The following is a 142,947-nucleotide window of genomic DNA, read 5'->3' on the forward strand; positions in this document are numbered from 1 at the left end:
TATTTTCCCGAATATACAGCATATTTGCATGTTATAGTCACTAATGTTTTCATTTCCATGTGCGCTTTCCCCCAATATATGCATTTTTGTGAACGCTGGAGAACCTTGTTAGAAAACTCAGATAAGTGCGAATTTCAAATAATAGCTATGTTTCGGTTTGCATATTTTCAAAAGGCAAATTTGATAGTTTTGGATTTAAATGCATAGTTCATTTTTCCTCCATTCCTAGTGTTTCTGCATCTTTCTGTTAATCAGATGTTGACCTCACACTGGCCGAGGCTGTTGGGAGTCCAACAACCACCTGGAAAGACACAAGCTTCACACCTATGTCACCCATGGTGGCATGATCGGAAGTTCATAAAATTATGCATGACATGGAAAAAAATGGATAGGAAAGTTTTTCTCCCCGTCTCATAATGGCAGAACTAGTTGGCATCCAATGAAGCTGAATGTTGGAAGATGCAAGACAGAGAAAAGTCCCCCTTCATGCAGCAGTTAAAGTATGGATGCAGGATGCAGTGATGGCCACCAAACTAGATAGCTTTAAAAGATTGGAAAAAATAATGGGAGGGCTATTGGTGGCTACTAGCCACAATGGCTAAGCTCTACCTCCACCGTCAGATACATCTTGGCTCTGAATACCACTTGCTGGTATACAGTGTGCTGCTCTGCTCAGATCCAGCTTGCCGGCTTCCCATCGGCATCTGGCTGGTCGCAGTGAGAACAGGATGCTGGGCTAGATGGATCACTGGCCTGATCCAGCAGGGCACTTCTTATGCTCTTACATTCCAAATTGCTGTTCACAGACCAGAATGTAAATAAATACGATGTTGGTGCTTTTCCAAAGTTGTTCCAAGTTGTCCATATGGGTATAGGTTTGGGGGGGAGGGGAGGGAGGGAGAGAGACACATCTTATTAGTTCTACAATCCTATTTCCATAATTGCTCCTGGCCTCAAGTACTTAAAGCAATGGCAAGCTTGCCCGCTTGCTGTAAATAAGCACCCGAAGTCCAGCTTTCCAACTCCAGCTTTCAAAAGCTCAAAGACAACTCAGCGCCAATGTTCTCCATGCACAACGAATTAAAAATGTAGAGGCACAGCCTACAATTTGAAGAGCTAGAGAACTGGGCAGGAAGGTAGAGGGGGGGTAAGAGAAACCACACAACAGAAACAAAAGCTCCCCACAATGTTATAAATTATAGGCTTTGCTTGCAGGAAGTGAAATGATTTTCCAGTGAAGTGAAGAGTTATTTTTAATCGCATTCGAAATTAAAGAGGCAACAGCTTATTTTTTCCTTGCAGAGAGGCTGGTTTCTTGAGAGGGTTTCCTAAAAGACAAAATATATGCTTTACCAAAGAAATTTGTTTCCATTTTTTTAAAGGAGATCTTCATTCATACACACACACACACACAAACACACACACACACACAGTAATTGCATTCTGAAACATATTGGGAATTTTGTTTTCTCCATTCGACTGTCAACAGCTTTTCATGGGCTGTTCTGCTTATCCTCATTAGAAAGCCCTTCAAGGCACTCACTTAGCCCACTCAGTCGCAAGGGTCCACGATGCCCCCAGGAAAAAGGAATTCTTATCATCAGCATGCAAAAGAAAAGCATTTCAAGTAAACTAAATGACCTAGCAGTAGGTCTAAATGAACCAGTAGGTGGCTTGCAGCCCAAACTTGGCCTCTTGACGGAATTGTAGTGGCCCCAGACTGTGGAGTCTGAGCATGCTCAGTGGCCATGGAGTGACTGTTGGAAGGGGCAGGCATAAAATTAAGAGGGGATGTAACAGAGTGTCCTGGAAAAGGGCAGTGTGTCTGCTAGCTGGCTAGAAACAGCACTGCATACTGTTGCCTTTTCTTGCAGGCCCAGCTGGCTCCCTCTATTTTCAATGTTCAAGTATGAGTGTTGTTGACTATGTATCCAAAATGGGACCACCTGCAGATAAGCTATGGAAATACTTCTATAAATAAAACAAACAAGGTTTGCACAAGTGCAAAGCATCTCTAGGGGAAAAACCTAAAACAGCCCAACATGGAATCCGGAAGATTTCCTAGCAAGACTTCAGGTCTTCCCTGTTAAAAACCCTTTCAGTCTTACAGAAAAAGTATGGGTCATCCCCCCCTCTCCACACACTTCAAAGCTGCTGTTTTCGTCACATGTAGATGTATGCATAGTTACTCAAACTAGTTTGATTCTGCAGCTGAGATTAAGAGGGGTGACAGTCCAACACAAATGCATCAATGCTTCTGGAAAAAAGAGGAATAATTGATTTTCACTTTATTGCCCATATATCACACTTCTGCTCTATGCACAAATGATCTGTACGCTGACTTAAGAAGCGTTTATTCAGACTCTCTTAAACCAGAAGTAAAAACACGCTATGGCTCCCAGATCAATTCAGCAGATTAATAAAAACAAACACCAGAATATTGATTTATTAAGAAGTTAGCTTAACTATGTACATGTAAGCTCAAATAAAGCTGCAAAATCTGAACTCTATGGTGAAGGAGGTTTAAATTAATTAAAACATTGCATTTTAATTGCAGAAGTGTTCAAAAGAACAGTTTTTAACAACTCTGTTGAGTTCTTCAAGATGCCACGTTCATCAAATTTTGATTTCTTCCCCCCCAAGCAAAGTGCTAGTCGTCTTCCTTCTTGACAATTAGCTGGAACAAGAAGTCCGCATGATCCAAACAGCAGCAGCCACAGCAGAAGGTCAGCAAGGAAAAGAGACATGCAGCCTTCACTAAGGCAGGCAGCGGCATTCCTTGCTTGAGAGGCCACCGACAGTTCGAAATCCACTGCCTGGCTTAAACACCATAGCATGCATAGGTCCTGGGCCAGGCAATCACAGAATAAGTCTCTGGCTGATTATTTTTCTGTTTATTTCTGCCAAGGCCACGGAAAATACGAAAGCCTTTTCGTCAGATAGGTTTGCATACATGTCAACTTCTTTCTCTTGTTTCTCTGCAGAAAAAGAAAAGGCACCGCATGAGCCAAGTATTATTTCAGCTACTTTTAAAAAGTGGGAATTGGACACACAGATGAACACTCTTTTTGCTGTGTTGGTCTAAATATAAGCCACACTCTCCCCATGAAGAAAAACTGGCTTGTATAAAACCTGACAGCGGTCAATAATCGCTCTGTTGATTTAAGCCATGCAATTATGCTGCGCACTTTGCCAATATGAAGATTATGTGAAGACAGATACCTTCCTATAAAGCAGTGTTTCCCAACCTTTTTTGGGCAAAGGCACACTTGATTGATGAAAAAAATCTCGAGGCACACCACCATTACAGCCCCGTGACGTCAGCGCGCAGCGTCACGCCGGGAGGGACGCACGAAAGTGTAAGTTTCAATTTTTTTTCCTCCCCCTTGCCGGGGAACCTCCAAGCTTTGGGGGTGGGGGGGGAGGAGGCAGCAAAGCGAGGGACTGAGGGACTCCTCCAACTCCTCCTCCTGCTCGTCCACGGCCGGGTAGAGCCGCTTGAGCTCCTTCTCCTGCTCGTTCAGGGCCGGGTCGCCGCCGTGAGCGGAGGCGGCGTGGGGGACCCCGCAGGTCAGGGCGAGTCGGCTCGTCAGCTGCCACGACAGGAGCAGGGCGGGCGGCGAGGGGGTGGCTGGGTGGGGGAGATCCCCCTCGGATCTGCTCCCTCTCAGGCTCGGTCGGCGCTGTCACGAAGCGAGACGAGGTTGGAAGGCGCCGCTCTCCTCCTCCCTCCGCAGCAAGCGTGGCCTGGCGCGAATCAAATCGCCGCTCCTGTCCCGTGCGCTCAGGTGGGCAGCTCCAAAGGGGCGCCCGCGTGCGCCGGCTTGGGGTGGCTGCCCAAGCGCCTTCTCTCTCTCGCCTCCTCCCACGAGTTCGGGGTCAGCCTCCCGCTCCTCCTCCGCTTCCTCCTGACAGCCGCCGGGGTCTTTGGTCGCCGCAGCCTCCCGTCCAAGAAGCACCTTCGCCCAGGCAAGGACGCGCGCGGAGCTGGCGAGCGCCGAGGGGTGGGGCTCTCGCGCCCGCCTCCCGAACCAGGAGGGCCGGGTCGCCGCCGTGAAGGAAGGGCGCCGGGGCGCTGCTGCTGCCGCCGCCGCTCCCAGCGGGCATGGGCCCAGCTGAGGCGGCGGCGGCTGTTGTGGTGGTGGCGGCAATAGCGGGCGGAGGAGGGGGCGGCGGCGGGGCCGAGGTGGCCGGCGGCGGCGGGTGGAGCAGGAGGGCGGCCGAGGCCGGTGAGGGAGTAGGGTTGCCCGGGGCTTGAGGAGCCGTCGCCGGGAGTTGCTGCTGCTGTTGTTGCTGCTGCTGCCCGGACATGCCGGCCTCCTCCTCGTCCGCTGTCTCGCGCTCCTCCCTTTTGCGCGTGCTGCCCCGCCACCCCATTGGCCGGGTCCTGTCAGCTGATCCTGTGTTATTTCCTGTGTGTGTGTGTGAGGGGAGAATGGAGAGAGAAACCTCGGCACCACCACCGTGGAGCCGCCCCCGGCTCGACGCGGATCCTCGCCGCCACCGCCCCGCCTCTCGCCGCCCGACTCGCGGCACACCAGGCAAGGTCTCGCGGCACACTAGTGTGCCGCGGAACACCGGTTGGGAAACACTGCTATAAAGGAATGACCCTAGTTTAGGTCATTTCAGTCATTCTAGTTATATACAGCCATGTCTCATAGAGATAAAATGAACAGATTGTGATTCAAATGTATACACCATGAAAAAGGAGGTTTTAACAGTTAATGCTAGTAATGTGTCAGGTATTTTTAATGTATAATTTTCAAGGCTTTATTATGAAGTTAAAGTAACAACCAAGTAAGAAATATGAACTCTTTTTAAAATAAAAAAACTGTACAAAAGAAACAGGGTTCACACCCATTATCTCATAAAATAAAGTACATTCTCAAGAGACTACACATTGGATTAAAAAACCAACCAGATATACAGAAAAGACAAAACAACTGTTATGAACACCCATGATCGGCCTGTCATAAGAGACACAGCTGCCAAAGAGAGGCAGAATCCATAAGTTTAGCTGCACCCCAAGATCCCCTTAATTTATGAGCCATTTTTTCAGAAATGAGAACATTACCGTATTTTTCGCCCTATAGGACGCACCGGCCCATAGGACGCACCTAGATTTGGGGGGGGGGAATAAAGGGGAAACCCCCCCAGGCTTCCCCCTCCCCCAGAACGAGACCCAGAGCCATGCCGAAGCTGCGTGCAGCTTTGGCATGGCTCTGGGAGCTTGCGGGGCTGGAGGAGGGGGAAGCCCTCCACCAGCCTTCTAACCAAGTCGGGGGACAGTGGGAAAGGCGCGCTGCGCCTCCCACTGTCCCCCAAGTTTGCGGGGCTGGTGATGGGGAGGAGCCGGCTTCTCCCCCCCCCCCGCCAGCCTTCTAACCAGGTCGGGGGACCTGAGCTCGGGGGACCCCCAAGCTTGAGGGGCTGGCGGTGGGGCTCTCCAGGCTTCAGCAAAGGCCTGCGTTCGCCCCATAGGACGCACACACATTTCCACTTCATTTTTGGAGGGGGAAAATTGCGTCCTATAGGGCGAAAAATACGGTACTTTAATGAACCAAACAGTTAAAGAAAAAGAGAAATTTTACCAAAACAGACCCCTGTAATTTTTGAGACAACCTAAACCTGAAGAAAGGAAAAGCTAGGAGGTATGTTTTAGGTAGCCGGGGGGGAGGGGGCAAGATATATTACAAACTGCACTTCAAGTCAGAAATCTTTGAAGTGCTGTAACTCAGCAATTTCTTACTGGGCTTTCTTTTATTTGTCCTACTTACTGCACTCACAATGGGAGCTCCCCATGGCAAATTATGACTGCTGGGACTGCCTTGATTTTATAATCATCATAATGGCTTCAGTTGCATGCCACTGTAAGCCAAACTATGGCTTACCATAGACGGACATGTAAGCAGGGTGTATAGGGCGACGACTGTAGCTGCTTCACTCCTCTCCCACTCCTGCTGCGCTATGAGTTAAGACGTGGCCTAGCTTAGCAACGCATCTGAACCCAGGCTTGTGGTTCGTTTGGGACATGCCAAGGAAAAAAGCATGGTTTGTTCAGAATGAGACAAGCCACGAGCCCAGGTTTGCACGAAACACTAAGCCAAACCATGGCTCTACTCCTGATAGTGTGGTGGCAGAGGTAGAACTTGAGGAGCAGCAGAACAGCCACAGTGGCACAAGCAGGCTATCTCATTCACAACAAGCCACAGTTTACCATTGGCAAACCATATCAGTGTTTAAGCTTGATCCTCAGCAGTCCAACTATATCTGACTGGTGGTTTGTTGTTTTGCAAGAACTGTGGCCTCCAGTATCCTGCCCCGTGCCAATGTGACTTTGCATTGTGCCTCGCATGAGGCCGGTGACAGTATCCTGCTCCCCCACTCCCTGACCTGCCCAATCTAGCTTTGACACTGGAAATGGTGATGGGATGTTGGATGTTTTGACCTCTTCCATTTCCCACCCAGTGATTATCTCTGCAAGTAAGAGGCGGCCTCAGAAGCAAAGGATGGGTAGGTTCACAAGGCAGCCCTGTAAGCATAGCTTATAAAACAACTCTAATTTCCTCAGAAGGAAGGATGTTTGCCTTCCCTACCACAACAGTCCCCAGTCCGTTTGACCAAAATGAGGAAATCATCACAAAGGCAAAAACAAAGCTCCCCTCCCCTTCTTCCTCGTGTGTGTGGGGGAAAGAAACTCACAGACCCTCATATGCTTGTGGCCTCTACAGCATGCTAAGATCAGCAAGCAGCAGCTCTCTGCCTTTTATACCTCTTTCCTCCTCGTGTTTTTTCGCTGAGGTGGTCTTTGGTCGTCCTCTTCCTCTTCTACTGTGATCCGAATGGCTGTTTGATCTGGATCTTCTCCTGTTTTCTAAATCTTTATTTACCACGGAGTTTATCCTCTCTCTTGTGACTCTCTCTGTCCGTCTCCTCTTAGCTTCACTTCTGCTTTCTGTTTCAACACATCACCACCATTATTATGATACTGTACATTTTAAGATCTGCTTCTCTGACATTGCTCAATGTGAGCCCTTTGACTCCACCATACTGTTTATCTGCACCACCCCGGCCTCTTCACCCAGTTTTTTTTAAAAAGAGGTATTATTCACAAAGCATAAATGTCAAAATGAAATTGCCTCTATAACCAGTGATGCTTTTCTTTCTAAATCCAATTCTTCAAAAGATCACGTAACCAAACAGGTCCGCCTTTTTCTTGCCACAATCTGCACAATGAATAATACCCAAATTGCTGAACCAGAAAGAAAACAGGAGCAGAGGTGTACAGGAAGTAAGAGCAGCTTTTGCCAAGCTAGCGGCACCCTCCAAATGCTTAGAACTACAATTCCCATCAGAAGGCTGATGGGAAATGCAGTCTAAAGCATCTGAAGGGCAACAGATTGACAGAAACTGGTTAAAAATCAAATGGCTGGTAAGAAAGAAAGGAAGGAAGGAAGGGAAAGAGAAAGAGAAAGAGAAAGAGAAAGAGAAAGAGAAAGAGAAAGAGAAAGAGAGAGAGAGAGAGAGAGAGAGAGAGAGAGAGAGAGAGAGAGAGAGAGAGAGAGAGAAAGAGAAAGAGAAAAAGAGAAAGAGAAAAAGAGAAAGAGAGAACTCATCAAACAGGCAGGAGTTTGCATAAATGAAGAGGAGTACAGTGGTACCTCGGGTTACATACGCTTCAGGTTACAGACCAAGCTAACCCAGAAATATTACCTTGGGTTAAGCACTTTGCTTCAGGATGAGAACAGAAATCGTGCAGTGGCGGCGCAGTGCCAGTGGGAGGCCCCATTAGCTAAAGTGGTGCTTCAGGTTAAGAACAGTTTCAGGTTAAGAACAGACCTCCAGAATGAATTAAGTTCTTAACCCGAGGTACCACTGTACAAGAGATACAGAAGAAAGTAGAGGAAGGAGGTAGGGAAAGGGTTGGGTAAACAAAGCCAGAAGCAGAAAACATTTCTGAACCTTTGTGTCAAAAGAAAACCCACATTTTGCCCAACTGATATGCCAACAGCAGAATACCCATTACAGCACCTAAACAAAACATTATATAGCAGAGATGTGTAGCAGTCTTGGTCTGTGCCAGGAGCCAGCAGTGGAAGCTGGCACCCAGGGATATCCTGGGGGGTGGAGACACTACTTAATCCTTCCCCTTCAGCTATACTCTTTTAAAACCACAACAATATAAGCAAAGCCATCAAGTAGAAAAGTACCTGAGGATGGCAGCCTTTCAGAACGTTTAGCATGCAAGAGTTTTCGACTGATAAATATATAGCCGCACGGACAGGATTTGCATGCAACAGGAACCTGGAAGAGAGACAGAAGAGAAAAGGACTACATTTCAAAAGCACTGACAAATATCAGGTTAAAAACTGCCCCAGGACTGCACTGCTTTACACAGGAACATGAGAAGTTGCCTTACACTGAGTGAGGCCATGGGTCCATCTGTTGGAAAATCCATTACTGATCAAAGAAAGTACTTCTTCAGGCAACACTCACTCCCACAGGAGGCAGGGACAGCCACCAACTTGGCTGGCTCCAAAAGAGGATTAGACAAATTCATGCAGGAAAAGGCTATTGATGGCTACCGGCCCATAATGACTTTGCTCTGCCCCCCACAGTAGCAGAAATGCTTCTGAATACCAGTTGCTGGAAACCACAGGAGGGAAGGACACTCTTGTGCTTAGCTCCTACTTGGTTGGCCACTGTCAGAACAGGATGTTGGACTAGATGGGCCACTGGCCTGATCCAGCAGCCTCTTAGGTCCTTATCTAGCACAGCCTTGTCTATATACTGACTGGCAGCAGCTCTCCGGGGATTCAGGCAGCCATATGCTAGGAAGTGAACCCAGGATCTTTACCATGCAAGGATTATGCACTGAGCTATAGCAATTTCCCCCATATATTTTAGAATGTAGTTATGTGTGGTCCAAATGCTTATTCCAGCCCCAATTGACCATGACCATTGGCCATGCTAGCTGTGACTGATGAGAGCTTTCACCCAGCAATATCTGGATTACAACAGTTTGGGGAAGGCTGGCTGGCTGGGTGGGAGGGGAGGAAACAATCTCTTCAATCTTTTTTAATGGATGAACACTCCAATGTTCAACTACCATCTATGGCTACACAGTCCAAGGAACAATTTTATGACGTCATCTGTGGTTTCTGCAGAATACCCGTTGGTGATACTGATACTTGGGCAGTTTAAGGTTGCAACTCCACTTCCCTGAGAGTAAGCCATATTGAACTCAGTGGGACTTCCTTCTGAGTAGACATGGGCAAGGGCTGTGAGTACAGTGGTCAAGCATCCACTTTGAATGAAGGAGGCCTCAGGTTTGATCCCTGGCATCTCCAGATACGGCTGGGAATATCCTCCATCTGAAACTCTGGACACTCAGTGTAGACCATCCTGAGCTAGATGGACCAATGGCCCGGTTCAAAATGCAAGGCAACCTCCCCGCATGTTCCTAAGCATGGGATTCCACTGTAAATGATCTACTCAACTCATTCTGATTCATAATGTCATTATCTTAACGATAAACGAACCGTGCAATAAAGAGGTTGTGTTACTGGAAATGTTAACAAAACAGCATCATGGCAGAAGGACCTGCTGCCCAGTTATCACACCTGTTATTAACAGGCCAGGTATTGATTACGTTGTTCTATGTCTGGCACAACGAGCACATCGTGAATCTACGCCTGCCAGCTGCCATAGCATTCTTCATTGTGCCTGCCGTTAGTCCCGATAAATTTTAATTTTTATTATATTTATTTATACCATGCCCTTTCCCCAGACCAGGGATGAAGGCGGCTTACAGGCAAAAAGTACAAAAACACAGATAAAATGGAAACCGCTGAAAACAAAGAAAAAGTAATTAAGCAGTAATGGATTTAAAACAATATATTAAGAATGTGTATTAAAAATACATATTATAACAACAACAGTACCCCTTTCATTAAAAACATGGTCTTTCAGATAGCTTTGCTAAAACAGCTTAGACCCAGGCTAAATTAGAATGAAACCTTGAAGCTGTCCCAACCACACACGGGTTTCCCTTTCATGAGCTAATATTAGAAGAACAAATGGTATTCAGCCTCTGCATTTCTTTGAAAAGGGGCAAGAATATTCCTACTGTATGCATCACACTGAGTTATTAGTGCCACCAGAGGTAGGGCTCCGTTTCCTGTGCAACCCTACATGCAGATGCAAGTTTACGAGCAGACAGCCCTCATACAGCAGATTATTGCTCTTCCTGGGTCGTGCACTATCTGCCAAGGCTCTGCGTTATTCACAATGGGCCCCATTCATGATGCACTTGGAGGCAATTAATTGGATCAAAAAACCCCAAGGCAACCTTCATTGATAATCTCATTCACGTAATTTTTATGAATAAGCCCATTTGAAAAAGAAAAATGAGAAAGGCATTCTTCCAGAACACCACTCACATGCAATCTTAAGACTGCAGTGGTATTTGTTACTGCTGCTTCCCTTGCAAGAGCCAGAAGTCATGGAGCTTCCACATCCAGTGAAGAAAACAGGAAGAAGCGTCCCACCCCCACAACAATTTTCAGAAGCAGTTTCCGAGGCAGCACAAAGTTGCTATTCAGAGAAAGGAAGGAGTTCCATTGCTCATGAAGCGATCTATGCTTGCATACAAAAAGGCTCGCTTCAGTGGAAACACTGATTCCTTAATCAACAACCGTCTATTATGCCATTTCCAGGAAAACGTCAGCAACCCCTTTTAAGTTAACACCCTGCAGTTCTTTCGGTTGCATTGGCTAGTTTTGATTACAGCCTAGCATGCAGCTACGGTTAAGCACCCGAATAATATTAAAGCTTCTGGCATCATACAGAAGACACAAAATACATTTGCCATGCTCTCAAGAGATCCCCACGCCTGAATGGCCTTCTGTGCATTTTGATATAATGTGGAGAGCGGTGCTCTGTCTGAACCCACATTTGTTGCATGTGTCTTCTCACACCAGTGGGGTTGGCAATCAACCCAGTTAAATACGTGCAGCAGAGGTGGAGAGCCTCATGTCTCTTAATCTGGATGTGGCCCTCATGACTCTTAATCTGGCTCCTCTAGACTTCACACCTCGTCTTTGCCTGGCTGGAATAGGTCCTTAAACTCCGTCTCAGGCCTTGTCCGCATGGAAGAGACAGAGGGACATGTGTGTATCAAAATGAGCCTATCATAGAAAGGTAACATTCACATTTCTGGTTCCGCCTCTGGCTCGAGCTACCACTGGCATACGGCCTTCAGAAAGTTGCCCAGAATGCAGTCCTCAGGCTAATAAAAGTAAAGGATTGCAACCTGAGGAATGTGCTTTTTTACATGTGGCGGAGGATTAAAAATGGGTGCTACTTTTGTTAACATTTCATCAGAGGCACTCTATTCAACAGCCAATTTATTTTCCTACCCAAATCTGTATGTCAGCATCTCATAGAGAACTCATACAAATCAGACTTTTCTCCCTTTGGTAAGGACCCCCAAAGTTTCCACCAAAGAACTTGAGAAAAGACACTGAGTAGCTGTAAATATTAACCTACAAATTCAAAATAATTAGTGAAGGACCGTATGAAAACAAATAAAAGCTAAACTCCTCAAAAACACATTTATGGCACAGAAGATTCTCTGCGATTTTTGCTTTCGTCCCAGGCCCAAAAGATGAGAATTAAACTTGTTTAGCTCAGGAAACTGTCATGCTTAGCTGAACTTATCAGTGTCAGCAAAGGCCTGCAGACTTAAAGCATGAAAGAGGCCAGGCCACAAAACCTAGCTGTATAAAGCTAAAAAAAGGTAACGGCACCACAGAACAATCCTAAACATGATCATTCAGAAACAAGGACCTCTTCTTCCAGTGGGTCTTACACCTAGGCACGCCTATTTAGGGTGGCAGCCTGAAAGATATGCATTAGATCTATTATTGTAAATGTCAATGGGAAGCCTTCAATCAAAGCAGAGGCATGCTGAAATCAGCCTTGATGTAAAAACCTAATTATTGGAAATGCAAAGACTAGCAGCCTCCTCCAAACAGCAGCAGACTGTCAGAATTAAGAAGGTGCACACAACTCCAGGCACTCCTGGATGCAACTGTTAATTTGGATCTGTTTCAGCTTGGCCTAGTTTCAATACAGAAGCCATCTTGGGCACCCTGACTGATGACTTGTTAACCAGCAGGAGTGTGCGCTGCCAATTTTCCTGGATCTCTCAGAGGCTTCTGATAACATCAGCCATGGCACCCTTCAGTATAAGCTCTCTGGTTTTCATCCAATATTAGTCCTACTAAGAGGAGACCTACTGAAATTAACCAAAGAATCAGAGTTGGAAAGGACCACAAGAATCATCTAGTCCAACCCTCTGCAATGCAGGAATCTTTCACCCAACATGGGGCTGGAACCCACTGCCCTGAGATTAAGTCTCATGTTCTACCAACTGAGCTACCTGGCCGTGACTAACTTGCATTCACCGACTTCAATGGGCCTACTCCGAATATTACTCGATTAGATTTGACCCTCTGAATAGGGAGTTGAAAAAACAGTGTTTGAGTGATTCTCCACCTCTCTGGAGGGCACATTTCAGAATATGATACTAAAAGACTAGAGTTGGCATTCCCCTCCCACTTTTACAACCACAGAATGAGATGTCTTCTGAAGGTGGACGGCATTAATATTTTCAGAATTCCCTCCCCTTTCTCTCACATTCTTGTGATGAAGTGCCGAGTCATTCTCAGACTCAGTTGTGGACTGGATGTCAGCCAATAAACTAAAGCTCACCCTGACAACAAAGAACATAAGAAGAGTCTTCTGGATCAGGCCAATGGCCCATCTAGTCCAGCATCCTATTCTCATAGTGGCCAGCCAGGTGCCTCTTTTGGGAAACCTTCAAGCAGACTCTTTTCCTGTTGTTTTCGGCAAATAGCCTTCGGACGCATTACTGCTGCCAACTGTGGCAGCACGGCATCATGGCTAGTAGCCACTGGGAGCCCTCTTCTCCATGAATTTATTTGCCTAATTCTCTTTTAAAGCCATTCAAGGTTGGGGCCATCACCACCTCCTGTGGGACTTCCACAGTTTAATGATGTGCTGCATGAAGAATTACTTCCTTTTAGTATTTGTCCTGATGTGCTGTCAAGAGATGGTTCATCTGTCCAACCTGTTTTCAATGGGGCTGCAATCCTGTCAAGGATCAGGAACGCAGTCTCTGATCCAGCTTTGTTACGGAGGTCCTGGTGACGTTGGGTACCTTTCACCAATCGAATTCATGCACTAGCTTGCAACCCCACCTGGACAGCAGTAGCCTGGCTACAGTTAGCCAAGCACCGGAACTAACCTCCAGGTTAGGAGACCCTTATTCAACCTCACAGAGCTACAATTCCCTGGGGAGAAGGGGTGCTTCTTAAACCACTCTTGAGAATTGTATCTCCGTGAGGGAAATGGGGTCTCTCCTGTTAGGCAGGTTAGGCTGAGAGATTGTCAAACTGAGGTGCTGCCACAAGTCCTTTTATCAGAGCACTAACACAACACAGCATGTACGTAATATTAAAAAATTACAGCCGTGAAATGACTAAGCAGCAAGCTGGCTGGGTGGTGTGTTTAAATGCTAAAGATCAGAAGCTGTTTTATAATAAGCTCTCTTTCTTTTTTTAGTTTCTTATTCTTTACAGCTGTGTGCCACTAGGCCTTGTGAGGGGTGGGGGGAATGGTTTATTCGGCACAACTCTGCCAGAGCACGATGACTACCTCCCTATTACACATTCAGCAAACCCCCTCAGAACACGAAAAAGTGTGGTAAGAGTGAATGGAGCATATGGAAAGAACTGGAGCACAGGCAGAGACAGCAATAGCTATGCAGAATCCCCCACATTTGAGTCAGGCTCCTTCTTGGGCGGTAAGGACAGATTGCACAGAGCAAACTCCTTCCAAAGGCAATCTCTAGGATGGGAAAAAAGGAAACCGGGTTGGCCTGCTTTCATAAGGTTGAAGATCAAGACACAGACACCAGACACAACTGCATAAACTCCAACATATCCAGAGACAGCTGTTTGCGATGCAGGAGTCTTAGAGGGTAAAATAAACTCTGAGCAGATTCTCACTGGGGCAAGCGAAACAAGGCCTTATAGGGCCACAAGACATCCCATCTGCTACTTACAAACTTGTACTCTCAGAATAACTTTTCCATGCTGTGTAAAATACACCCATCTGACAAAATAGGAACCCTTGCTTTGTGAGGAACTGCGTAGCATTGAGAAGTTGCATCAGGAAAATGCCATAATTAAAAGCAGCTCCACACTTTGCATGGAAAATGTATCTGTTGCGCATACGATGGTGATTCCTAAAGCATACACATAAACTGGGGGAGAGAGGGAGCATCTAGTAAACCTGACTGAGACGGATTTCCCCAAAGGGTATATTGAGGCTTTTGAAGACACGTCATCCACACTTTACATGTTTGCTACAGTAAACACCCAGTTTACATGCAGCAACATGTTTGTCACATGAAGTGTGGAGCTAAAGCTAGTTAAATAGTTTCAAACCCAGCTTAAACCCATTAAGCATTGTGGGGAGACGAACTGAACCAACAGATTTGAGCTTGAGTGATTCTGGGCCTACTAAGATCAACTAGATCAACTAAATCAACTTGAAGCTTAAAAGACGAATGCTACCATAATCCAATCAACAGTAATTAATGTGCCCAACAGAGAAACCAGGGGGCCCCAAGACCAAATCCCTACTGAGCTGTGGATGAGCTTGGACCAGTCAGTCTTGCTCAGCATAATCTACCTCACAGGGTTGTTGTGAGGATTAAATGTGTGTGGAGCTCACTGCACCCCTGAGCAACTTGGGGGAAATGAAAGATTGAAATTAATAAATCAGTAAATAAAAGGTCATAGTGGTAGCAACATGTACCAGCTCTGTCCACACACACATAACATTTCTAAGAGTCAACAACAGTGTTTGCTAGTATTGACCCCCACCAAGGCAACTTCCAGTATTTTATAATCTCAGTTCTAAGGAGAAAATTGCAATAAGAATCCCCTCAAACAAAACAGATTAAGGACAGAGGAAAATGACAATTAAATATAGCATCTGGGGATTGGAAAAAGAAAAACACAGGCTTCTTTCTTCAATATAATTAAAGTTTCTGTGTTATTTCAACAAGGTATGAAACACACAATAATTTTTACCATACCAATGCTGTGGGGTATATAATTATTTGAGTGTCATGAACCTTTTCACCCAGCAGAATGAAGAACAGCCGATTCTCAACTGCAACACAAGGTGTCGAATGTAAGGATGTTTAGCCACTGAGTGACCTGGTCACAACAGTACCTGTGTGTATATATTTCCAGCTCAAACATATAATAAGGCAGCAGTGGGCTACATACAGTTGTAACACCTCAAAACCTCTGCTACATCTTTTGAAGAGAATAGTAGCAGAGTCAAACTTGACTGATATAATCTCAAAACATGGGCAAGAACAAACACCATCATTTACAGGAAGTAGCACAGCAGTATTTTTAAAAGACTAAAATCAATATATGAGTGTACATAAGTCTCCAGTCTCATTTTCAGCTCCTAAGGCTGCAATCTTATACATACTTCCCTGGGAATATGCCCTGATTAAATCAGTAAGACATTCTTCTGAGTAGACGTGCATAGGAGTGCACTGCCAATCCCTAATCCTGTTCATCAGGAAATATTAATATTGCAAGTTCAACAGCCTTATTATTCTTCCATCTGTCACCTCTTTCAGATAACTCTTCAAGAGAACATACTGAATGTATTTATTCAGAACACTCGCAGCGCCACAAAATTATATAGGGCAGGGGCTAAAAGCACAGGATTCCTTTATTTAAAGCTTCACAAGTCACCAATCCAAACCTCCTCTTGTCCTCTTGCCAAGGAACTGCAGCTGCCAACAATACAATGGAATGACATTTGCAGCAAATACTTTGGGGGGGTGTAAAGCAAAATATATGTTTTTAAACGCATTCTACAAATCTTAATGTAATAGAATTATTCAGTGCAGGATTTCAGACTAAGACTTTTGCGAGGGGGGGGGAGGAGTGCCATCCTCGTCCTCGACATGCCTATGTGGGCATGCAATGCAATGCAACACACCTGGATGCTTAAGGTAAGCTGTTAAAACTCAGGATGGAGAAAAAGCACTTGGGGCATTTCGATGTGTCCTCCTTTACCCACAACCTGAGCCAGGGAAGACGTGGTCCACGTTTTCGGGGCGATCTCCTTATTCACACTACTAAAGCCTTACCTGCTGGTCGCACTCTGGGCAGGACTTGGTGGCCATCTTCACTTTCTTGGCCCTGCCTGCAGACATGCTCCTTGCCTGGTCTCGCGCACAGCAGCAGATGCTACTTACTGCTCAGCTTGCAAAGGAGACACAGGGAGAGACCGAGAGCGAGCCGCCCCTCCCACCTGGATGGAACTAAGCCCTCGCGCCAATCACAGCCAGTAGCAGTCGCCGCCGCCGCGCGCGCGACTGCCCACACTCACCCCTCCCTCCCCTTCTGTGCGCGCGCGCGCGGGCTGGACCTCCAAAGCTCCGCCGGCGGCCCGACCACTGCCAAACCCTGGGGACGCTCGTGCGTGCGTGTGCGCGCGCGCGGGCACAACGGAGGCTTTTCAAAGCCGAAACAGGAAACCGTTTTCCTACTGCCAAAAGCCACACCTCTTTATCAGTTGCGAGAGGTAAAGGGGCGGAGCTAATGAAATGACAAGGCTCGTTTTCACTCTGGGATTGGTGGAATTAGATATGAGAGACGCCGCCGAGGGTGGGGGCAAGAGGGGAGGGCGGGAGAGTCGCCTCAGTGACGGTTTGGGGGGGTTAATGGAGCAGAAGGGGAGGGGATACGACTGAGAAGGAAAAGGCGGGAAATACATCAAATAAAAGAAGCAGGCACAGATTAGAAACGGGGAAGAAAGGGACGACGACGACATTTTTTTAAAAAAAGTTAATATTCAATTTTGGATTATTATTATTCAAAATTCAAAAATATTCGGCAAACTCACATGGATCATACTTGTGCAAATCATATCAACACTGAATATACAATATCTTAAAAATAAAAGGAGTAGCATCTATTTACAAAGGCAGCAAAGAAAAACATAATTCAACTTATTCTCTTATTTCTTTTCCATTTGGCCCAAGCCCTACTCCCATAGTTCTCTCAGATTCGTGCACATTACCAGTTAACAGCGCCATCCTGAGTGCCTGCTCAAAAGCGTCTCATTTATCCATTATAAACACATTTTACTATTCATATTTTTATTATCATTAGGTGCATTTATAGACTGCTTAGTATCTGGAGGTCTCAAAGATAGAAAAAAAACAGGAGGAGCACACTTTTTTTTTTTTACACCCCTCAGTCATTTGATTCTAGCTAGGGGATTTTATGTTTTAAAAAAGAGGTGCTTATTCAGTTTTCAAAAACAACAACATACAAACAAGATTATAATTTTTTTAAATGACCACATGGAGTGCATTATTGAAGTTAGAATAAAATAAACAGAAGAGCCATACAATAAAATAGATTCTGCGAAGGGACAATTTTGAATAAGTGTCACATATTGATATGGTAAGCTTGCCACAGAGACGTGTTGTTGGGCGCCCATGCAGCACCATATTTTTTGTCTCAAAAACATACAAATGGAAACAATACAACAACAAAATGGTCTTGTTTCATAACTCAGGGAAGGCAATGCCCCACACCCTCTCAAACCTAGGGATGTTAGGGGGTAACTAATCCTTGCTGAGTGCCCTTAAAGACAAAACTTGAAAGCCTGGTGATTAAATTGTTATTGGTTCCACTCCTGCTCTCTTTGGGAAAGGTCCATAGTTCCATGGTAGGGGATTTGCACTGAATCCAGGACATCCCATTTTCAATCTTTGGCACCTCCAGATTTGGCCAGGAATGTCTCCTGTCTGAAACTGGAGAGCTGCTGCCAGTCAGAGTAGACAATACTGAGCTAGATGGCCAGACTCAATACAAGGCAGCTTCCTATGAATGCTTGCAGGGGTGGGGGTGGGGAGGCTGCATGGCCTTTTGTACAGTACAGTACTAGCAATCCAGAGTAACTGTAATGGCAAGGTTTGTAAATGGACTCCTGCTGGAAACAGCACACTTCCAAAGCCTCAAGGGGAAAGGAAGTTATAAATTAGGTGAGTCGTCAAATATAGAGCCATGGGGTTAATTCTTATGGCTTCAACTATCTGAATCAAGGAGATACTCAAACCACACTCTGCAAAATATAGTATGTTACACAGGGCTGCCATACGTCTGGATTTTCCTGGACATTACAGGGATTTCAAAGGCGGAATTGACATCTGGGGGGAATTTCCAAAAGGTGGAACTTTGCCCTGGATCTTAGGCAAGTCAGTTTTCTACAACTTTTGGGGTGTCCTGGTTTTTACATTTTGAAATTTCCACAAAATGGTATCATAATTGATTCACACAGGACAGATTCCAAAGACTCAGAGCATAGACACTGTTCAAACAGGCTTCCAGCTCAAAGCAAAGGTTGTAACTAGGGATGGATGAACCTGTCACTTTTGTTTCTCTACATTTCTCATTTTTCCAATCTTAAATCCATTCTTCACATTTCTGTAACAATTAAAAAAAACCACATGAAAATTAGTCAACACTTCAGGGCAAATTTCTCCTAATAAACACATTTTTGTAAACATTCTTGTAACCAGTTTGCCCTAATACAAAGTCAAACTGTATGTTATTTTTGTACAAATTTGTATGTTATTTTCACTAGCGTGTTTTATGTACATTAACCTCCAATCTATACATTTTTGCATATATTGTTTGGTTGAAGAACTGCATCACAAAATTTGGAGAAGTGTAAATTTTGAAGGATAGCTGTGTTTCAATTCATACATTGGTTCAAGTGCAAATTACGTAATAATAATAATAATTTTTATTTATACCCCGCCCTCCCCAGCCTAGGCCGGGCTCAGAGCGGCTTACAAGCAATAATAAAAACAAGTTGAATGAATACAACTTAAAAACAAAATTAAAATACAACATTAAAATATTGAAACATTAAAATATTAAAATCTAGCCTCCTCACAGGAGGAGAAGGAAAAGAAAAAAGAAAGAGAGAGAGGGAATCAAATTGATTCCAAGCCAAAGGCCAGGCGGAACAACTCTGTCTTACAGGCCCTGCGGAAAGAAATCAGATCCTGCAGGGCCCTGGTCTCATGAGGCAGAGCGTTCTACGAGGCTGGAGCCAGAGTTGAAAAGTCCCTGGCTCTGGTTGAAGCTAATCTAACTTCCTTAGGCCCCGGGACCAATAGGGTGTTGCTATTTATGGACCTTGAGGCTCTCCGTGGGGCATACCAGGAGAGGCGGTCCTGTAGGTATGAGGGTCCTAGGCCGTGAAGGGCTTTAAAGGTCAAAAGCAGCACCTTAAATCTGACCATGTACTCCACCGGGAACCAGTGCAGCTTGAAAAGCACTGGATGAATATGCTCCCATGGCAGAGACCCCGTGAGGAGCCTTGCTGCAGCATTCTGCACCCACTGGAGTTTCTGGGACAGCTTCAAGGGCAGCCCTGCGTAGAGCGAATTACAGTAGTCGAGCCTGGAGATGACCGTCGCATGGATCACTGTGGCCAGGTCGGGGCAGGAAAGGTAAGGGACCAAATGCTTGATGCAGCGAAGGTGGAAAAATGTCGCCTTGGCTATTGCTGTAACTTGCGCCTCCATGGAAAGGGAGGCGTCAAGGATTACACCCAAACTCTTAACGGAAGGCAGTGACACTAATTGGGCCCCCGCAAGAGAAGGGAGTTGGTCCCTCATCCCCATGCCATCCCGACCCAGCCATAGGACCTCTGTCTTTGAAGGATTTAGTTTCAATCGGCTCCCACGAAACCATCTAGCCACAGCTTCTAAGCATCTAGTCAGTGTGTTCGGGGCCGAGTCGGTGTGGCCATCCATCAGCAGATAGAGCTGAGTGTCACCAGCATATTGGTGACAGCCCAGCCCAAAGCTCCGGATAATCTGGGCAAGGGGGCGCATAAAGATGTTAAAAAGCATCGGGGAGAGAATTGCGCCCTGCGGCATTCCACACACCAAGGGGTGGCGCGACGACATTTCCCTCCCTAGTGCCACCCTCTGTCCCCGACCAGAGATAAAAGAGCACAGCCAGTTACGGGCTATGCCCTATATCCCCACGTTGGCAAGGTAGTGGTCCAGCAGATCATGATCGACCATGTCAAAGGCTGCTGACAAATCTAAAAGGATCACCAGTCCTGACCCGCCTCGATCCAGTTGTCTACGGAGATCATCTGTTAGGGCAACCGGAACCGTCTCAGTCTCAAAACCAGGAAGGAAACCGGATTGAAATGGATCTAAAGCCGATGTTTCCTCCAGAAACCTACCAAGCTGTTTGGCAACCGCTCTCTCAATTACCTTAACCAGATATGGAAGATTTGAAACTGGGCGGTAATTGGATAGGTCTAAGGGATCTAATGAAGTTTTCTTTAAGAGTGGACACACCACTGCTTCCTTCAGTTCCCCTGGGAATGTCCCCGTGTCAAGGGGGGTTCACTTTACAATGCAAAAGAAAATGAAATTTTCCTCCATCCCTAGTTGTAACTTAATTTGAAGATATTTCTCATAGACCCATGTTTTCTCATATGTATTCAACAGAGTCTCACAGAGACATTCTTCTGCCTGGTATTTGCTATTGCCATATTCTTGTGCTCTTGAACATGAAGCATTTTAGTATGCTGCTGAAATGATATGGGTGAATGCCAATAGAAGTGAAGTCCTTCACTTAAAATGGAAAAAATAAACAGCTCAAGCAAAAACATCTGCCAAAGTAAAGCAAGTTTAATCTTGTCTCTTCTGCGTAGCTTCCAAATGATTTCCTCATACATTCAGGTACTATACTTGCTGCAGGGGCCTAGCAAAGAGGTTTTCTTCACAAGTCCTTGTAGCGAGGCTGTCTTCCTGATTTGTCTCTGAAAACAAATGTGGTGTTATTCAAGGACAATGACTTTTACACATTAACCACTTTCACAGCTGACTGCTCTATAAAAATGCAAAGTGATCACAAAAATAAAGGAAATTAAGAAGACACTTTAAACTTTAGGACAGAGATGAGTAACAAAGATGATAGTGATAGAATTTTGATAACCTCTGTTGTTTTCATAAAACAAGCAGACCTTCTAGTCTACATAATTGAGTAAAGAATTCAGAATCCATCACCTCTCTGCCCACAAGATAAAGAATCAGGGCAAAAGAAGCATTTAATGGGCAAAACAGCCATATCTGAGGATTATAAACCTATATTTGTCATGTCTGGCTCTACCATTTGTATTAAACTCCTCTCCCATTTTTTCAGTGTTAATACTATTATTTTGTTAGTAAAGGGTAAAGGGATCCCTGACCATTAGGTCCTGTCATGGCCGACTCTGGGGTTGCAGCGCTCATCTCGCTTTATTGGCCAAGGGAGCCGGCGTACAGCTTCCGGGTCATGTGGCCAGCATGACTAAGCCGCTTCTGGCGAACCAGAGCAGCACACGTAAATGCCGTTTACCTTCCCGCCGGAGCGGTACCTATTTATCTACTTGCACTTTGCTGTGCTTTCGAACTGCTAGGTGGGCAGGAGCTGGGACCGAGCAACGGGAGTTCACCCCATCATGGTGATTCGAACCGCCAACCTTCTGGTTCGCAAGCCCTAGGCTCTGTGGTTTAACCCACAGAGCCACCCAGATATTTAAAAATTCCTACATATTACAGTTGGTTAGAGCATGCTGCTGAAAACACCAGGGTTGCAGATTTGATCCCCATATGGGATAGCTGCATATTTCTGCACTGCAGGGGGCTGGACTAGATGATCCTCAGTGTCCCTTCAAACTCTAAAATTCTATTATTTTAATACTTTGCCCCTGAGAATACATATTTATTTTATACATCTTTATTAAAGGGCCCCTAAAAGTTTTTACAATGAAGACCTTAGTCATATCTGGGAACAACCTACTAATTCCATGCACCTGACACAGGGAACATCATATTTAAGAGGGGAAATTCCAACTTACAATTATGCAATGTTCTTATTTTGAACAAAATGTTAATTCATTTCTTCTCATTCTGTTTCCACACTTTGATTTCATAATGCATCCAGGAGGATGAGGTCTTCGGGCAGGGGAATCTCTCTGAAGATTATTGCTTTAGACAGCCCATAGACCTGTCAACATTATTACAAAGATGTACTTGCAATGCTGTCTTTTCCAGTGTAGGCAGCATACAATAATCTTGGCTCTAGAAGTGATGTAACTCAGTGGAGCTGCTTCCAGTGGCAGACTTCAAGCACCATTAAAGGACTGAAGATTTTATGCTACTCATTGTATTAGTATATATTTATCACTAAGGAAAAACATAAATCAGACTTTATACATTGGCACCAAAATATATTGGAAAGGCCCTTCCCTTTACTTATTCAGTTACATAAAGCTATCCCTTCTCATGATCTTGATTTCTTGATCACTGTCTAATTTTACTGTGCCAGCATTAGTATCTTATTTTTAAAATCTTTTTTAAACTTAGTAACATTTCAGAAATATTGTCAGAGGCAGTGCCTAGTAATTTCAGCTATCCTCTTTGCACTTATATATAGCCTTTGTTTATAGTTCTTGCTTGAACTTACCATAACTCTCTCCATCCTAGATGGGAAAGCAATAAACAAGTGCATATTTTGTCCACACCTGCAGGATGCTAAATGCTTCTTACTGTACTGTATTTGCACAATGCATTTATTAAGTTCTCTAGTGCTTCACATTTCACAGTGCAGACAGTACAGAAGAGAAGTATTTTCCTGCTGAAGGTTTTGCTAACTGCAGCTGTTTGAGAACATAGGTGCAAATGCACCTTGAATAATATTCACAAATGGCTTGTCCTCAGATTAAAAATGAGATGCTAAAGCTAAGAAATGTGGCATATTATATAAAGCCATCTAGGAAGTTCCCATATGAGCTGAGGCTTGGACCAGGGACCTTGCAGTGCATGCCTTTTAATAAAAACACTCCAATTATGCACCTAGTTACTGAGATAATTAATCTCTATTTTTAGGGCATATCAACTTTTCTCACTTTGGCTCAGAATAATACAGGCTGTAGCATGTTATTCAAACATTCTTCCTCTTTGATATATACACTGTAGCAAAAAACAACAACTCACATACAAAGTGAGTTTAATTCCTGAACAAAAACTAGACTCAGTGGGTAGCAGTCAACTAAGTTTTACTCAGAGTAGATCAACTGAAATTAATGGACCTAACTAAGTCATATTCATTAATTTCAGTTATTTACTCTGAGTAAAATTTAGTATAATACCAACGAATGAAACAGTTATCCCTTGGGGCATTACGGTAGTTAAATGAGGCCTGGAATGTTGTTAGTTTTCTTTTTAATTTAATGAAGCACCTATAGCCAAAGTCCTTGTTTGATCATACTAGATTTCTCCGAACCAAGAATGTAACAACACAGTCTCTTTACTTAATTAACTTGACACATACAAGTTATTTGTGCAACAGTCAGACATTTAAGTAAACATCAAAACTGGTGAAGACAGAGTATTTACATCATTATTTTACAAAGGTCATAGTTCTGCCAATAGTTCTCATGAAACATCAAAGATTACCAACCTGCACAGCAACAACAATATCCAACAGCTTTTTGTTAATCATAGAGATGGCATTGTTGTGTCACGACCTACAGTGCTGCATACTGAGACACGTACAACTGATGAATCGGAAGATTTTGGAAATTAATTTTCAATCAAAATACTTCTGCGTAATTGGCTTGTGAATCAAACCTACAGGCAGTGCAGCTTGTAACACTGACAAGCGATCCTATACCTGCATATACAGAAGGCACATTGAATTCAATGGTATAGGATTGTTGCCTACGGTTGCAATTCTGTACATGATTACCTGGAAATAAATCCCACTGAAATCACCAAGATTCATTTCTGAGTGGACATGACTAGGATTTTGCTGTTGCTTCTGTGTAGATATGCATGGGCCTTTTCTACATATTGTTAAAACAGCCTTTAAATTTGTTGGCATCTGTTTTGGGAGACAATGGAAGAATGCGCCTGGAGATAAAATTAAACCACTGGAGATTTACAGCGCCTGCTCTGGCTATAGAGACTAATGCAGGAGAGACATGTTTTATTGCAGGTGGGGCAGATGTAGGCATCTGGTTTTGCTTCTACAGGCGCACTATGGCATTTATTCTCTTTGCACTCCTCCCAGGAGTCATTCCTGCTCTGGGCACTGTTGTGGATACACAAATAGACTGTCTCCAGGCAAGGCATTCCCATAAGGCGGGGTTGATGTTGCCAACACCTTTTGCAGACATCTTTGTAACGTAGAGTTTTTCTGCCTACAAGCCCATCGTCTGAAGCCAGCTCCCCATAGAGTATGTCCTTGGGGATCCTGCCATCTTCCATTCTGTGTAGATGAGCTTTAAATGGTTCAGAAATATTCAATTCCCCTTAAAAAAAAAATTAATAAAAAAAACAAGCAGTGTGTATATTATAATATATGTACAGTGGTACCTCTGGTTGCGAACGGGATTCATTCCAGAGGCCCGTTCGCAACATGAAAAGAGTGCAACCCACAGCGGCGCGTCTGCGCACATGTGGTTTGCGATCCGCCGCTTCTGCGCATGATGTCATTTTGCACTTCTGTGCATGCGCGAGCGGCGAAACCCGGAAGTAACCCTTTTCAGTATTTCCGGATCGCCGCGGGACATAATCTGAAAGAACGTAACATGAAGCAAACATAACATGAGGTATGACTGTATTCAAATTTATTATATGCCCTCTTCTCAAGCATGTGCACTGGATTTTGTAAGAGATGCCAATTAAATGCGTCCTAAAGGGCTGTCATATGAAAGCATGTGCTGGATTTGGTTATTCTCTATGTAAAGCCTTATGTGCCATGTGCTGTAGATTAGTACACACAACTATCATTCATAGTGAATAGAACATCATTGTTGTCAATTATTATTTTCTTGCTGGCCACACAAATGTATGGACCTATCCAATACCCATGATGGCTATGCTCTGCCTCCACAACTGGAGGCAGCAATGTCTCTGAATACCAGTTGCTGGAAAACACAGGAGGGAATAGGGATCTTGTGCTCAAATCCTGCTTGCTGGTTTGCTACAGGCATTTGAATGGCCACTATGAGAACAGTATACAGTATACTGATCCAGCAGCTTCTTATTACAGTGGTACCTCAGGTTACATATGTTTCAGGTTACATATGCTTCAGGTTACACACTCTGCTAACCCAGAAATAGTGCTTCAGATTAAGAACTTTGCTTCAGGATAAGAACAAAAATTGTGCTCCGGCGGCGCGGCAACAGCAGGAGGCCCCATTAGCTAAAGTGGTGCTTCAGGTTAAGAACAGTTTCAGGTTAAGAACAGACCTCCGGAACGAATTAAATACTTAACCTGAGGTACTACTGTATGTTCAATATACATTTACCTGGGAGCAAGACCCATGGCTCTCAAATTTACATATAAAGTCATCAGACTGCATAGTTATTTTCCATGTCAAAAATGTAAGCATCATTAGTGGAAAAACACTGTTGCTGAACGGGCCCAATTAATTGTGCAACAGTTCAGTGCTGTTCTCTTATCGTTGCTGGTGGCTTATATTGAGTCATAAATGCTCTTCCTTGTACAAAAGTAGTTGTAGTCCCACTTTTTCTTTCTTTGCTTTAGCCTTAGGGCCTTAATCCTAGGCACATTTACTAGAGGGGAACTACCTTTGAAAATCTGTTTTGAGAATAGGACAAGCCACTCACATCTTGTGCAAGCCTCTAGCCAGTTGATAGATACACAGGATCAGTGCCGGTTTTACATATAAGCTAAACAAGGTATAGCTTAGGGCCCCACTCTCTTGGGGGCCCCCAGAAAATTTAAAGAGGAAAAAAAATGGATGTACATTTCCAAAATATAAGATAAAAAGCAAATAAAATAAAACCTACATACAGCAACAGTGGCAAATGGCTTTAGATACCTAGTAGGTCCATCAATTATCATATAGCATATATTCAACACAAAAAACAACGACAATTTGTTTTTGACAAAGGACATCTGGACATATGAAAGGCCCCATTAGCTTCAGTAGCTTGGGCCTCATCAAACCTAATTCCGCCCCTGTACAGGGTGAAGCAACATGAGGATTTAACCTTGTCCAGCTGTAGATAATAATATTAACAATCTTATTTTTCACTGCTGAAAGTTTCTGAGCAACATCCAGAGATTTCATTGTGGGGAGGGGGGAGTTGGACAAATTTATGAAGGATAAGGCTACCAATGGCTACTAACCATGATATGTATGCTCTGGTGCCAAAGAATCATAGAACTGAAGAGTTGGAAGGGACCACAAGGGTCATCTAGTCTGACCCCCTGCAATGCAGGAACCTTTTTGCACAATGTGGGGCTCAAACCCGCAACCCTGAGATCCATGATTGGAGGCAGTAATGTTTCTGAATACGTCGCTGGAAACTGTAGGCTGTTGAGTTCTGGCCTTGTTTGCAAGCTTCAAACAGGCACCCGGCTGGCAATTGTGAGAACAGGATTGTGGTCTAGGCTCTTCTTATATCCTTATGGGTGAGTTTTACAGTGCAGCCAAGACACTTTACAGTTTTTATCTTAAACAAGTTTATCTGGATGTCACATCCAGCTCAGTGGAGCCATATCCCTAGAAATTGTGGTTAAGTGTGCCTGCAACAGAATGTTGCAGTATAGCTGCTCCTGCACAGTGTGTTGCAAGCCATGCCCCTTATTAGGATACTCCATTCCACCCCCTAGCCCTGTACTCTGTGACCACTAAGCCTGTTGAGTTTTCATTAGGTTGTATTTTGAGAAGGCTTCTCCCTTTGTTTTTCTCTCTGTGTGAGATTTTTACTGGTGTATACTTTGGCGTTTCCTACAGCTGGTTCCATTGTCGCTGCACAATAAACTGCACACGGATAATGACCACGCTATTAGTATGCACAGGACCCGATAGGATTGTACCCTTTATCACGGGCTTTGAAATTGCAGGAGCATTTCTCTTTCAGGTTCTCTTTAACGCATGCAGTGTTTGCGCGACCTGGGGAGCCTTCTTCAATTTGGAACTGCACCGCCGTGGGGGAAACAATAATTACGGCAACGTTTCTCAAATAGCCTCGCCTTTTAAAATTAAAAGCCAGCAAACTACACAAGCTACTATTTAAGGAGATCGCATTTTAGACGTGGCGTGATCTCCCCATTATTACCCACGCAGCCAACTCCATCCCACATCCTCGCAAGCACAATGACAAAATACAAGCACTAGGCTGCTCTACCTAGGAGGGGATTCTGGGCGTGGTAGTTTTATATGTCACCACCTGGTGCTACTGGGTTGGCTCAGCTAGAGGGAAGCAGGACTACAAGATCCACCAGGCAGCGCGGCTGACAGTCCTGGCTGGTGCAATCTCTTATCTCCACAGGCGGTAGCGGGAAAAAGAGGGTCTTGGAGGGGCGGGCTTGCAGTTGGGGGTGTCTCGGGTCTTTGGCCGGATGGGATTTCCCCGGACTTTGCTCCTCTGCAGAGAATACAGATTGCGACTGCGAGGACCTAATCCTTGCAGTGCTGGGAGTCTTCCTCCTCATTGGGCGAGAGCATAACTGCTCTTTCTTGTAAAGACCCAACTCTGCCCTCTTTCCGTCAAGTTGCTTGGAAGCTTGGAGGAGGAAAAAAAGAACCTTGCCAAGCATGCACTTGTACCCGGGCAACGTTGATTTTATTTTATTTTAAAATTTTGCTCGTGAGGTCTTACTGCATCTCTGTTGCGAAATAACAGTGGGTTGTTTGGGGGGTGTTTTTGTTGTTGCTTTTTTTTAGAGGTGGATGTGATTGCTTTCCCCACCACCTCTGGAATTTGCACCCTCCAAGGGGGAGCATGCATCGCCTCTCGGGACTCGCGAAAGAAGCCGCTCGCCCGAGCAGCAAGAATGAACGGACAGAGGCGGCCGTGCGCCTCGTCTCCTCGCTCGTGGCCGGCAACAAGCAGCCGAGATCGGCCGCCCGGCCTCGCCGGCCGCCGGGGAAAGACTGGAGCAGCGCTGCCAAGGCCTCTGCGATACCGATCAAGGAGAAGCAGACCCGGGAAAAGATCCTCACGCTGGAATCCATGAACCCCCAGGTCAAAGCGGTGGAGTACGCCGTGCGGGGGCCCATCGTCTTGAAAGCGGGCGAGATCGAGAACGAGCTGCGGAAGGTAAGCGGGTGGGGAGCGGCGGGTTTGGGCTGCGTGAATGAATTAGCTTTGTTGCAATGGGGAAAAAAGGGTGGTCTGCTCAGAAAAAAAAGACACCTTCTGTTTGCATGCGGCAAATGATACCCCCCCTCCCGGAAATATGTGCCTAATGGCTCTGGCACTAGAAGTGTCATAGGCATAACAGCTGGTACCTGGCCGGTTTCAACGGAGAGAGAGGTTGCTTTTGTTCCTTTCCCTTCCACGCCTCCCCCTCCCCCTCCGCCGCTTGCAGCTCTTCTCGCCGCCGGCCTGGGCCGCCGCCCCCGGGCCACTCCTCCGCCGCTGCGGCTCTTGATTGGGGCAGGCGAGGGAGGCCTGCCAGCCCGCATGGAGCGAAGGAGGCACGCTGCTTTTTGCATCAACAACCAGGACAGAGTTTGGCCCAGGGAGGGAACGCGGCGGAGGCTAGTGGACAACATCTCCGAACGGCATTAATTCTGTTTTACGCACACACTTCAAGGGTTGCGAATGGCCCTGTAACTTTCCAAGCTTCTGGCTTTACTAATTAATAGTTCTAGGACAATTGCATTACATAGGACAATTGTCCCGGGGAGGGGAGGCAAGCGCAAATCCCCGTCCCAAAAATGGCTGGTTTGGTTCTGATTAAACATGCTTAAGATATTCCTGCAGATCTTGTCCATTATGCTACCAGGCGTATGGAAATAGAACTTCTCTGGCGTTAATCCTTGGACCTAACTTTCCATGGCCGCCCTTGCTTTGAATAAAATTACACTTACACCATTTTAAAATAACAGCTATGTTCGAATACTGGTTTCAGTAGAATAAAAGCTTTTGCATAGAGTGATCCTATGTGTGCTTACTCAGAAGTAATCCTAGTGGGGTTTATTGAGTGTTTTAAGGATTGCAACCTTAATTTTATGCAGTATATAGAGCCTACAATTTTCACTGAAGTAAGTTCAATGGATTTCAGCAGAACTTGTTTCCACGTAAATAGGTTTGTGACCATGGAAATAAAGTTTTGCTGGAAAAAAAATCTTTGAGGTAATTATGTTAGCATAGGTTTATTTTTCAGTAATATTTTCCAAGATGGTTTTTGAGAATCTTCACTTTGTTTTCTTACCACACTAAAAAGTTGCGTCTACTTTCAATTAGACACTTTTTTGGGATGGGCGATCTACAGGCACGTAAAACTGACATCAGGAAAGAACAGTAAAAAGTGCTTTGTTTTAAAGAATTAAGCAACTAGAATGATGAGCTTCAAGCTGCATATCATATCCATTTTGATTTTTTACAGCCTAATATTTTTGCTAGGCAATCACTCAGAACTCTCTTTTAAAAAGCCAACCAAAAAAGCAAATACCCCCCTCCCACAATCTGTGTCATTCAATTGCGTCATTTTGTGATCAGATACTTTATAAATTAATATTTACTTTGCTTCTGCCTCTGCTGCCCTCTGATGTAATCAATGACTCCTTTGTCTTATGTAAAGGGGTAATAGATAACTGGTCAGTTTTTCAGAAGGTTAGCCATGCTAAGTCTGTTCCAGCAAACCCTGACACCACAATAAATGTAATAAATTTTAAAGGTGCCATGAGAATCTTTGTTTGGTTTTGCCATTCAGTGCTTCGTTTGCAGATTCTTTAGAGTTAACCTGGAGTCAGTTCCTGTTGCAGAAAGAAACCACTATAAATTAAACTCTTATACTGCATCTCTCACTTCTGAATCCCTTTCTCCGGCTCCTGTTTTATGTTTTCTCAGATTGTTTCAAATCAATAGTCCTTTCTGAATAATGTTAAAATATTTTTATTTGTATAGCACTTCAAAGTATTCAGCTGTTTCACAAAGCTCATTTTGTTGCCTTGCTTCATATGGTTGTCTAAGTCGGTAACATCCTACTTATTGCAAATGGAGAGATTGAGGAGAACAGAGAGGTTTGCCTGACTTAGTGATTCATACCTAGGTTGTTTGGCCCTTTGCTTGGCTATGCTTGGATCCTATCTCAGAGAAGTTGTATGCCCTTAATCCCCAAAGCATTGGGAAACTTGCAACAATGGAACATATGCCTATAGTAACTGTCAGAATTTTCCTTGGATTGGGCCCAGGTACTTTTTGGCTTAATACCTTGGTTTTTTTCCCCTCCAGTGGATATTAAAACAATGTTTGCTATTTTAGAAACTGTTTTTCCCACTGAGCTAGAGAACACTGCTAATTAAGATAATTTCTTTTTAGTGCATTGTTAAGCCCTACTTCAGGGATTAAGAAACTTGGTGCCTTCCAGATGTTGCTAGACTCTAACTCCCATCAACCCCAGCCAGCATGGTCAATGGTTAGGGATGATGTGGTTCGAAATATTTGGAAAGCCACAGGTTCCCCTTGCATAGTGTAGATCTCAGTTGGGTGACTAAACTGTGAGGCTCCACTCAATAAGCTACCATGCTCTGAAGGAGGCTAGGCTTAGAACCTTTCCAAACATGCTAGACTTATTTGTACAAAGATTTATTATTATTATTTGTATAGAGGAAAGTAATAATGTGCATGAGCCTGCAGCTGTATTCTTCAGGCACAAGTTCATCAACTCTGAGCTAATGCTTTTTTCAGATTCAGTTTACTTTAGTTGTTTTGCATTTTACTCAGGCTTTAGGGCCATGAGTCTTGATGCATGTTTGCACATGACCCAAGAATTCACCAGGCGCATACACTGCCAAGATTGGGGAAGAGTAACTTTGGGGGAACTTTTGTTTTGGTTCAGTTTATTTCTATTTAGAAACATAAAACTTGGCTGTTTGGAGAAAGGTGGTGTAAAAATGCTTTACTGTGCTCCTCTTAAGATCAACCTAAAGGTAAAGGGACCCCTGACCATTAGGTCTAGTCGTGACCGACTCTGGGGTTGCAGCGCTCATCTTGCTTTATTGGCCGAGGGAGCCGGTGTATAGCTTCCGGGTCATGTGGCCAACATGACTAAGCTGCTTCTGGTGCACCAAAGCAGTACACGCAAATGGCGTTTACCTTCCCGCCGGAGTGGTACCTATTTATCTACTTGCACTTAGGGGTGCTTTCGAACTGCTAGGTGGGCAGGAGCTGGGACCGAGCAACGGGAGCTCACCCCGTCGCGGGGATTCAAACCGCCGACCTTCTGATTGGCAAGTTCTAGGCTCTGTGATTTAACCCACAGTGCCACCCGTGTCCCTTAAGATCAACCTACCAGGGTGCTATTACCAGCAATTCACATTTAGGCTCTCTGTGCACATGTAAGACAAATAAAATGTGCCACCCGCAGGGAGTGTTGGTGTGAAGGGGTGAGTAAATGCATCTGCAACAATTCCTAGGGTGGTATTCAGTGTTAGCCCTACTCAGAATAGTCCCATTGAAGTTAATGGACATGACTAACTTTGGTTCATTTGTATCAATGGGTCTACTCTGAGTAGGCCTTACGTGAAAATAACCATAAGTATGAAATGAGGTTTCTGTAGCAGATATTGTTTTTCCTCAAATCTAATGCTCACATTTTTTGGTCAAATTGCATTGCGAAAAGTAAGGTGTGCATTAGATTCGATGGCACATTTACATTCGCCAGCAAATCCTTTTTTTGGTTTCAAAGTTCTGACAATGGAAGTGCATGTTAGTTTCAATGACACTTTAGACTCGAGTCAATATGGTACGTAGTCACTGCTTAGGTTATTTGACCCTTCATGACCCGAGAGAAAATTTTTATGCAGTGTAGTTTGTAAATGTTGCACTGCTTTTCCTTAATTTCAGTTGCAGGTAGTGAAATCTTCTTCATCCAATATGCATAGCACATGGCTATCTGCAAACATAGAAGGAAGTCATTCATAGCAGTAAAAAAACCCAAGTTTTTTAAAGGATCATGCTGGGTCTATATTTAGTCTAAAACATAATCAGTGACTTGGTGACCCTTAACTTAGTTCCATTCTTTAGTGCTATCACCCTCCCCTTAGACACACACACAAAATCTAAGTGTTATCCAGTGTAGTGATTCCTAGATGTCACTGTGCCAAATTGTGAATGGCCAGGACCAGAGAATTATAACTAATTTTATACACCCAAGGGGCTTTTAGTTTGTTGTTTTCAAACAGAAACCCAAACGTTTCCCCACTTCCTAAAGGTGTGTGATTGACAGGTGGGTAGCCCCTCCCACTTGTCAAATTTGGCCAATGGTGTACTTCTATGACAAGGATCTGGCCTGTAGAGCCAAAAAGGTCCGACAGCTCAATGCATTCCTACACATGTCCACTCGGAAGTTAGCCTCACCACTGTATGGATCATGATATAGCATGGAATCAGATTTTCAAAGAGCACAATCAAAAGTTCCTCTGGAGGCAGGCTGGCATAATATTGGGCCCCCTTTTGGGCTCTACCAAATTGACTGAAGCCCCCAAAGACTTATTGGCCCCACTCCTTGTGAGCTGCCATCTGTGACACATGTATCATGTTTGACTTGCTGAGGTGCAGAGCCCTTTCTTGAGCACAGCTGAAAAATGCTTTGGATCTATGCCAGCACAGAGGGAAAATGAGTATGTGTGTTTTGTCACAACTCTTGTCCAATTTGCATACAACATCAATGAGGACGGAGCTTTATTGGCATCGCTTAAGTGATTTTGAGCCTCTCCCAACGAAACACATTGCTTTAAATAAAAGAAAGAGGGAAGAAATATTTTGAGTACATACATGGAAGTGTGCCAAGGACACGACTCAACAAGAATCCGGGATCCTGTACCTGGATCCATACCAGAAAAACAAAGTGATACCTGGTTCTGGCCTGTGCCATGTTTATTTGTGCACAGCCTACCCTTAAAAAGTCCAGCTCATTCCTCCTGTTCCTTACAGTGTACAGTGGTACCTCAGGTTAAAAACACTTCGGGTTACAAACGCTTCAGGTTACAGACTCCTCTAACCCAGAAATATTACCTCAGGTTAAGAACTTTGCTTCAGGATGAGAACAGAAATTGCATGGCGGCGGCACAGCAGCAGGAGGAGGCCCCATTAGCTAAGGTGGTAGCTTAGGTTAAGAACAGTTTCAGGTTAGGAACGGACCTCCAGAACAAATTAAGTTCGTAATCAGAGGTACCACTGTAGTGACCAAGTACCCTTGCCTCCTTTCTGTACAAGGGATGCAGTTTGATGCAGTGGTTTGGATGACTGACTAGGCCCAGAAAGGTCCAAGTTCAAATCCCCACTTGGCTGGTCTTGAGCAAGTCACTACAGTATATCTCATCGAACCTACCTCACAGGGGAGTAGGAAAAAACCATGTATGCCACATTGAGGTCCTTGGAGGCAAAGGCTGCACGGTATAAAAAGGCAATGAAGGCACTGCAGTGTGTCCTTCCTGTATCAGTTTGGATCGTAAGCACTTTGTGGGCTTGTTGTTGTTACCTTTTTATATTTTTGTCAACTGCTTAGAGGCGTTTTTGCAATCAAGAGGTGTAACAACTTGGTTAAATAAATAAAATGAACTGTTTGCCAGTTGAGTTTGGGGAGAATTAGAACAGGAAAGACATGTAGCAAGCAGACGTATGAAATGCGGTAGCTCCTAGTGGGATAGGGAACACCAAATATTCTCTCCTCCTCAACTTTGCACAGAAAGGTACAAAACCCTCCAATGTGCTTGTAATGATGGATATTAGATACTGTATCTCAGACCCTCCAAGTGTCCCTATTTTCCAGAGGCAGTCCCGGATTTACAGAAGTCATCCCAATTTCTGATTTGATCCAGAAATTTCCTGCTTTTCCCAAGAACAGCCCTATTTTCATTGCAGAAATGTTGGAGGGTATGGAGTTGTGCAAAGGAGATAAGTATAATTATACAACCTTTAGAAGACATCTAAAGGCAGCCCTGTATAGGGATGTTTTTAAGTTTTTAATGTTTTATTATGTTTTTATATATGTTGGAAGCTGCCCAGTTTGGTGGGGGCAGCCCAGTCAGATGGATGGGACATTATTATTATTATTATTACTACTACTACTCCCTATTTTCATTGGAGAAATGTTGGAGGGTATGGTATATACTAAGTGCTGATAGTAATGTGTTGTACATCATAAGCCTGCAGCATGTTTCCCATGCTAAATTCAAGACTGAGCCATTGGTTTTACAACGTAATGCAACATTACAAGAGAATTGCAGCCTAAAAGACCTGAGGCTTTCCTTCCCCTGCCCTAATTTTATTTTCTTACAAATTATTCCAAATTGACCACTCTCCTTTCAGGGTTCCCTTAATATGAGGAGTAATGTACAGTGACATCCTCTGTTTGCTAGAGGTTTTACTTACAATTAAACAGCATATACATTTTCTTAGATAAATACATACAAATAATAATGGCTATTCATCAGAAAAGCACATTCACACTTATATTGCTAAGACATAGCAATATACTTCAGTTCCTTCCAGTTACATCACCTGTTTCTAGGGAGCCGTAAGGCTCATCAAACAGTCCGGTGCCATTTGAGGTCACTATCAAGACTGTTTAGCCTCCCCCTTCAGCTACAGCTCTTGTCGGCTTCAATTACACCGAAATGACACCAGCCCAGAGTAAAGCTGGTTTGACAAGCAGGACAGTTGCATCTGCGGTGAACCTGTTTGATAACAGGAGATTGTATAGGCGCGTGTAGGATTGCACCATCAGAGGTTAGCCCCACTGAGCTCAATGGGGCTTACCCCCAGACAGGTGTGTACAGGCTGGCCCTGTTAGACTGAACATAGCGGGACTTTCTTCTGAGTAGATGCACGCAGGATCGCACTACCAGCCTGCCAACATTTTGTGGTTGCTTAAGTGCCACAAGGACAGCTGAGGACAGCTTTAAAAGATGCATCGGTCTGTTATGAAGCTAAATTGACTCGTGCTTAAACTGGTTTTCTCTTACGGGAAAAGAAGGTTGGTTGACAGCCCCGTCCTTTGCACATTTTCATGGAAGCTGAGTGCAGCTGAGTTCGCTGGTTCTTTATTCCCAAGTTTGCAGCCAGTTGCAGCAATGCTTTGCATAGTTGTTTGGACACAAGTTTCATGCTTCCTAATATAGTTTTGCGATATATATATCAAAGGGATGCAGGTGGCGCTGTGGGTTAAACCACAGAGCCTAGGACTTGCTGATCAGAAGGTTGGCAGTTCGAATCCCCGCGACGGGGTGAGCTCCCGTTACTCGGTCCCTGCTCCTGCCAACCTAGCAGTTCGAAAGCACATCAAATTGCAAGTAGATAAATAGGTACCGCTCCAGCGGAAAGGTAAACAGCGTTTCCGTGCGCTGCTCTGGTTCGCCAGAAGCGGCTTAGTCATGCTGGCCACATGACCCGGAAGCTGTACGCCGGCTCCCTCGGCCAATAAAGTGAGATGAGCGCTGCAACCCCAGAGTCGGCCACGACTGGACCTAATGGTCAGGGGTACCTTTACCTTTACTTATATCAAAGGTGCTTAGTATTCAGAGACTCACATTGCTATGTTTTACCTGCACTGTCAGAAGCAGTGTGCCTCTGAATGGCAGTTGCTAGAAATCTCAAGTGGGGAGAATACTGCTGTACTCAGATCCTGCCTTTGGGCTTCCCAAAAGAATTGGTTGGCCACTAAGAGAACAGGATGCTGGACAAGGTGGGCTGTTGCCTTGATCCATCAGGCTTCTCTTATGTTCTTACTTGCGTTGTGTGTAAAATGTCCCATATTCAATAGTCAGCATGTCCAGGTGAGAGCTGGGAGAGGCCTCTGATGGAAATCCTGGAGAGCTGCTGCCAGCCAGAGTAGACAGCACTGAGCTAGATGAACATATTGTCCTGTGTTCCTATGAGTGCTTGGGGGGCCCCAATTCCTCTCTATCCTGCCTTCTGACCTAGATGCCTTTTTCTCTATAATTCCAAATAAGTGGAGGGGCTGGTTCTCACTTCTTAGAGGCGATGGGAAAGAGAGCCTGCAGATAAATGGCCTACTGACTCTATTCCAAGGTTGCCAGTTTTGAAATGTTAGTAGAAATGTAAGCATTCCACATGAAAACTAGGAATTGCACAAGCTAAGTCTCTTCTGGTATGGCAGGGAGGGAAGTTTCAACTGGATTTCTGCCTTGCGTACCCTGGATTTTTGCCAGGGGCCCTGCCAGTAGGAAGGTTTGCAGGCCTGCTGTGTTTCAGCAAATAGTCCCCTGGTATTTTTCATGTCAAGGAAGACCTTTTCTCTGAGATGCCCTGTGTAAATGAAATTAGATCCCTGCCTGGGGTGGTGGTTCTGTTTTGTTTTTTCAATTCACAGTCAGTTTCTGGACAGCCTTTCTACTTTTGTCAGTGCTTGTAATGGGACCAGGATGAGGACCTGAATTATTTCATCTAATACAACATACCCTCCCTTTCCTGAACCCCATGTTTCAAACCCCTCTAACCTTGTATCCATGACATCCATTGGTTTAGTAACTATATCCAGGGGTTGCCTGATGTTTTTCTTTGGGAAAACAAAAACATTCCCTTAATTCCAAGCTTTGTCACTCTTGATGGGAGACCGAGAACAAGCTTGGCCTTTGTACATCTTTGCACATGCTGACTGAATATTGTAAATATATATGCTTAGCAAAATGTTTTCATCAGGGTAGGGTTCTTGATTTTAATATAAAGAGAGCTTGATGGCAAGCCAGCGCTCATCAAATGTTCTCTTGGAAAGGTTTGTTCTCGGCAAAAAAGAAAAGGAAAAAGCAGCAATACTGGAGCTGTAACTTGTAAGGATTAAGGGCCATGGAGTACCTTTCAAATGTATGTCAATACTTTTAATATCAGAAGTCCTTGTACCAAGCACAGTGTGAAACTAAGAGATTGTAGAAACAAAAGAAATGGCAGCATAAATATGCAACAGATAGGTCTAGTTAATCAGTGCACAGCAATATGCTTGTAAAAGATTATTCCCCCCCCCCCTTTTCTCTATAATTTTTGCAAGACATCCAAATCTTCCACTTGCTGTCTCTCTTATTTTTCTAGTTTTGGTCTCCGTCATTGCTTATTCAAAATACGCCCAAAGTACATTCTTTTCCTTATATTGCCAGTATAGAGTTACCTTATACTTAGTCGGTCAGTATAGAGTTACTGCAGCAGGAAAGGGCCATGGCTCTCGTCTGCATCTGTTTTGCAGTCAGAAGGATCCAGATTCAACCCCTTGCATCTCTCGGTAGGTCTGAGAGACCCCTATCTTAAAGCCTGGAGAGCCACCGCTACTCAGCTTTGACAAAATTGTGCTAGGTGGACCAATGGTCTCCTTCAGTATATGACAGCTTCCTATGTTCCTGTGTTTTAGGCTCAGTCTAAAAAGAGATAATTAAAAATAGCCCTCTGTCAAAGCATAGGGTCAGGACAGTTTCCCAAAAAGTCAATTTAGGTGATTAGCAAGATTTCATGTTTAGCCCAGAGATTGGGTGGCTCAATTTCCCATGGCAGGTTTGGGAAAGATCTTTTCAAGATACCATGGTGAACCGCTGCTGATTTGAACAGGCAGCATCTGTGAGACAGGCTAGGGTTGGCTGTTCTAGTGGCTGTTGTTGGGTTCCATGTTTCCAATTCTACAAACTATGGTTTGGAGGATGGGAAGCAAGCCCTGTGGTTCATGTGTTCCTTCCTGGTTTGATCACTTGTTGTTTTAATTGGAAAACTGTCATTTGAGCAAGCTTCCTTATTTATTCATGATTGAATGCCACAGTTTGATCCTGATTTGCAATCCTGGAAAGGAGGGTTTGATCAAACCATAGTTTGCTGTTTCCAATGTAACTGCAAACTATGGTGTTAGTCATGCAGTGAGGCAGAGCTGCAGCAATAGCCTCCACACACCAGCATTCCTGCTGCTTCCTCGGAGGGTGATGAGGTGGCAGCATTGTTGTGGCTGCATAGGCACACTGGCAGAGCCAATCCTGCACTCCAGCCAGAATGTCCATGCAGCCCCATCTTCATTCTAGTTTCACCCATGCCCTTTCTGCTGTGATGCCAGTGCCAGCAGGATACTGCTATAGTTCTGCCCCACCAGCTGAGATGCTCTTTCCTCCATACCTCTTCATGCCAACTACGAGGAGAGAAAAACCGGAGAGAGTTATTGCCACTATGTTCTTGATTTTGGGCTTTTCAGAAATGGTCAGTTGGTCATGGTTGGAAACACAAGGCTGAGTAAGATGGACCTTTGGTCTGATCCTGCAGGACTCTTGTGGTTTGGTCAAGCCAGGATATTATTCATTAAACCAGACCTGCAAGGGGTGAAGAGAATGTGTCAGCATAGGACATTTTACTGATCCTCCAAGCCATGATCTAGACTAGAGAACTGGAAATGTGATATCTGAATACATTCAGTGATTTGCCCACCCAGCTTGCTCCTGGAATGAGCAGAGAGTGTCAAATGTGACACTCCAACACACTTGAAAATGGAAGTGGGGGGGGGTCTTAGGGTTGCTGCAACCCTACTCTGCCCTACTTTGAGATTATCTGTGTAAGGAGACACAAATCTAACAGATTTTGAGAAAGGTGTTACAAGGGTTTTTGTCTTGCTGCAAATGTGCAGGGTTTAAAGCCAGTGTTTCCCCACCGTGCTGGCTTGACCCAAACACTCTTCTCTCTGGGCTTCTGCCTTTTTGTGGGGGACCAGGTACAATTCCTTCTTTCACCCCTGATAGCGGTAGGCAAAACTTCCAGCTCCTTGATTCTCTGGAGAGCCTTTTGTTCTTCGCCAGTGTCATTTTGTTGCTGTCGTCCTTTGCAAATGGTAATGCATGTAAAAAGCAATACAGTGTGCCCTTCCAATCTGCTGTATCTGAATAAAGCTTTGATGTACTTCTTATGTGCTTTCTCCTCTTAGGGGATCAAAAAGCCTTTCACGGAGGTCATCAAGGCCAACATTGGGGACGCACACGCCATGGGCCAACAGCCCATCACCTTCCTTCGTCAGGTACGATGGTTCTCAAGCCATTGCAGGCTCTCCCAGTGGTTGCTGGTGCCCATTGCAACTGGTAGGGCAGGAGGCAGGGCACCCAACAGCCAGTAGACTCACCAATGACAATTAGAGCAAACACATTCTAGTTTTGTCCCCATCCTTCTCCCTGCTCGGTTTTACGAGGGCAGCCTTGTTTTTGCAGAAGCTAAGGAGGTACCTGGGTAGCAGACTAGGAGGCCTTGACTTCTATGGAAGCAAAGTGGGATTCAGATGTAATCAATTCACACTTGCTGCAGTTCGAGCTGCTGTCAAAAAGGAAGGCTAGGCTAGAGGGTGTGCCATTTTCAAGCATTAATCCAGAGCTTGCCAACCTGTTTGGACTCATGGGCACATTATTATTATTATTATTATTATTATTATTATTATTATTATTATTTATATCCCACCTTTCCTCCAAGGAGCTCAAGGTTTTCCTCTTCCCATTTTACCCTCACAACAGCCCTGTAAGGTAGGCTGGGCTGAAAGATAGTGAATGGCCCAAGGTCCCCCAGTGAGCTTCATGGCCAAGTGTGGATTTGAACCCTGGTCTCCCAGACCCTAGTCCAGCAGTCTTAACCACTACACCCCACGGGTTCTTTTGCAAACTGGAGAAGTTGCTGTTGGAACCACACACAAATATCTCTCCACCGAGCACAAACCACAGCCTATGCTACAATAGAAGCACTTCAAGCCCAGTTTGAGTTGGAGGAGGAACTCTGTTGGCACCAGGGAAAGCCTCTGCAGTTGTATGTGTGTGTCCTTGTGGATGCCACATTGCTGATCTCTGCCCTAAGACAAGGGCAAGCAGCTACCACCCTCAAAACACACGCACACCCTGATCTCTGAAAAACTGCTTGTGTTAGCATTAAGGCCCTGGTGCCTATTGATCAGCTGCCATTGATCACTCTGGAGCTGCCAGACTTTACTGGCAAATCCTAAGGGACTTTTTGGGGTTTTTTTTAATGACCTTTCTGACTTAAAAACTAAGCAGCGGTCTTCATTTGAAACTTACCAGGTACTTGAGGTAATGGAGGAAGGTTGAAAAATGATGTTTTAAAATAGAACAAGGAATGTTCAGTAGCAGTGAGGTTTTTTCATGTTTGAAAACCAGTTTTTGTGTGCTTTGTTTTTTCTCAACCATGTAGGTAGTTGCACTTTGTACGTACCCAAACCTGTTGGACAGCCCAAGCTTCCCAGAGGACTCTAAGAAGAGAGCGAGACGGATCTTGCAGGGTTGCGGAGGGAACAGCTTAGGTACTCCTCTCATATTACTAATTTAATTTAAATTCTAGATCTTCTACAGCAATGGTTTTAATTATGGGGTGTTAGTATATAGCCATATTTCTTTGGGCTTTTAAAGAAAGGAGAAGATCCAGATCATTTTTTCCATGCACATTTTATCAATGTGCATGCCTTTTCTTACCCAACCTTCCACAATCTGCACACCAGTTTTGGTAGCGTTGACAACTTTGTGTATTTTCTTTCCTGGGCCTCATTCGCACCATGCATTTACATCAGTATTGTACTACTTTAAATAGCTGTGACTTCCCCCCAAAAGGCTGCTGGGAACTGTAGTTGGTTAAGGGTGCTGAGAATTGTTAGGGGACCCCTATTCCCCTTTCACAGAGTTCCCATTGACAGAGTTCCCTGGGGCGGAGAGATGAATTGTTAAGCCACTCTGGAAAGTGGCGGAATTACTTCTGAAAGCTTTGTGGGACGCTGTACATAGTTGCATCATGTATCCGACTCCTCTTTCCTATTCTTTGTTTTCTTGCAGACCAAAAAGCCTTTTAGGCTCAAGCCATGTTCAGATTAATTAACTTTCCTGCAAACAGGAAAATCAGGCAAAACAGAATTCCCATTGTATAGAGTGCTCAAGCCTGTCCTCCTTAGGAATAGGGAGCCCAAGTAAATATGAGGCCAACAATACTGTCTTATGCACATCTCAATAGTGAGTCCTGCTGGGTTCAAAGATGACTCAATCTCAGGGGCTCACTCTTACATGCATTTAAGTTCTCAATCCCAGCCTGGTTTATTGGGAAGTAAGTCCCACTGGTTTCCACGTGACTTATTCCCAAACAGGTGTACATAAAATTGCAGCCTAATTTAACCCAGTGCCATAATTCCCCCCCCCCCAAGGAAAAGTTAAGAGAAATTGTGTTTATGCTGCTGTTATCTAGGTACAGTAGTGCTTTGGTTGTAGGGTATGACTGAGAACTACAGAATCTGACAGCCTTTATTACTTCCTTTCCAGGCAGGAAAAGAGCGTTATTATGGCATGACTAAAGGCATAATTAAAATAAAAGAGCTGTTCCCTAATTTTTTTGTGATAAGTGCCTATTTGACATTTGGCAAGACCAATCAAAATCAAGGGCGAGGGATGTACGGTCACTTGCATTAGATAGCATTCAGTGCTGCTCCCTGTTTCCTTTGAACATTTTTATATTGTTCTGAGGCTCAGCCATCCCCAACCTAGTGCCCTTTAAATGCTGTGGACTACAGTTCCCATTGGCCCCAGCCAGCATGACCATTGCTTGGGGCTGGTGGGAGTTGAAGTCCAAAATTGTTGGGGCAGCCTGTATGTTTGCCTTGCTTGTTCTTCGAGGTTGTGCTTGGCCTCGTTCCTTTCTGTTGACTGCTTTCCTTTTCATGAAATCACTTGAAGGCTTTTTGTGCATTAACAGACTGGGCTGTAGGAGCCAGCCAATCCGGAATCCATTCACGACTTGTGAAAAGCAACAAGCACAAAGCAGAGTTGTCATTGAATAAAGGATACATTCACGCTTGGGTATTCCCAGTGTAAATGCGGCTAATTGCCCAAGGTCTGTTTGCACCATTAACTCCTTTTACATACTGTGAAATCAGCACCAGCCCAAATTTGAGTTTTGCCTGGATTGGGATATGTGAACATACCCTTTCAGATTCTGTTATCTTCAGAATTTCAACCTAGATTTCTTATTTTTCAGATGGGAACATGTGAAGTTCCCTTATACTGAATCAGACACATTGGTCCATCCAGCTCAGTATTGTCTACACCAGTTGGCAGAGGAATTCTGGGTTTTCAGTTAGGGGACAACTCCCAGCTCCAGCTGGAGATGCTGGGGATTGAACCTGGGACCTTGCATCCCTCTCTCTCTCTCTCTCTCTCTCTCTCTCTCTCTCTCTCTCACACACACACACACACACACACACACACACACACACACATACACACACACCACTTTCTTGTGTGATTTCACATAGCGGCCATATTCTCTCAAATACAGGATTCATGGGGAAGGTCAGTTGCATTAATTATTTCCATCTGATCATTGTCCAAACAGAGTACAAAGGTAGGGTGGGAAAGACTCAAATTTGGCTCCACCAATTTGGTTCCGGGATTCACATGCATACTACAGTCAAATGAGATCACACCATAGGGAAGTGACTTTCTCACCTCTCTCTCTCTCTCTCTCTCTCTCTCTCTCTCTCTCTCTCTCTCTCTCTCTCTGTGTGTGTGTGTGTGTGTGTGTGTGTGTTAGGCAGCCTTGAATTCTGACCAGCAGCTCTGCTCTTAGTTTGGCATGTGACATTTTTATTCATTTATTTTGCATTTCCCAGCGCTTTGATGGCCTTCAATGTATCTCACTGCAAAAATATCTTTTAAAACCATTATAAAAGAATGTTAGCAGCTTACAATAGGCTCGCTTCTAATGGCTTACAATCCTGCCTATTCTGAACATTGCTATTTGTTTTTTTATAAAACCAAAACCAAAAGGACCATTTCCAGATCAGCACAACCCCCAACCCACAGCGATTTTTGTTTTCAGTGAAGCAGAAACGACATTGCAGCTGCTGCTTTTTCCTGATGTAAGTACTTTGTGTGCTAGTCTACTTACTCCTGAAGGAGCAGAGCAGCATGTAACATTTTTTGAAAGCACACTGATAAGCAGACATGTTGTGTCTTGAAGACCAGGATGTGCTCAGAAACCTTGGCATTGGACAAGTGGTGAAGGTTCATAAGTTCTATGTGGGTTTGTTTGTTTTGTCCTATCTCCCATGAGAGATAAGAGCCAACTTCTAAGACTGCTACCTGCGTCTGGAGAATGCCTGAACAGTAATTTCTTAATGAGATACAGCAAGAAAATTTAAAAGCTGCACATTAAATACTCCCTGTTGCTCAACAGTAAATCTGAACTTCAATAACCTTGGCCAGTTGGCAGATAAAATCCTCTGCTGGGCTGATTTTAAGTAGCCACGTAGCAAATGCCTGCTTTTGTGTTCTCTGTCCTTCCACTCCCACTCGTGCACAACTTCCTAGACCATAAAGATTTGCCTAATATTGATTCAATTTTGAAACTAGTTTAACTAGATCTATAAGGAAGTGCGACTGTGTGAGAGGGAAGCCAGCCAGTTCCCATCTCTTTGCTGTGTAATGAGGAGTCTTGTCTGACCCAAGGGAAAAAAGCAAAAGTTTTCTTCACAAGGAAGTTTCTAGTCCCTGTAATGCTAGAAACTGGTAGGTAGCAGCCTTAGCTCTGCTAGTATCACAGGCACACTACTTGAATGCAGAGTCTCAGTTAGTTAGTTCCTGTACAAACCCATCCTAGTACCACAAGTACAGTGGTACCTCGGGTTACATACGCTTCAGGTTACAGACTCAGCTAACCCAGAAATATTACCTCGGGTTAAGAAGTTTGCTTCAGGATGAGAACAGAAATTGTGCTCCGGCAGCACGGCGGCAGCAGGAGGCCCCATTAGCTAAAGTGGTCTTCAGGTTAAGAACGGACCTCCGGAACAAATTAAATACTTAACCCAAGGTACCACTGTATTGTGTGTGGTAAGTGTTGTGCTTGGTACTAAAAAGCAGGTCTTTCATCCTAGGCTGGCTGTGCTCACAAAAGAAAGGAAAGACTTGCAGCCTCCTTCGAGATTAATTGAAGGTACAGTATTAGGACTCATGGTTGATAGAGAAGGAAGAGACAAGTACGCAGCTTATTGAATGCATTCTGCTATGGAGACTGCAGGGCCTTCTTAGCTATAAGTAGGCTGCTGGATGAGTTGATCTGCATCTCTCAGGCATGTGCTCATAATTGATTTGGTAGTAAAGGTGACGCAGAGAGTTAACACGGAAGAGCCGTTGTTGCAGCTCTTCCTACTAGGAAAACCTACCCATGCATTTGAAAACGGGTAAGCAGAAGAGCCACTTGCACAAGTGTGATTAGAATTGCCTCTGACTCTAAACATTTCAAAGGGAAAGAAATGGGCCGGTAGTAGGGATAGGCAAACTTGTCAATTTCAAGTTTTCTCATGGTTTTTAATTTCTCATTTTTTACACTTAAGTTTGGTTCTCCACATTACCATTATCTGTTAGGTGTTTTTTTAAAGTCATCAGGAAAATTTATCAGCATTTTTGTGCGAATCTTTCCTCTTATTTATTTTTGTATGCAGTTTTGCCTAATACCCCCTCTTCTTTTTGCAAGTAGTTTTTCCTAATATAGCTTTGGCCTGTTTTCACTAATATTTTTATGAGTGTTTTTTTGTTTTTTGTTTGTTTTAGTAAACACTACCTGGCTGGGGAGCTGCATTGCAAAATTCAGAGTGGATTTAGAAGGGTGGCTGAGTTTTGTCCTGGACATCTCAGTGACAAACCTGTTCTGGGATTGCAAATGTTTCTGCTTGTCTGTGTGCAAATCTCTAATGATGACCCCATTTCCTTTACAGGTTCCTACAGTGCCAGCCAAGGGGTGAACTGTATCCGTGAAGATGTTGCAGCCTACATTGAGCGACGGGACGGAGGCGTTCCTGCAGATCCAGAGAACATATACCTGACCACGGGAGCTAGCGACGGTATTGCTGTATGTTTTGTTTTTTAATATATTATTGTTCTTATGATAGTGTGGTTCGGTGGTTAGTGTCAGACTAGGACCTGTGAGCCCAGGGTTCAAGTTCCCACTCAGCTATCAAGCTCCCTTGGTGACCTTGGGCCAGTCACTGTCTCTCAGCCTAACCTACATCACAGGGTTGTTGTGGGGATTAAGTGGCAGGGGGAGAACCTTCCCTTCAGCTCCTTGCAGCAAAGGTGGGATAAAACTGCAGTAAAATCATTATATTTATATTTTTTATATTTATATCCCTTCTTTCCTCCAAGGAACTTGTGGTAGTATATATGTTTTATCGTCATAACATGATAAATAATAGGCTGAGACTGGCCTGAGGTCACCCAGTGAGTTTCGTATTTGAATGCTGGTGGCCAGGGCCCTAGCCCAGAAGTGGAGCACCTCAGGCCCAGAGGCTGAGTGGGCTCTTCCAGGCCTCTCTGTTTTGCCCTCAGGCCTCATGCTCTCTCCCATCATGCCCTCCTCAAGTATTTTTTGCCTGGTTGGAATGCACTCTTAAACTCTGATGACGCCTCCTACTTCCCTGGACAGAGGACAGAGAGGGGTGTGTGAGTATGTGTAGACGTTAGCCTACTGTACAAAGGAAAAATTTACATTCATTGCTCCACCCATTATTATTTTTTGCCTCGGTCCCTGCTCAGCACTGATATGTGGCCCTGGAAGGTTGCCCAGAAGGAACTGCATCCCTCAGGCTTAAAAAGTTTCTCTGTCCTAGTCCAGTCTTCTAACGTCTACACCCCACTAGCTCTAGACATTGAGACCCCAAGCTGGGTGTACTCTGACCATATAAAATGCAAACCTATTGTTTGGCATGAGTGGCATAGCCTGAGTGAATGTACTGTACATAAATCCCTAGATTCCTATAATAGTAGAGTTGGAAGGGACCACGAAGGCCATCTGGTCCAACCCCTTGCAATGCAGGAATCTTTTGCCCATGGTGCTGAGATTAAGAGTCTCACGCTCTGCCGAGCTATACTTGGACAGCACACGTTACTCTGACAGCTACTTCTGAGCTTCTGCAGGGTTTGAATATTTGTTTTGCAGTTGTCCGGAGAGAAAAGAGGAGATGAAGGGGGGAAGGAATATAGAAGCAGCCATACAAGGAATGAGATGGACAAAGAAATATTCCTAGTTTTGAAATTTCTAGCCGTGGCCTTCATACGGTGCAGAAGTGCACGGGCGTTCCTCTCTCTGTTTATGATCATTCCCCCCCCCCCATATAATTGCTTCAGTTCTTTGTCTCTCTGGCCCCAGGCATTTCAAGGGAATGAAAGCTTCTATGTCAGGACCTGTTCATGTGGAGGCCCTGCTTGCAAGGTTTCTCTCTCTGAAAAACAAGATCAAGGCCCTGTTTGTGTGTCAGTGGCCTGGATTGATCTAACAACTAAAACGAGAACCGTTGGGGGGGGGGACTGATTTTGTTCAGCACATTGAGGGGGAAATTCCTTTATTCTGTAAACTAATGCTCTTCAACCTTGGGTCCCCTATCATTCCTGACCATTGCCTAAACTCTCTGCAGATGGTGTGAGTTGTATAGGGACCCATGGTTAAAGGACATAACGCATAGTTAAACATGCTGCAAGATCTCCTCCCCCAGACCTCGCCCCCTTCCCTCCCACTAGCATTGGCAACCCAAGTGGGTGAAATAGTGCCAGTGCAATATTTGTTGACCTTCAGCAGGAAACCCACCTCGGCTTCAGTATCTATAGGGTGGCGTAGGTTTGCTGCAAATGGGGAGTCTGTCAATATGAACTGTCAACTTTGAAATCCTACACCCCACTCCCCCATCCTGCTTATACATTCAGGCATTTTGGCTGCCTTGCAAAAAAAAAAACCTTAATGAAAATGCCATCGCCTGGCACCGTTTGGTATTGCAGCACTGTTGGGCCCGCAGTTTTATTGATTCACCCAGTGTTCTTGGCCTCTGGGTTGGCAGCGGATCGAGGTGGACTACTGGCTGCTTATGTAAAGCTTTGCCAGAAACGGCACACATCTCTGTACTTGGCCGCACTGGCTCCTTTTCTTCTTGGAGAAGCAGGAATTGCTTCTTTAGATTCATTATCCCTAAAAGCCAGCAATTAATCAAATTCAGCGGGAGCTCAGTGGTGGATCATTATTTTGGAGGGTTTGGCATGGCCTGTGCCCATCCAAGCCAGCAAGAGAGTTCAAAGCCAAGCAAAAACACCCCCAGGAGAGGGCAAAGGAGGGTCAGTGAGGGGGTGTGGCTTGGGGAGTGTTCCGAGGGGCAGATAGTATTTGGCCCCTGGGGCTGAGGTTCCCCCATCTCTGCTCTGTGTTCCAAATATAAAAAGAACCTGGTTGGATCAGACCAAAGTTCCACCTGTAACTTAGTGGGGGAGCATGTGCTTTGTAAGCAGAAGATCCCTGGTCCATTTACCAGGTGGGGCTGGGACAAACCCCTGTCTTAAATCCTGGAGGGCTGCTGAAAATCAGTGTAGACAACCCCTAACTAGATGAAGCACAGGGCTTATTATACTGCCCTTCCCCAAACACTCTTGGTTTTTCAAACACCCTCAAGAATAAATTCAAGCACTTTTTATAAAAGCCTGCAAAATATTGTTATAATGTTGACACTTTCTTTTATTTGTTTAGGGAAGAAATGGAACACAAACTTGTTAAATAACCTTTCCCTCCCCCTCCAGACTATTCTAAAGATCCTTGTCTCAGGGGGTGGAAGATCCCGAACTGGAGTGATGATCCCAATCCCCCAGTATCCCTTGTATTCAGCTGCTATATCGGAATTGGATGCCATTCAGATCAACTATTACCTTGACGAAGAGAACTGTTGGGCCCTAAACGTCAATGAACTACGCCGTTCCTTGAATGAAGCCAAAACATACTGCAATCCAAAGGTTCTCTGCATCATCAACCCTGGAAATCCCACAGGTTTGCAGAACTCCTCTTTGTGAAGACATTTTTCCTTCTCTAATGACTTTTCACCCACCTGCCCATCAAGTGACATCAGTGGTGATGTTAGGCAATGGGCAGGACGACAGCTTTTCATCCTGCCTTGGCTGCATGCCAGGGCAGCAGAATTAAATCCTCGCTGGTGAGGGACCTTTGCAAAAGTCCCTTTGAAGCAGCTGTGTGCTTCTCTTTTAATGGAGGGGAGGGGGGGAGAAGCAAGGAGTCTCTCCTCCCCCATCACTTACTTAGAGAAGCATGGAGCTGCTTCAATGAGCATTTTTGCAAAGGGCTTTAAAACAGAACACACACATACTTTATTTTTGTTCTGGGATTGAAAGATTACAGATTTATTGCTTACAGATTTTTTATGAATCAGAGCTCTCTGTTTTCTCCCCCACCTCCTAATTTAGGTCAGGTTCAAAACAGAAAATGCATTGAAGATGTGATCCACTTTGCCTGGGAAGAGAAGTTGTTCCTTCTAGCTGATGAGGTAGTAAAAGCATTAAATTGCAGGCCACATCTTTTACTTTGTTCATAAACAAAGAATACATGTGCCTTTTTCTGCTGGCTACAGGTTTATCAAGATAATGTCTACTCGGAGAGCTGTCAGTTTCACTCCTTCAAAAAGATCCTTTATGAGATGGGACCAGATTACTGTAACAATGTGGAGCTTGCTTCTTTTCATTCTACCTCTAAAGGATACATGGGCGAGTAAGTTTTCGTAGTGCCTCCTTTTTTTTCTTGACTGTGTCCTGGTTCTCGTATCTCAATAAGCTGGAGCTTTGTTTCTCTAGTCCACCCAACCATGCTGACTCCCAGAGAGGAGTTTCTACCCTCTATGCTCCCTGCTGGGCTATTGAGGTCAGTGCAGGATGGGGTCTTGCCAAATCAACTTCACCCTCTTCTCATGACACTAGAATTTGGGGGTATTCAATGAAGCCGAATGTTCGAAGATTCAGGGCAGACAGAAGCAGCATCTTAGATGTTTCTCCCCTCCATAAGTAGTGATGGTACCAACTGGCTGCGGTGACTATGTTCATCCTCCACTGTTGAAGCCCCTGAATGCCAGTTGCTAGGAATCACAAGCAGGTGGCATGTGCTTCCTGGCACCCTTTCAGACTACAGTTCCCAGGATTCTTTGGGGCAGCCGTGTGTGTTAAATGTATGGCGGTCTGCAGCTATGCACCTACATAGGCCTAGGACCCTCGTACCTACGGGACTGCCTCTCCTGGTATGTCCCACAGAGGACCTTATGGTCTTCAAACAAAAACATCTTGGAGGTCCAGGGCCACAGAGAGGTTAGGCTGACCTCAACCAGAGCCAGGGCTTTTTTGGCTGTGGCTCCAATCTGGTGGAACGCTCTGTCACAAGAGACTAGGGCCCTGCAGGACTGCAGGACAAGACACAACTCTTCCACCAGGTCTTTGGCCAAGGCACATCCTGACCCCCTCCTTTGGTAATCTTCACAGAACTCTAGCTCAGTGGTTGCCATTAATCTGATTTGAATTGGTTTTATAATGAAATGATTTTAGAATGTTGTATCATTTTAATGTTGTTAGCCGCTCTGAGCCCGGCTTTGGCTGGGGAGGGCGGGATATAAATAAAATTTTATTATTATTATTATTTATTACATGTAAAGGACTTCACCCCCACCATCCCACTTTATTCTGTTTACTCTTTCCCCTCTTTACTTTTCAAAAAAGTAAATTGTGTTTTTATTTTTAAAAGGCTTGTCCATTTTACTGAGCTACAGTAAAAAAGATAGAGAGAATTCATAACATCTTTGGCTGTACAGATGCCACTCCAGCTGCTTCATGACAGCCCAGTAAAGGTGCTAATGACCTCCACATACCAATTGACATCTGCTGTACTCTCCAGATGTTGCTGGGTTGCAGCTCCCAGCATCCCTAGCCCATCAGCTGGGGCTGCTGGGAGTTGGAGTCCAACAGGGCAATGCATTGGGACCCCCCCCCTTTGGCTTGAGATTTGTCCCTCTTGTGTTCTAAAATTCAACGCTTCCTTGAGGTTTTATACTAGTGGACTGATTTTATTTTAAGATTTTTCTACCCTGCCTTTCAATCAAATAATGTTCAAGATGTTGAGAAGCAACAGGTGGCATGTACCGTATTTTTCGCACCATAGGGCGCACCGGACCATAGGGCGCACCCAGTTTTTTGGGGGGGAAATAAAGGGGAAAAAATTATTTCCCCCCCCCCCCCAGGCGCGGGGCTGGGGCGGGGGAAGCTCGAGCTTCCCCCGACCCCAGCCCCCAAACAGGCAGCTCTCCGCAAGCAGCGGGAGCGCTCCCGCTGCTTGCGGAGAGGTCCGCGAAGCCTGGACGCGCTGAGCTCAGCGCGCCCAGGCTTCGGCATGCAGGCACCTCTCCGCAAGCAGCGGGAGCGTTCCCGCTGCTTGCGGAGAGGTCCGCGAAGCCTGGACGCGCTGAGCTCAGCGCGCCCAGGCTTCGGCATGCAGGCACCTCTCCGCAAGCAGCGGGAGCGTTCCCGCTGCTTGCGGAGAGGTCCGCGAAGCCTGGACGCGCTGAGCTCAGCGCGCCCAGGCTTCGGCATGCAGGCACCTCTCCGCAAGCAGCGGGAGCGTTCCCGCTGCTTGCGGAGAGGTCCGCGAAGCCTGGACGCGCTGAGCTCAGCGCGCCCAGGCTTCGGCATGCAGGCACCTCTCCGCAAGCAGCGGGAGCGTTCCCGCTGCTTGCGGAGAGGTCCGCGAAGCCTGGACGCGCTGAGCTCAGCGCGCCCAGGCTTCGGCATGCAGGCAACTCTCCGCAAGCAGCGGGAGCCCAGCGCTGGGCTCCCGCTGCTTGCGGAGAGGTGTGCGAAGCCTGGAGAGCTGAGGGGTCGGTGCGCACCGACCCCTCTCACTCTCCAGGCTTCAGCGAAAGCCTGCATTCGCACCATAGGACGCACACACATTTCCCCACACACATTGGAGGGGAAAAAGTGCGTCCTATGGTGCGAAAAATACGGTAATACATGCAATGCTATCAACATCCTGAGAGTTTCAGAATGTGTTGTTTTTTCTCCTTTCCTATTTTTCTATTCGCTACCCCCACCCTCCTGGCTATCCCATTTGTCTCAGGTGTGGCTACAGAGGCGGCTACATGGAGGTGATTAACTTGCACCCAGATATTAAAGGGCAACTTGTGAAGCTTCTGTCAGTCCGTCTTTGTCCGCCGGTCTCAGGCCAAGCAGCCATGGATATTGTCGTGAATCCTCCTGTACCTGGGGAGGAATCCTATGCACAGTTCATCAAGGTGTGTGTGTGTCTACATCTACCTTGTGCAGTAATAACAAGAGAATCAGAATGACAAGTATCAGAGGGAAGCTAAAGTGATACCTGCATCTCCTGAATCCGCATGCAGATTCTTATATTCAGTGCTGGGATACACAACACTTCACCAAAGCTCCCTTTGCACACATCTGTTAAACTAAGGTGGTTTGGTTGCTCGGCAGGGTGGGGTGGGAGGGGGATGACAGAAGGCCTAGGAAGTTTAGAAAGTGGAGGGCTCTGCTCAGAAGTTTTGAGAAGCAGCACCCTAAGGAAGAGAGGAACTGCAAGGCAATTTCTGTGATACATAGTTCCTTTGCCTTTGGTGTGACGTTGCTGTGTGTTTCCCCTCAAATCAGGAAAAAGAGTCTGTCTTGAACAACCTCGCCAAAAAAGCCAAACTGACAGAAGACATGTTCAACCAAGTACCGGGGATCCACTGCAACCCTCTTCAGGGGGCCATGTATGCTTTCCCACGAATCTTCATCCCTTCCAAGGCCATCGAGGCAGCAAAGGTGAGACTTCTCCCCAACCGCTGCTATTACTTTTGCTGCAGCTGTACAATTGTTGCCATTCCAGTTTTGGAGGAGCCATTCTCCAGGCCAGGGGAGCTTTGATGCTTCTCTGGAGCTGCTGTACTGGTTTGGGGAGACATCAGTACTTTTTTTACAGGAGCTAAATTGAATTTTCCTGAAGCTCCATTACTCAACAGGGGTGGCGTGTCCTGGATTTGCAGGATCTCATCTTGGGCCATCTGTAGCACACTAGTATGATTATATTCCTACCCTTCGATATTGGTCCTTTATCAATAATAATGTTTATGGAAACATTGTGGTGAACACACCACCCGTCTGATTCATGTCTGTCAAACAGCTGTTAAAGAAACACAGGGACAAGTTGACAGTCCCTGGTGTGACCAACTTTAGCTTTGCCAGATAGATGAACAGATAAAAGTATTTGGAAGCATCCTTTTTTATAATGAAAGGAACATAACTGCATAGATAGACTAGCTGGCTGCTGAGGTTTCTTGTAGCTCTATGATTCCATGAAAATGGGACTTGCTATTCACTCTCTAGTTTCTAATTATTACATCGTTTTTATTTCTGCAGGTTCATAAAATGGCTCCCGACATGTTCTACTGTATGAAACTTCTGGAGGAAACAGGGATCTGTGTTGTTCCTGGAAGTGGCTTTGGCCAAAGAGAAGGCACTTACCACTTTAGGTACAGGGTTGACAAAGCATGCTGCAGTGTTAGCAGCTGAATTAAATTTTCTTTCTTTTTGATGACATGGTCTCCATGCTTCTAAAAGTCATTTTATAATACTTTTTTTCCTCCTGTTTCCCCAGGATGACCATTCTCCCTCCGGTAGAGAAGCTAAAGATCTTGCTGGAGAAAGTGAAAGACTTCCACATAAAGTTTCTCAAAGAGTACTCTTAAGCAAAATTACGACTCTCTTCTGCTCTCGCTCTCTCTTTCCAGAGTAAATCTGGGAAATCCAAACAAAGCTGTGAGGGGAAAATGTTCTTTGTCTTCTTTTAATCAATCAAATCCACACTAGAACGGCTAGAGCCCAGCTATGAAATTTGTGTACCTCCAGCCTGAGTGTGTACTGTTGCTTTAATTTCATGGAAAGAAATGGAAATAAGGGCAAGAATTGGGGGGCGGGGGAAAGAGTGCCTTGACTCAATTGTTATTTCTTAGCTTGTGTGGCTGGCTGGTCTGATGAAAAAAAAAAAGATAGCAATAGCTCCAATAATTCTCATCGAGAATTTCCCTATTTCAAAACAGCAACCCTACAAAATTTACCTTTGGTCTTAAATATGAAAGCAAAATTTAACTAAGCTGGCAATTGAGTGTCAATAAACACCCTTCTATAGAATAAAAAAAAATCCCTTACTTTGTGTATTTTAACGAGGCATCCCCTTCTATCTTCCATTATATTTTAAAAGCTGCATGCTTCCAGTAAATTGGGTATAATATGGTTTGTGTAAACTGTTGTGCGGTTCTCCTTGGCCTAAGCAAGGCTGCAACAGATACATTTTGTGGTGGATGTCCTGTTCAGACTCAACATTTGAGCACTATGCCATGCTGTGGGCATTAGGCATGTCATTCCTTTCTGTTTCAGGATTTAAGAAATGCCCCAAATTTATTCTCTGAGAACCTAGTGAACCCAGACTAGACTGCCCCAGCATGTGAACTGATGCCAGTCATGGTCTTTGCATGGAAAAGAATCACAAGTATGAGCTAAATAAATAAAATTGAGAGCCTATAAGAGGGAGGCGTGGAACTGCTATAATCAGGACACAGAACTATCCTCCTTTCATTTGGCTAGGTGCTGCTTTAGAATGTAGATATTGAGTAAATTAGCTAAGCAAAGGAGACGCTTCTTAGCTATAAATTGGAATGCGCCTCATCATGGTAGCAAATCAATACAAGATGCCGATACCAGAGGGAGCATTTTCCTATGTGCGAAATGATCTGCCAATTTTGTTCAACAACATACTCTGCAAAAAAGAAGCATATTTTGATCACTGACCGATAATAATAAAGTCCAAAGTTGAAGGAATGTGGAAATGCCACAGTGAGAAAGGGTCCAATCTGGTAGTATAATCTTGCCTAAATGTTCAGTCCCCTCTCAGGGCTGCTATTTCAACCTGAACAGGCAACTGGAAGTTCTGTTTCTTTTGTTTCTAACCTCAGAAAGACAGGGATTTTCTCCAAGGTATGTCACATGGGCTGAGTTTCTCTTCTAATAAGTAGAAGTGAAAAATGAGAGGGCAAGGTGGCCAGTAGGCTATTTAGCATGGCTAACCAGAGTGGAGTGGACTGCCTGAGTGCTACTATCGCCCAGGTTCATGACACTTTGCTCTCCTACAGTAGATCTAAGAGTCTCCCATGTTGGTTCAGCTGGGCTTCATTTTACGATACAGTGTGAAAGTACCATTTCCTCCCCCATTAATCCATCTCAGTCTTGAACATAAATAGGGGTGCCAATTTCAATATTGGGGGAGCAGGTAAGCCCTGCCACACATAATCACATGATGCAGCGCATGCACATCATTTGAATGGCAATGCCTATCAACTTGGGGGGTGGCCCCCTCGAATATTTTATTGTGGGGGAGCAAAGGCCCCTCGGCCCCTAGGAATTGGCTCCTATGTACATAAACCTGGCTTAACTTTTTTGGGGACTGCTGCTGTTGCTGACCCAAGTTTCCAGAATGGTCCAAGTGAAGAAAGCAATTACGACTGCAGATTACCCTGCGTACTTGACTATATTGCTGAGTTGAATTCCAAAGGGGCAAACAAATGTATCTTACGGGTGGTGTTAATTCTAAATGGACACATTGCCATCCGAGAGCAGCAGAAACGTCCTTTCTGCATTTTTGTCCCCTTAAACCTATCATTTTACTGACAAGGATGGGGATATTAGAAAGCTGAATGAACAGAACACTCAGCTTGCTGGCGCAAGTGCTTGGCACGGTTTCCTAAGCATTGATTACGTGAACTACTGAAAACTAGCATGTTTCACTCTTGGAATACTGCAGTTTTTAAAAAAAGGAATTGCACTTTTCCTCCCTGAAATCTGGCTTCGGGCTCACTGCTTGGGAAGGGCCGCCATTGAACATATAGTGCAAGAGAATTCTGTGCGCTACTCGTGATTACTATATATTTTTATATACTTTTATAAGTTTTTCCCCCCATTGGGTTTGGGAAGGGTGGGAGGGAAGGGTAGTATTTGTAGTCTTAACAAGCCAGTGGGTTTTCTATTTACCTTGTGTTTACACCCAGTGTTCCTGAAAACGATGCAAGGTTTACATGTTTCTAAATAACTCTTTTTGCAGGGATGTTTTAAAAGGTTTGCTTTTTCCTCCCACACCTGTTGCTTCCTGCCTTTTTAAAAATGGGAGCAGGAATCCTTAGAGGTTTAGTTATTAAATCAAGGATGCTGACCTACCTTCCTTTGTGTTTTCTAAACACTGTTATGGTGCCTTTTGATTTCTGGTACGCAGAGGGAGAATGAATGGGTTTGTTGTTGTTTTTTCCTGCATCTTTTGAGAAATGGTACCATCCTTCCACAGTTGATTTGACACATTTGTAAGTACTGTGATGAGCTGCTAAAATTTAACTTGGTTGTCCTGGAGGCAAGGCGGTCATCCTTGGAATCTATTCCAGAGTGGGCCTCAGCGGATGCAATTCCCAAATAAACGGTTTAGAGATTGCAGGTGGAGAATGTTACTACACTGAATTTTTGTTCTCTCTTTTTAAAAAATGTACGTCCTTAATGAGTAAGGCAATATCTCAACATTGTGATGCATGCTCGTAGGTTCACATTTCCTACAGGTGCTCCTCATGCTGTTCTTGGGATGACTTTTTAAACATACCTACAACTTCGAAAAATTAAATAAAAGAATGGTTGGAAACTGTTTTGTCGTGCTTTCTATATTTTAATGAGTTTTCCAAAAGCCTTCTTTCTCACAGCTGACACTTAGGAACATAAGAAGCTAGCATATATAGAGTTAGAGAGTTGGTCTGATGCAGCAAGGCTCTTAAAGAGGAGGGTAAAATCTGCCAGAGGTGGTTTTTTAAAGCAACACAGCCCACTAGGATGCAAGGGAGAAAACGAGCAAAAATGGCCACATAGATTTCCAAGCACCTTTCTGTCTGTCATTGGGCCAACAAAAATCTTGTAAAAAAATTAGACACTGGCAAAACTACCCCAGGGCTGTGACCCTAAACACAGTTATTCCAACTGAATACAGCCATTTTTTTCACATTCAACAATATCTACTCCAGTGCCTTTTAACAACTGAAATTCAGCAGGTGAAATCTATCACTGCACCACCATGCTGACATATCTAGGAAAAAGTAGACATTAATGCAGGAAAACTAATCCAGGAATTAAGCCTCCCACTTTTTTTTAAGCCAAGTCTGTTGTGAAAACACCCCTTCTTTCAATAAACTGGGAGAGCTAAATGCACCACAAAGGAACAGCTCCCTGCAGCTGATCCGTCCATCCCCAGCGCTAGATCTGGCTTCCTCAGGGACAGAGCATGCCTTGCACCTGCAATCAGCGCCCTCCCCCCTTCTCCAGAGTCCTAAGTGGGCGTGCCCACAGCCAGGGCGGGGAACTGCAATAAATCCACACAGAGAGAGATGCTTTCTCCTTTCTGGGCTTTCCCGATTTGTGAGCTGGGAGCGAGACATGGCGCTAAGGAAACACCTGAACGAGGCGAAGAAGCGCAGCGCGGACTCCGGCGTGGAGTCAGATCGGAGCCTCTTGAGCAAGGAGCAGAGGGACCAGCGCATCAGTCTCTTTCTGCGGGATTTCCAGCACCAGGGTGAGGCCTCGGGATGGGGCGGGCAAAGCGGGTGGTCTGAGTGAGGAAATGTGAGCCAGCCTGGCGTAGCGGGAAGAGCCGCCTTTCTCAACCTTGGGTACACGGATTTCGTTGGACTACAACTCCCATCGTCCCTAGCCAGCAGGGTCCAGTGGTCAGGGATGATGGGAGTTGTAGTCCAACAACATCTGGGGACCCAAGGTTGAGAAAGGCTGGGGCAGGACCTGGAAGACACCAGGGTTCAAAGCCCTGCTCAATCACTGCCTTTCAGCCTAACGTACCATTCAGGGATGTTGTGGGGATTAAGTGAGAAGGGGGAGAAGCATGTATAAACTACCTTGAGCTCCGTGGAGGAAAAGGTGGTGCATAAATAAATGAATCTTGGAGAAGTGGAGTGAAAAGCAAGGAGTGGGGCTTAGAAGAATAGAATCATAGAACTGTAGACCTGAAAGGGACCTCCAAGGGTCATCTAGTCCAACCCCCTGGAATGCATTAGTCTCAACGCTCAGTCCCCCATCCATACCATTCTGGACCTTGCTTAGCTTTGCAAATGTGCTAGCACTTTTGTCCCCCAAAGGACAGAAATGCCTTAATTCTAGCTGCTTCACTTGATTATTCATTTCAGGGTCTTGCAGTGCTGTGTTTCTGCCAAGGACCAGATTGTCCAGTGGTTAGAGCATCTTTGTTGCATGCAGAATGTCCCAGGTCCAACCTCTGACATCTGCAGGAAGACCTGGGGGAGAGAACACAGCCTGGAGAGCTGCTGCCAGTCAGTGTAGACAATACTGAGGTAGATAGATGAATGGACTGATTCAGCATAAGGCAGCTTCCTCTGTCCTTCTCCCTTTCTCCAAGCAAAGGAAAACCTGCGAGATTTGAAGAAAGAGCTGGCTTCGCTTCTGCAGACAGCTGAGAAGGCATTCCAGGTGGAGCTGCTGGCCATGCCTGTGGTCATGAGAAAAATGAGGAGGGAGGACTTGATTGGTGAGGCTGTTATCCCAACCCCACTTACCTGCTGGGAGTAAGACTTGTTGAATTCAGACAGATATACTTCTGAGTAGACGTGGTTAGAATTGTGTTAAGTGAATTATCATGCAGATAGGTCCTCGTGGCGCCAGTCATGACTTTGCTCAGCCGCTTTTTCAATGGGGCTTGCTCCCAACTAAGTCCCCATCTGTACTATACAGTTAAAGCAGTATTGCACCACTTTAGATAGTCAGGGCTTCCTCTAAAGAACTCAGGGAACTGTGGTCGGCTTAGGCTGCTCAGAGTTGGTAGGAGATGCCTATTTCCCTCTCAGAACTACAATTGCCAGAGTTCCATTGGAAGAAGGATGGACTGTTAAACCACTCTAAAATAGGTAGCCACTAATGTCAATTTTACCTTTGCATTGTAGGCTAGTTTCTGCACACACTCACACACCCATCTCTGCCCTCCACCCAGGCAAGCAGGAAGCACGATCAGAGTACAAGGAGGGTGCAAAGCAAGGGCAGTGAGGGCTGTGTGGCCTAGGAAGAGTCCTGAGTGCCAGGGATAGAGACCTGGAAGGCTGCATTTGGCCCCCATCATCTAATATATATTTTGAAAAGTGGTTTCTTGGATTGTTTGTTGTACATTCGGACACCCAACCAACTTTTGCTTGATGGATCCTAAGATCAAGGAGCCGGTTTTCATTTATGTTTGGATAAGATTGCTTGCCATTTTGAATCGTGACTGAGCCTTTATAACCACACAGATTTTAACTGCTGAATTCACAACTACACAGTTTTTTGGTTACTTAAGACTTCCTGTGCAATGTCAGATACAAGCCTGTTAATAAAACATAAGAAGAATGTGCTGGACCAGGCCAGTGGCCCATCGAGTTCAGAATCCTGTTCTCACAGTCAGGGATGTCTTAAGCATATGTGGCGCCGGGGTGCAAAGATCTGCCTGGCACACCCCCCCCCCGGTTGCCCAGTCCCAGGCATGCAGGAGGGCGGAGCCAGCCGGCCACCTCAGCGTCTCACTGGCTCAGTCATCCCCGAACTCATGGCACAGACCCGCCCGCAGCAGAAGAGCCTATTGCGGCGCTCCGACTTCCCTGGACTTAACTCTCAGTCCCCAGACTCTCAGCCTGGTACCCCTGAGAGCTCCTATGCATAAGCCAGCCCTGCTCACAGTGGCCAACCAAAAGCCTAAAGCCCCAAAAGCAAGACCCAGGTGCAATTGCATTCTTCCCCAGTGCATCTGCATTCTTCTCAATAGTGCTCCCCAGCAGCTGTATTCAGAGGCATAATGCCCCTGATATTAGAAGCAATATAAAGCCATTGTCTTGTACCTGTTGATGGTCCATCTCCTCCATGAATTTGTCTAACTCCCTTGTAAAGCCACCTTAGTTGGTGGTCATCAACAAACACCATATCTTAACTATGTGCAATTTTAATACCTTCCTTTTACCCTTCCCACTTCTGAGTATTTTTTCATGCAGCACGTTGTTAAACTGTGGAACTCCCTCCCACATGATAGCCACCAACTTAGATTAGGCAGATTTGTGGAGAAGACCACTGATGGCTACCAGCCAGTACAACTATGCGCTGCTTCCATGGTCAGAAGCATTAATGCTTCCTTATACCAGTTGCTGGAAACTACAGGAGGGAAGAGTGCTCTTGTGCATGGGTCCCACTTACAGGCATCTGATTGGCTGCTGTGAGAACAGGATGCTGGACTAGATGGGCCATTGGCCTGATCCATCAGGCTCTTCTTGTGCTCATATTTTGCTCCAACCTTTATTTTATAAAGAATGTGTGATTGATAAGAAGCTAGTCCCTTTGATTAATCAGCAACTGTCTGCCTTGGTATAATTGCCTGTCTCCGCACCACAGATCTTAAGGAAGAAGAAGCTGCTGCTGCCACAGTCATCGCCACTGCCATGGCAGTAAGTATGGCCAAGTAACACGGAAATGCTTTTTTTAAAAAAACCAGTAACAGATCCTTATGCCTCTTGAGCAATGCTGCTCTCAGGTTGTGGCAGATTGGGGCAACTGCCCCAAAGCCTACAGTAGTGCAAAGTACTGCACTGCCCCCACTCCTCCTCCTTTTGTCCACCCATTAATAAAAGGGATTCCTTTCTCAGAGCAAGGAATTCTGCGTGATATGACCCAGGAGAATGCAGGTGCCAGATCTGTGTCACCTTACCACCAGAATGCCTTACTTCGTAGGTGTAAGCCAGGCATCTTCAAAGTCTGTTTTGGGGGCCTAATCTGGCCCGCCAGTTGTTTAAATCCGGCCCCTGTGGCAGTTTGTTTCCTGGGGTAAAATCCTAAAAAAAAAACCTCAACAACTTCAACCCTAAAAAAGCTCAACAACTTTGGGGTAAAATCCTAACAAAAGCTCAACAACTTCAATCCTTTAAAAAAAGGTCACGGCCCCTCACTTCATCAAATTTGGCCCTCATTGAAAAAAGTTTGGACACCACTGGAAGCGGTGAGAAAGCAGTTTTAAATGGCGGGTGGGAGAGGCAAATTGGAGTAGAAGCCAGCCCCATTTGTCAAAGCTCTGGCAAGCTCTGGGTGGCCTGTGATATTTGTCCCAGGCCCTTTGGGGAATAAAACTGCTAGCACATTTGCAAAGCTAAGCAAGGTCCAGAATGGTTTCAAAGTGGATGGGGGGGGGCTGAGTGTTGATTTCTGCATTGCAGAGAGTTGAATTAGATGACCCCCCCCCCCGGATCCCTTCCAACTCTACAATTCTATGATTCTAAGTAGATCATTGAAAGAACATCTGTTTTGCATGCAGAAGGTCCCAGATTCAATTCCTGGCATCTCTCGGTAGGGCTGGGGAAAATCTCCTGCCTGGTATCTTGGAGAACTGCTGTCAGTCAGTGTAGACAATACTGAGATAAATGGACCATTGGTCTGTCTCAGTATAAGTCAACTTCCCATGGGATGACTCTGCTCCAGAGGGAAGATTTTTCATATGTGATTTCCACATGCCCCAGACACCTGCCTCTTCTGACATTCATCCATGTGTCCAACTCTTTGGATCCAGCAACCAAACCCACAAGAGAGATTCTGGCCTGATAATACCACCTCTTTCTCCCTCCTGCCAACAGAATGATTGCTGCGCAGCAGATATGCCAACTCCCAGACTAGTGAGGACCAACAGCAAACGAGGTGAGCTGACCTTCCAAGCTTAACATTGCTTGGAGGGAGGGTTGCCCAGTTTCACGCAAGGGAGATCGCTGCTGCTGCTGCTGCTGTTTCTCAGTCCCTCTACAGCTGTGCCAAACCATGGTTTGGCTTAGCATATCCTCCAGAACAGGGCTTGCGGTTTATCTAACAACAGTAGTAGTAGCCAAGGTTTGTTTGGAGCAAAATAAACCCAGGAACCTGGATGTGGAGGATATGCTAAGCCAAATCACAGCTTAGCTCTCAGATGGAGGAGAAACAAACTGGGTGCAATCTCCTCTCTGGGGACGTGCTAAACTATGGTTTGAGAATGTTCATGCTTGGCCATGGTTTGACTTGCTGTTCCATGCCAAGCAGGTCAACGTTCGATGGCAGTGATGCTGTCAGGGCTGAACTTTGGAGTAGACATCTGGGGCCCAAAATGCAGAAGATCTGGCTTACCAGTTGTTCTGGGGGGGGGGGTCATAAGAAGCCTGCTGGATCAGGCCCAATGGCCCATCTACTCCAGCCTCCTCTTCTCACAGTGGCAAACTAGATGCCTGTAGGAACAGACTCCCCACACAAGAGCACACTTTCCCTCCTGTTGTTTCCAGTAACTGGTATTCAGAAGCATTTACTGCCTCCTACCATGAAAGCAGACTATAGCCATCATGGATAGTAGCCTCCATTGCTAGTAGCCCTCAATAGCCCCCTCCTCCATGAATTTGTCCAATCCTCTTTTAAAGCCATTCACGTTGCCTCCTGTGGGATCGAGTTCCTTAATTTAACTGCATGAATAAGTCCTTTCTTTTATCTTCCTCTGCGAATCTTCCAACATTCAGCTGAATAGGATGTCCACGACTTCTAGTGTGATGAGAGGAGACAATTTTTCCCCCTTATCTGCTTTCTCCATGCCACTCATAATAAGCTTCTATCATGCCATCTCTTTTACCTAAACTAATAAAAACCCCAGTGCTGCCATTTCCCTTTACAGTCAGATTGCACCACATCCTTTTTGAGGTGAGGTGACCAGAACAGTACATAGAATTTCAGATGTGGTCACACCATAGATTTCTGGAATGGCATTATGCTCTGAGCAGTCGTTTTATTTCCATGGGCCCTTGGGAGTGTTCTTTCTTCCCTGTGGGACAGAAGAAGAGGAAAGTTCATGAGGGTGCAAAACCTGATGCTGTTTGTGTTGGCACACGCTCCTGGGGGGACGGCAGACCCCCCAGTACCTCCGAGTGTCTCCCAGTCGGCACGTTTCTGGAATGGCATGTCCCTTCACTCCAGAGTGCCCCTCTGCGACGCTTCTCATATGAAAAGTGCACACAAGTCTTCTGGCATCACACAGCAAGAAGATAAAAACATCCATAGATCCAAACCACGTTATATTCACAATATATACAGAGAATCCATAATCATGTCTGTGTTCTCCAAACTCTGGCAGAAACAGAAAGTATATAGCAAAAACGAAAGTATAGTCCAATAACACTCTCAGACAGAAGAGATAAGACAGTCTTCCGTTCCCACATCTAATGTGATTTATACTAATCACACTAGCCAGCATCGGCTTACGTAAAATCCTAACAGTTTGATCCAAGCCAAAGTATCCTGCCATAGCTTTGGAGAGACTGATGTAAGATGCATGCATAACATGCCTATAATAACCCTTGACCAAATTGCCTTTTCTAGTTAAGGTCACAACAATTGTGGAATACAAGGGAGAGGAAGAAGGGAGTGGAGCCCCGGCCAGGAAACTGTCTCGAAAGGTAAGTGGGGGAAAGTATCCCATATGTGCTCATAGCAAATTCATTCTCTTAAGTGTGGATCCTTCTGTAGCCAAAACAGTACTATCCATGCACAAGAGGGAGACATTAGGTGGCTCTGAGGAACCTGGAGGTTTGTGGATGTACCAAAACCCCCCAAAAAAACCTTAGATGGGGAAATGACCTGAAGATAGCTCAATGAGGACTGAGTACGCTAAATGCACATGCAATGCTGAGTGTCCTGGGAACAAAACTGAGGTTGGGAATGGAGTGGAGTATCCTGGGAAAGGGCTCCACAGTCTAGAAACCTGCATGAGAGCACTCTCACTGTTTTGTTGCAGGTCCAATATGTAAGACACGCTACACTTTTTTGCTGATTCAAAGCTACCCTCTTTAGCAGTGTGGCCTGGAGAGTTCTTTGTCTCTGCAACCCTGGAAATGGATTGATCCTGGTGAGGTTGAATGTTCAGTGGCCCCCAAGATTGGCAAAGGGCCCATTCCCCCAAGGTTCTCTGTGCAAAGTCAGCATCAACAGATGTCAGCGTGAGAATTTTGTGTGCATGGCAAGATCAGATCCCGACAGGTGCTTGGGGTGGGGGCAGGCTCTACCTGAAATCCCTTGCCCCCCTCAATTGTGACATTAGCACCAGGGCACAGAAGGTATATATGCTGATCTTATGCAGCATTCTATGTGTGAGGTAGTGCATGTGAGCTGGGAAATGCTTTGTGTGGCACACAGGTTATTCACTGGCGGCAGGAAACAGACATACAAGTCCCACATTATTCAATTCCCCATTGCCTATAAATCTTCAAAATTAGATTGCTGTTCCAAACAGTGAAGAATCGGGTGACTTTTAGGAATGCTAAACAACTTTGATTTTTCCTTGGACTACCTTTGTGGCCTAATGCCCTGTTTTGCTGCTTAACCCCCCTGCAGGCATTTAAAACAAATTCCCTGGCTTCCTTGGCTTCTGCTGTAAAGGGAAAGCAAGGGACTCCGTCCAGGTAAGAGTAACCCTATATTCTTGCTGCATTGTTTTTGGTTCTTCTTGTGAGGCAACGAAGTGCGTTGGCTTTCAAAGGGGCAGCTCTGCCTATGGCACAAGAGACCCTACGCCTATGCCATGGGTAGGCAAACTAAGGCCCAGGGGCCAGATCCGGCCCAATTGCCTTCTCAGTCCGGCCCGTGGATGGTCCAGGAATCAGCCTGTTTTTACAGTAGAATGTGTCCTTTTATTTAAAATGCATCTCTGGGTTATTTGCGAGGCATAGGAATTTGTTCATTTTCCCCCCTTCAAAATATAGTCTGGCCCCCCACAAGGTCTGAGGGACAGTGGACCAGCCCCCTGCTGAATTTTGCTGACTGCTGCACCATATCTAACACCCTGTAAAATATGGTGCTATCCAGCTAAAGGCCAAGTTCTACATATTTCGATGGGGGAGGCTGCAAGCATGAAATCAATGGAGCTTTTAACTGGCTGGAAGCTGCTTCTGCCTCCCTATAAGTGATGGCTGTTGATGGCCAATGCCTTCTGTTTTAAAAAGAGGCATCATGAAGCTGCTTATGAGAATAGTCAGGTTGCTAGCCTTCATGGTTGCTAGCCTTCATGGTTGCACTAGGAAGCTTTAAAAAAACACCTGTCCATGTCCTCAGTCACGTAGCTCATGGCTGAGAAACCTCAGGCCTTGGGAACTGAATGTGGTTCTCCAGGCATCTCTATCTGCCTGCATATTAGGTGGGTAGGACTTCTTGGCTCTGCTGCATTTCTGTGTTTTAAATCTGCTGGTAGCTGTTATGTGCTATTAGTTATTATTAGGGTGAGGAGCAGGTAATCATCATCATCATCAGTTATTATGTGCTATTCTTATCTGCTAGTAGTTATGATCAGTGCTTTTTTTCTAAAAAAAATGTTTAGGTGTACTCTCATTTTGATTCAAGATAATCACCATTTTATTGTTCAAATTGGGAAAAATAAATGGACAAAAGTACAAAGATTCACAAAATGTTTAGGGGTATGCGTACCCCTGTGTACCCCCAGAAAAAAGCATGGGCTATTATATCTTTTAATTGGGTTTATCTTGATGTTTAAGAGAATTTCGCCCCTAATCATTCTGTTTTTGCTTTAAAATGTGGCATTACTTTGTACTTTTGATGTTTTTATAATGTTATGAACTACCTAAGAGAAGCATGAAGTGATCTACGGACTACATGGGTAAGTCTCCGCAGCTGCAACAGCTCCGCTCCTTGTGATCATTCTGTCTGCCATTTGACCTCTCCTTATAGAGAATTCTCACAGGAGCAGGCATAGGAGGAACTGCTGCTGCAACCTTAAAATCCTGTAAATGCCCCCTGTGTCCCATCAGGTCTGCATACGCCACTCCAAATGGGAGAACCATTGAGCGATCGACCTCGATGCGGGAGCGGCCGGTGTCTGCTTCCAAGTGCATCTCATTGGGCTCTAAAAGGCAAGCCATGCTGTTTATATTGTGGTATAATCAAGACTCATGCAGCCAACCTAAGTCCAATGAATGCATGAAGGGGTTAATACAATCAAGTAAGCTGTCCTGCCCTCCTGCCAACCTGGCAGTTCGAAAAGCACGTCAAAGTGCAAGTAGGTAAATAGGTACCGCTCCGGTGGGAAGGTAAACGGTGTTTCCGTGCACTGCTCTGGTTCACCAGAGTCATGCTGGCCACATGACCTGGAAGCTGTACGCCGGCTCCCTCGGCCAATAAAGCAAGATGAGCGCCGCAACCCCAGAGTCGGTCACGACTGGACCTAATGGTCAGGGGTCCCTTTACCTTTAAGCTGTCCTGCCAGGTTTAGCTATGCCCCCTTCCCCTCACCTTGGAAAGAACTAGATAATCAAGCCTTTGTTCCCTTCCAGTCTACCTGAGAAGCTCAGTGTGGGAAGAGGTTTGAGCTGGTACTTCCTTTCCTCTGTCCCAAATCTCCCAACATTCAGTTTCATTGGATATTGCTAAATTGTAATGTATTATGAGAGAGGAAGAAAAAATTCTCTCTGTCCACTTTCTATGCACCGTGTGCAATTCCATGCACCTCTATCATGGCTCGTCTTACCTTTTCCTTAAAACTAACCTCCTCAAACATTGCCAAATGTCTGGACCCTCTCCTTATAGGGGTCTTGCGTCATCTCCTCAATCAGTTGTTTTGCCCTTTTCTGAACCGCCTTCCCTCTCCTCCACCCCCCTTCCCCACCTCTTTCTGGTGCCTAGATTTCCACAGAGGGGTCTCTCCAAAAGTGCATCTGCCTCAGAGAGAACACAGGTGGTGACGCTCCGGAGTATGTCGATGCCCCACGAAAGCTCAGTTCCCTTTGTCAACATCCCTTTGTCTGATGGAAAGGTACTGTATCAGCCGAGGGGAGCTGTGAATCTTTGATTTGCAAATATAAATGCATCCAAGTTGAGACACACAAAAATTAAGGGCGTCTCCCAAACCCCTTTCATTGCTGCTTCCAGCTGTGGAGGCGCAGAGCATAGCCACCATGGCTAGGTAGCCACCAGCAGCCCTCTCTGCCACGAATTTGTCTAATCAACTTTTATAACCATCCAGTTTGGTGGCCATCGCTTCTTCCTGTGGGAGAGTGTTCCATAGTTCAACTCTGTGCTGCATAATTAAGTCCTACGCCCTGACTCTTCCAACATTCAGCTATATTGGATAACCATGAGTTCTAGCATTAGGAAAGAGGGAGAGGAACTTTTCTCTGCCCACTTTCTTTATGTGACACGAAGCAATAACATGCGTAATGATGCACGCGCACGACCCATGCGGCTTGCAAACAGCACTCTCTGCTCTTGTTCAGACTCTCTGCTCGGCTGGCGATGGTCTCCAGAACGTCAATGTGGAATTATTGAATGAGGACACCGTCCAGCATATCCACAGCCTTGTGGTAAGTGTGCAGAACAAATAAACCTTGGAAATGGCTCTGTCCCTGCAGGGGGGCTGGTAGGGTTCGTCATAACATCGTTGTCAGCTGTGCCAATCTGCAGTGTTCCTTCTCAGGTCTGAAAAATCCATGCAAGTAGTTCTCAGAAATACTTCTGTGTAAGGCATTCCTTGCATAGAATCTGGAGTTTTGGTGGTTCAGAGGGATGTTTGGAGAGCTCCATCAATTGCCCATGCTTTTTTTTCTTTCCCCCCTTCCTTAGAACCAGTTGACAGTCCTTTGCGGAAAAGCAACCGTTAAGTGAAGTTGATGGATTCCAAAAACAACCTTTTTTCATTCTTGGATCTGAATATCCTTGGTTCCTTATGTTTAAATAGATAGGCTTTTTTTTTTTTTTAAGTACTATTAAACTTGTTATTTCTCTATGGAGGCTTGCTGGCATTATTTCAGGGTGAATGGTGCTTGCTCTAAAAGAATGCCATACATGGGCTATATGTTTGCTGTGCCCCATAAAGAAGGAGTTTGGATTTGGTATCCCGCTTTATCACTACCTAAGGAGTCTCAAAGCGGCTACCATTCTCCTTTCCCTTCCTCCTCCACAACAAACACACTGTGAGGTGAGTGAAGCTGAGAGACTTCAGAGAAGTGTGACTAGCCCAAGGTCACCCAGCAGATGCATGTGGAGGAGTGGGGAAGCGAACCTGGTTCACCAGATTTCAAGTCCGCCGCTCTTAACCACTACAGCTCTCTTGCTGCATCCATCATCTATTGGAGTGCCCTGATCCAAAGCATATTTAAGCCCAGATGTCACCAGACCAAGTTGGAGGATGTGGTGGTAGGGTACTTTTCTGTCGTCTGGTTGTACATTGTTTCAGAAATAGATGACCAGGGCTTAATTGGAGAACAGGATCCCATATGGAAGCCAGTGGAGCTTGCTTCTAAAGTGTAGTCTCTTCATCTGCTGAAAGTTCTACTTCAATGAGGGATGGGGACCCCTGTGTTTGGACAGTTGGGACTCCAACTCCCATCAGAGCCAGCCAGCAGAGCACCATGTGAAGCCATCAACAGCTAGAGGTACAACCTTTTGTCTGTCCCGAATCTTCCACCATTCAGCTTCATTGACGGTCACTGAATTCCAGTGTAAAGAGATGGAGACAAAAGCTTCCCTCTATCCACTTTCTCCACACATTGCATGATCTTGCATGGCTCTATTGTGTCGCCTTTAACACCAACCTTATGACATCCAGTGTTGTAGTTTGTTTTTACACCTGGACTAGTGATCTAACTCGCAGCAAGCTCCTAGCTAACAGCAGATGCCGTGTTGCTCTCTGCGTTAAGTTAAGGCTGTCTAAAAACAGTCTGGCTGAACTAAAATGGCTGGAGAAATATTCCAGCAGTGTAGCCTGGATGGTTTCCAAGAACCTAATGGAAGTTTTGCAGCAGGGATATTTCCATGTTAAGTCCTGCTTTTAGAATAGGATTTTACTGCTTGTAGTCCTAGGTCTCTTGCAACTAAGTCAGTGCTGTGGCTGTCTTACAGTTAAAACCATGGGTGGCTTGCCAGTTGTTGGACTGCAACTGCTACTAGTAGCTAGGTTCAACTTCTGGAGGACCACCCATCCCCATTGTAAGAGCTATCATCAGGGAGCAAAGCAATAAACACAGGGTTTGCAGGCCCTAATACAGAGAGCAAGGTATTTTTTAATTTGAAAGTTAGTGGGTCAGAAGAGGCAAAACTCCACTGGAAACAAAAATACTTTAAATTGTGTCTAGTATTTGACTAATGGGTTTTTTTGGGGCAGGGGAGCGAGATCAGGCAAGTCAAGGGGAGATCAAGGGGTGTTTGCTGGCTGGGAAAACCTTTCCCAAATCTTCAGCAGTGTTGACCTTAGTTGAGTTTTTTTTCCAATTCTCCCTTGGAGTTTGACTCAAAGCCTGGTAGAACCATACTTAGGCTAACCTAGTATCTGTTGAACTAATATTGTGACTACTGCACCTAAAAATGGGTCAATTATTTTCCTCTGATTGTGCAGACATCCTTTGGTCTTCTTTTTTGCTGGACTGGCAGATGTGTAAAAGTTGTAGGAATCACAAGACATTGGCAACTGTTGGTATTTTCAATTATACCTTTAGCTGTGTAACTATGCTATTTCGTGTTTTCCCTAATTGTAGGACTAATAATTTATCAGGAGGCCCTCAAAGCAAGTCATCTGGCCATCTGCCTTAAAGGAGATGTTAACTTATGTTAGATGTACTTCCTAAAACACCAGTACCAAAATGTTACTTCTGCAGTTATGACTAACGTTGAACAGTGGTTCATGATCACAAAGACACGAGAGTAATGCGTGTCTCATGACCTCTGTATTGTTGGAAGGGCAGTTTCCACACTGCAGGTAAATAAGACAGTTAGGATAATTAAGACACATTCTAAGCTTTCAAAGAAAACTTGTTGGTTTGGTGCACTGCTAAATTGCTTAATGGCAGCCAAAATGAGCAAAGGAAAAGGGCTGGAGGAACCTCCTTAGGGGGGCTCAAAATGACCTATACCATGGATTGTAGGGTTTTCTTTTGATCAGGTAAAACAGTATATGGCTAGCTAATCATGAAGCAGTTTTGTAGGTACTATTCCAACTTCCTGCAGTTGTGCTGAGGTTTGCAATGTTTTAATGCAAAATGTTGCATTCCTTTTCTCAAGTTCCTTTGATAAAATTTCTACTTAAAGTGTATTCCTATATTATAGGAGTGTGCACAGACCATAAGATTTGCCTTGTATCCGTTTGTTAACCATTTCCTTAACTGTTTCTAAGTTGCTCTCTGCTTGAGGTTTCAAGCTATTCAAGATGGTCCACTGTCTGTTTCATCAGGGGTTTTAAAACTCAAGGGCACTGGCCAACAAAGCATTGAGCCCAGGAGCCATACAACTGCCCACCCACCCATTCTGAGCCTTCAGTTTAAGAGGTTAATACTGGAGTTGGAAATAAAAAAATATATTTCAAGAGTAATTTTAGGTGTGAATTTATGGAAAGAAAAAGGTTACAAGAAGTATCATACACCAACGGCTTTTATTTAGTTTCAGAAACCTTTCACAAGATGGTAAAAAACTTTTACAACCACTTCTCATTTTTTCTCTCTCTCTCTTCCATGGTTCCCCATCAGTTCTAACCCCACTGTGTGCCAAGTCCAATAACTTACCATGCATCTAAAGTGATAGATACAGGCTATGAAATTCTTTATTCTATTGTAGCAGCTTATGCAGGTGCAGCCAAATACCAAGCCTCGGGACAAAGTTTTACACAAAAACTTTACAATGTAGAATTTGAATTTTTAAAATATAGAACTTAAAATCTACACAAAAACTGGTAAAAATCAAGCACAAGTACAAGGACTGAAACTTAACCCAGGTGAAAAGGAGAGAATCTCATCTTCCTTTCAAGTGCCTTTATTCTGCTACAGAACAGTAGAAAAAAAAGCTTTTTTGTGTGGTTAGTTTAAATTATACACTCTGTAGATACTATGGACCAATTTAAAAGTTACACATATAGCAACAGATGTCCATCGGGTTCGTGTGGATTGCTCACACAATCCAACTGGATTGCTGGAAACAAGTCAGGCAAAATTTGAAGAGAAAAATCCATGTGTAACTTCCCCCCGCCCCCACCCCCAGACAAAACTTTTACTGATGGGCACACTGCACCCCAGGTCCATGATGGCCGCTTTCGTCATCAGAACTATCATTGTAAGCTTCACGCCTCTGGCCGCCACCTGAACCACGAGTGGTATCAAATTCTTGAAGTTCTACCTCCTCTGCATCACTAATTATGTTGGAGATTTCTGGTCTGGCAGGCAGAAGATCTTCAAGTTCCTAAAAAGAAAGTATTGGAAGAAGAGTGATGCAAGAATGTAGTACTCGCAGGAACACAAGTTCCAGCAGGCGCCTTCTGCACCAACCTTTGAACACCTGCTGAAAGCTTTCCTATTCCACCAAGCCTATCCAGAAAATTAAGAAGAAATCCTTCTACAATGGTTAACTGATGTCTGCTTTTATTTTTTAATTGTTTTGGTTTTATGTTTTATTTAGTTTCAAGCCATGGCTTGGTCAGTACCCTTTTCTCCACTGATAAAAAAAAATCTGGCCTTTTTACATACACTGTGCCCTTTCCCCAGTACAATTGTTTTAGAGCTTGTGTTTTTATCACCATCCTTAAATCTATGCTTGTAGAATCAGGCAGGTGTGTCATTTGATCGAGCAGCCGATGTTGGACCTACTCAGAGTAGGCCCAATGAAATTAGTGGAGCTAAGTCAATTTCACCTTCAGTGAGTCTACTCTGAGCAGAGGAACACAGCTGGATAAAACTGTTTCCTATAGTGATCAGATGTAATGGTGATGTGCAACTTCCACATATTCTGCAGCTGGCGTGCAGAAGAGGTGAGCATTTAGAGATACATCCTGGGGTACTCACTGTAAGCTTTTCTGGGCTAATCCAGTTGTTTTCAGGAAAATGCACGTCAAACTTTATATAAAGATCTCCCTTTTCAAAGGGATTGCGGTACTGTGGCATTCCTTCCCCCCGAACAACACGGACACAGCCTGCAGGAATGGACAAAGGCAACTGTTGTTAAGAGGCAGCCTATACTTTTCGCCTCTGTGTAAAATCAAATACATAAACAGGCAAAATACAGGGTAACAGGCTTCCAAACAGCTCCAAAAGCCCATGAGGTTTTTTACCTGGTTCAATTACTTTTCCTGGAGGGTATTTCACCACAATTTGACGTCCGTCAAGGTGCTTAAATGTGAACTGAAAGCCACACAGTGCTTCAACAAGTCCTATTTTGTGCGTCATGTGCAAGTCATTCCCATCTCTTTGGAACACCTTGGAAAAGGGAGGGAAAGAAGTTTAGCGGCCAATGCATGAGCAGATGGGCTACCATAACAACAACAACAAAAACAAAAAAAATTGTCGCTTACAAAAGTGACCCCAAACACAATATAAACAGTAAAACCCAATTGTAACAAAATCAATAAAAACCACAAAATACACCTTTTACTGATCGTGGCCCACTAAAAAAAGGAGGAAAAGAGGCCACAAATACGAGAAACCCTTCAAAATTTAGGGCCAAAAGCCTGGGTACAAAGACAAGTCTTTGGCTGTCACCTAAAAATAGATGAAGATGGTGCCAGGCATGCTTCCCTGGGGAGAGCACTTCAGATGATAATGCAGGGTCCAGACCAGGCTTTTTGTCTGTCTTGAGCTACCTGCAAACAGGTAGGAGCCATTGTGAGGGAAGGGGAAAAAATGGGTACTGGCCTCTAGCTAGATCATGAACTCCTAGTGTGTATATGCTTTGTGTTACACTAAAATCTCACAGGTAGACAAAATTATCACATACAGGAGTATCTTACATTTACATCTGGCTACACTCCTATACAGTGGTACCCCTGGTTACGTACTTAATTTGTTCCAGAGGTCCGTACTTAAACTGAAACTGTTCTTAACCTGAAGCACCACTTTAGCTAATGGGGCCTCCCGCTGCCGCCGCACCGCCTGAGCACGATTTCTGTTCTCATCCTGAAGCAAAGTTCTTAACCCGGGGTAATATTTCTGGGTTAGCGGAGTCTGTAACCTGAAGCGTATGTAACCTGAGGTGCCACTGTATATGATTTTTGAGACTAGAACTGGGGGAGGGGGGAATAGCAGAAATTGCCTTGGCTATGACAACTCCAGGACTAGGACAACTCACAGAATTCATGAAGATGAACTCAGTCCACTTAGTTGTGACCAGTTTCATTTGTTCAATGGGGATACTTCAAAACATGGCTTAGCAGGATGCAGCCCAGAGAGACTTGTGAGCAAAAATACAAAGCTTTGGGCTGATAGGCTTTTGCTTCTGAACATTCAATTGTTTTTTGTTTAATTCTGAATAGCAGCCAAGTGTATTTCAAATGGCTCAGGTCACAACAGCAAGGAGTTCACAATACATTTTACTGGGAAAGGTACGAGAACAAAAGCAACCATGTCTCAAATGGCCTCTGACCATTATGAGGAGTTGCCCATTGCTAGCTTCTCTGGTTTCCAGAATGCGTATTTAAAATAGCAGCAGGTCTGCTATGTTATCTTTCTCTAGTTGCGCATATGTAAAGCATGGAAACAAGCAACACAGACATACCTATTTTAATTGCTAGGTAACCATTAGGTGCCTAGAATGTACCAAATGCTGTACACAGATTTAAAAACATGATAGGCCCTGCCCACAGGCCTACATTTCTAAAAAAGATTAGACACATAGGGGAAAAAGAGAAGAGACTAATCACACACAGTAGTACAGTAGTTCATATAAATGACCAGCTTGAACAGAGACTGGGCTGCTGATAGCTGGGGCCAAGTGGCACATGGTCCCTTGGCTGAATCTACTGGGTGGGGCCCCATGGCCCCATATTTCTCTCTGCTACTGTCAACTAATTTGTTCACACAAATTATCACAGGTTAAACTGGGGGAAGCCTGTGTCCCTCCTGACCGCTGGGCATGCTGGCTGGGGCTGACAGAAGACAATAATACTCTATATGGAGGGTCAGAATCTGGAGGTTCCCCACCCCTGGGTTAGATACAAAAAAGTGCACTTCTGTATACATGTTTCTTCTGCTCATGGGAAGTATGTTTTTACATCATGTGGCAAGACACCAAGTGTAAAAGGTGATTCTAACTTCCAGGATGATGATCTGCTCTTGCAAGAGGTGGTGCAATATCTCCTGAGAAGCTGAAACACGAGAACTGCTCACACTCTTGCACAAGCACAGGCAGAACAGCACCAGCAGCAATTTTCCTTTTGCTCATGGCTATCTAGTTCAACTCCATTATCATCCACGCATTTAATGGAGCACCGCTACACACACCGCCCCTCCACAAACTGCCGCAAGCCTCAGTATTCAAAAGGCTCCAAAGGTCTGCAATAAAAAGACAGCTTTGCATTTCAGGCAGCAAGTTACCTCATGCTCCTTTTCCTGAAGCAGGAGAACGATGTCGCCTGGCTCCACTCCGGGGGCTTGATCGGCCTCTCCAGTAAAGGTGATTCTCTGCCCGTGCTTCATGCCTTTATCTACATGGACTTCAAGGATCTTCACTTCTTTGATCACCTTCTTCCCTTCACATTTTTTACAGCGATCTTTTTCATTAATTACTTCCCCTAGAAAAGAGAGAGATGGCCAGCTATGACCCAGTTTCAAGGGGTGGAGAACATTTGGCATGCGGGACAAACACAGCCCTCCAGGCCTTTTTATCTGGCCTATGCGACTTTCCCCAGACCACACTTGTCCACAGTCCTATTCTGCACCCTGCCGGAGTGCCTTTGCCTGGCTGGAATGTGCCCAACTGTGATATGCCTCTGGCTTGCCTGCATGGAGTGTGTGAAAGTGTGTGGGAACATGCTTTGACTTGTGAAGTCAGAATGCAACCCACTGAACAAAGACAGGGGTCACATCTGCTGCCACACCCATTTTCTGCCCCTGGCCACCGTGTCACTCACACATGGCCCCTGGAAGGTTGCCCAAATGAGAATGTGGCCCTTTGAATCCCCCTGCGCTGATGGGATTCTGTTGCATGTTGAAGTCCCCCATGTTTTCACAAACTTTTGGAGGCCATGCTTCGATTACTGTTAGCCCTGGTCTCAATCGTATCAATGCTTATTTTATTCTTGTATATTTAAACTGTATTTCACTGGTATCATTTTGTTTATTATGGAAACCCCTTTGGGTTTATGATAGAAAGCAATCTACAAGAATCTCCCCCCACTCCAATAATAAAATGGTTCCTTAGTCCTGCTCCATAGTTTGCTTCTTTACTAAGATGCAAGGCACACCTACCAACAAGTGCTGCTGGTGTCTCAATGTGGTTTGCTAAAACCAGGTCAGGAACTTCCCCATTCAAATGCGTGTCATTTAAAGCAGGAAGACAGGCTAAGGTTAAGATACCTGACCCCACCAGAGGAGCCAACTTGCAACTATTCAGGAACAGCTGAGCTGCTGATCACCCATGACCATGCAGATCAGGTTATGAGGAATGTAGACCAGTTCCTTCCATGTCATTTCTTGCATATGCTTTCTATATTCCTACATTACTGGAACAACCACCTCACCACTCCTGCAATGTAGGAGTTAGGCCTAAGGTGTCATAATGCAATTGCCACTGATGCATCTAGTACATCAGGTTGCAAACATGTGGGAGGCACGCTGGCAACCTGCAGCATTGGCAACCCGCAGCATTGCCTCTGTGCACGTGTGATTCGGTAACCCGTTCCAGTACTTCTGGATTTGGCACGGTCCGCAACCCAAAAACGTGCAACCCACAGTGTTCGCAACCCGAGGTATGACTGTAGATGGCTAGTTGTATGTGTATCATCCTTAAGAGTTCTATATTCCCACTGCACTGACAAACCACACCAATGAAAGCAAGGCAAAGGGCAAACCACGTTGCCAATGTGTCTAAACAATTCAATGGGGAGCAGGGATTTATGAGCTTCTCATCTTGCTAACTTGCAACCTGGTTTTAGCTATCATAATGTATTGAACCTTAAGGGACTTTTCTTGAGATCAGATGCTTGTGGTGAATTGATTGGCTTACCTTCTCCATTGCAGTCAGAGCAGACAGACTGCATTTGCTGAACCATCCCAGGAGCCAGCTGCCTGATCATGATACGCACACCTCTGCCTCGGCAAGCCGCGCACTTCTGAACTGCTCCAGATTTACCCCCTTGGCTAGATCAAAAATATGTTGATTTCATATTATTATAAACACAAAAAAGGAAATGTAGTTTTACATCTTTAGAGCCTGAGGACATCTAATCCTGTAGCAAGTCTTAAAGCTTAGGAGATGCAGGTCTTAGTGCTCTGGATAGAAACCCACATGTAAAAATCGTATAAGCACTTAGCAAGGAAGAGCAGGATGCAGGCAACACACAAACAAGGGCATCTTGTTGCAAAGCTGAACAATGTAACCCTACAAACAACTGAACCTTAGGTGGACATGGACTTTTTTTGTTAGCAGTTATTAGATTCCAGCAATTTATATACCAACTGACTGTAGGAAAACCCCAAGCGATATACAAAAAGAAACCAATAAAATTATCAGTAAAAACAGCTATTTTTAAAAAATAAAATAGCAATTAAAAACAGTAATAAGCTAAAACCAGATTAGAACTCATGTAAACATTTCGAAGGGGCAGAGGAACCAGAGACCAAATTGCAAACATGCGCTGGATCACGGAGAAAGCTAGAGTTCCAGAAAGACATCTACTTCTGCTTCATTGACTATGCAAAAGCCTTTGACTGTGTCGACCACAGCAAACTATGGCAAGTTCTTAAAGAAATGGGAGTGCCTGATCACCTCATCTGTCTCCTGAGAAATCTCTATGTGGGACAAGAAGCTACAGCTACAGACAGGAGTGCCTGGCGTGCTCTGGTCCATGGGGTCACGAAGAGTCAGACATGACTAAACACAAACATTCTACATACCTGGATAGGCTTGTCTAAACAAAAAATTATATTTAATTTTCATTTTTAAATCTTTGCTCAATTTTTCAAGAATCAAATCATTAATCTTTTGAAGACAGAGGAATGCAAAAACAAACAAACAAACAAAACCAAGCAAACAAAGAAACAACTCACCCGTTACATGAACTACAAAGGACATTCTTGCTAAGTTGTAGTTTGGTAGTCTTTCCATTATAAAGATCTTCTAAAGAAACTCTGAGTAAGGGAAAGAGATTGTACTTTAGGTTTTGGTTCAAGTATCAGCAGAAGACTGAACACACCTTGTTTTAACATACTTGCAGACACAACTACTGAAAGGCTACATGAAGTGGCAAAAACATATTCCAGATACCAAATATACACTGGTAAAAAATGTTAGCACTATTGTTTTTAGACCAGCCCAAGAGCTAGATGAGCTGCAATGTAGAAAAAGTATGCCCACCAACTTGTTGCCATTATACGGTAGCTCTACGTTCTCTTACCAGGATTTCACATGTGCACCAAAGTCTCCATACCCCATAGCATAGCAATGCATCATTACTACATGTATACTCTAGCTTCCTTCCAATGAACTCAACATACATGAACCTTCTAATTCATCCTCACATAGCCCTGTGGGGCAATTAGCCTAAAACAGAGATACTCAACTTGGCACCCTTGACAGATTGTTTGACTATAATTGTTTGACTATAATTCCCATTCTCCCTGACCATTGCCATTGCGGCAATATCTGGAAGGCATGGCAAGGGCTAACCCTAGCCTGAGAGCTAGCAATAGGTCCAAAGTCACCCAGTAATTCAGTAGAGATTTGAACTTGGGTTTCTCTAGTCCTACCTCAGCACTCTCACCACAGCAAAAGACTGTCTTACTCCTATCAAGGTCTTCAGTGGAGGCTGTGTTCTTGGTACCTTCACCTTCAAGGAGAGGTTAAGGCAGGTAGCTACCAGGTGGCTCTGCAAGTAAGGAACTGCTGCCTTGTGTGTATCTCTCAGATGTCTGTATTAGCATTTAAGCACCAGCTCAGTGTTCCTGTTCACACAGGCATACAGCAATATCTAGAACCCTGATCTTTCCTGACCTTCCCAATGGGGTTTCTCTTTTTTATATTGTAATTTTATGTTATGAACCACCTTCAAACCTATGAGTATATGGCAGTATACAAATGTTAATAATAATAATAATAATAATAATAATAATAATAATAATAATGGTTTCTGTTGAAGGAAATCTAGCAGCCTGAATGATTAAGTGTGGAGCTTTTAAGATACAATTATCTTATGTAAGATACTTTAGTGATTCTATGTTCAAAAGGCAGGCTACAAACATTTCAAATACATGATTATGACAGCAAACCAATGTGTTCTGTAAATCAAGAGGCTTCAGCTGTTTCATGGAAATTTTTAATTCAAATTTTGACTAGAGGAATAGCTACTAGTTTTTATTGCTGTCCTCTTTCCCTTAATTGCTGCCCATCCTTTCTCAAGCAGCATAGTGAGGACTTTCACACCCAACACAGCAACCATTTTAGACCTAATCTCATAGCGCATGGTTGTTTTTCCTTTGTACCACTGCTTTTTCCAAGAGCAACACAAAAATATGACAACACATGAATGGCAGATGCAATTAATAGACTACATGGAAATGGCCGAAATGACTGGCAGAATCCGAGACCAGGGAGAAGAGTCAGTGGAAGAAGATTGGAGGAAATTTAAAACTTATTTACAGAAACACTGTAAAATACTGAATGTTGATGACATTGAAATGAACTGAAGGGGTTCTAGCAACAAGGTAAGATGTAAGATTGGATCGATAATAGATAATAGATAAATTAATAGGATATGAATTTGCTGAACCAGTTCTTAAAAGGGATACAAAAAAGGGAGGCGTGAGGAAGTCAGGAAAATAAGTTAACTAAAGATGAGAAATCAAAAAAGAGGGATTTTTGTTCTTTTTTATGTGCTTTTTTCTTTTTCTTTTTTATGTTTAATGTTTGTATTTTTGTATTTTGTAATTTTGTGCTTTTATGTTTAAATATTTTTCTTGTGTTTTTTCTTTTTTCTGTTTGTTGGCTTGGAATTTCTTTTATTGTGAAAACCTAATAAAATATTACTATAAAAAAAAATATGACAACACATACTGTAGCAGCATAACCAGTAAAAGCCATCAGCTGAAGATTAAACAGGAAGGATTTTACAAACCACAGTTAAAAGCTGCAGCCAGTTTCTACAGCCCTTTAGTGAAAAATACAGATTTTAAAGGCAGCAGATTCCAGTTTATGCTTTCAGCAGGAAAAATAAAATATCACTGAATTCCAGATGGAGACATTTTAATGGAATATTTCACATATTATTTGTTTGAAAAATCTGTATATGACCCTTCAGCTTCCAGAGAGATTAAAAAAAACCCCAATATTAAATACATATCATACTGAGAGAGAGAAACAGACATCAAAATACATTTAGAAGGCCAGGGAAACAAAAGTATATTTCGTTGGCACTGAAAGGATAACAATGTTAGCACTATTTGGGCCTGCCTGGGAAGGAAGCTTCTTTAATATATTTTTCGTACCAGTCAAGTATTTCACCCCTCCCCCCCCCCCGGGCTTTTAACATCATTTAAAATTATTTACATTAATATTCTAATCTCTGAATTTCACTGGGGTTTAAGCTCAATGAGGATGTTTTGTGGCTCTCTTTAACATGAATATGGATGAAATTATGTTATCATCTAAGACATGGCTGTTTCACATGACAAGATGTTGGTATTCAAGTTAAAAGCAAAAAACAAAACCAACAATGATCATCACCCTACAACTCTGTTAATGGGGCAACTCATAAATGTCAAAAAATTCCACAAATGGAGCAATGGCACTGAAAAGGCTCTTTCTGGTTAACTCCCAATCCACCTCAGGTGAAATTAAGGATTTTGTTTTGACTTGGGACACATTCATGGAATAAGAACTATATGCTACAACTCCTCTAGTACATTTGCTCTGTCAGAATGCAGCATTCTAAAGTAGAAGTAACACTTGGCTAGCTCCTGCTCAGGCTTCTGTATACTCACTTTAAAATGAATCAAATAAACAAACCATTTCTGCACCAATGTAATCTGAATTTTGCAACTTGCATAATTAATGGCAGCAAACTGGCATTTGCTTAATTTTGCACCATTAATTTTGCTTCTGCTTTTTATTGCTTCAATTTTATATGCTGCCTTTCTGCACTTGGCACCCAATCAAGGCCTAGTTAAAGACTGGGGAAAGGAGCTATGCAGAACATTAAGCTCGCCTCCTGCCAAAAAAAACGACTCACCAATACTCTAAGATAAATACACTTAGCATCTTACTAGGGGTAGGGTTTTTTGTTCTTTAAAAAATAAATTTCAGGTTATTCAATTCTGTACCCATCACTGCCTGCCTAGTCCACCTGCTGCGTTAAACTAGAATTTCAGAATACCTGCCTCACTCCATCTACTCTTTCTCACCTGATCTGCTTGGAACAGTCTGCTGTTCCAACTTGTCTGCTTTTCATTGTAAGGGATTCTGAACAACTTGAACTTCAATGTTTTTAATCACATTGACTTGGTAGAACGATAGCCTCAGGTTTAAAGCGATCTATTCACTAGGCTGTTAATAAGTGGTTTTGCTGCAATGATTAGTTCAACCCGTCTTGTAAATGTATCAAGTTACCTAAAGCATGGGTGAGGCTTTAATATTCCATTCACTGATGATTTAGTGGCTTGGCCTTATTTCTTTAGTAACTTGCCTTGGCAGAAACAAACCAACACATAACCAGGTACCAGTTCCTTGGGACTATCTATTACAATGTTGGATTACTTTTTTGTGTTCAAGGCTAAACCCAGATTTTTTTTCTCTAGCATTTTTTAAAACCCCATCTGAATTTTAAAAAAAAACCTCATCTGATGAGAGAGAGAGAGAGAGAGAGAGAGAGAGAGAGAGAGAGAGAGAGAAGGCTCCATGGAGAAGCAGGAAGAACATTAATCTTTTGTAAAGGTTTAGTTATACCTCCATTGCCACATCCAAAGGGGCAAAATTGGGCCCTATGGAGATCTTGTCCCACCTACACTCACAATGGAAGGGGTCATGTTAATCATTTGTGTTGAGTCAGGTGTTACACAAACTCTGCAGGTAAGGTTTCAGCCTTAAAAAAGTGAAGGGATTTTCTGCTGTGGTGCCACTCTACGTAAGTTGCTTGCCAGGTGAGATGCACCAGACCCATCACTGCATCCTTTCAGGTGCCTGGTGACAACATGGCTTTTAAAGACAGCTTTTAAATGTTGTGCTGGCTTAAGTTGTGTATATTTTAATAACTGGATTTGTTTTGTTGGGTTTGGTATGGAATGTTGTGTTTACAATACTGTATTATTATTTAGTTGTCCTAAGTTTCCTTGGAAAAGAAGGCAGGGTAGACTTAAAAAAAACCAAAACAAATAAATGCTGGATCGCCAAGGCTATTTTGGTATCAGGTAGCTTCAGATAATTTTAAATCGTGTGTTCTTGAAAGTCCTTCAGTTTGTCATGAGAACGTCAGCCCACCAATAGAGCAATTATGCATTCAAGACAGGAACTTCCCCCAGAGACAATAAGCCAGGTACTTACTTGAGTGGATGCATCATATCTTCACCTCTTCTTCTTCCGTTGCGACTTCTACTCTGACTACCCATGAAACTGAACAGTCCCCCACCAAATATGTGGGAGAAAATATCGTCCATTCCTCCACCTCCACCACTACCTTCTCGGAGGCCTTGTTCTCCATACCGGTCATACAATTCGCGTTTCTCGGGATTTGAGAGAACTTCATAGGCAAAGCTTATTTCTTTGAACTAAGGAGGTAAATGTAAATGAAATGCCTATTATTTGCATGTTTGACAATATATGTACAATAGGAAAGGAAAGTGTTTTGGCAGATACGCTTCTACTACATTGCAATTACTGTTTTATAAGCAGATATATGCAAAATGCCAGCCCAGTCTGGACTCTGGCAAGCAGGCATCCAACTCTCCTGCATTCCTTTACTGACCTATCTTCAAAGAACAGGCCTCTCCTTTGCTTCTGAGGAGGACTAGGTATATCCTGCTCCGCACAGCTAAGCCATCCTTCTGTGCTTTGCTCTCAGGCATCTCAGTGATTCACGACACAAGCATGTCACATCTGTGTCATTCATGAACTTTCTCCATTACTCACATTGATTTGAACAAACTGCTCTCTGCAGTCATGTGTCAAAGCACAGCTAATGGCAAGAAGGCAGCTCTGATTATCTTGTAACATTCAAATCCTACTGCTTCTCCAAAGAGACGAGGTTAATGCGCATGAATATTGTTCCATTTTATTCTCACAACAGCTCTAAAGCTGAGTACTACCTACACCACACCGATGGCTACTCTTCCACCAGTGTGATCATTTTCACATATTTTCCTCTTTTCAGTTCTTCTCAGACTATGTGTTCACAAGCTATTTTGGCCAGTATTGTGTCTTGTATATCTTAAAATGCAACAATCTGCAGAAAAAGTCTTACCTTGTCACCTGCATTTGGATTCTTATCAGGGTGGTACTCCTTGGCAAGCTTCCGGTATGCCTAAATGGCAAAAGGAACCAACATAACTAGTTAGTGTGGAAATGAATAAAGATTTTGAGTTCAGCTTGTCCTTCCCCACTCCCAAAAAAGCCCCTGAAGTCAACTAGTACTTGAAAAACCTATTTTTAATTTTTTTAAAAATCCATTACAAGAACAAGCTTGCATATGAGCCCCCATTGAAATGAAACTAGATTAAACAGCATTAGGTTATCAAAGATTGAACCCAATTCAACAGCAATTATTCGAGCATGGCCAAACTTCAGCAGTCTGAACAAGAATAGCTACAGTAATCTGAAGAGGCTTCAGAACAGTGTAGATGTATAATAACCTTATCAAAGCCCAACACATCTCAGATACATCCTCCTGAGGGAAAACTTTATAGCTGTCTACAGTATTTCCATAGGGGTTCATGTATCATTCTATAGCACCACTGAAGTGCAATAAAAGACTGCCTGGTAGCTGTTAACCACATTATTCGCGGCAGCTTAGAAAATTAAAATTATGCTTGCTCTTTTGAATATCCCTGAGTTTCTCAATCTCTTCCATGCACACAAATCCTATTCATATTTGCTGCTGCCATAAAAAAATCTGCCCTTAATAAAATGGTGTGAATTCTCAACCAATTCAATATTCATACTCTCCCTGATTACATTAACAGCCACCACTACTTCTACAATTAATATGACCTAGTGCTTTCAATATGTACTTTATAACTGTTTGTGTTTAACTTTGCAACCATCCCCTTAAGAAGATCACCACTAAAGGTTTGATATGTGCTCAAAGTCCATATGCACAGAATGGAAATAGGGCCCACAAATAAAAAGTTAATTCTCAACAAGACACATTACTATTTCCTCAAACTCAGCAAGAATCTCCAAAGATCAACAATGAGAACAATTTGGAGTTGGTTATAGTGAAGCTTCACTAAAAATCTGTGTGACTGATCAACTTTCAGTGAGAAAAGCCATAGTTGCTAAGAAGTAATTCTGTAACATGACCAAGACTGAAAAGTATTTTCAGTGACTGCTCTGAGTTAATACCGTGTGCCAAACTATTGAAATTGAGATGCTACTAGGATTACAAACATTGTCAGAAATATCAGTCATCCTGAACTGTTTCCATTAATGACATCACCATTGGTACCCATTTGAATGGACCATCTTTTTTTGCAGTATCCCGATTCCTGGACACAAATACGCTATCCTCAACATACAGTGGTACCTCGGGTTAAGTACTTAATTCGTTCCAGAGGTCCATTCTTAACCTGAAACTGTTCTTAACCTGAAGCACCACTTCAGCTAATGGGGCCTCCTGCTGCTGCCGTACCGCCAGAGCACGTTTTCTGTTCTTATTCTGAAGCAAAGTTCTTAACCCGAGGTACTATTTCTGGGTTAGCGGAGTCTGTAACCTGAAGCGTATGTAACCCAAGATACCACTGTATTTTGTTAGACTATGCAATGAAGTAGCATTAAGATTTACAATGTTGCTCATCAGGACACAACTTCATATTTTAAGACCTAGGACCTATCTTTAACCCAAAGCTGTAACAGGCACAAACTAGCAATTGTTTCACTGAATAAATCTCTTCTCTCTAGTGACCAAAGATGGACGGAAATTTTACATGGGCAAGCTGTTACATCAGAATTTTCTTGTACATTAATTAAAAGTAATGTAGCTCTGCCCTCTACTTCAAGTCATCCTGAATTTTTAACCTTTACTGTTTTAATTTTCTCCTTCCAAAAGGAAAAAAAAAGCAAAATTATGGTAGTACTAGTGCAAACCAACATAGGCTGGAACGCAACCCACTTCCAGGTCCTAATCTACCAATTAAAGAATAACCTTTAAAAAGTCAAATGGCGTCTTCAGCCATCTGTTATATCCAATGATTGCAATTCAGAGACCACCATTCTGTATGTACCAAAGCTTACAAATAAGCAGTGGGAATTTTGATTCCCACACAGAAGCCTTCCCATGCCACACTGTTAGCTGCCTTTGATATTCCCAGGGCTCAAAAACTGCTTGCTGTGATAAGCAATATGTGCATCTGTGAAAAGAAGGTTCTCTAGCCTCTGGAATGTATTTCTCCAAAATATATGCAAGTGCAACACAACCCTGCTAGCAAGTCCAGTTAAATGTTTGCCTCTCACCTAGAAAGCATTTTTTGTGAAATATTAAAACGGCCAGTTATTCAAAATTACACCTTAATTTGACTTTCTATTTTTTGAAAAGTTTAGATCATGCAAGTAGTTCAAAAACAAAAATCACATATCAATGTAACTTCCATGAAGTTTTCCTGGATATGTTCTATTTTTAAAGGACATAGTCAAAAGGAATATCAGGGCATAGTTAATTTTGCTACTCACCTAAACTTTCATTTTAAAGGGATAAGACATTGCTAAATCTCAGCAGCCCTTAGTAAGCAATCACCTATCACTGTAGTGACCAAACACCACTTTAAAGGAGGAACGTGTACACAGAATATAAATAGGATTTTTCTGAATCTACTTGAAGGAACTTATTTTCCTGTTAACCTCAGAACCATCTTATTGCTCATGCTTCCTCCAAAATACCTGCTTCCATAACAACGAATACCCAGCCCAAACAAATTATGCTATTACACGCCCAGATGAAGAGGATCTATTCCCCAGTAGCACCACCCTTCCGTCACAAACAGGCAGGACATGGTTATTAACCGGCTGAAGGCTCTGATGTGGGATGGGGTTCTCAAAGACTAGATGAAGAAAAGAAGTGGGTCGTGCCTTACAAAAACAAGTTAAGGGCAATGAATCTTGAAAGGGTTAACATGAAGGGGTTATGTTACCTAGGGACTTTTGACCTTTCCACCCCCACTCCCCTTTTTGAACAGCCAGAATGAGAAGGGATCACCTACAGAGGAATGAAGGCCAAGAATGAAGCCTGTGCTTTTGTAGACAGAAACAGAATGTGCCCAAATGAGATTCAGCATATGTGGAAGTAAAAATAAAGAGAATATAGGTTGGGATACCATTCTAATTCCCCTCCCCAAGAATGAAGTGGAGAAATGATCTTCAGGTAAAACCAATTCCCAGGAGGCATGGCCAAACTTGGCCCTCCAGCTGTTTTGGGACTACCATTCCCAAAACAGCTGGAGGGCCAAGTTTGGCCATGCCTGGGTTGGGGGTTGGTAATGGACAGAAGAGTAGAAAATAAAAGGGCAAAGAGCTAACCTCCAGATTTCCCTCACCATCATAAGAAACTCCTCAAGGTTACAGGAGATGGAGTGACAAGGGGAATAAAAAATGGTGAGATGTGGAGAGTGGAAACTGACAGGTCATCCATGCTCTCACATGGCCAATCCAGAAAGGCACAAGCTTGCAAGGAGAGGGAAGACAAGTAGGCTCTTGATACCATGGAGCAAGCCTCAACTGTGGGGAGGAAATAAGAATATTGGTGAGATAGTCTCCGTTTTCCCTTACTGCTACCCTAAGTTTAACTTCCAAGGCACAAAAGGGTTTTTTATGGGGTGTGCAAGAAGAAGGCAAAGAGAAGATGGGGAGAGAAAAGGAAGGCCAGTCTCTGGCTCACCCTTGTCACCATGAAGGAAAGCACACAGAATTTTGAAAAATGGGGGACCTAATCCCCAGGTCTTTCTTCTTGCCACCGTAAAAATAACTCATCAGCCATATAAAATCTATTGAAGGTCAGGCAACAAATTAAATAATAAAGTCTGCAAAGGGTGGAGAAGATAAAGAGTGGAATTAACAAGAAAATATCCCTCCCCTCCTTGTGATCATGAAGCAAGTCTTAACTCTCATCTAGGGGAGTGGTACACAGGAAAGAAAATGGGGAGAGGGGCAGCATCCAGCTTTCCCTCACTGCCACTCAAAAAACAATCCCCAAGGTACAAACTATTGGGAAGCTGGGATGGGTTATTGTTGCTTCTGAACATACCTTTCTATCCAGTAAAGTATTATGGGTTAGATAACAACACCTCTGCCTGACCCATCTAGTCCAGCATCCTGTTCTCATAGTGCTCAACCAGATGCCTATTATGAGAAACCCTCAAGCAGGACCCAAGCACAAGAGCATTCAGTCCCCCCCCCCCCGCCCAAAAACTGGTATTCAAAAGCATCCACTTCGCCGTTGTGGCTAGTAGACACCATCAGCTCTCTCCTGCACGAATTTGTCCAAGTAAGATGGCAGGGGGGATGCATAAGCAACCCCCACCCAAATGTATATTTCAATGGTGTGGAAAGAGAAGTGACTCTAGGATATAAACGCAATCAATCCAACACAACTCAGCCCACCATCAGCATCCACCTTCTCCTTCAGGGCCTACTTACCTTCCAGAGCCAACACCACAACAAACACCGGCTCCGGCCTCAACCGGTGGCCCTTCCTTCTCCACATAACACCCACCACTAACCGGCAAGGTGAGCGCGGAGGTGTGTGCATAGGTTGGATACAAGCGCCATAAGCAAATTATATATGTATAATTATATAAGCAAATTATATATGTATAATCTTCCCTCCCCCTCCTCCTGGCAGGAGGTCCACCTCCCAGGGCCAGCACACGCCGAGAGCTCACTCCCACCTCCCCCCCCCCAAGCGGCCTTCCCTTCCTCCTCCTCCACATACATACACACGGCCACCCAACGCTACCCAACAAGCCTGGGCCTGACCCTGAGCTCCTGCCGCCTCCCCCTCCCCGCAACCGGCCCCGAAGGCCCCATCCAGGCCGCCGCCTCCTCCTCCCCCCCCCCGCCCGACCCCCGACCCCCGGCCAGGCCTAGTCAGGCGAGGCCTGCTCCAACCCCGGGCGTCTCCAATGACCCCGGTCACAAGCCGGCCCGGCACCGGCGGCTTCCCTCCCGCCTGGGCCTCCCTCTCACCGCTGACGCCCCACCGGCTTCCCCCCCCCCGCCCCACCCGCCAGGCAGACCTTCTTGAGCTCGTTGTCCGAGGCCCCCGGCGGCACTCCGAGGATGTCGTACAGCTTCGTGTCGGCTACGTTCGCCATGGCGGCCGGCTGGGAGGCGGAGGGAAGGGCGACGACGACGAAGCCGCCCGGGTAGGTTGCGGGGAGAAAGGCCGGGAGGAGGAGGAGGAGGAGGCCGCGCGCGCGCGCCCGCGTGTGTGTCTGTGAGGGAAAGAAGGAAGGGAGGGAGGGGGAAAAAAAGAGGAGAGAGAGAGAGAGCGCGCGAGAGAGCGGGTGAGTGGAAGAAGGGGGAAGGCCCTCCGCCACGCACGCGCCGACGTCGTCACGTCGCGACGCACGCACCGCAGCGCACACCCGGATGACAGGGGAGCGAGAGGGAGAGGGTTGGTGGGCGGGGAGTAGGAGGAGGAGGTCCCGCCCACTCGCAGCGGCCTCGCGGAGAAGGAACGCCCCGCCCCCCGCTTTCTCCTCCGCGCGAACTCCAGGAAGTGAAGGGGAGAAGGGGGGGGGGGAACACCGGAGTGGAGTTAGACTGAAGGGATCGGGGTTCTTAGGAGTTTGTGCTGAACGTTAGTTGTCGCCACTGTTGCCCCTTTTTTCCCTAGTGAATGCAGGGAATTGTAGCCCTGGGCAGGGGCGGATTAAAGGCCTTTTAGAGGTGAAAAGGTGATTGTGTTTCCCCAACCTCCGCATATATAATTTAAAATAAAAACAAGCTAATTAAGCCCAAATGGCATAATGTGCATATAATTTTGCATATCACGTTTACACACACACACACACACACACACACACACACACAGTATATGCCTATGTGTGTGTGTGTGTATGTGAGGAAAAACAAATCCAGTACGCATAACTCAGAAAAACTTATCAATAATAAAAACTTGGATCTGAATTCCTTGCATTATTTTGATCTACATTAGTAGGACACCCTTTAGCTTATTGAAAGAGAACAGGGAAAAATGGGGAAAGGGTGTGGAGCGGAGTACAAAGAAGTCTAACGAAGTTCCCAGGATGACACCATTGAGGCTTAACAAAAATCTAATGTAAAATTCTTAGTGATAATAATCCCCACCCCACCCTCTGTTTTTGTGCCCCTGAATTCCTATTGGCAGAGCATTCCATAGGATTGGGCTGATGGCACTAAGGGCTTGGTTCGTTTATTTTTTGTCAAGGAGCCTCAGCAACTCTGGAAATGACCAGCAACACTCCTGCCAATTATCTCTGTGATCAAGCTGGGATGCCCTTGAGGTATCCTCAGGGACGCGGACTTATAAAAAATATTGGGGGGGGCCCGGGAAAGCTCATGAATAATAAATAAGCTCATGAATATGCAAATAAAGTGGCGCCGCCTCCTCGTGAGCGAATAGGGGAGAGCGTGCTGCGCCTATTAATCAGCTCCAAAGGAAATTGGGTGGAGCTTTTGCTCGGGAGGGAGGGCAGGAGGCATGCAGCCCGCCCCTCCCTGTGCATTTTGGGCTGGGGGAGGGGCTGCGATGGCGCTCTGCTGGAGGGGCGCCGGAGATTATTGGGGGGGCGGAGCCCCCCCAAACGAATTTTTGAGGGGGCTCGGGCCCCCTCAAGCCCCATGGAGTCGGCGCCTATGGGTATCCTGGACCTAAGTTGTTCAGGGCTTTGTAAATTCATACAAGGAGCTTGAACCTGACTCAGTAGTAGAGGGACAGCCATTGCAGCTGTTTTAACAATGGTGTCACATGTTCTCAACCAGAAGCCATAGCTGTCAACTTACAGATTTGAAAATAAGGGACCAGCAGCCTTGAAAATAAGGGACCAGCAACCAAAATAAGGGACCTGCAGCCTCACCTGTTTCCAGGCACTCCAGTCTTCCTGTCCTCTTGCAGTCTGGTCAAACTCATGCTGGTAGCTTCAAGAACACTGTCCAACCAACTTTGGTTCCAGAGGTTCAACTGAACAGAATCTGGATCACATGCACCACAAGGCCTATGCAGCCTCAGCTTAAGATGGCTCCCTGGCCTGGCTTTGCACTGCAAAGTTTGCAGCAGCACGTGCAACAAAATGGTGTCCAGCATTCAAAAACCCCCTCAGCTTGCATTAACTAGCCACACACAAGGCATGCAAGCTCCACCCCCCAGTCATTCTTAAGACTTCTTATTGGGTGAGCAACACAGCCAAGCAACACAGTTGGAGCCTCCCGCCTCCCTGGCCAGCAGGGAGGGAGGGAGAGGAGCTGCTTCCTTTGAAATTTAAGGGACATAATTTAAGGGACATCCATCAATAAGGGACAGCAGCGGGACATGGCGCTGGAATAAGGGACTGTCCCTTCAAATAAGGGACGCTTGCCAGCTATGCCAGAAGCTCCCCTTAGCAGTCTGGCTGCTGCATTCTGCACCAGCTGGGGTTTCTGAACCAGACACATTGCAGTAATTTGTGCAGAGACAATGTGCGGGCCAAGTGGATTGTTCACGATAATAGTGACAAATACAGTAACTGGCCCCTAGGGATGTGAGAAGGCACTGTTTTCCAACCTGTTCTGGTTCATCTATTATTTGTGTAATCAAGCCCTACTGACCACAAATGCCAATGCTCTTGAAATTATGTAAATTACGTTGTCCTTGCATTATTACACCCCATTCATTTCAATGGAAAGGAAACACAGTGTAAAATGGGGACACACACACACAAACACGTAATAATTTAAGTATCCTTTGGAAACCGAAAGCAGAAGCAACAAAATTGAATATGGAGGATGTCTGCTGGATTACATCCCACTCCAGACATGGGACAGATAAATGAACGCTGGCAATTTGTGCTCCTGTTTCCGTCGGAATTCCCCAGCATCCCTACTGGCCACAGATGCTGATGCTCTTGAAGAACAATTTCATGGGGTCTAGAATGGGGTTGGACAACTCAATAACATTCCTGGCAAGTAGCACCACGCACACGAAAGCTTATACCAAGAACAAACTTAGTTGGTCTCTAATGTGCTAATGGACAATTTTTTTATTTTTATATATATTTCGACTGCGTCAGACCAACACGGCTACCTACCTGAACCTAGATCCCTGGCAAAGCAGCATCCCCATTGCTGTCTCTCAACCATTGTCTCCCAGCATTACCTACCTCACAGGGTTGTTGTGAATCTATCATGGAGGAGTCATGCACACTACCTTCAGCTTCCTGCAGGTCAAGCTCCCCATCACAACTTCTGAAGAAGAGGCTATGAAGAAGAAAAACTAAGGATTTACGTCAGCTTACAGTATATGGTCCTTGTGGGTTAACTGATCCCAAGAGGTTTAAGGCCTTAAAGATCAAAAGCAGCACTTTGAGTTGTACCCATAAGCTATTTTCAAACATTTGGGAGATTTAGGTGTGTGCTTTCCTCGAACTTTATACTTAAATGCTGTGATAGTAACCAACAAAAGGGCAAGGTCTTTGTAACACAGGATTGGTTTGTCTTAGGTCATTATCACTTAAAAAAAAAAAAAAACAACCCAGAGGGAACATCACATGAACAAATGATAGTGATATATTTTGCGGCTATGTTATTCTGGCAGAAAGGGCAACTTTTCAAAGTATGTGATGTTCATTAAATTAAGGGACTTCTGTAAGGGATATAATAAAAGGGCCTGTCTAACCTGCAGCCATAAGGCATATAATGCTCCTTGTCTCCCTCTCCCTTCTCTCTTTCTCTTACACACACAAATTCCCAAAGTACTGTATTTTTTGCTCCATAAGACGCACCTTTCTCCTCCTAAAACGTAAGGGGAAATGTCTGTGCGTCTTATGGAGTGAATGTGTGATCCCTGGAGCCGAATTTCCCAGGGGCAGGCAAAAAGCAGATCATGCTTTTTTTTTTTTTAGAAAGAGGGAAGGGGGTGTTGAAACAAAGCCGCTGAGCAGCTGATCAGCAAGCGATCGAGAGGGGAGATAAGGGACTCTAGCGATAAAGGAGGCTGCCTGGGAGGGGGGAGGTAAAGACAGTGAACTTGCAAGGAGAGGAGACAGGAAGATTAAAGCAACGAGGAGAGAAATTAGAAGAAAAGGAGGAGCAAAAAACTGCTCCAGCTAAGGAAATGATATACCGCTACTTTGTAAAACATGCATGAACATGGATGCATGTGTGTCTTTTATATGCCACTTTTCCTCCAAGGTGCTCAAAGCAGTGTACGTAGCTCATCTACACTATTTTTCCCCCACAAGAGCTGTGTGAGGTAGGTTAGAGTGAGAGACAATGAGTGCCCCAGACCTTGCAGGAAACTTCATAGATTACCAAGGGTTTTGAACCCTGATCTTCCAGGTCTTAGTCTGACAGTATATCACACTGGCTCTCTCTGTGTGATTGTGTGTGTGTTTGTATACTATCAACCAACAGCACTTCATGTAAGGTGGCTCTGGAACTCTTTAAGGATTTCATTAATCGCAAAAATAATACATACATAACTGTGATTAACAAACAGAGCATTAAAAAAAAAATTAGGTTGCAAAATGCTTCAGCTCTCACCTTCATCAGCTTCTCCAATAAAAATGTTTGTGTGTGATTACATACATGCAAACACATACATCACTAAATCTTACTAAACCTCTGTGTTCTGTATGGTTTGGCATTCTCTGGACTTGCAGGGGGCTGTTTTAGGAATCCAGAAAAACATTGCGGCTTAGAATTCCCCCCATCCTGCCTCCGAGTTGTCTTTTCTTCCAGGCAGGTTTCTGCCTGCATGGTGGTGGCAGCCTTTTGTAATTCCTTTTTGGAGAACCCGGAGAGAAAAGGGGACTCCATGTACTGCATGTACGTTCCCCATAGGGCTCTGGAAAAAGATGAAGAGCAAGGTCCCTATATGCTTTAATTGGAAAGGAAGTCCAATTTTTTACTTATAGCGACTGCAAGAACCAAGGTAAAAGAAGAGTAAGAGGCCTCCTATGTGCTTTTTAATGATGTTCTCTGTTTCCAGGGAAGGGTGAGGGTGGACACAATTTTATCCTTTGACTCAGCTGGCAATGAAAGACAGTAAAATTCATTTTTAAAGGTCACACAGTTGATATGTCTCCTCCGATATTAACATCGTTTGGTTCTTAGATCCGTCTGCCCTTGGGGATGCAGTTCAGGGGCAGCAGCAAATACATGAGCGTTTTGCTCAAAATGTGTTTCTGTTGCTAGAAGCTGCTTAATCACATTGACTCCAGGAACAGTGATGGAGTAGGAAAGCGAAGGGGTTGAAGTGAGTTCAAGAGATGTGTCTAGTCAGAAACTCCCCTTTCCTTTCTGAGTAGAGGCAGATTTAAGGCATTGTCACGGGTTCCCCTGCACTGACTAGGACAACCAGTGGGGTCGTTCCACGACAGATCCCCACACCTTTACAATATCTGTGCTAGGCTCAACCTTTGGGATTGTTGAAATGTATACAACAAAAACTAATTTAGCCCAACATGACTCAAATTAGGCCTAGGTAAAGGTAAAGGGACCCCTGACCATTAGTTCCAGTCGTGGCCGACTCTGGGGTTGCGGCGCTCATCTCTCTTTATTGGCCAAGGGAGCTGGCATACAGCTTCCGGGTCATGTGGCCAGCATGACTAAGCCGCTTCTGGCGAACCAGAGCAGCGCACGGAAACGCCGTTTACCTTCCTGCCGGAGTGGTACCTATTTATCTACTTGCACTCTGACGTGCTTTCGAACTGCTAGGTTGGCAGGAGCAGGGACCGAGCAACGGGAGCTCACCCCGTCATGGGGATTCGAACCGCCGACCTTCTGATTGCCAAGTCCTAGGCTCTGTGGTTTGACCCACAGCGTAGGCCTACTAGGCCCCAAATTTTGAAGCAGTGTGGACTAATGCTGCTCTGGCATTAGGGTTCCTGAAGCTTCCTTAGTTTTATAGTAGGTCCATTCCTGGCCCTGCATGATTTGCTGACATGCAGCTTGGAAAGGAAGCTGTATAGCCACCCTGGGACTTTTGCAGACCCAAGCCAGCCCTAAAGGTGGGGAGAACAGTATTAAATAGTAGTGATAGCAGGATCCTATATAACTGCCCTGATACCATCATGAGCACGAATCATTGTGAATCTGCAATTAAAAGGGGACACCTGGTAGATAGACTTTCAGTCTGTCTAATCTAGCAAGACTCTCCTGAAGTTCTTCTCTGATACATGTCACCAGCTTTTCCTCATTGTTGACAGCAGAGGGCGCTTTTGCTTGCGAAAGTTTTCCCCCCACTCACAACCTTGCTTATTTCGAGGAGGGAAACCGAAGGAATTGCAAGGTTAGCAAGAAGAAGGCTGTACAAAAGATGAAAAATGATCGCCACTGTAAATGTTGACATGCTTTCCATTTTTCAGATTGCATTAAAAGTGGCTATTCTGTTTCAGCTCAGGACAGAGAACCCATGCTTTTTACGTAGAGCAAGGGTGGGCCACCTTTCTCAGTCTGAGGAACACATCCCCTTACTGTCAATTTCCTGGGGGCCACATTCCAGTGTGGGTGGAGCTGGTGGCAAAAGTGGGTGGAGCAACAGAGGTGATGCTTCCCTTTGTACTGTAGGCTACATTTCAGCCATGCAATTCAAGGTTTCCATATTCCCACTCACCCCCACCTCTCTATCCAAACAAGCAAGCAAGCAAGCAAGCAGGAGGCATCATTTTTTACATGTTATTTATTAGATTTCCATTTCCTCTTCCCTCCAAGGAGCCCAAGGTGGCAGCACGTATAGTTTTCTTGCTCCCCATTCTGTCCAGGGAGCTCTAGGAATTGTAACCCTGGCAAGCAAGCAAGGGTCTCTGTTTCGGCTTTCCCACGGGAAAGAAAAGTGGATTATAAATACTAAGTGGAAATAGACTGAAACTGCAAAGGGATCTCTTTAATTCTTCTAAACCTTGTCATTAGCATCTGGTGCATTTCTTTATAGGCTAACGTGGGTTAAAAAAAAATCCAACTTTATTTTTTTTTAAAGAAAGTGATTTTTAAGGCAAATGTGGCTGATGTGGTCTAGTTAAGTGATATGTATTGCTTTTGCTTCCTGCAGTTTGTCCAGGGACAGTCTTCGGGGGCCGAGAGACCAGAGCATGCCAACTGCCTGCTGGCATCTCAGTGCATCCTTGGTAAATGCACGATCAATCTTGCTGCATGCTGGACAGCAGGAGCAAAGGAGGGCACCATATGGTGGAATGCAAGGACCATATGGCTCTTTCCAAGGCTAAACCCGCTCCTGATGGAAACAGGTGTGACTCTCCTTGAAACCGCAGAGTTGTGATTGTGGAAGCCAGAGGCAAACGCCGCACTCAGAAGTGGCAGTCTGGCACGCTGAGTAAACCTGTGTTAAATCAGGATGCAACCCGGATGAGTGAGTGGAGTATCTCATCAGCATGTCCTTGAAGTATACCTGGTGAATGGATTCTGAGTAATAAAGCTTGCTAGGATGCTTTTATGAGTTTAATAATATTACTACTAATAACAATAAAATTACTACTAATAATAATTTTCATTTAGAGAAAATAAGTGTATGTTTTTGGCACATTTCCACACATTTATTTTAATTTATTATTAAATTTGTATCCTTCCCAAAGGATCAGAAAAGGACCATCAAAATGATCAAGGGGTTAGAGTGAGTCCTCTATGAGGAAAGGTTGCAGCGTTTGGGGTGTTTTAGCTTAGAGAAAAGGCGAGTAAGAAGTGGCATGATAAAAGTTTATAAAATTATGCACGGCATGGGGAAAGAAATGTATCCCCCTCTCTTGAAATGAGAACTCGTAGACATCCAGTGAAGCTAAATGTTTGGAGATTCAAGATGGACAAAAGTTATCCCAAAGTTAAATTTTGGAACCCACTTCTGCAGGATGCAGTGATGACCACCAACCTAGGTAAAGGTAAAGGTACCCCTGCCCGTACGGGCCAGTCTTGACAGACTCTGGGGTTGTGCGCCCATCTCACTTAAGAGGCCAGGGGCCAGCGCTGTCCGGAGACACTTCCGGGTCACGTGGCCAGCGTGACATCGCTGCTCTGGCAAGCCAGAGCTGCACGCGGAAACACTGTTTACCTTCCCGCTAGTAAGCGGTCCCTATTTATCTACTTGCACCCGGGGGTGCTTTCGAACTGCTAGGTTGGCAGGCGCTGGGACCGAGCAACGGGAGCGCACCCCGCCGTGGGGATTCGAACCGCCGACCTTGCGATTGGCAAGCCCTAGGCGCTGAGGCTTTTACCCACAGCGCCACCCGCGTCCCTTGACCACCAACCTAGATGGGTTTAAAAGAGCATTTGACAAATTCATGGAGGAGCAGACTAATGTTTCTGAATACCCTTTGCTGGAAACCACAGGAGGGGAAAGGGCTCTTATGCTCGGGTTCTGCTTGAGCGTTCCCCACAGGCATCTGGGTAGCCACTTTCTGAACAGGATGCTGGACTAGACGGGTCTGTGGCCTGATCCAGCAGAAGCTTCTTTCGTTCTTATTATTCATTTAGCAATTGGCAAAGCAAAGCAAAAGCAATTTGCCATGTTTTCATGTGGAGGAAATAGCCAGGAAGCCCAACTAAAAGCTACATGGAAGGAATGAGGTGAAGACTTCTGGAAGCTGAATCGTTCTAATGAAGAGGCAGAGGACATGCAGTGGCACTTGTAGTAGAAAGCCAGAGGATGATCAAGTCAGATTAGTCTGCAGACATTAATGCCTGCCTACATTACTAACGCTCCCAATGTAATAGGTATATCTGCCAAGTGTGGGAGGAACCAAAGCTCAGCGGTAGAGTACATGCGCTGCATGCAGAAGGTCCAAAATACAACCCTCAGCATCTCAAGCAAAATCCAGCAGAAAAGCGCGCAAAAGATCTCTGCTTAAGACTCTGGCAAGCTACTGCCAAACAGAGCAGGCAAACCTGGGCACTCGGTCAGAGTGTAAGACCAGGTCACACATATATGTACCACTAGTTCACACAAGCTATTTGCACTAGTTCTCCCCAACCCAGATGCTTAGGTTTTCCTATAGGAAAGTATCCCCCCCCCAGACACACAGAAAGGATTGAAACTGAAGCAATTCTGTAGCGCTGCAAGACTATGATTAGAAAATCAAGTGCTAGTTATTAGGGTTTTCAAAAGCTTTCTTTTCCATTTAAAACAAAAAAAATTCCTTCCAGTAGCATCTTAAAGACCAACTAAGTTAGTTCTTGGTATGAGCTTTCGTGTGCATGCACACTTCTTCAGATACAGTGAAACAGAAGTTTCCAGACCCTTCTATATAGTGAGAAGGTGGGGAGGGGTATTACTCAGAAGGGTGGTGGGAATGGGTGATTGGCAGATAGCTGTGATGAGCCTGTTGACGACTTTTAACGACTGCAATAGGTCTTACAAGAAAAAGCAAGGGGTGGGAAGGTGAAAAGTGGCTTTGTCATGTATAATGAGATAAGAATCCAAAGTCTTTGTTCAGGCCAGGTTTCTCCATGGTTTTAAGTTTGGTGATAAGTTGCAATTCAGCAGCTTCTCTTTCCAGTCTATTTCTGAAATTCCTTTGTAGTAAAACAGCTACTTTGAGATCTTGTATAGAATGTCCTGGGAGATTGAAGTGTTCTCCTACTGGTTTCTCTGTTTTGTGATTCCTGATGTCTGATTTATGTCCGTTTATTCTTTGGCGTAAGGTCTGGCCTGTTTGTCCAATATAGAGAGCTGAAGGACACTGTTGGCATTTGATGGCATATACAATGTTAGACGATGAGCAATTAAATAGTCCTGAGACTATCACCCCTTGCTTTTTCTTGTAAGACCTATTGCAGTCGTTAAAAGTCGTCAACAGGCTCATCACAGCTATCTGCCAATCACCCATTCCCACCACCCTTCTGAGTAATACCCCTCCCCACCTTCTCACTATATAGGAGGGTCTGGAAACTTCTGTTTCACTGTATCTGAAGAAGTGTGCATGCACATGAAAGCTCATACCAAGAACTAACTTAGTTGGTCTTTAAGGTGCTACTGGAAGGAATTTTTTTTGTTTTGACTATGGCAGACCAACACGGCTACCTATCTGTAACTTTTCCTTTTAAGAAAATGAACTATTGGAGTGAAATGCAAGGAATACAAACAGAACCAGAGACAACAATAAGAAACATATAAGCACGGCCAGAATCCTGAGTGTAGTTCGGTAAAAGAAAAGTGTTGTACATGAGTTTATTAAGACAGCCACATTTCATGTTGTACCATAGAAAGGGAGTCCTGTATATTTGAGTCTGAAGTATATGAGATAAACCTTCCCCCAGAACTGCACAGAACTGTTGTTGATTTTCTGTACCTTTTGAGATACTTAGTTTATGAGATTCCCCCCTTCCAAGCAATAACTAAAGTTCTCATATTTTTGTACCAGAGGGAGAGCTGCAGATCTTGTCATGATTTCCGTTTCTGGGCTACAGAAATCATAGCACCTGCTAGCATCCAAGTTAAAACTTCCTTAGAGTGAAAGTGTTTCATTTGATCATCCCAAAGCCATAATAAAGCAAGCTGCGGTGAAACCGGGATGGGCTGTTTGAGGATATTAGACTTTTCCTCACAGACCACAGCAAAGAGGGTTTCTTAAGCAGTTCAAATATATTTTCCCCAAAGGGAGTAAAAAAGTCTTATCAGTAAGTTCACTGGCCAGCAACTAAAAAAAAAAAAAAAGCTATTTGATAGAAGTGCACTTAAAAGAATGTCTCGCCCCTTATATACCCAGCTGATCACATTCACTGCTGTCTGCAGGTGAGGGCCTCTTGCAGATACCATCTTATAAGGCGTTCCAATCTGTACCATAAAGGATTTGTGCCTTGAGTGTGGTGGTCTCAAACATTAGGAATTCCCTGTTTTAAAACATTAGACAGGCACCGTCTCTTCTCTGTTCTACTGTAGACCTCCCTTCCTCTTCTGACATGCCCTTTAAACAGAGCTCTTGCCCAGTCTGCATATGTAGTGTAAGTTTGTTTTTAGACGTTTTTCAGACTTTTTCTTGTTTTGTTCATTGTTGTTTGCATTTGCATTTTCAAGAACAGGAATGGAGAACATATTTAACCCCCCTCCCCTCCCCCTGTCCCACTTACAACTTCATACCAAATACAGCATGTATACATATACCATATGGCTTCCCTTCCACACTTTTCCTGGTTCCTTTTGCTTTTCTACTACTCCGCGTAATCCACATCTTTTTCATCATCCAATTTGTTATCTATTAAATACTCTGCTGGATTTACACGAGACCTGCTAAGCTATGTATTTGTCTACACTGGTTCTTGAAATAAACAATAAACATTATCCATCCCTCCTTATATTCCTTGTCTTTGTTTTCTCTTATCCTGTTCATCAGACCAGACGATTCAGCATATTCAAACATTTTACACTGCCATTCCTCCTTAGTGGGTACTAGACTTGTTCTCTACTTTTTTGCCAATAAGGTTCTAGCTGCAGCGGTGGCATATAGTAGTAAACTCTTTTGTTTTGGGGGGACCTCGGTTGTTACCATCCCCAAGAGGAAAATTTCAGGTGTTTTGGAGAAAGTTTTTTAAAGTATATTTTAAAATTCATTATACATAGTTTCCCAATATTCCTTAATTATTTTACAGGACCACCACCCTGGGTTACTTTGGGAGGAAGAACATACAAACATAAGAAGAGCCGTGCTGGATCAGGCCAGTGGCCCATCTAGTCCAGCATCCCGTTTTCAGAGTGGCCAACCAGGTGCCCCAAAGCCAATGACAACAAGGTTGAGTGATGCCTTGCAATTTTATTATATAGTAAGACATAATAGAATAAAATAACCTGGAAGATAGTTCAGCCTTTTAGAATATAAACCAGGCTGCTAAGAGCTAGTAGTCTACCTGCAGTTTAAATTTGAGGAGAAAAGAGGACCTGATCTGGATTGGGACTGCAAGGCAAAGGCATAAAGCTGCCTAATCTTCACATCCCACATCCATGGCATCCTGATCCAAACTGGGGAGAGGCACACCTTCTATTTCCTTTTAAAGAAAGGAATTCACACAATTGCTCAGTACATGGATGGCTTTGTGTCTTGGCAGAGCAAAGGGGACATTGATGCTGGTCAGAAGCAGACCAGTTGTGGATGACTCCAGCGTTGTGGATTTAACTTTCAACCCTCCCAGACAGCCTTTGTGTTCACAGCTAGCTGGTTTTCCCCATGCACTTCGAGGGCTATTCACCACCGAAACGAGCCTGGGAGCCTATACTTCTCCATTTATAATTATGAGTGTGTCAGGCGCATTATTTGCAAGATGTGAAGCGCACGGAACAATAACCTCTCCCCGTGGAGTTCATTATCTTGATGGTGCAGCACATTCCCCCGTACGCTGCTCAGCGTTCCTGGGAGTGCGCAAGTAAAACAAATGCAATAAAGGAAGAGAGCAATAAAAGAAGCCTCCGCTACAAAAATACACCAGGATACCTGGGAATGTCTGTTGTTGGCATTGCTGGAAATTTGTGGGGCTAAATTATTACATTGCCAGTAACAAAAGGATGGGACATGGGTGGCACTGTGGTCTAAAACACTGAGGCTAGGGCTTGCCAATTGGAAGGTCGGCGGTTTGAATCCCCGCGAAAGGGTGAGCTCCCATTGCTCGGTCCCAGCTCCTGCCAACCTAGCAGTTCGAAAGCACGTCAAAGTGCAAGTAGATAAATAGGCACTGCTCTGGCGGGAAGGTAAACGGCGTTTCCGTGTGCTGCTCTGCTTTCACCAGTCATGCTGGCCACATGACCCGGAAAAACTGTCTGCAGACAAACGTTGGCTCCCTCAGCCAGTAAAGCGAGATGAGCGCCACAATCCCAGAGTCGTTCACCACTGGACTTCACTGTCAGGGGTCCTTTACCTTTAAGATAAGGACATAAGAAGAGCCTCCTGGATCAGGCCAACAGCTCATCTGGTCCAGCATCCTGTTCTCACAGTGGCCAACCAGATGCCTGTGGGAAACCAGCAAGCAGGATTCAAGCACTCTCCCCTCCTGTGGTTTCCAGCAACTGGTGTTCAGCAGCATTGTTATCTCTAACCATGGAGGCAGAGCATAGCTATTGTGGCTGCTGGCCCTCCATGAATTTGTCTAATCCCCATTGAAAGCCATTGAGCTCGGTGGCCATCGCTGCCTCCTGTGGGAGTGAGTTCCATAGTTCAACTATGTGCTGTGTGAAGGAGTACTTTCTTTTGTCTTTCTTGAATTTTCCAGCATTCATCATTCAGAATTTGGCCCCCTAGTATTACAAGGCAATTCATTCCAGGCTTGTTGTGTTTGCTTGCAGGGGCGTAGGAAGCGGGGTGTGGGAGTGCAGACCGCCCCGGGTGTCATCCCTGAGGGGGGTGACAAAATGGCGCTTACCGCGCGGCCTGGCCTGCAGCGTGTCCAAGCCACGTGTCTCTCCTACGAGTGACCCCGTGCTGCCCGAAACAGCAGTGTGGGACTTCTGTCCACCAGGTGGACTCTGTGCATGGATTGCCACAGCCGCGCCATGGGTGCCAGAGCAGCTAGCTACGTCCCTGTTTGCTTGTGGACCAAGGCTCGGGCCTAATCATGGTGCTGGGATCTGGGTCAGTTTTAGCACCTCTGCTTCCGGTACCACAGGTCCATTGGCTCTGGCTGGCCCCTCCTCGTTTCTTTTCTTCTTAGATTAAATAATTTAATACTTTTTGGGGTTATTTTTATTTTATACCAAACTGTGTTACAAAAGAAATATTAATTATTGTCTTAATGTAAACATAAATTGCCCCCTCCCCCTCATGAACAGTATTTTGAGAATCAGTTTACTTTTCTTTAAAACACAATACTGTACAAGCTGCTAGCAGGATTAGGAATCTTCTGCTTAACATAATATTTCATCTACTATAATATATAATACTTTTTTTTTCATTTACAGCATCCACTGTTTTCTATGACCTACAATCAGAAAAAAATGGCTCCATTAATTAGATCCACATTTCCTTTTCCTTAATTGATCTAACCCTTCTTCCATAAATCCTTTTTAAAAGACCAAGCCATTTTATATGTTGCTGAAATTGAACTACCAGATACCTGGCTCTTTATAAAATCAATAAACAAATGCTAGCTTGCCAAAAACCTGTCCGTTTTCCTTTGACCTTGAGGTTTGTGAGACAATCTTTCCAAAACAATTATTTGCCAAAGTTACAGGATCAATGTCCTAAAATTCATGAACTTTAACAATTTCTAATATTTCGCTATTGTTGCTCTTCCTGAAAAGAAGGAGATGTGAGTAATCAGTTCCTTTTCCTTCCAATGTTTAATATTATCCTCAAATAAGTTCAACAAGCACAGGTAGGAATGGTTTTGATCCTTCATTTTACCCCTCCTCATTTGAGTCAAGCCCAGACTGCTGCTTAGAGTGAGGGTCCTGAGCATCCACTTTACCTTATTCCTACTCTAAATGTGGACCTTTTCTAGGGTGACTCCAGTTTCAATTTAATGCCAAGGGAGAGGTGTGCCTGAGAAGTTTGGGCAAATTTTACAGCTCTTTTTAAGCTGCTTTTCACAGGCACCAGAGCTGTGGACATAGCTGAAGCTGAGATTTTCAGCATCAAATTCCGAGTTAGATAACCTGTTCATGCAGTGCATTGTTGTTGTTTAGTCATTTAGTCGTGTCCAACTCTTCGTGACCCCATGAACCAGAGCACGCCAGTCACTTCTGTCTTCCACTGCCTCCCACAGTTTAGTCAAACTCATGCTGGTAGCTTCAAGAACACTATCCAACCATTTCGTCCTTTGTCATCCCCTTCTCCTTGTGCCCTCCATCTTTCCCAACACCAGGGTCTTTTCCAGGGAGTCTTCTCTTCTCATGAGGTGGCCAAAGTATTGGAGTCTCAGCTTCAGGATCTGTCCTTCCAGTGAGCACTCAGGGCTAATTTCCTTAAGAATGGACATGTTTGACCTTCTTGCAGTCCACGGGACTCTCAAGAGTCTCCTCCAGCACCATAATTCAAAAGCATCAATTCTTCGGCGATCAGCCTTCTTTATGGTCCAGCTCTTACTTCCGTACATCACTACTGGGAAAACCATGGCTTTAACTATACGGACCTTTGTTGGCAAGGTGATGTCTCTGCTTTTTAAGATGCTGATGCAGTGCATTAGCCAAGTACAAAAACTTTTGTTTTAAACTAATACATTTATATTCGCCTAAAACCTTGTTATGAAGGATGGACCAAGAGAGAAGTCTCACTTTCACCAAGATCAAAGATTGAACTATACTGCCAAGAACTGGAGAATATAACATTTTTGAGTCACTCACCCTTTGAAGCTTGTAACAATGGAACATTATTTTCATCCCCACTCTGGAAAAGGTCAGCGAGTAGCTGAGGAATCTTTGTTTTAGTGTAATTGCAAAAGCAACAAGAAATTTCTCTTCTCTGCCTACCCGCCATTTTGTTCTGATTCACTTTGTTGTTTCTTTGTATACTTAAAGCAAAAATCTAATAATGGCACATCAGAGCCAGCCTTAAGGATTTGTGATTTCCGCACCATCATTCCTTTAAGAGGCATCAAAGAAAATGAAAGGACAAAGTGAAAGGACAGCACGGCTACACCAAGAGGCAGGTTCAGAAAAGGGCAAGCAAAATGGCCAGAGGAATGGAGAGACTCTCCTATGAAGTAAGCTTGCAGCATTTGGGACATTTTAGTTTAGAGAAAAGATGAGTAAAAGGTGACATGATAGACGATTATAGAAATATGCACGGCATAAGGAAGGTGGCTAGAGAAAGGTTTTTCTCCCTCTCTCGAAACACTAGAACACATGGACATCCAAGGAAGCTGAACCTGAGCATAGCAACACTTTACTCTCCTGTTAGAATTCCTGCTGCGTGATTGCAGTCATGGGATTGTTGTCTTTCACATGACGGTATATGTTTTGACTCCACAGAGTGGGAAGTGACGGAGACAGGATGTTTGTGTTACTGTGTTCTGTGAAGTGGAACTATTGCTCTTTGTCCTTTTTCTCTTTGCTGTCTGATGCTAGAGAGAGGGGGAGCCATGTTGCAGTGCTCTCTGTGTGTTTATATGTAAATAAAGTAGATTAGCCAGAACAATGATGTTGCTGAGGTCTGTTATGCAACTGTGCAAACTCTGCGGATCCCTAAGTGTGTGAGTGTTGGTTGGCATCGGTCACTGTGATGTTCGGGCTAAAGAAAGCTTATGAAGCTCCCGAACGATCAACCAGGAGGGAGAGATCATGCCAGTCGGGCATGTGTCTCTGCCAGGGTCCTACTCGAGTGTAGGCTGAACTCCTGACAGTTTCCAGCATCTGGCATCCAGAAGCATTGCTGCCTCTGACTCTGGAGGCAGAGCAAAGCCATCATCAATGGCAAGTAGCCATTGATAGCCGTCTCCTCTATGAATTTCTTCTATCTTCTTTTAAAGCCGTCCAAGTTGATGGCCATCCCTGCCTCCTGCAGGAGTGAGTTCCAAAGTTTACTTATGTGCTGTGTGAACAAGGACTTTCTTTTGCCTCTCTTGAATCTTCAAACGTTCAGTTTCTAGTGAGAGCGGGAGGAAAAACTTTTCTCAACACGCTTTCTCCATGCCGTGCATAATTTTATTGAATTTTATCATACCACCCCCAACTCGCCTATTCTCTAAATTAAAAAGCCCCAAAGGCTACAACCTTTCCACATAAGGGAGCTGCTTGAGCTGTTGCTCATTTCCAGTTGGGAATCTGCCCCCCTTTAATCATTTCCCTCAGTTTAGATGGATGTATGCTTTGTATATTTATTCCCAGAGCTGCTTACTCGAGAATTTATGCTTGGTTTAAAAGCATCCCCTCAATTGTCATGGTAAGCATTTTGAGGGGTTATAAATAACTCGGAGGAGGGACTGATAAACGACAGGCAGTGCTCACTTCACTTAATTTGTAACAGGGACTAATTAGCTAATTATAGAGAGGTCTCTGGCACTGGAGTTTGAGTTGGCCTGATGAGGAGCAAACTCTGTTTGAGAACCGGAGAATCAAAATATAGAAAGCAGGACACAGGGGAGGGAAAAGATCTTGCCAAGCAGTGTGTCTCTAAGACATATTAATATACTGTGAAAAATAAATTTAACAGACCCATTCAGAGAGGGACTGAGCACAGTGTGGCTGTTCAAGGACTCTGGAATCTTGCAGGAACAAGGATGGGGATATAGGGAATGTCAAGGAGGAAGAGAGGGGCTTCCCTACAGAACTGACCCCAGATTTCTTCACTGCCTTGGGAGATCATGTGCAATCCCTGCCATCTCTGAGTAGGGCTGGAATGTCCCCTGGCTGAAACCTTGGAGAGTCACTGCCAGTCAGTGAAGGCAATACTGAACTAGTTGGGCCAGTGGTCTGACTCAGTAAAAGGCAGCTGTCTTTGGTCCTCCGTAAGAGAAGCCTGTGTCATCAGCACCTCTCAGACCAATGAGGTTGCACTGGCACCTCCAGAGTCTCAAGCAGAAGTCCTGGAAGAACTAAGGGCTCCCTGCAACTACTGAAGCAGGTGAGGCCCCTTTAAGAGAAGAGATAGATCCAGTGGCAGATCAGGGTGAGGATTTCCCTGTGGTTGAGACTACTGTGTGACTCTCCAGCCTAAGCTTAACAGGGAGCTATCCAGGGTGCTGAGGGGACGCAGGTGGCGCTGTGGGTTAAAGCCTCAGCGCCTAGGACTTGCCGATCGAAAGGTCGGCGGTTCGAATCCCTGCGGCGGGGTGCGCTCCCGCTGCTCGGTCCCAGCGCCTGCCAACCTAGCAGTTCGAAAGCACCTCTGGGTGCAAGTAGATAAATAGGGACCGCTTACCAGCGGGAAGGTAAACGGCGTTTCCGTGTGCGGCTCTGGCTCACCAGAGCAGCGATGTCACGCTGGCCACGTGACCCGGAAGTGTCTCCGGACAGCGCTGGCCCCTGGCCTCTTAAGTGAGATGGGCGCACAACCCCAGAGTCTGTCAAGACTGGCCCGTACGGGCAGGGGTACCTTTACCTTTACCTTTATCCAGGGTGCTACCCACCTGCACTTTGCTTTACCGGTTCCACAAACTTGTCCTCTCTCTCTTTTTGTTGTTGATGACATCTTCTCTTTGGAATCTCAACTCTTCCTTGTTTGACTCTACCTGCCTTCCTTTCCCAGAACCTGAACTCATGCCTGGTCTCTCTTCCTACCTCCATGCTTGTATCGAAGCAACGGACCATCTGCATTGGTCAAAAGTTCATTTGCGTTTTCACCATCTTCAAAGGGGCATGGCTATAGGGCCCATCACAAAGAGCCCTTTTAGGAGATGCCACCACATCACAGCTCTGCAATGAACCATTGCTACAGTTTTTTCCTGCTCCATAAAAGGCAAAGAAATTAAAACGTCTCGTAATGACACCAGGTCCGTGACAGCTCGCCAGTGGCTCAGAACCGCTGTGGCCAATTTGTCTGAGAGCTGAGTCGTGATCCAAAATGGGCTTAATCAATACGGCAAACGGTGACCCCTCCTTCCCCCATCTTAATGCTTTGTAAAAAGGATTAGCAGTATCTCAAAGCTGAGACCGGGTCTCAGGGGACGGAAAATGATGATGCTCGGGTTGCAAATTAGTCAGCCTCTATCCTTCTATCACATCAGTTTGACATGCCCTCCACTTGTATTGACTACACAGCTACTACAATGCTGCTTCCCCTCACTGCCCGGCCCCCTCCCAATATTTCAGTTGCTGAGAATACCAAATGCACGTAGCCAGTTGCCTGAATACTTTTTGGATCCCACACCAGTTCTTCAAAACCTTGTTAAGTATACATTGAGCTCAGAATTAAGGGAAATTACAGTGGTACCTCAGGTTAAGTACTTAATTCATTCCGGAGGTCTGTTCTTAACCTGAAACTGTTCTTAACCTGAAGCACCACTTTAGCTAATGGGGCCTCCCACTGTCGCTGCGCTGCCGGAGCCCAATTTCTGTTCTTATCCTGAAGCAAAGATCTTAACCTGAAGCACTATTTTTGGGTTAGCTGAGTGTGTAACCTGAAGTGTATGTAACCTGAAGCGTATGTAACCCGAGGTACCACTGTACAGCGGCTGGGAGACAGATAGGAAAGTACCTTCTACTGAGTCAGACCATTGGTCTATTTGGCTCAGCAATGTCTACACTGACTTGCAGTGACTCTCCAGGGTTTTAGACCGGGAGTTTCACCCAGCCCTTCTTGGAGATGCCAGAGATTGAACCTGGAACCTTCTGCATACAAAGCAGGTGCTTCAGCCATGCAATGAAGCCTTCCAGTTGTGCTGCTGCAGATGCACAGTGGCGTTGCTTCTCTGCATTGGCAGCAGGACATCAGGATGCCTTCATCTGCCCCAGCTGCAACAAAACATGCATCTCTGTCAGGAGCTCAGCCTACACTCGAGTAGGACCCTGGCAGAGACACATGCCCAACTGGCATGTTCTCTCCCTCCTGGTCGATCGTTCGGGAGCTTCAAAAGCTTTCTCCAGCCCAAACATCACAGCAACCGATGCCAACCAACACTGGCACACTTAGGGATCTGCAGAGTTTGCACAGTTGCGTAACAGACCTCAGCAACTCAGCATTTTGGCTAATCTACTTTATTGACATATAAACACACACGGAGCACTGCAACATGGCTCCCTCTCTCTCTAGCATCAGACAGCAAAGAGAAAAAGAACAAAGGACAATAGCCCCACCTCACGGAACACAGTAACACTAGCATCCTGTCTTCATCACTTCCCACTTTGTGGAGTCAAAGCATATACCGTCATGTGATAGACAACAATCCCATGACTGCAGTCATGGAGCAGGAATTCTAACATCTACAGCCACAGCAGGCACCGCAACCTTCCAACTGCTTGACCTCGCCCCCAAAGGCACATCCCTCCATTGTCTCCTGAGAAAGACAGATGTCAACAACAATACCACCCTTCCCACCTAGATGCCCATCTGCTCAGCTACTAGTACATGTTCTCTGTGCGTTTCCCCCAACTCTTTGTGAGGCTGCCACAAAGCAGCAGCCACAGAATATCCCTCAAGGAGGAAGGACATAAGAACCTGAGAAGAGCTTGCTGGATCAGGCCAGCGGCCCATCTAGTCCAGCATCGTGTTCTCACAGTGGCCAGCCAGATGCCTGTGGGATGCGGGCAAGCAGGAAGTGAGTACCGCCCCCTCCTGCAATTTCCCACAACTGAGATTCAGAAGCATTACTGTGGAGGCAGAGCAAAGCCATCATGGTTAGCAGACATTGGTAGCCTTGTCCTCTGTGACTCTGTCTTTGAAAGCCATCTTCGTTTGGTGGCCATCACTGCCTCCTGAAGAAGTTCTTTCTTTTGTCTGTCCTGATTCTTACATTCCTGGGCTCCAATACTCACGCACACCTCTCTCTCTCTGAGTGTATGCACGCACACATGCACACACACAATCCCCACTAGCACAGTTAATAGCATTAGTGGCAATGGTGGCAATGGGAGCTTTCCCCCTCTCACACTAATTATTGCTGCTGCAGAAATCCTTGTGTTCATTCCGCAAATGGGCTTCTGCTCATCGTGGGTTTGCCCACCTTTAAGCATTCAAACTGCAGCGGGATCAGTCATCAAAATCTGCCCTTTTAATTCAGCCGGCTGATCCACTTCCTAATGATTTCCCTGCAAGAAAGTTGGTTTCAATTACTCAAGAGCTATTTCCCCCTTCGCCACAATTTTAATTTCCTTAATGTTCCCCGTAATCATATTATGGCTTACAAAGGTAATGGTATTAGACAGGCTGGTTTTGTGTGTGAATGTAACGATATAATTAAGACCGTATGTCCTTAATAATTGAATCTTTCGGGAAGGCAGACGTCTCAAACGTTTCCAATGGGCCGGCAAGTAGCGCCAGGCCTCTGTGACTTCTCCACCTAGGGATGTTGACTTCTAGAAGGGACATATGGAGGGGGATTTAAAAAATAAAAAATTGCTACTTCCTCACTTTTTTGAATGCTTTTGAATTATGGTGCTGGGGGAGACTCTTGAGAGTCCCATGGACTGCAAGAAGATCAAACCTATCCACTCTTAAGGAAATTAGCCCTGAGTGCTCACTGGAAGGACAGATCGTGAAGCTGAGGCTCCAATACTTTGGCCACATCTTGAGAAGAGAAGACTCCCTGGAAAAGACCCTGATGTTGGGAAAGATGGAGGGCACAAGGAGAAGGGGACGACAGAGGACAAGATGGTTGGACAGTGTTCTCGAAGCTACCAACATGAGTTTGACCAAACTGCGGGAGGCAGTGGAAGACAGGAGTGCCTGGCGTGCTCTGGTCCATGGGGTCTAGAAGAGTCGGACACAACTAAACGACTAAACAACAACACTTTCATTTATTATTTGTGAAATTTGTTTCACACTTTTTGAAGCATCTCTCAGCAGTCATAAAACATCGTTTGCTAAGGGTGCTGAGACCCCTATCCACTCACACAGCGTGGTTTAACTATGAATCCTGCTAAACAACAAATCCAAAAAATTGTAGCTCTTTGAAGGGAACAGGGTGCTGGTGAGGGTGTGTGTCCTATCAAGTCTTGGCACCTTTAACAAACTACAGTTCCCACGATGCTTTGGGGCGGAGTGTTCCAAACTTTCCATGTCGGTGACACACCTTTTAGATATGCAACATGGTAATACAGTTTAATAGCAAACCGGAGGTTAAACAAACTCCTTTCCAGCCCTGGGAGGAGCACAGGGAGAGTTCACGTGACACACCTACACACCACAGCCAACACACTAACATGTCATGACACACAGTTTGGAAATCTCTACTTTGGGGCGAAAGCTATGACTGTTAAAGTGGTATGATATGGTTTTAAATGTATGGTGCAGAGTGGGCCTTAACGCAGGTTTCTTTCTCTTCAAAGTCCTGGTGCCCAAATACTTAGAATCATAGAAGTGTAGAGTTGGAAGGGACCCTGAGGGTCATCTAGTCCAACCCCCTGCAATGCAGGAATCTCAACTAAGTCATAAATGACAGATTGCCATCCAACCTTAACTCTGACTGAAGCACATTAGTCTGGCCAAATGTCTTATTATAGGATAGGTTTGCAAGGGCCCCCTCCCTCAGTCACAGACCTTCCGACCTGCTGCTCACTCTATGCCACTTCCAGAGTAAATATCGTTTCCCATCCTGTCCACTGCTCATTCTGTCGCATCTCAGAGTTAATCAACAATGCAGCCTACGTCTCCAACTCTTCTGCCCTTCCTTCTTTTTCTCCTCTCCTTTCTATTCTTTTCCACCTATGAAAAAAAGGAAGTGAAATTGGTTTCCATTTCTCTAATTTTCTGCTGAAGTGTCCATCAAAGCAGGGCTTTCCTTTCAAAGTTTCAAAAGATCGCCTCGTGTCAGTTTCCTAAAAATTTGGATGAGGACATGATCCGCAGGGAAGGGGTGTGGGTGGGTCACTTCCTTTGAGATACGGGCTGTGTGCATTTGCCTTCAAATCCTCCAGTCCCTTTTCATATTGCTGTTCTTTGGCACTTAGAGCACTCTGGCACACTGCTCTTGTTGACGAGTAAATTCCATGTCTCCGATTCCCGAATTTTGAACCTGTACCCATGTAAGAAATCCATTTGAAAGCCTTCTAAAATCTTTATCCCACTTGCTATCTGTCTTCAATTTGAATTGATATCATGTATAATGTTGTTGTTTCAAACTGTTTTTAAATATTTGCCATTGCTTTTTTAAAAATGCAGATATGCAAATTGTTCTTATATATGTAACTGCTATATGTGCACGTGTGTTATAAAATTGTAAATCACTTCAAGGATTCACCTTGTGGGAAGTGATTCAAAAGAAAAAATCATAGTGCATTTGAGTGTACATGTTGAATTTTTGAAAATTCAATAAAATATAATTATACAGTATCTTAAAAAAGGAAATGTCTTCCCGCACAGGCGACTTCATAGCAGTGCTAAAGACCTCTTGCTTTCTGTAGCTTTAAAAGCAAACCAGTTGACTACCACCAGTTGACTACCAGGAAGGGATATATCTAGCAGAGAGGCAGAGCACACAAAAAAGTTCCAAATCTTTAACAGTTTGTGACCAGTTTATTTGCGAGATCGCCTTGCCCAATATTTGCATACTTGACTGCTCCAATCTGCAGAGCTGGCAGTGCTATATGTTGTTCCACAAAATACTTGTTCTGAATTTGAAAGAAATCTCATCTTTCTGTGCATCTTTGGAACTCCCCGCCTATTGACCTCAGGCAGGCAGCTTCACTGTACTATTTTTGGTCTCTGCAAGTTGTGTAGAATGCTTCGATTTGTTTTTAGCTTATTGATGATTTTAATTAATTTTTAAAGGTTTTAAACAATTGCTTTTAACAGACCATTGCATTGTTTTATTCCTTTTGTTAACTTTGTGGTTGGTTCTCCCCTCCTTAAAAAAAATAAAGTCAAGCAAGTGGTATATAAACTTTATGAAATAAATAAAAACAAAACAAATATATACAGCTCCGGTGATATATAGCTCTTTTGGGCTGAAACACAGACCTGATCAGTTCTGAAAATGAACTAACAGCGGTGAAGATATTCCAGGGGAACATTGCAGAGTTGAATAATTTTGGCACAAACAGCTCCACTGGATCCAGCCCTCTTGCACTGCATCCTGGGTAATTTCATGTCTGGGGCTGAGGCTGTGCAGAGACAGCAGCCCCTTAGGACTCTGTCTGTCTACAGCTGTTCAGGAAATGCAATAAATAGCCAGCCGAGCTGCCTGTATAGCATCCTGGCATCAAAATGAAACAACTCAGGATTTGCAGTGTGCTTCTTCTCACCCCTCCAGAGATCTTAGGGTTGGTGTCACTGCTTTTATCCCACATCACCACACTGCAACACTCTCTTTTGTAGATTTTGTTTGCTTTGATGAAATTCCCAACTGACTGGAGCTTGTGCGTTGTTTGCTAATACTTAGGAACGGGCTGCCTCTGCTCCTTTATTCTTGCCACAATCCATGCTGTTATACTGACATTTTCATCAAAGCCTCTCTGATTTTCTCCAAACCGGTGGCTGATGGTTCCACCCACCCAGAGACTCTGTATCTTTCTCATTTGGAAACAGATGACGCAGGCTTACCTTTCCAGGATATACTGCTGCTGTTGTATTACATTACTGCCTTTTTAAAAGGACACAGGGACGCGGGTGGCGCTGTGGTCTAAACCACTGAGCCTAGGGCTTGCCGATCAGAAGGTCGGTGGTTCGAATCCCCATGATGGGGTGAGCTCACGTTGCTCGGTCCCAGCTCCTGTCAACCTAGCAGTTCGAATGCACATCAAAGTGCAAGTGGCGGGAAGGTAGATGGAGTTTCTGTGCGCTGCTCTGGTTTTGCCAGAAGTGGCTTAGTCATGTTGGCCACATGAGCCGAAAGCTGTCTGCAGACAAACGTTGGCTCCCTCGGCCAGTAGAGCAAGATGAGCACCACAACCCCAGAGTCCTTTGCGACTGGACTTAACTGTCAGGGGTCCCTTTACCTTTACCTTTTACTCCTCCCCTGCACCCAAGCCCATTTCATCAAACCGTTACAGAGGATATTGTCCCTTATATTACTCAAGGTCAGCTTTAGAAAAAAACCTCGGGGAAAATATTTGTTGGAATTTATCTGTGGGGAGAATTTTGCCACTCTCAGGGCACTACCTGCCCTATGCATTTAAAACTGTGATACAGCTTTAACACAGGAACTGCTTCCCCCAAAGAATCCTGGAAACTGTAGTTTGTTAAAGGTGCTGAGAGTTGCTAGGAGACACCAATCTCCCCTTCCCGAACTACAATTTTCCAGAGTGGTTTAACAAGCAATCCCTCCTCCCAGGGATCTCTGGGAACTGTAGTTCTGTGAGCAGTGCTTTTAAAGCCAAATAAGGTTAAAAGTGTGGCACTTACTATAACAACCATGGTGAGTAAGCTAAAGGTAAACCCCTGACCATTAGGTCCAGTCGCAGATGACTCTGGGGTTGTGGTGCTCATCTCGCTTTACTGGCCGAGGGAGCCAGTGTGCAGCTTCTGAATCATGTGGCCAGCATGACTAAGCCGCTTCTGGCGAACCAGAGCAGCACATGGAAACACGGTCGTGGGGATTCAAACTGCCAACCTTCTGATCAGCAAGCCCTAGGCTCTGTGGTTTAGCCCACAGCGCCACCTGCGTCCCTTCATGGCGAGTACCAGCACCTTAAAAAAAGCAAAAAGCACTGTCTGTGAGGGGATTAGGGCTTCCCTAACAACTCCCAGCACACTTAACAAACTACAGTTCCCAGGATTCTTTGGGAGGGAAACCATGACTATTTAAAACAGTGTGATATTACTTTAAATGTAGGGTGCGAATGGGTACCTAGTCGGTTAATGTGCTTTTTGCTATTTGGTAAGGAAAACTATGTTATTTTGTGAGTTTCTTTCATTATACTGGCAGCCAGAAAATTTAAAGCTAAATTTACAGCTCAAGTCTGCATCTTCTTTCTTCTTTGTTATGGCTTACAGCTAAGGAAATAAAATTATTACCTACCTACTGTTGTGTTATTTTGTTGTCTTTTTGAAAGCACACATTCCCATCCCCTGCTTTAACTCTAGGCTACCCTTTCTTTTCTTTTTTACAGCATCTCTTAGGCTGTGAGCAAAGACCCCAGCAGCTTCCCAGCCTTTTCCCCACCCTTCAGAAAACAGGTGAGGTAACATATTATATCTCTCTCTCACCCACCCCCCACTTCACTGCAGGTCTAACAGTAAGTTTGCGTGTGTCATCTGGCCTTATTTACATTACATCCTGTTCCTTTACATTACATTTCTTTACATTTACACCTGTTACAGGTGCCACCTAAAACCCTTTCTGCATTTGCAAGAAATCCATATTTTAGTGTGGTAGCCCCCACACTTTGGAACTCCCTGCCTATTGATATCAGGCAGGCAGCTTCCCAGCACTCTTTTCAGCACCTGCTAAAAACATGTTTGGTTTGTTTTGTCTACCCAGACGTGTATGAGAATGTTGAGATGTAGGCTTTCGGTTTAGCTTTGCTTTTAATTACTCTTCCAACTTTTTAAATGGCTTGTTTTTTATTGATAATTTTGCTGTTTTATTCTTTCTGTAAACTGCTTTGAGCATTCCCCCCCATTAAAATGTATATAAATTTTATGAAATAATAAAAATTAAAAAGGCATTATATTAACACCCATCCTTTTCCCTAAGCCTTAAGGAGCTCAAGATGGCAGAGAAGGGTGAGAGGCAGGAAGTGGCCCAAAGTCACTCAGTGAGCATCATTGCCAAGTCAGGATTTGAACCCTAGTCTCCCTAGTCCAACACTCCAGCCACTGTACCACACTGCCTGCCTTCTGCTCTAGATATTCAAGGCAGCTCTTATCAGCATCACAGTGTAACAACAGTTCTTTCAGAACATACAGTTTGGGCATGTCTGCTTTGGAATTATACTCCAGAGATGTCGAGTCAACTCGCCTCTCTGCTGGGCTTGCAGAAAGTGTTTTGACACACATTTAATTTCCACAGGCTTCTGGTAGGGCTAGTTCAAACGTTGGGTCATATCTGCTTTTGACAATGAGACTATTTATAGATCTGACAGTTCTTCCTTTTTCTTGTATGCATTTTTTTTAAAAAAACACTTCCTTTTGAATATCTTCCCACACTACAGAGAAGCCTCTACAATACACTGATGCTTTTGAGCATGGCAGGAATAAAACATTCAAATAGATGCATTTATTTCTGGTAGCTCCTGTGATGTATGGGGAGGGCTGTTCAGTTAAGTTTGCAAAAAAAACAACAAAAAAACTAATGCTCAGGATAGAAGAAGAGTTTGGATTTGTTATCTTGCTTTATCACTACCCGAAGGAGTCTCAAAGCGGCTAACATTCTCCTTTCCCTTCCTCCCCCACAATGAACACTCTGTGAGGTGAGTGAGGCTGAGAGACTTCAGAGAAGTGTGACTAGCCCAAGGTCACCCAGCAGCTGCATGTGGAGGAGTGGAGACACAAACCTGGTTCCCCAGACTACGAGACTACCACTCTTAACCACTACACCACACTGGCTGGCGAAGATATTTGACATCAGCCACTAATAGCAGCTTCAATGACTCACAGAGGGCTTCCTTGAGGAAATCAATGAATATGTTCAACCTCAGCGAGGTCGACTCGGTAATCAATGCGCTTGCTGACCTCGGCGTGGTGTTGTCCTTCAAGGCAAATGTGTTAGGTGGGTCCAATTGGTTTGGCAACCTTAGAGCATGGGCTGGCATTCTATATGACACAAGGAAGGATGTGCTACCCACCTCCCCAACCAGCCTAGGAAACGATGCTAAGACTTAGGGCTCGTACAAACCTGCTGTTTACCACTGAATCATTTTTTTCAGACTGTGGATTGAGGTTTGTTTTGATTCGGTGGCAAACAGCAGTTTTCCCAGGGGAAAGTGTTGGGGTGTGTGGGTGAGCCCTAAGGTAGACGGGGAAAGGAAACGTAAAAACGCTTCAAAATCGTATAAGAAAATAAGAGTGTTCAGGTTAAAAGTGAGGAGCTGAGCGTCAGAGATCTAAGCTTTGGAAGGCGCCCATGAGTTGTAGTTGATGCAGCACAATTATCAGACTAATGCAGTTTCCTAACTGGTACAGATGATCCTAGCTCAACAGTCTCTATAGCATTTCACTGGTACAGAATATTTGAACTGGGCTACCTGCAATAAAGGCTGAGCTTTTTAACGTCAGCACCCCACCAATTATTCTCAGAGCTGGCCTATATTCCCCTTGGAGGCTTCTAAAGGCAGTTCGCAGACAGAAAGGAAATAGCTAAAAATAGCCCTGGTGGGTTTTGATTTCTCCATTATGTACAAATAATGTCTCTTCTCTTTGTTCTATTGGATTTCTTGGCTTTTTCTGCCACAGCAGCAAAGGCACACACAGGCTTATCAAATTCTGCAAGATTATAACAAAAACAACAACAACCCACCCCTGTGCGCAATTACTATAGCCTTATCTGCTATAAAGAAAAAAGAGGTGTAAGAGGCTAAGGCTGCGATCCTTTGCTCTTACCTGAGAGTTGGTCCTCTCAAGTGGGACTTACTTCTGAGTAAAAATTTATTGGCTTGTACTCTTTGAGATCTAGCAATGTTCTTTTCGGCTTTTGTACAAGTGTGATGTGCCAGAATATTTTAAGTAATTTTTAGTGCCCATCACAGTACAGGTATTTGAACTCAAAGTGTGTTGCTTTAATCACAATTGAATAAAGAAATTACCAGCTTCTAATAGTTTCAAAATGAGTGAAAACTGACAATAACTGGCTTTTTAATATCTGTTTGTGAAAGTGAAAAAAGAAAATGGAAGCTTTTTGCTTAAACCAGAACATGTTGATACATCAGACATCATAAACATGTCAGGTGTGATATGGCCATATCAAAAAGGATAGTTTCTGACTGCTATAATTTAGTCACAGCCTGTTTCACCATCTAAACTGGTATAAGCTCCAAATTGTGTTACTGTCAATCTCTGGAATATGGACCTTGTGACTGAAGTTTCAGAGTCAGCTGTAGCCATGAGCGCTACATGATTCATGAACAAGGTGATTATTCAACATTTACAACACCGGGACTTTCAAAAATGGCAAATGCCTCAGCTGATGCGCTGATGTCTGGTCTCTGTGGGTGTGATTAGGGAGAAGTGTGTTCTATCTTCATGTTTTGTGCTGTATTGTGGACAAAGCATTTGCAGAGGCTTGCTTAGAAAGTTACAGAGCAAAGTAATTAGTGTTGCTCACTTGGCCAAAACTCACAGACTCCGAATGAGGCAAATAAAAACTTGGATCAGATGGTGGATTGCAATGAGGCACAATTTAAGAGCAGATGACTTTCAGGAGATTGGAAAGAGCCATCGGGCAAATAAGTATAAAGGAAAACTGTTCCTATTGAGACACTCTTGAGAGAGAACTTAAATAGCTCAACATACATTTGAGTTCTCTTAATAAAATTAATTCTATAGCCAGGGATTGAGTTTCTGATGAATCTCTTTCCAAGGCAGAGCAATGGGGGGTGGGGAGTGTCCTGGAAACTAACCAAAGGGGATCCTTTCAAAATTTATACAAAATAGCTTCGGCTATTGCATATTGAGATGATTATTTCTATGCATTGTGAAACCGAAGCACAATCCTGACACCACTCATTGAGATGTCCAAAGAAACCAAGAACTCATACAAGCCGAGATAAGAGTTTTGCATTATGAGCACATAATACCAGGTAACTATACGAATAAAAAGAATTAAAAACAAGATAACGAATGTGTCTCTTAATGACACGCATGTTGACATTCTGTTAGTGAACAGGGTAGACAGCCTTTCCCCTGGGAGCTAATCTGTTAGGGGCAGTAGTGGGAAGATTCGTGGATAAGGCTAGTACACACTATAGCTCTGCTCTACCTCCACTGTTGGAGAAAGTATACATCTGAATGCTGGTTGCTGGGACCACACATGTCTTGCTTTTGAGCATCCCATAGACATTTGGCTGGCCACTGTGAGATGAGAATGCTAGATGGTTAGCCATTGGCTTGATCCAGCAGGTGGGTCAAAGGAGAAAATGGGGAGGGGCCATAGCTCAGCAGCAGACCATCTGCTTTGTGTGTAAAAGGTCCTGGCCTCTCCAGATAGGACTGGGAGAAAGCCCTGTAGGAAACCCCAGAGAGCTGCTGCCAGCCAGTGCAGACAGCACTGAGCTAGCTGACTCAATACAAAGCAGCTTACTATTCTGGATAACACTGGAGTGATAAATATTGCCCTCCTTCAGTTTTCACCATGGCTGCCTCAAATTCTAGGAAGATCTGCTCAGAAGTAAAATAAAGTAAAAGTTATTTCTGAGTAGTCCTAGAGAAGACTGAGTACTAGACCAATACATTTGGGAAAGCAAATGGAAGTAATTATTTTAGGACTTTAGGTGACACACAGAGTGTGTGTGACAGATAACTATCATCCCGCCCCCCTCAAGACAGCTAGGTTAAAAACTTATTTTCTCCTACCAGAAAAAAAATCAAAGTATCACTTGTTTTTCTCAAATAAAACAGCACCTTCCAGTTATTCTGGAGCTGCGTAGGAAGAAGGAAACACACTTTTAAAGGCCAGGAAAATAGGGAACAAACAGGAGGGAAGAAACTCTGATGGGATGGGGAAAGGGGGCAGCTTCAGGAGGCATCAGGCACCCCAGTTTCACACCAGTGCTATAGTGCTTTAAAATAATGCAGTTTGAGACAGCAGCATTCTTTCTCTGAAATATCCAAACACCCCACATCCCTCTTATAGCTTAAAAGTCCTGAAAATGCCACACATTTAAATGAAAACGTGGCCAATATTTTCAGGTCTTTGCTTTCTCTCCTCATGGTCCAGTCTTGTGGAATCATAAAGGCTTGTGGCAACGAAGCCATTACGTTCTGCATCCTGGACAACAGCTAAATGCTGGAAAAAGGAGAAGCTGGATTTCAAAATTTTCATGATTTTAATAGCTGAAGTAAATGGAAAACAGATTTAGCTGATGCTGCATTTGTGATCTCCCTTTTGTCCATACCTTCCCTTCTCCCCTCCCTCATCAGCTGGGTTTGAACAGTGACTGTGTTAGGAAAATAATGGAGAAAAGGGAATTGTGACTACATGGTTCATCCAACCAGACGAGATTAAAAAAAGAGAAGTAGTAATCCACTTTTGAATTGCTTGTCATACATTGGGATGATTCAACGTTTGCTTTCATTGTTCCGCAACATGACAAAACATTTCTGCATCTCTTGTACCAATAATGTGTGGGTACCAAGTGAAATATATTGCTCGAAGAGAACACAACACAGTTTCTCTTAAGACTGTTGGAGGTTCCTGGAGATTACATTTTACACCAACTGCTTCCACTCAGTTACCTAAGCTGCCCTCTTTTTGAACGTTTCCCTTTACTAACCATGCAAACTAAGTCAGCTAAGATGGATCTGCACTGTTCTAAATGGTCTTGTGGTTAGACTGAAAGCTTCAACTTGCTCACAGCAAGCAAGCAAACTTCCAGGGAACAGACAACTCTCCTTTCTATTAGAGCCAGTGTGGTGTAGTGGTTAAGAGCGGTAGTCTCGTAATCCGGAGAACCGGGTTCGAGTCTCCGCTCCTCCACATGCAGCTGCTGGGTGACCTTGGGCCAGTCACACTTCTCTGAAGTCTCTCAGCCCCACTCACCTCACAGAGTGTTTGTTGTGGGGGAGGAAGGGAAAGGAGAATGTTAGCTGCTTTGAGACTCCTTAAAGGGAGTGAAAGGCGGGATATCAAATCCAAACTCTTCTTCTTCTTCTATTAGGCGACTGAAATCCAGTTGTGGGTTGAGAGAACTACTGCAGAAACCAGGAAGACCTTTCACACAGGTAGGCCAAAATCACAGATTATAAGGTCAACGTGATTAATAAAATAGGCTTGGCACTTGATAAATTCAGCTTGGCCAACCCTATGTCACTGAGGAAGTATTTTACTCCTTGTAATGCTTGTTTTTTCTGATTGCAATCCCCTCACAAGCTGCTAAATAGTCCAGGAGTTGGAAAAAGACAAGGTTTTTTGGGGGGAGGTGCATCGGGAGAGGTAGGGCACACCTGCTTTTAAGAACAAGATTGTTGGGAGATTGTTTACAGATGACCATGTCATGTCTACTTTGGCTCAGTTGATTGCAAAAGTAGCACTATTTAAAAATCCCACTGTTTAAAAATCTTGTACCCAGCAAGATATCAGAGCCTGAAAGTTGAAGTCACTTTGGGATTATTTTGCACTAAAGAATATGACCAAAATAGTGTGAGCTTATTGCACTGAATGCTGAAGGTACTACCCTTGCTTGTGTGAAAAACCTTTGCTGTACATCTTTGTGCAATCATTTTTGAATGATGCTATTTTTAGGACTGTATTATTCTGCACAGTAACCGTGACCAAGTTTTTTCCTAGAAGAACAAAACTAATTATTTGGTCGTTCTTGTTTTGGGGAAAACAGCAATAGCTGAATGCCCTAAACTAAAGACTTGAGTTGTTATGCTTTACCTTTACAAAATCCCAGTAGTCTTAAAACACAAGTACTTGAATTGCAAGTATCTTACAGTTACACAGCAGCCTGCAAGTCAGTACAACAAATAATTTGTAACTTTCCTTTATCATACATTTTTTTAAAATACAGGGTATTGCCCATTGGCTCAGAGTTGCAAGGTCACATTTAGTGAAAAACAGATATGTAAACAAAGAAAGCTTAAGAAACCTGTGGATTTATAAAAAGGCTAGATGGTAAAGAAACCAAGTGTTCTTCACAAGTAGCAACACTGCAGTTCATAGCTGTTAACATGCACACTGATAATCAGTTTGCTGTACAGGTGCTTGAGTGGCAGACATAGGTCATACAGTGTCGAGTTATATCAAAGTCTAAGAAAAGTTGGAGAGTTCCATTTATAAACCATTTGATCATAAAAATATGGAAGCCATACCTGTAGAGTTAAGAATATATTACAAAAATGCGAAGTGATAGTTCTTTCTTCAGCCTGACCTGCAAACAGACCTTGGCCTAAAGTCAAGGAGCACGACTTACAATATTCCATGACAGGACAAGGCAGGACAAAGACACTAGAGAAGTGGGATTTGTGGCTCCTAGTCCAGCCCCTGACCAAGCCACATTCTTCAAAGAACCTTCTTTCTAATGGATAGAGAGAACACCTTGTGTCTAGAGCAGCAGTAACAAACTTGTGGCCCTCCAGATGTTGTTGGACTAGAATGCCTATCTTCCCTGACCATCAACTGTGCTGGTTGGGGCTGATGGGAACTGAAGTCCAACATCATCTCAGGTTCTTTTCTGAGAGGCAACAAGTAGAGAGAACAGATGTTTTGCATTACAATTTCTATAGATTAGCATATGGCATAGGAGCCAACTCCTAGGGGCCGAGGTCCCTTAGCCCACCCAAAAAAATATTTGGGGGGGTCACCCCCCAAAAAAAGTTGATGGGTGTTGCCATTCAAATGGTGTGCATGCACTGTATCATGTGATCATGTGGGGTTGGGTTTACCTGCTCCCCCCCAATATTTTATTCATGTTGGCATCTGGGCTTTGATGGCTTGGGCTGACTAGTAACCAGTGCTACTTGTGGGGAAAGAGCTCAATGAATGGTAACCAATTGCAGGTTAACGCTTTTTGCCTTTGAAGATGGTCAGGGAAGCCTGAGTATTGTGGCACTGGAGAACCTTCCAACAACAAGGGTACCAAGATTCCTGCAGAGGAAAGCCTCCTAAAGGCCTTTGAATCTAACTTGTAAGTGGGCATTCCACACAATATGTAATGAATTTAAATAGTGTTCATGTAATACACACATCATAAAAAAGTTGGCCTAGGGCTTGGCTCAGCTCTGCCATACAGAGTAATCTGAATTCTTGCAACACAGGGGGGAAATGTATTTCTCAACAACCTGCATCACCAAAGAAAAGCAAAAGCTGTTTATTCCACCAACGACATATGCGGGAAGAATGCTCAGACTGCTTTAGGACACCAACATTGCTGCAAATCTTTTGAAAGACACGGGCCAATATTCTTTCACAGTTAAGTACCTGCAACAATAACGTTTGCACCATGTTAATATGGCAGAAATTGCCTTTCAGCAGTTTTCGAAATCCCTGATGTATTGCTGCAAGAAGATAATACAAGTCATGGTCTAAATGTTGTTAACACATTTTTCTGATAACCGTCAAACAAGTGTTGTGGTGATGTCTTACCTGTGCTTAGCACAAAGTGCTATCAGTGCATGATAGGATGTTAACACAACTAGAGATTTGGTGTGATGCTGACATTACCAATTGATTTTGTCCGCCAAAGACAAAAAACTTGATTTTCCTAAAGGAACCGAGTTCAAAGATAAAATTAAAACACTTTTAAAAGGCAAGAAACCCATTTCATTCATTTCCCCCACAGAACTTGGAGGTCCTGAATATTTGTGCTGGTATGCTGTCCTTAAAATCTTGTCCCATTGTCACCAGAAGCAGCCGCCAGTATACCATTTATTTGCTGGCATAGAAAGCCTTAGGACTGGGCTTTAAGGAGTCAGTAATTAAAAAGGCAGCGATATAAAAATTAGACAAGATGAACCAGATGGAATGCAGTGTAACTCATTTGAGTCTTAATTGGCACTTAACACAATAACTCTAGCTACAATTTGACAAATATGATAACTGCTTTCGATGTTAAGCTATATGGTGTTGTACCCACTTATTTTTTATTATTACTGGAGTAATTAAGCTTTTGACTTGAAGACCAAGAACCTGCAGGAATGAAGCAAGGGAGAGAGTATACACTAATTTATATCTTTGTGTTTGTGTGTGTGAAGCCTCATGCAAAACCTGTTATTCTGTTCTCCAAGCAGATGGGCAGTTCACAAGGAAAAAATTATTTATGGAGAGTTTTCTTTCAGGGGAAAAAAACAACAACAACCCTAAAATAAATGAGCTAAAAAAAAAGGAAAAAAGAATGAATACACATGTCTCCATCGAATTCCGTATGGTACATTTTTGTACATTCACATACATTATATTTATATAATATTTACACACACCCATTTCACCTTCAAAAGCAGATTAGAAGTCCATTGATAATGAGCCTTGCGCAGCGTCCTCTCGACCCCTCACGTAGATTTCGCAAGGGATCTCTTCCATCACCCTGTCCTCTATCACCTGCTCTGGACACTCGTGAGCCTGTTTGAAGGTATAGCTACTTTTTTTGAAAGTGCTATTGAAGGTCTTCATTGGCTGAGGTTGTGCAAAATCGTTGCGGAAAGGAAGTTCCATGGAACTGAGGTTGGTCCTGCTTTGCTTTACAGTTGCGGCTTGGGAGCCACAGTGGTGGTCATGGATGCACCTCGAAGCTGTTGAGGAGCGTCTCATTTTCTGGTAGTTCTCAAGTTCTTCAGACAGGTCGGCCAAGTCGGCGGAGATCTCTTTGTCTCTCAGGGAGAAGAGCTCGTAATGAGGTGGGTCAAAAACCTCCTGGAAACCAGTTTTGTTGAACGTGGTTTTGCAGGCCATCACCTTCTTGCGGGGCTGCTTGACTTGCACCAGGATCGAGATGATGAGAAGGACCAAGACGATTCCTGAAGTAATCCCAATTATTGTCCCATGGGTTTTGGTGATTTGCTCAAACAGCCCTGTTTTTTTCTTTTCTAAAAAAAAGAAAAGAAAAATTGAACGAAGCAGCAACAAGCAACATTAAGTCTGTCAGATGACAATATTAAGTCCGTCACCCAACAGAGAGGGAGAAAACCCTGCATTCTGCTTTTTTTAAAAAAATCCAGCTTTTGCTGCTGAACTGTTTACGTGTTTTATATGCTATCTTCCCCCTGTTTCCTCAAGGTTGAACCGGTGTGGAGCAGAGTAATCTTCACCCAGGAATTCTAAAACCTAACAAGTTCTTTGTGCAGTTTCTACCAGCTCCAACTTCTTCACTTCTTTTATTTGCATAGGAGCTGCTTATGTGGGAGATTATGGTCACAAGCAGGGCAACTAACTATGAGGGCAACGCTACATAAGAATACATGCGGAGCCTTCTGGATCAGGCCATGGGCCCATATTGGCCAGTATCCTGTTCTTGCAGTGGACGAGCAGGTGTCTGTGGGAATCCAACAAAAATGGTTGGCGTATGTCAGTTTGCATTTCTTGGTGCAGAAAGTATTGATCTGAGCTTTCCTATTATAATTAATTCAAGAGGGTTCTGGAAGCTTCTCTGTGTGAAAGAAACAAGCAGAAGGTTCATGATGTTTAGGTTATACCTTCAGAGAAGCTGAGTACAGCTGACTTAAACTGGCTCTGTTATCTCTTTCAGGCAAGGTCATGCTGACTATAAAAGTAGGACCAGAAGGAGCCTGGGTTTCACTTTACTTTCTATCTCTTTTCCTTCTGGTGTGGTGTTCTGTATATAGTGTTAAGGTTTAGACTTATTGTAAGTTCTTGTAAGTGTAAGTTAAGTCTGCTGCAACTGGATTTCTTAAGGACGGTGCCAATCCTGATTGTATTGGATTTGCGACCATTATGCTCATTTGCCTTCAGTAGCAGTAAAGCTCTGCTGGATGAAATATTAATTGCCTCTGGTCTATTTTTTTTGGGGGGGGAATCCTGCAACGTGTTTAAGTTGTTACTCTGCTAACTATACATTGGAATCTACTCTGGATCAATATTGAGTAGAATTTCATGACAGAGTACAAGAGCATCCCCCCCTCCCCCGCCCCATGATTTCCTGGCATTCAGAAACACTGCTGCCTTTAACCCTGGAAACAGAAAATAGCCATCATGGCTAGTAGCCACAGACAGCCCTCTCCTTTTATCTTTGTTTGATGACTGGAGGGTAGGGGGAAGAGACGGGCCACAACCTGAAGCGCTAAAAGTTAACACCACGTGACAAAAACCATAAAGTGATGTGAGCACTTCATATGAAAGCACACAAGATGGCACTAGCGGATTGCAGTAATTTTATATATCTAGCTACTTAAAGAGAGAAAGGGGTGGGAAAGCAAGCTTTAGAAGAAAAGGTCATTCTTCTGTATGGCAAGAGGCATGAGCATGAATAAAATAAGATATTCAGAAGGGGTATAGTGACATTATTATCTCTTGGGTATTAAAAAGAAAAGTCCATTCACATCTACAGACAAAATATGAATAGTAATTTATTTCAGCCCAGAGGATGGTGTTTGGCTCCAGCCACGCAACAGATTTCTGAACTGAAAGGACACAGGCAAGATATACAGAAGCATCATAATTGTTGCCTAGAGAATTGTTGGTAAAAAGGCCATCCCGACGAGGATTGATTCATGCTAGCAAGCTGGAGGTTCGTTAGGAAAAAAGATGGTTGTAAATGATCCAGAGTTGGTCTGCGGCTGATTTATTTTTGTTAAGCTATAAAACAGGAAACCGAGTCACCGTGAGCAGAGAGATATAGTGTTGCACAGTAAGTGCATCTGTATGGTTTACTAACTCAAATGAAGGTGCTTCAAGGTGAAGAAACAAATCACAATTGATACCGAGCTAGAAAATGCAGCTTAATACATAAATAATCCAGGACTGCACTTCAAGTTTAATGTGCACTTTGCCTTATAAAGCTTAGGTAGGCAGATCTTCATTAGGGAGAATAATTCTATTCAATTTTAATTTTTTTGCTTATACAGTGGTACCTTGGTTTAAGAACAGTTTAGTTTATGAACAACTTGGATTAAGAACGCTGCAAACCCAGAAGTAGGTGTTTGTGAACTTTGCCTTGGAAAGAGAACCTGTTTCGCTTCCTGTTGAGTGTGTTCCACTTGTAAATTGAATCCCCCGCTGCTATGGGAAAGCACGCCTTGGTTTAAAAACACTTTGGTTTAAGAATGGACTTGCGGAACAGACTAAGTTCGTAAGCCAAGGTACCACCGTAGTATTTTGGTCTCAGAACCTGACCTTGACTCATTTGAGAGATGGGGGGAATCAGAAGGCACAAGCCAGGCAGCCCCAGTTGCCCCTCATAGCAACACACACTCACCTTTGCAGTGGTTTTCATCCCATGGGTATGCACAGTTTTGAATGCCGTTGCAGACTAAAGAATTATTGATGCACATGTTGCTATGGCAAAAGTATGTGCTGCCTGAGCAGGGGGCTGTGAAGGAAGGGGGAAAGAGTTATGAGTTACCCAAAGTTCAGAGTGATAGATAGTCACTTCCAGTGCTTTTCTTCTAGGAAAAATGTGCCAGTACTCTCCATGATCTTGTTACATTAAGTGCCACACTTTTAACCAGTGCAGGGGGGGAAAGGTACCCTTGAGTACCCCCAACCCCCCAACAAAATAAAACACTGGTAGCTTCATAACTGGACTTAGAATTTAAGGAAGAAAGAAGTCTTCTGCATGCTACAAAGTGGCACATTCATAACAATCCCACAGCTGTGACTACTAAAGTACAGCATCAATCATACACAAGCACACAGAGTATTTATTCAAAGCAGCATATCAGCGCTATTCTACCCTCTCACCCCGGCAATGACCTTTGGGTGGCGTTTATTTTGAGGGTTATTTTGTTGTAAATACAAGTGTTCTAGCATTTTTCTTTACTGTGCTTTCCCCAGCCTAGTCAGTGGTTGAAAATGGCCCATGCTTTTAGTTATGAGTCATATTCTCTAAATTATAACACTTTTTGCCTTGTTGTTTATTGAGGCTTAAAGTGTAAAGCTGATTATTAAGGTCAACAACCAATTAGGTATCACATTAATGCAATTTAAAGTTAATTACACTTCTTGCTATTTCCAGCTGTTCTTAACTATGAGACTTAGTTTAAGGAAGGCAGTGACTCCAAAGTTTCCAGGAGACTGCACTGAAGACTAGATTTAGATCAAAGCGGTCAATGATTTCAGATAGACTTCCAGTTTCAAAATGCCCAATCTGTTAAAGAAGAAACCCTGTTTCCTTCTATACTCTAAAAGCCACATTAATTATTCATCCTGCAGTTCTGCCACAAATAAAGGAACGGGACTTTTCCAAACACAGAGGTCAACCGCCCCACTCTAAAGAGAGAACACAACACTGTAGAAGTGTAGCTGTTCTATAGCAAGGCAAAGCTTGCAAACGACATCTGAATCTCGCAATCGCCTTCTCTTAAAAGATTCCAGCTGATGAGCCTTACATGATATTTTATATGGTTTGGAGTCACCCACTAATATATAGCAAAAGTAGTGTCCTTAAGCAGTCGTTGTCAATTCCGTACATTCATGGAGTAAACAGCAAACAGTTCTGAGTTTAAAGTTCTAAACAATATTTTGCCATAGTTCCTAAAAGGATGCATTACAGTACACTTACGGTCCACGAATGATGTGAAGAGCATTCTGAACCTGCTCAATCTACTGCCTTCGTCGGCCCACATTCGTACCACCCCAATTCCGGTCTGCAGCATCACATCGTTAGCCACCGTGCTGCAAAACTTTGCTTTCAGGTTTTCGATAGAACTGCTCCCATCATACACAGCCACAAAGTTTCTTTTGCATTCATTTGAATGTTCCATCTGGTAGTCTAGAAACCTCAAATATATCTGTTGGTAAGGGGCAGGGGAAAGCTTTTAAAAGAAGTAATAATAATAATAATAAAACTACAAGCCAAATATGTAAACATTATTTTCGATTTTAAAAGTTTACACATTCCGTTTAGATGAAAGGTGCAAACAGCTTGTAAATATATTTTAGGCATATATAAATATAAACTTGCAATTTCCAGCTATACTCCTTACCCCGCCATTCTCATAATAAGCCTGATTTTTTTAAAAAACAGTGACTAACAGCCATTCCGTGCTTAAATAAACGTGGTACTTTTGCAGACAAAAAGAATAAATATATTTTCCTCAAACAATTCACGCCATTAGCTCACCTAGTCACATCTGCATTTACATGCATACCTGTCAATGGTACTGTCTGGTTATTAGATGGATATTTATTTCCAGATGGAATTTTAGCCGTAAAGTGCTAAAACACATGGTCCCAAACCTTAGCAAGATAAGCCCAGTAGCATTTTGAATCCTGACAAACTTAGAGCTTGATACACCATAAATAATCCAATCAAAGCACTGCGAGTTAGGAAGATAATTCAATTCAATAAGCGCAGAACTGAAGATATGCATTCCAGCAATATTCAACGAAATTTTTAAATAAGCATCAGATATTTCAAATATAGATGAATTGGGAGGGATATAATTTGATTTCTTACTCTTGGAATACAAGCTGCGATGTCGTTATCTTACAGTGCTTTAAGATTCACAAATCAATGTGAACAGCAAGTATATTGTTTATATTCCCTTATGCACTACTCTTAAATAGTTTTTTTAAAAAAACAAAACAGAGCAAAACAAAAGCACCAGAGAACGTTTATGGATGTGTGTGTATGCTGTTGTCATGGTCCTACCTAGTTCTGGGTAACTAAATTGTGGGGAAACTTATGCACAGCATCAAGCCCTTTTCAAATTAATCTGCAAGTTTAACCAAAGATTGGGTGGAGATGTTATTGAATGTTAACCAAGAAAATAATTTCCCATCATAGGCTTGTGTAGAGAAGATGCATTGTGGTGTCAACTAGAAAAAGATGCCAAGATTTGAATAAGTATATTGAAGCTAGACTGGTTACAGTTTTCTTTAACCTGACATAACACAACAAAGCATGCAATTTGGTAAATGTGAAGACTATTTTGTTGCACCCTCAAATAGTCAACAATCTGCAGTATTAAAATATAGATCTGAATCAGAAAACAAATTAAAACTATAGCAGAACCACCCTGGCCCAACCAGATTCCATGAGATTTTGAGAGTTATGTAGTTTAGGAGCTACCTAGCAAAGCTTACTAAGTTTGGACAGAAATGTTCGGTTACGAAATGTAACAGTGGTGTCCATTAAAGCACTGATGAATAGTTTCCAATATGTTGCACAGCATAGTATTTTAAACTGAGTAAGTTGTCTTGTAAGCATGGCCCAGGGCTAGGCCCAGGGTGTTTTGCTGCCCTAGGCAAAACTGAAAATGCCTCCCATTGGCATGCATGGTAGCCTGGGGAGTAAAAAGAGGTAGGCAGCAGTGGTTGTGGGTAGATCTACCACCTGAGGTGACTGCCTCATCCCACCTTATGGGTCTGCTGGCCTTGGCCTGGCCCCATAGCAAAGGGATTTTTCTGATAAAAGAATACAATTTCCATGCATTTGGACCAACACCTATGTTAAATATAAAGAATAGTAACGCTGAAGAGGAAAAATAAATCAGACATTGGAGCCGAGTTGGAAGAAACCATATTCAAATATTTATATCCATCTTTTGACCCCCACAACCAATAATGGCTGGTTTCTAAACAGCAGAACGGTGCAGATTGGGTCTGAAAAAGTAACACTTTTTTGTGCACCAGAAGCAGTCTGTGAAACCAACATCTGTCTTCATTTCTCATTACCACCAACAGGTAATTAATTTAAATTAACAAGACGCAATATGCAAACCATTACTAACGGCCATTCCCAGTTACTAATGACCTGAGAGCTCATTACACAGTGAATGATTTGGAGGGCCCACCTTGGCATTTGGAGTGGCCTTGATGGTCCATATGCAGTCAACAGCCTGCCCAGGCTTTGTTTTCTCTTCTTGTTCCACCTGACTGGAGCGCACAATCCCATCAGCCCCCGAGAGCTCAAACTGGCAATCTAAAGTGAGGCAGACACAATGTGCTGTCAAATTAAAGGTAAGAGAAATTTAAAAATCTAATATGAAAAAGAGATTAGTACTGCAATACTAGACCTGGGATGGGATTTAAAATACCTCCTAGGTATGTGAAGTCAGGATCTGTAATGAAGAAGAAAAAACATAATGATTGGCCTGGGAGAGCTGAAGGTTTAAACAGAAAGAAGGACCTTCTAGATGCCAAAATAATAATAATAATAATATGGTACACTAGGATACTGAACTGAAGGGAGACAGGTTCCTTATCACTCAGTAACATATGTACCTTACATTTCAAGCTCTATAATATGACTCAAAACAGTCATGGCTTCCCCGAAAGCATTCTGGGAGCTGTCATTTGTAAAGGGTGCCAAGAGTTGTTAAAGGTAAAGGGACCCCTGACCATTAGGTCCAGTCATGGCTCATCTCGCTTTACTGGCCGAGGGAGCCGGCGTACAGCTTCCGGGTCATGTGGAAGCATGACTAAGCCGCTTCTGGTGAACCAGAGCAGCGCACGGAAACACCGTTTACCTTCCTGCCGGAGCGGTACCTATTCATCTACTTGCACTTTGACGTGCTTTTGAATTGCTAGGTTGGCAGGAGCAGGGACCGAGCAATGGGAGCTCACCCCGTCTCAGGGATTCGAACCACTGACCTTCTGACCGGCAAGTCCTAGGCTCTGTGGTTTAACCCACAGCGCCACCCGCATCCCAAAAAAATAATAATATGGTAGACTGAACTGAGAGGAGACAGGTTCCTTATCACTCAGTTACATATGTACCTTACATTTCAAGCTCTATAATATGACTCCAAACAGTCATGGCTTCCCCCAAAGCATTCTGGGAGCTGTCATTTGTTAAGGGTGCAGAGAGTTGTTAGAAGGCCCCTATTCCCCTCCCAGAGCTACAATTCACAGAGTGGTTTAACCACCAGTCCCTCTTCCCAGGGAACTCTGGGAATTGTAGCTTTGAAAGGAGAATGAACATGCACACAACTCTAATCATATCTGCATGGTGTGTGGATTTATATATAAAATGCCAGTTTCCACATGTGTATGTGGAGTGAGTGAATGAACAAGAGAGAGAAGCCAATTTCCCTATTTAAAGATGATTTTAAGTTTCAAGGCCTACAAGGCACCCTGTCATTCACAATCTTGGTTTGAAATCTCTGCTTCTGACATTTGAAACTGGATAGCTGCATTTACCCTCCTGCAGTCATGAGCACAAGAACATTAAAGAGAAAGTTCTGCTCTATGATTTTTATATGCAGCCTTCAACAATAACCAATTCTGAGCAAAATATATTGGGTTAATATTGATTTACCCAACTAAATTCAACACCAGTTGGGCAGAATCTCTAACAGGCAAAGAAAGAAAAAGCATATATTTTTTTTACCTGGTATAAACGAATATTTTGCTTTAAATCCCTGTCCTTCTAGTTCTTCATCTGAGGTAAACTTTATCCACATAAATCTCCCTGTTGACCTAATTAGAGTAGGGCTTTTTAGACCACAGTAGCGATCAATGAGTGGGGAGAAACCAAAAGGTCCATCTCGAACTTCGAGGTGATCAAATCGACATTCAAATGAAGGCTCTATGTAGTATGGTTCATCAAAGGTTAGCTCTATTCTTTGCCGTGGGGCAGCTGTGACAGAGTAAAAACAATCTAGATCAATATAACTTTCAGCAACAATGAATTAAAACAATTTCCAGAAAGACGTGAAGTTTTGTATTTCTCAGCATAGGTGTGGAGTTAATTGGTATTGCAGTCCTAGCATGAATATAAATATAGATCTTCACAAATAGAATTTAAGATGCCTACACAGAAATTAAGTCTGACTGACTTCTATGGTTTTAGCTAGTTGGGCACAGGATTGCAGCCTGTGATTTCGTTGTCCCTGAGAGGGGGCAATGACAATAAAGATATTATTATTATTATTATTAAACATTATCCAGAACATGCACACAAATGACACATGTGTTAGAGGCACACGAGCGCCATGAGTTGGTTGCCTCTAGATTTGATGCTTTCGTTCTGGAATTTGTCCCATGCTGAAATTCTTAAAAAGAAAAAAAACACAAAACAACTTTCTGAAAAAACACCTATTTTAACCTATTTTACATGAATAATTCACAAGGCTGCAAAAAACACACATACCCAGAACAAAACCTCATCAGTTTATGCAACAAAGTAACCGAGCCAGCAATCAACAGAAATAAACCTAATAGCTAGGATATTACTCTGATTAAAGCACTTGGTTTATATTGCAGGTTCATGCCAGCCTGAAATTCAAGATTTCTTCCAAAATACTGACTCATTCAAGTGTCAGTTTCAATATGAGATTGCAATGTTCAGCAAGGTGGAGGATGTAAACATCTCCGGAAGAAAAAGCTGAATGCAAGAAAGCACAGTTAGATAGGCTGTACCATTTCATCCGGTACTGGCATGCTATATTCATTACATACCTGTAAATACATCATCGTGGAACCCAGAGTTTTCCCAGACACTTTCCCATCTAGGGCCAGACCTGATTGACTTCTGCTTGGTGGTCTTTCACACTACCAGCTGGGTCTACTCTTGTATTTAGTATTATTAACAACTTGCCTTTGGGAAGGTCATCAGCAGATCATTAAAAGATTATACCCATTCCATGCTTTCTTTCCCACTTCAGAGGTATACTGTCTCTGAACATGAGGGCTCCATTTAGCAACTCCCCACTGCTGACAAGTGGGAAACCGCAACAAAATGTTACAGTGCATTTTCAACCCCTAACAAAACTATTCTTGTTTAGGGTTCCAACTGACTTAGAAAGGAAAGTTTGCAGTGCTTCCTGGAGCTGCTTACAGAAAGTATCCTCTTGGTACTTTCTCTTGCTGTACAATATATGCTTCAAGGCTTAAACCTGATCACTTTATTGCTGCATCTCATGGTGTATATGTGTGTTCCTGGTGCAGGACAAAATTGCCTTTTGCTTTTCCCCTCTAATAAAACTTCTTCATATTATAGAGCATGGGAGGTTGAGGTTGTAGAGGGAAGGCAGTTTTTCTAGCTCTGCAATACATGTTTCACTCCCCTCCTCCAATGCTGAAGTTATTAAGTTCTGAAACACTTCATTTCTGTGTTGTATGAAAGCTCAGAAAAGCGACACCACACGTTTTACTTTGGGAACATGACATTTAGCTCTCTATGGGAAACGAAGCCAGCCTGCCATTGTTCTTCTTCAGTTTTCCTGACGCAGCTTGGAAAAATCCTAACCAACCTCCTGGTATCCACCTTTGTATCTTCAAAGGAAGGCCCAGTTTGTGCATCACATTAAACCATAGTTAAAAATAAATGAGCACAGTGTGCTGGGGTATGCTGCTCATTAGTGCCCACTTCACTCCACCCCAGAAGTGGCTCGCGGGGTAGGGCACTCACTTCCTAGCAGGTGGGTTGTTGTTGTCTATCAGAAAGGAAAGGGGAGAGGCAGTGGGGAGGTTCAGCATGGTGCAAACGAACCAGCATGAGCACTGGATTTGCTCTGCTGGTATGTTTGCACTTCACTGACCCCCGCTTGCTGCTTCATCTCTTCCCCTGCTGGTAAGCAACAGTAACCCATATGCCAGGAAGTTACTCTTGACAAGTCACTTCTGCTTCTCCCCCATTCTCCTTAGCCATACCATGTTGGAAACAAACCAGAATCTGGCTTAGGGTTGTCTGCGAACCACTGCTTGCAGGTTGTTTCTCTCCAAACATGAGGGGAAGCCAGGGTTTGTTTTTGGCTTACTGTTCAGAACTCACTTTTCACATTCTAACAGAAGCTCTCAAACAAACCACAAGTGCTGGTATCCACATACAGCTTTGGAGATAGATACTGTAAAAAGCAAAGTTTGCACTTTTTGTTTTGTTTTGTTACAATGTGGAAAGTGGGCTTTGTTTTCAGGTTTTCATTTATTTATTTAAAGGAACAACTCATTGACCAGAAAACCCATTATTCCACTGCAGGAAATAACATGGAAATGAATTACCAAATTCTATATAATTATAACATTAATTAATACATTAGTATGGCAACATAAGATTTATTTTTTCACAATGTTCCAGAAAAGTACCAAATTTATACCGTATGTGGAAGAATACATAGTAATCATTTTCAGATAAGGGGGACATGTGCAACTGATTCAATAAATTCGAGCATGGTATAACACATACAGTAGAAAGTCACGTAACAACTGTGTACTTTTTCATATGAGCACCAAAGTCACACTACGTGGACCAATGCATCATGAGTATTATGGGGTATTGTGGTATTACACTTTTATGCATGCACAGCCCATTGAGCATGGTATAACACTATGAATGGTGTGACAGACATGCTTTTTCATTTAAATGCCAAATGTGCACTATTCCATCGTGATCATTTTGAGATATGGCTCAGTGTGGTGATGCACATGCACCGCAAATTCAATATTTGAGCATGGTACAACACATAGTGAATGAAGGTTATATGAACACCGTTCTTGAAGTCCCAGTTAAGGAAGTCATTAAAAACACAAGGATAGCTTTGGAGAATCATATAGTTATAATTTTTAGACATTTTAGGCATAATAAACACGCACAAAGTAATGTGTCTATTCGTTGCGTATCAGGGTCATAGAATCAAGCAGAAATTTGGATAATATGCTGTGAAAAAGTGGTTTCAGTTTTTCATTTGTTAAAAATCACTGCTGATCCAAGATTGTTTCAGATGATCAAACTGAATCGTTGGAGCATTTCCCCTCACAAGAGCAGAGGGCAGTGCATAAGACCAGCTTTTTTCCACTTGTAGCTCTTCCCACCCCCTTTTATGCAGTCACAAGACAGTTCATAAGAAGTCAGGGAAGTTAAGGGATTATTGGCCAGAAAGGCTCAAATAGTCCAACATCCATCTGAATCCAGCCTAGCTTATAGGGGAAGCATGGGCAGGCCTTGAAAATAGTGCTTCGCCACTGATGCAACCACGATGGTGGACTTCCTTCTTTACATGCTACTCAAAAGAAGCTCACCCTAGTTCATACAAGGAGGGAAAGGCTGAAGCTCAGTGGCAGACCATCTGCTTTGCAGAAGATCCCAGGTAGGGCTGTGAGAGACCCTTGCCTGAAACCTTGGAAAGCCACTACCAGTCAGTGTAGACAATGCGAAGCTAGATGGACCAATAGTCTAATTTGGTATAAGGCAGCTTCTGATGTTTCCATTTTGCAAACATCTTCTTTCTTGTCTTGTCTTGTCCAGATCAGTCCAGCTGCTTGTTCGGTTATAGACCTGTTTGATGAACCTCTCAAATCGTATGCATAGTTTCTTCTGGAATGTTAAATGGGGCCCGTACACCAGTCTTAGTGGTACATCAGCCATAGGTGACAGAACATTCCATCTGGACCAGGGTGTCATCTTTGCATGCCCAGCAAATGATGATACAATGCTGCATCCTGTAAGTGCAGGATATTGGTGTAGCATGTGATTTACCAGGCTCAAGGCAGGTGCGATTTGTAAGGAGCAGCCAGGTAAACCATTCCATGGCTGCTACAGATGCAATGAGAATCTTGATTTCTTCAGACATGAAAAATCAGGCATGGTCCTCCTTTACCGTCTAATGAAGGAAGTCCTTCCATTTTCCTGGTTCAGGTAAAACCCCTACAACAATCAGTTGCATTCTTACTTTCTGGTCTTGCTCTGGTTGTACTTTGGCAGAAAAGGCTGCTCTAGAGAGGTCCCGTGCCACATCCTGGCATGATGCACTTCGTAGTTGCCCAGGTCATGTGGCATGTGCATACATGTGCAATACAACATGCCCCCATATCTGAAAATGATCACAATGCATTTAGTCCACATTTGGGTACAATTTTGGGTGCTTTCATGAAAGAAAAGGGAATGGTTGTTGTGAAAAGATGAGCTGTGCTGCCACACTTAATGCCAGAAATACATGGGATGCTGTAACTCAGTCTCTCCACATTATTTCCTGCAGTGGAAAAATAAGATTTTCTCTGGTCAAGACAATAATCCTTAAAAAACAACAACACACACAAACTTCCTTTGCAACAAAAACTTTGTGCAAGCATCATTCCTAATGCCTTTTCTGGGATTTGACTCAGTGTAGTAAAGAGGAGTGGGAGAGGAACAGAGGAGACAGTAATGACCAGAACACACTGCTCATTTTCATGAAAACTATAACCATTGTGCACCTGTAACACTGAAACTGGATATCTTTATCTGCCTCAGCTGCAATAAAACATGTCTCTCCCGTATAGCCACAGCAGGCGCTGTAACCCTCCAATGGTCTGATTTTAGCCCTGATGGTGCATTCCTCTATCTATTGTCTCTTGAGACAGACAAATGCCAACAACAACTCATTTAATGTGACTGGATATCCGGATATGGTTGTGTTTTCTTTATGGGATCCATTGCGGTATGGGGGCTGCATGTGAATGAAGAGTATTTTCCTGTATCAGTGTTTGAAGTCGGTAGAGAATAATGTATGTATGTGTATCTCAGACAACATAGTAGCAATGATAAAAAAACAAACGCTGCCCTTGCTTAGTTTAATGCTTTGTGGTATTTTCATTTAGAGTCCAAGTGATTTATTTACTCAATAGTTGCCTAGATACCTGAACTGTTGTTTCCCTGGTTTTCTTCCCAATGATATCAATATTTGTTGAAAGATATTTGAAACCTCTGAAACTCTAATCCCCACCTCCAGAATACTCACTATAATCTCCTTGGGGTATTAGAGAGAATAATTAACCCATCTTTCCATGAATTATTCTAGTCCTGTTTAGAAGTTTAACTCTCACCCTCCCTATCATAGTCTGGCTAGAACAGGTAGTATTGATATTTCAAGGGAACCCTTCACTGGCACCAATGGAAGCCCCCCTGAAATGCAAATGCTGCCCTCAGCTGCCCTCAGAGAAGCAATTTCTACTGGATGGTAGCAGGGAAAGAGAGAACGACAAAGTTCTGCAGTTGCTATTTATTTATTTAAACAAAATTGTATACTGCTTGTATGCAGTTAACAAAAATATGAAATGAAACATTAAAATTATTAATAAAGAGTTATTTAAAAACATCCACAAGATAATTAAAATCAACAATAGGTAAAAATAGGGCTGCCATATCTTGTAGAACAAAAAAGAGGACAGCCCAAGCCACTGCCAGCCCAAGCTGGGGAAAGAGGCACATGAGGCCATGGCGGCAGCTACGTGCCTCTTTCCCAGCTTGGGCTGGCAGCGGCTCTGGTGTGTTGTCAGACACCTGCCAATGCTTTCTGGATTTTGTTTTATTTAGATGTCACTAAGTTGTGCTTAAGATGTTTTAAACATGCATACTTTCCATCAGTGGAGTACACAAAGATGTAAACAACAATGTCAATACCTTCTAAAATATAGACACACTCCTGGTTGGGTGGGTAGAAATTAGGGAAGTTTGGTGAAGCGAAGTGGCCTCCGTTGCTTGTCCGTACCCAGTCGCTACACTGGGTAGTTGCTAAGCGGTTACCTCCAATATTCTGCCCACCTTTTCAGAAGAAAACACAAGAAAACAATTCATAATAATTCCAGGATACCTCCACAAACAACAATCCCCCTCAGAAAGGCAAGCTCTGGGTACTGGTGCGAAGTCTGTGACATTTAGAGAAGAGTAAAATCTCGTTCGTAACCAAGTTCCAAAACCACCCATTAGTCTGAGACGTGAGGATAAGGTCAGTTTAAATCGGAATGAGCAAAGATCGAATTCCTCAAGGATTTCAAAACCACACTAAATGTGAGCATATCTCTAAAGGGAAAGTGCTTGTTTCTTAAAACTGTTTGCTCTTCAAGGCTAGACCAGGGGTCAGCAAGTTTTTTCAGCAGGGGGCCGGTCCACTGTCCCTCAGAACTTGTGGGGGGCTGGACTATATTTTGGGGGGGGAATGATGCAAGAGCACCACAAGCCCCAGTGGCTGATCACCTGTGTCTTGCGAGTGGCAGGGGCTAGCGGCGGAGGGACGATGAGCAGCGTGCAAACAGGCTCTGGAGAGGGGCTGCTTAAAATGGCGGCTGCTTGAGTGCTGCTGCTGCTGCTGCTGGCACCAACAAAGCCCAGCCCCCTTCCTCCTCTAGGCAGGGCAGGGAGAAGTCAGGGGGAGGGAGGGAGGGAGGGAGGAGGAGGAGGCACCAGTGCCGAGGGAGGGAGAAGGAAAGAATGCACGTGCTGGCGATCCACACGGTGGTTCCCGGACCGTCCGTGGGTCGGATCCAGAAGGTAATTGGGCCTGATCTGGCCCACGGGCCTTAGTTTTCCTACCCATGGGCTAGACCAGTCCCACAGAAAGGGCTCCAAGATTGCCAGAGCAAAGACTCCGCTCCATGCTGACACTCAGAGGAAATACTGTTGCTCAGAGGTGTAAAGGCAGCATGCTGAAAAGAATGGGCAGTGTTGTAAGCAGTGCCCATAACTGAGACTCCTGTTCCCTAGACAAATCCTCAAAGATTTCTAGAATTTCAAAAAATGTATATGTTCCACGTTAGAATGCTCACACCTTTAGAAAAAAAATTAACCCCATCCAAAAATTAAGAATTCAGCTAGTTGTTTCTTTTCTCTACAGGAAGGGACTGCAATCTGCTCTTCCTCCCCAAAGACAGAAGCTTTGAAGGCAAAGGTACATACAATGCATATAAACATCATGCAAAAAGGCTTAAATGTCAACTTATTTCCAAGAAAGCAAGCCAAGTGCTAATTACTCAGCAGTGACTTTCCCCCCACGAATGCTTCTTACTCGGGGAGCAATTAACACACACAGCATTGCCTTGCAAAAAAGTTAATTAGCATAGGCCTTTAACAACAATATGCATGTGAACGTGTGTTGAATTGAGAGTTCTTGTTCTTCAATCTCTATGGTCGCGCTTGTCACAAAACCACCCCAGATATGCACTGTGGCCACAAGCTCCCCACTCTTCTCATTGTGCACCAGCTTCAGTGCAGAGATCCTGGTTCACATTAAGCCAGAGTTCCCTGTAACATCCGAATTGGGTCCCTCCAGCTTAATGTCATTTAGCTAACAAGGATAATAAGCTAGGAACAACATTTAAAATTGCATTAAAAAAATAAAATCAAACTTTTTATGTACCGACATGTAATTACATCAAGCGTTCTCCAGAGAAGTACCTTGAGTCTTTTGGGCCACAGCAATTCCTTCCGCGACAAGTATAGTTATCAAGAACACTGGTGAGAAAAACAGAACATAGATCTATAAATATATCAGGAGGCGCTGTATCTTAGCTTCACACCCATCCTGTGAGGCAAGTTTGGGTATCTCAGAGTAACTGGATCAATATATTTATTTAGAAGGGAACACAAAGTAAAATCCCTCAGCTACTTCATCACCGAAACAACTCCCTCCCCCCCCCCCACTACAACCTTAATTTTCATTAAGTGTTGAGTTTTTCTGAACCAGTAAAGGGACCAGTGCTGTAAAATTCCTCTGACTATTATGCCAATACTTCAGTTAAGACTGCTTTCTGAGATTAATTCAGTGTGTGTGTTTTAAACAGCAAATCACATTGAATAACAATTTCTGTACAGAAATGGCCCTGTATAATCAGCATTGATAATAAAAAGGGATTAAAGACATTCATTATTGATGGCTGTGCCATCCAAGAGATTATTGATGGCTGTGCCATCCGGTTGATGACTGCACCATCCAAGAGAAATCTTAACTGAGACAGTGGTGGCTGGTACCCATTGATTGGGACTGGTAGGGCAGAAGACAGGGAAAACCCACAATGGGCAGAACCAGAGCCAACGACAAGCAGAGCCAACCAACTCCAGTTTTGTCCTCCTCTTCCTCCCTGCTTCCAAAGCTCCAAAAAGATACATGCAATGGCTGGAAAGATCAATGACTGGAAAAACCCGCTAATAAAATTTTGCCATATAGCCAAATGGGCCCAACTATGTATTATTTTTTAGTCCACGGGTAATCTCTTGAGCTTCTGATCGCTCAGTATTCATATTTAGTAAATTACGAACAGCAGGCAATATTTTGGAAGAGTAAGTTTTTCATAAAGTGTGAAAAACTCTGGTAAGAGCTCTTCTGCTATATAATGTGAGTTATTACTTTACAGTGCAGCCCTATGTGTGCCTACGCAGAAGGTAAGTACATATAGACACAAGTAAACCATGGTCTCAGGTAAGTGCATATAGGACTGGAGCCTGCTTTTTATTTTAGTAATTACCTTTTCCCCACTGCCAGTTTCTATGAAAATAACTTTGTTACCCAACGATATCTAAGCAAGATTGCTTATGTTCTGCTTCTCAATTTCCTTGATAAGCTTTCCTTCTGTTATTACTCTCTCTTCATAAGGTGATATTTTCTAAGCCACTGTGTGCAGAAAGACTTTATTCAGATCCCAATGAGCCTGCAACAATATTGCCCTGGGAAAAGTTCTGGGTTAGTACCAAACCTTTGGAGGTCTTCATTTTGAAGAAGTAGTACATTGAAGCACTATGTGTTTCTCTTACTCCACCCCAGGCATTGCCCCTCTGTCGTTTCAGACACATGATCAGAAACAGAATCTCTGTTTTACTCATCATATGATCTGCCATTTTCTGTGAGGTCAAAATATTGTTTCTGTAAGAGTGCAAATAGTATGATATTGAACAAAATGTATATTCTTCTCTGACAGCTTGATTTCCCTCTCTCCAAATATCAATATTATTGTTCCTGAGGCTATTTTGTTAATAATCAAGGTGCTTCATCAGTGCCACACTTCACTTTCCCTATTATATGTACCAGCAGCCTTGTGGGACATCTTCGGGAGAAGAAAAGGCTAAGGAGTAAACCCTACACAAATCCAGAGTGGAGTCCCCGAGGCATTTGGATGGTGCCTTGTACACCTCCTTCCAGCAACTCTTGCAGCCAAGCTGGTGCCAAATGTATTGCCTTGCTTTCCTTTGGACCACATCTGCAAGGCTAAGAAAGGGGTCTTGTTGTCTGGGCAACCCAGGACATCCATACACACTGCCCAGGCTTCGCACTTCAGTGCTGCTAATGCAGTGGATAGATTTCACCCCCGGAGGCACACTCTCTTGTCTCTCAACACAGATGGATGCTAACTCCATTTATATATCTCTCCAATGATTAAAAATCTTTATCTTTTGAAGGGTTGCTGAAGTGGATTATTTAAAAAAAATCTCCACTTAGTACCCTTTTCATAAACAACTCTCAATCAAGTTGAAAAGCATTCAACTCTGAACTTGAAGCATGGGAAGTCCTTTTCAAAATTTATAATTTGGCAGAATATTCAGTTTATTTGATATGTACGGTATATGTATAATTTGGAATATTTAATGTGATTTGATTGGATTGTTAAAGTGGAAAATTTAATAAAAATGAATTTAAAAAGAAGAAGAAAAGCATTCCTTGCCAAAGAGAAGCCCTCTACCAGTCCAGAATTACCATGCCAATCGCACCATTTTATTGACACCTTGGTTGAGATTAAATATGCACCTAACCTACCTTGTTCATTGTTAACTGGTCATTAGTTGGGGGAAGGGTGTTTTTCAGTGACAGAGCATATGTTCTGCATCAAAAGGTCCTAGGTTCAATCCTTAGCACCTCTAAGTAGGACTGGGAAAGACCCATGATTTCAGTACAAAGCACCATCCTATGTTTCTCCCCAAACTTGGGAACTACAACTCTTCCAGCTTCCAACTGGGGCAAGGGATCTCCAAGGGATCTCCAAGGTGGGCTGCTGTGGAGAGGGCAACAGCTCATGCTACTCTAGAAAGCTTTCTCACATACTCTCCTCAGTCTCACATTATGGGAAATTCAGTTCATACCCATCCAGTCCATGTAATCCAGGCAGAAACGTAAACAAAGCTCACATTTTGTGATGGAGGCAGATAGGCACTGGATAGGCTTAGATTTGGATGGAGGGGAGGTTGTAGCCTCCACCTGCCCCTCCATGGTAAAGGGTATCCTGTTAAAAGGATCAAATGGGCATCCCTTGGGGGGCACCCCTATGTGATGTAAGTCATAGGGCGCCCCTCCTGGATGGGCTTACCCTCAGCCCCACTTTCAGCAGGTGGGCTGGAGTGGATTAGTGGTGGCTTCATCCAATGCCTATTGTCAAACTTTCACATCTGTAACCAATAAAGTTGTGGCCTTAATTTATCCCATAAATCAATATACTATTTTTTGTCTGGTTATTTCACCATGGGGACAGGGTGGTCTCTGGGCCTCATCATGCAATGGCTTTTTGACAAAACCAGTGTTCTGTCCACTATTAAGAAACATGTTGTGAGGCTGTTGATTGTATATTTGTGTGCTTTTGCTGAAAACTGATTACTAGGATACTCTCAAGTAACCAGCAGCTCTTGGGTTAAGGACTCCTGAAAACGGCAGCAGCATTTGCACTGAACCATCACTATCCAGAAGGCAGGTCCAGAGAAGCGATTCATCACAGATTTAGTACATGCATTAAAGTAGTATTAACTAGCATTATTCAATTAAGCCAATTTTTATATATATTTAAATGGATGTGCATTTGCATAATTATTATTCTTCAGGGGCAGAATTTCTCTTCCTCAGCATAAGTTTTTTCACTGGCTTGTCTCAATGTTCCTGCAGCCATTCTGTGTTGGGACTGTGCCTCTTCAGTTTTAAGATTCAGCACACGGCTTGCACCAGATAGATGTAAAGTAGCAGTAAAACATTAGGCATCCCACCCTAGAGCACTTGAATAAGGCATCTTCAATGTTTGTTTTCGGAGATTCAGGAGAGCCTTGGACTGTTTCATGATTGCATGATTATAATCTTCCTTGAGAGTGAAATGGAAATGCATGTGAACATTATACCACTTCTCAGCAAGAAGCCCTACATAGACCTGGAGACTGAGGATAAGGCTTATCACATGGCCTGCAAAGCAGCAGGTATACCAGCATTGCTGCAGGTCTAACCCAGGACTGCAGTGGTGCAGAGTGAGCTGAGCCATCCAAGGATAGAAACTTAAATCTCAGCCAGTGCAGTTTCCTTAGGGAACTAGCAACAGTTCTTCAGCACTGCATGTAAATCTTAATCCCACCCCCACAATATTTTTTTGAGAACAATAAATAAAACTTTTCTACAGTAGAATTACTGTATAAACAGTTGTCTGCTGTGATTTGCATTATGCTTAGACTTGGGCTTCCTTCTACCTGGGTAGTACTGTAACTACTGAGCAAGGGATTTTATAGGACCCATGACTGAGAACACCAGGTGCAGTGTCATTGCTGAAATTAAGCAGGTGCTACCTTTATTATTTTACTGGATATGAAACCTCTGGGAACCCAATGTCAGAAGACATATATATATTTAAAACACAGTTTATTGCAGTAAGAAACAGAGACTGCCAGGTGAATCTGAGTTTTTCCTTTTCCTTTTTAAAAAGTATATTGGATATGTGTAATGCATATATGCAAGATATATGTGTTTCTTAAAAATTAAAACACAGAGTAATTGATACTACCAGCACATGACTTCCTTGCAGTAGATATCTCACTGTGTTATGAATTTGTTTCCCGGGTTATCATCAGTCTTGCTTTTCTTTCAGCTTTTTGATGACCCACATTTTCTTTTTCTGAGCTTCCCCTCGCACTCATGACTCCAAAGCTAAAATGGTTTGTGGTCCTCTATCCCTAAACAGTAGACATCAGGTAAGCCTGTTGTAACAAATTAATTCTCAAGGCCTCTAATATATGTACAATGTAGTCCAATATGTTCAATTTGAATGACAGGATTATTTTGGTGTAATGCTTTCTTTTCTTTCTCCTAGCACAGCAATTCCCAACTGGGAAATCATCAAAGACTTGCAAGTAAAGTGTCAGGCTCAGCAAGAAGTGTTGCCTCTACCATGTACATTGGCAATTATTTGTCTATGTTAGAGGAATGGTGCAAGTTTTGGCTGTCTGACATGGTTGCATGTCATGGGCAGGTGCTCACAGAAACTTCCTTGATGCAGGAATTTTTGAGGTGCACCTCTAATTTGTACAGGGATTCTTTAAAACCACTGATACAGCCAGCAAGGACTACTATAGTCCAGATCTTGTTGAACTACAACTCCCATCATCCCATGCCATTGGCCATGCTGGCTGGGGCTGATGGGAGTTGAGTCTGACAGCATTTGGAGAGCCACAGGTTCCTCATTCCTGTACTACAGTGATACTTTTATTCTGACAAATGCTAGACGACTGATAAGATATACTGCAACGTATGTAGAAGGCAACACACTCTGCAGACCACTTTCCTGCTAAGAACTGAAGTACAAATTGCATGTCTTTTATGGCCATGTTATACAATAGTCCAGGTGTACTTAGCTCCAGAAAGTACGCTCTGCAATCCTACACTCCCATAAAAACCAACACTTTGCATTTTTAACTCTGTGACACCAAGAACATGTGCTTTTTGAACTTTTCCTACAATATTTCCTAACCCTGGTCTTCAAATGCAACGCATTATAGATTTCAGACTGTGAAATGTGGGAGAGATCACATTTTTTAATACTGACCAGCAATTTATTTATTTTTTCAAAACAACCACCACTGCCATGTAAGTTGAAACCTGGTAGAGTAGGTAGGAAACAGGCTGGGCTTGAACCTTTCCTCCTGGTGCAGTAGTTAAACTGATAGTTTTGTACACAAGAACACAACTGCAGTTTGAAGTGGCACAGCCCACTCTACCGCCTCCATTTTGCGACCTGTATAAACCAGGCTTGAGTTTCAATTACAAAGTGAACATATAAGCATATCTGGGCCAAATTAGGAGCTGGGGAAATATAATCAGTCTCCTTAACAAAAAGTCTTGGGGCTGATGCGTATGTTTTGGACTGCTATGATAGATACAGATCCATACTTTAGAATAATTATTCCATTTTCAACCCCTTCCCCAATGAACTTGTACCACGTAACTGCCTCTTCGTACAGACAACCATTTCCTTACTGCAGCCAATGCACGTAGAAGCTCACAAAGTCTGTCAAACAATGCTAATGTTTCTTAAAAGACATTGCTCCCTCCCTCTGGTTTAAGCATCAGACAATGTTTGGTTCTGCTCTAGCCTTTCAAATTCCCATATCTGCCGGAAGTTCCATTAGTGTTAATCTATAGCAAAGTATGACTTCCCAACAGACGGTCTCCCATCTGCAACAGATGGTTAACTGCTTTCCTTCACTACTGACCTACTCTGGACATTGAACAAGCTCCATAAAGGAGAAAGTCGTATTTTCCATTATGGGTTTCCAGGGCATTGCTGAACAGCCAACTACTTACCACCAAGAAAAGAAAGGACAGAATTTCAACC

General features: G+C 43.9%; 5 protein-coding genes and 2 long non-coding RNA genes across 8 annotated transcripts in view; 3 read left to right on the forward strand and 4 right to left on the reverse strand.

Moving 5' to 3' along the window:
* Positions 1–2,271: 2,271 nt before the first annotated feature.
* On the reverse strand, positions 2,272–16,433 carry LOC309377141 (UPF0547 protein C16orf87). The gene is made up of 4 exons (XM_081924133.1): positions 16,277–16,433; positions 8,211–8,304; positions 6,773–6,955; positions 2,272–2,978 (listed from the first exon to the last, which is right to left on the reverse strand). The coding sequence occupies exons 1-4, from the start codon at positions 16,340–16,342 to the stop codon at positions 2,860–2,862; spliced, it is 462 nt and encodes a 153-aa protein (XP_081780259.1). The 5' UTR covers positions 16,343–16,433; the 3' UTR covers positions 2,272–2,859.
* A 152-nt stretch (positions 16,434–16,585) lies between these two features.
* On the forward strand, positions 16,586–20,875 carry LOC309377169. The gene is made up of 2 exons (XR_014171459.1): positions 16,586–16,713; positions 20,684–20,875. It is a non-coding gene; the product is annotated as an uncharacterized lncRNA (long non-coding RNA).
* Positions 20,876–20,885: 10 nt separating this feature from the next.
* On the reverse strand, positions 20,886–29,246 carry LOC309377176. Its single transcript, XR_014171468.1, has 3 exons — positions 28,495–29,246; positions 22,078–22,226; positions 20,886–20,997 (listed from the first exon to the last, which is right to left on the reverse strand). It is a non-coding gene; the product is annotated as an uncharacterized lncRNA (long non-coding RNA).
* GPT2 (glutamic--pyruvic transaminase 2) lies at positions 27,202–53,765 on the forward strand. Its single transcript, XM_081924057.1, has 11 exons — positions 27,202–28,303; positions 39,114–39,203; positions 40,373–40,481; positions 44,931–45,064; positions 47,770–48,013; positions 48,445–48,524; positions 48,609–48,745; positions 51,131–51,305; positions 51,679–51,834; positions 52,429–52,541; positions 52,667–53,765. Exons 1-11 carry the CDS (start codon positions 27,986–27,988, stop codon positions 52,755–52,757), a joined length of 1,647 nt encoding a protein of 548 aa, XP_081780183.1. The 5' UTR covers positions 27,202–27,985; the 3' UTR covers positions 52,758–53,765.
* Positions 53,766–56,447: 2,682 nt separating this feature from the next.
* On the forward strand, positions 56,448–66,909 carry LOC309375748 (borealin-2-like). The gene is made up of 10 exons (XM_081921645.1): positions 56,448–56,659; positions 57,515–57,643; positions 59,521–59,573; positions 60,750–60,810; positions 62,500–62,576; positions 63,511–63,578; positions 64,938–65,039; positions 65,809–65,938; positions 66,399–66,485; positions 66,745–66,909. The coding sequence occupies exons 1-10, from the start codon at positions 56,524–56,526 to the stop codon at positions 66,784–66,786; spliced, it is 885 nt and encodes a 294-aa protein (XP_081777771.1). The 5' UTR covers positions 56,448–56,523; the 3' UTR covers positions 66,787–66,909.
* A 2,616-nt stretch (positions 66,910–69,525) lies between these two features.
* Positions 69,526–86,819, reverse strand: DNAJA2 (DnaJ heat shock protein family (Hsp40) member A2). Its single transcript, XM_081924085.1, has 9 exons — positions 86,520–86,819; positions 81,539–81,598; positions 80,623–80,846; positions 76,140–76,220; positions 75,097–75,230; positions 73,467–73,663; positions 71,210–71,354; positions 70,944–71,071; positions 69,526–70,344 (listed from the first exon to the last, which is right to left on the reverse strand). The coding sequence occupies exons 1-9, from the start codon at positions 86,595–86,597 to the stop codon at positions 70,156–70,158; spliced, it is 1,236 nt and encodes a 411-aa protein (XP_081780211.1). The 5' UTR covers positions 86,598–86,819; the 3' UTR covers positions 69,526–70,155.
* A 31,726-nt stretch (positions 86,820–118,545) lies between these two features.
* Positions 118,546–142,947, reverse strand: part of NETO2 (neuropilin and tolloid like 2) — a 40,171-nt gene continuing 15,769 nt past the window's right edge. The window contains exons 2-9 of one of the 2 annotated variants that reach the window (XM_081924059.1): positions 136,781–136,837; positions 135,011–135,151; positions 129,023–129,271; positions 127,728–127,751; positions 127,485–127,612; positions 125,249–125,477; positions 123,944–124,057; positions 118,546–121,598 (exon numbers count right to left, since the gene is read on the reverse strand). In XM_081924059.1, coding sequence (XP_081780185.1) covers positions 121,018–121,598; positions 123,944–124,057; positions 125,249–125,477; positions 127,485–127,612; positions 127,728–127,751; positions 129,023–129,271; positions 135,011–135,151; positions 136,781–136,837 — 1,523 coding nt within the window. In that variant the 3' untranslated portion in view covers positions 118,546–121,017. Of the gene's footprint in view, positions 121,599–123,943; positions 124,058–125,248; positions 125,478–127,484; positions 127,613–127,706; positions 127,752–129,022; positions 129,272–135,010; positions 135,152–136,780; positions 136,838–142,947 lie in introns of both variants that reach the window. The other variant, XM_081924058.1, reaches the window with a different exon arrangement.

The sequence above is a fragment of the Podarcis melisellensis genome (assembly GCF_964234715.1).
Source record: "Podarcis melisellensis genome assembly, chromosome: 8".
In the NCBI taxonomy this organism is placed as follows: Eukaryota; Metazoa; Chordata; class Lepidosauria; order Squamata; family Lacertidae; genus Podarcis; species Podarcis melisellensis.

What these genes read in the sequence shown, in the direction of transcription:
- LOC309377141 (XM_081924133.1), bottom strand. Translation starts at nt 16,342, where the DNA reads ATGTCTGCAGGCAGGGCCAAGAAAGTGAAGATGGCCACCAAGTCCTGC. An exon ending in TGAAAGGCTGCCATCCTCAG is followed by an intron (nt 6,956 to 8,210) that starts GTACTTTTCTAC and finishes GTGTTGAAACAG; the next exon opens with AAAGCAGAAGTGAAGCTAAG. An exon ending in AAAACACGAGGAGGAAAGAG is followed by an intron (nt 2,979 to 6,772) that starts GTATAAAAGGCA and finishes CTTTTTCTGCAG; the next exon opens with AGAAACAAGAGAAAGAAGTT.
- LOC309375748 (XM_081921645.1), top strand. Translation starts at nt 56,524, where the DNA reads ATGGCGCTAAGGAAACACCTGAACGAGGCGAAGAAGCGCAGCGCGGAC. An exon ending in CCAGGAAACTGTCTCGAAAG is followed by an intron (nt 62,577 to 63,510) that starts GTAAGTGGGGGA and finishes ACCCCCCTGCAG; the next exon opens with GCATTTAAAACAAATTCCCT. An exon ending in AAGCAAGGGACTCCGTCCAG is followed by an intron (nt 63,579 to 64,937) that starts GTAAGAGTAACC and finishes GTGTCCCATCAG; the next exon opens with GTCTGCATACGCCACTCCAA.
- GPT2 (XM_081924057.1), top strand. Translation starts at nt 27,986, where the DNA reads ATGCATCGCCTCTCGGGACTCGCGAAAGAAGCCGCTCGCCCGAGCAGC. An exon ending in TCGAGAACGAGCTGCGGAAG is followed by an intron (nt 28,304 to 39,113) that starts GTAAGCGGGTGG and finishes TTCTCCTCTTAG; the next exon opens with GGGATCAAAAAGCCTTTCAC. An exon ending in TTGCGGAGGGAACAGCTTAG is followed by an intron (nt 40,482 to 44,930) that starts GTACTCCTCTCA and finishes TTTCCTTTACAG; the next exon opens with GTTCCTACAGTGCCAGCCAA.
- DNAJA2 (XM_081924085.1), bottom strand. Translation starts at nt 86,597, where the DNA reads ATGGCGAACGTAGCCGACACGAAGCTGTACGACATCCTCGGAGTGCCG. An exon ending in ATCCAAATGCAGGTGACAAG is followed by an intron (nt 80,847 to 81,538) that starts GTAAGACTTTTT and finishes TTACCTCCTTAG; the next exon opens with TTCAAAGAAATAAGCTTTGC. An exon ending in TTAGCCCAGAAAAGCTTACA is followed by an intron (nt 70,345 to 70,943) that starts GTGAGTACCCCA and finishes CTTTCTTTTTAG; the next exon opens with GAACTTGAAGATCTTCTGCC.